This window comes from Nerophis lumbriciformis, linkage group LG28, assembly GCF_033978685.3.
Source record: "Nerophis lumbriciformis linkage group LG28, RoL_Nlum_v2.1, whole genome shotgun sequence".
NCBI lineage: Eukaryota > Metazoa > Chordata > Actinopteri > Syngnathiformes > Syngnathidae > Nerophis > Nerophis lumbriciformis.
The window spans coordinates 7,273,951-7,399,650 of NC_084575.2; the positions used below are offsets into that span (position 1 = coordinate 7,273,951).

General features: G+C 40.6%; 4 protein-coding genes, 14 non-coding genes and 2 pseudogenes across 18 annotated transcripts; 8 read left to right on the top strand and 12 right to left on the bottom strand.

Moving 5' to 3' along the window:
* Positions 1 to 7,316: 7,316 nt before the first annotated feature.
* On the bottom strand, positions 7,317 to 19,835 carry LOC133570503 (uncharacterized). The gene is made up of 3 exons (XM_072916572.1): positions 19,814 to 19,835; positions 18,384 to 18,608; positions 7,317 to 8,854 (listed from the first exon to the last, which is right to left on the bottom strand). Exons 1-3 carry the CDS (start codon positions 19,833 to 19,835, stop codon positions 7,704 to 7,706), a joined length of 1,398 nt encoding a protein of 465 aa, XP_072772673.1. The 3' UTR covers positions 7,317 to 7,703.
* A 7,735-nt stretch (positions 19,836 to 27,570) lies between these two features.
* Positions 27,571 to 27,679, top strand: LOC133571258 (5S ribosomal RNA; annotated as a pseudogene).
* Positions 27,680 to 31,488: 3,809 nt separating this feature from the next.
* LOC133571143 (5S ribosomal RNA) lies at positions 31,489 to 31,607 on the bottom strand. Its single transcript, XR_009810301.1, has one exon. It is a non-coding gene; the product is annotated as a 5S ribosomal RNA (ribosomal RNA).
* Positions 31,608 to 33,076: 1,469 nt separating this feature from the next.
* Positions 33,077 to 33,195, top strand: LOC133571144 (5S ribosomal RNA). The gene has a single exon (XR_009810302.1). It is a non-coding gene; the product is annotated as a 5S ribosomal RNA (ribosomal RNA).
* A 6,490-nt stretch (positions 33,196 to 39,685) lies between these two features.
* On the top strand, positions 39,686 to 51,763 carry LOC140680187 (uncharacterized). Its single transcript, XM_072916573.1, has 4 exons — positions 39,686 to 39,704; positions 42,983 to 43,243; positions 51,332 to 51,707; positions 51,739 to 51,763. The coding sequence occupies exons 1-4, from the start codon at positions 39,686 to 39,688 to the stop codon at positions 51,761 to 51,763; spliced, it is 681 nt and encodes a 226-aa protein (XP_072772674.1).
* A 26-nt stretch (positions 51,764 to 51,789) lies between these two features.
* On the top strand, positions 51,790 to 54,085 carry LOC133570549 (uncharacterized). Its single transcript, XM_061923233.2, has one exon. The coding sequence runs from the start codon at positions 51,832 to 51,834 to the stop codon at positions 53,656 to 53,658; it is 1,827 nt and encodes a 608-aa protein (XP_061779217.2). The 5' UTR covers positions 51,790 to 51,831; the 3' UTR covers positions 53,659 to 54,085.
* A 5,211-nt stretch (positions 54,086 to 59,296) lies between these two features.
* On the top strand, positions 59,297 to 59,369 carry trnav-cac (transfer RNA valine (anticodon CAC)). Its single transcript has one exon. It is a non-coding gene; the product is annotated as a tRNA-Val (tRNA).
* A 1,429-nt stretch (positions 59,370 to 60,798) lies between these two features.
* Positions 60,799 to 60,869, bottom strand: trnag-gcc (transfer RNA glycine (anticodon GCC)). The gene has a single exon. It is a non-coding gene; the product is annotated as a tRNA-Gly (tRNA).
* A 3,373-nt stretch (positions 60,870 to 64,242) lies between these two features.
* trnan-guu (transfer RNA asparagine (anticodon GUU)) lies at positions 64,243 to 64,316 on the bottom strand. Its single transcript has one exon. It is a non-coding gene; the product is annotated as a tRNA-Asn (tRNA).
* A 534-nt stretch (positions 64,317 to 64,850) lies between these two features.
* On the top strand, positions 64,851 to 64,923 carry trnav-cac (transfer RNA valine (anticodon CAC)). The gene has a single exon. It is a non-coding gene; the product is annotated as a tRNA-Val (tRNA).
* Positions 64,924 to 66,515: 1,592 nt separating this feature from the next.
* trnav-cac (transfer RNA valine (anticodon CAC)) lies at positions 66,516 to 66,588 on the top strand. The gene has a single exon. It is a non-coding gene; the product is annotated as a tRNA-Val (tRNA).
* A 4,329-nt stretch (positions 66,589 to 70,917) lies between these two features.
* Positions 70,918 to 70,988, bottom strand: trnag-gcc (transfer RNA glycine (anticodon GCC)). The gene has a single exon. It is a non-coding gene; the product is annotated as a tRNA-Gly (tRNA).
* Positions 70,989 to 73,702: 2,714 nt separating this feature from the next.
* trnav-cac (transfer RNA valine (anticodon CAC)) lies at positions 73,703 to 73,775 on the bottom strand. The gene has a single exon. It is a non-coding gene; the product is annotated as a tRNA-Val (tRNA).
* Positions 73,776 to 76,861: 3,086 nt separating this feature from the next.
* trnap-agg (transfer RNA proline (anticodon AGG)) lies at positions 76,862 to 76,933 on the bottom strand. Its single transcript has one exon. It is a non-coding gene; the product is annotated as a tRNA-Pro (tRNA).
* A 2,392-nt stretch (positions 76,934 to 79,325) lies between these two features.
* Positions 79,326 to 79,399, bottom strand: trnap-ugg (transfer RNA proline (anticodon UGG)). The gene has a single exon. It is a non-coding gene; the product is annotated as a tRNA-Pro (tRNA).
* A 270-nt stretch (positions 79,400 to 79,669) lies between these two features.
* On the bottom strand, positions 79,670 to 79,741 carry trnap-ugg (transfer RNA proline (anticodon UGG)). The gene has a single exon. It is a non-coding gene; the product is annotated as a tRNA-Pro (tRNA).
* Positions 79,742 to 80,358: 617 nt separating this feature from the next.
* On the bottom strand, positions 80,359 to 80,430 carry trnap-agg (transfer RNA proline (anticodon AGG)). The gene has a single exon. It is a non-coding gene; the product is annotated as a tRNA-Pro (tRNA).
* A 2,444-nt stretch (positions 80,431 to 82,874) lies between these two features.
* On the bottom strand, positions 82,875 to 106,495 carry LOC133570508 (uncharacterized). The gene is made up of 4 exons (XM_072916574.1): positions 106,441 to 106,495; positions 94,379 to 94,603; positions 84,773 to 85,323; positions 82,875 to 84,592 (listed from the first exon to the last, which is right to left on the bottom strand). Exons 1-4 carry the CDS (start codon positions 106,493 to 106,495, stop codon positions 83,333 to 83,335), a joined length of 2,091 nt encoding a protein of 696 aa, XP_072772675.1. The 3' UTR covers positions 82,875 to 83,332.
* On the bottom strand, positions 104,397 to 104,515 carry LOC133571145 (5S ribosomal RNA). The gene has a single exon (XR_009810303.1). It is a non-coding gene; the product is annotated as a 5S ribosomal RNA (ribosomal RNA).
* LOC133571241 (5S ribosomal RNA) lies at positions 105,988 to 106,096 on the top strand (annotated as a pseudogene).
* Positions 106,496 to 125,700: the final 19,205 nt, after the last annotated feature.

The window sequence follows — 125,700 nt, forward strand, 5'->3', positions numbered from 1 at the left end:
TCCTAGAAGTTGACTTTAGCGGCAGGAAGGATCAATTCTTCACCAATAGTGAATGGCTTTTTAGCCTTAGCAATATGATTAGCCACTAAGTACGATGCTCTCAGTGATTCTCATTGACTGATGTGGTCATTTCTTCTCTTTTTCATCTTCATCTTTTTTCTTTCAAAATACTTGTCTTTTAATCCAGGGTGCTCGGTCTCTAAGTGGCCAAGCAGTTTTGAAGGCTTCATGGCCTCATTAGAGAGCTGCTGGCCACATATTATGCAGAGTGCGGGGGAATCACCTGTTGCCATAAATCCATATTCCAAGTAGGACTTCTGCTATTGTCTGTTAAAAGCTTTCTTTTGTTGGAAGTCGTAGGCTGTTCTTCTCTCTCTTCCCAAAGCCTTTTCCCCTTCACAAAGAAACTTTCCAAATGTCTGTTTTTTTGCTAATTTTCCTAGCAGGGTTACATTTTGCCGCTCAAGTGACCAATATATAACCCAGAGAATCCGGTCATTTTTCAAAATAAAATACTAAAAAAAAAATCGTTCAGGCTCAGATAATAAATAAAACGGAAATAACTAATTATTTCTTGTGCGGCCCGGTACCAATCAATCCACAGACCGGTAGCGGGCCGCGGCCCGGTGGTTGGGGACCACTGGTCTACAGTACAGGCCAAAAGTTTGGACACAGCGTCTCCTGACTATTTACATTGTAGATTGTCACATCAACACTATGAATGAACACATGTGGAGTTATGTACTTGACAAAAAAATAACTGAAAACATGTTTTATATTCTAGTTTCTTCAAAATAGCCACCATTTGCTCTGCTTACTGTTTTGCACACTCCTGGCATTCTCTCCATGAGCTAACTCCTTCAAGACTGTTGGAAAACCATTTCAGGTGACTACCTCTTGAAGCTCATGGAGAGAATGCCAAGAGTGTGCAAAGCATTAATCAGAGCAAGGGTGGCTATTTTGAAGAAACTACAATATAAAACATGTCTTCAGTTTTTTCACTTTTTTTTGTGTTCATTCATAGTTTTGATGACAATCTACAATGCAAATAGTCATGAATGAGAAGGTGTGTCCAAATGTACTGATATGTCACACACTTGTATTGGAACTCCGAGCAAAGTACAAAGGTAGAGATGTCCAATAATAATAATAATAATAATACCTGAGATTTATATAGCGCTTTTCTAAGTACTGTTGCGTTTGGACCAGTTGTTCCTCCCAGGGAATTCAAGTCACAAGTCGCTCCCAAGCTCTTTACGACACTTAAAGCTGAGTAGAAAAACCACCAGAGACAGAATAGGTATTTTGTAATATATTTGCAAAGCTTTGTAAATACATTGAGACCAGTCCAGCATAGAACATTCAATCGCGCCGCCAAGATGGTCTGCCCCCCTCCCATGAAAAACCCTCTCCCCTATCAAGTCTCTCTCCCTCCCACCCTCGCAGTCATGTCCCTCCAGCCAAAACACATGCCCATTGCCCTCCGCACCTGGACATAAGGCTAGATAAGAGAAAGGAGTATCTCTCTTTCTTACATTCCTCACTCAAGGTTTAGCACACAGTATTTGCAGACAACCAAAAGACCACAATTGGAAGAAAAACACTAGCTGTTTTGTAATATGATTATGAAATCAAAAGAAGTAACACTTAAAAACGGATATATGTAAATATCTGCCTCCGACATTACCCAAAGTCGCTTTACATGTAGAACCCATCATTTATTCACACCTGGTGGTGGTAAGCTACTTTCATAGCCACAGCTGCCCTGGGGTAGACTGACGGAAGCATGGCTGCAATTTGCGCCAACGGCCCCTCTGACCACCACCTATCATTCATCATTCAATTCACCGGTGTGAGTGGCACCGGGGGCAAAGGGTGAAGTGCCCCGCCCAAGGACACAACGGCAGTGATTTTTGGATGGTAAAAGGCGGGGAGCGAACCTGCAACCCTCAGGTTTCTGGCACGGTTGCGCTACCCACTACGCCATGCCGATATTATCGGCCAATAAATGCTTTAAAATGTAATATTGGAAGTTATCAGTATCGCTTTTTTTATTATTGGTATCGTTTTTTTTGTTTTTTTAATTATTATTTGAAGTTTTTTATTTTTATTAAAGGGGTACATTATCACCAGACCTATGTAAGCGTCAATATATACCTTGATGTTGCAGAAAAAAGACCATATATTTTTTTAACCGATTTCCGAACTCTAAATGGGTGAATTTTGGCGAATTAAACGCCTTTCTAATATTCCCTCTCGGAGCAATGACGTCACAACGTGACGTCACATCGGGAAGCAATTCGCCATTTTCTCACTTTCGTCGGTGTGTTGTCGGAGGGTGTAACAACACGAATAGGGACGGATTCAAGTTGCACCAATGGCCCAAAGATGCGAAAGTGGCAAGAAACTGGACGAAATTTGTTCAAAATACGAGGCTGTGGGGAAAGCCGACGAAATGGTCAGTCGTTTGTTCCGCACACTTTACCGACGAAAGCTATGCTACGACAGAGATGGCAAGAATGTGTGGATATCCTGCGACACTCAAAGCAGATGCATTTCCAGCGATAAAGTCAAAGAAATCTGTCGCCAGACCCCCATTGAATCTGCCGGAGTGTGTGAGCAATTCAGGGACAAAAGACCTCGGTAGCACGGCAAGCAGTTTGTTCCCGCAGACGAGCGAGCTAAACCCCCTGGATGTCTTGGCTCACACCGTCCCTTATGCCACCGAAGATGATCAAGAGAAGAATATCGACCCTAGCTTCCCTGGCCTGCTGACATCAACTCCAAAACTGGACGGATCAGCTTTCAGGAAAAGAGAGCGGATGAGGGTATGTCTACAGAATATATTAATTGATGAAAACTTTAGTCATTACTCGCGGTTTTACGTAAATTATTATACATAAACTGTGTTTACCAATAATTTAGCTTAAAAGCATTTTTTTTTTCAATCATTCGAGTACATTCGGGTAGTCTTGTGTAATGCAGTATTTTGTGTCTATTTAGGTATGGTTAACTTGAGTGCGGCAGCACGTTGGCAGAGGGGTAAGTGCGTCTGCCTCACAATACGAAGGTGCTGAGTAGTCTGGGGTTCAATCCCAGGCTCGGGATCTTTCTGTGTGGAGTTTGCATGTTCTCCCCGTGACTGCGTGGGTTCCCTCCGGGTACTCCGGCTTCCTCCCACCTCCAAAGACATGCACCTGGGGATAGGCCCCTCCCACCTTCAAAGACATGCACCTGGGGATAGGTTGATTGGCAACACTAAATGGTCCCTAGTGTGTGAATGTGAATGTTGTCTGTATATCTGTGTTGGCCCTGCGATGAGGTGGCGACTTGTCCAGGGTGTACACCGCCTTCCGCCCGATTGTAGCTGAGATAGGCTCCAGCGCCCCCCACGACCCCGAAGGGCATAAGCGGTAGGAAATGGATGGATGGATAACCTGATTGCTGAAATCGTGGAAAAATATATGTTCTTAGCGCGCCTGAAATGGGCTGTCTGCACTCTCAAAGTGCATGTTGTTGCCAAATGTATTTCATATGCTGTAAACCTAGTTGATAGTTGTTAGTAATTATCTTATCAGACAGTGTTAAGCCGCTGAAATCCGAGTCTGAATCTGAGCTAATGTCGCTATAGCTTGCTGTTCTATCCGCCATGTTTGTTTGTGTTGGCATCACTATGTGACGTCACAGGAAAATGGACGGGTGTATATAACGATGGTTAAAATCAGGCACTTTGAAGCTTTTTTTAGGGATATTGCGTAATGGGTAAAATTTTGAAAAAAACTTCAAAAAATAAAATAAGCCACTGGGAACTGATTTTTAATGGTTTTAACCCTTCTGAAATTGTGATAATGTTCCCCTTTAACATGTTCTATCTACACTTCTGTTAAAATGTAATAATCACTTATTCTTCTCTTCTTTGATACTTTACATTAGTTTTGGATGATACCACCCATTTAGGTATGGATCCGATACCAAGTAATTACAGGATCATACATTGGTCATATTCAAAGTCCTCATGTGTCCAGGGACATATTTCCTCAGTTATTAAACTGTGGAAGTCACTTCCTAGCGGTTCCGCTGATCACAGACGTCACAGGAGACCTGCAGCGTCCAGAGTTGAACAAAGTTTTAATATGCATCAACAACTTTTTAAATTTATAAATGGTTGATTTATATAGGCTAGTAAGGTAAAGTTTTGTACCTGACAAGTTACCAACTATCCCACACCTGGGACACATCCAGACATCCAGACAACAGGGGGCGGCCCGCCCTACCCCCGACGCACACCAGGGGACACCACTTCAGGTGGGATGGAACAATACATATAACACGTCACGCTAACATCACGTGACACCTCTGATGAAGGCTGCAGAAGCAAGATAGCCCAAACTTCTCAGGTACAAAACTTTACCTTACTTGCCTATATAAATCTACCATTTATAAATACCAGTGGCATGCGGTGAGGTTGATGGCTGGTGAGGCACTGACTTCATCACAGTCAGATTTACAAACATATGAACCCTAAAGAGTATCTTATTCACCATTTGATTGGCAGCAGTTAACGGGTTATGTTTAAAAGCTCATACCAGCATTCTTCCCTGCTTGGCACTCAGCATCAAGGGTTGGAATTGGGGGTTAAGTCACCAAAAAATATTCCCGGGCGTGGCGCCGCTGCTGCCCACTGCTCCCCTCACCTCCTAGGAGGTGATCAAGGGGATGGGTCAAATTCATTACACCTAGTGTGTGTGTGACAATCATTGCTACTTTAACTTAACTTTAACTTTACACAAACAAACTGTAGCACACAAAAAAGCACATTTAATTAAAAAAACATTATTATGGTCTTACCTTTACTTATAAATGAAGTCCATGCGCCGCTGTTGCGCCGGATAATGCACCCCCTGACGGGAGTGTTATATCAACTAAAGCCCTCACTTAAACTTTCCACGTGCAAGATTGAATCTATTTAAAAAAGTGTAACCGAGGGTTTATAAATGTCGCCTATACTGTATGAAACTACAAAATAACAAACACGGATGCTCCAGTTTACACGAGGACCACTTTAATTACCTTCTTTCAAAAACCTCCGCTCCACTCCGTGTCATCACTTCCGCTCTTAGCGCCTTCAAAATAAGAGCTCAAGGCATATACTGCATAACAGCGTATAACAGGAAAATCACAAAGAGGAAAGCCCATAAAAATAGGTTACAAAAGTTATTTAATAAGAAGCCAAAAAGTGCAAAAACAAAAATGTTCGTGTTGGAGGAGTTGTGAATGAACGAAATAAGAAATCCGTGCTGCAGTCTGCAGGTGTACCTAATGTTGTGTCCCTGCAGTCGTTCACGGCTCCTCCAACACGAACATTATTGTTTTTGCACTTTTTGGCTTCTTATTAAATAACTTTTTTAAATAGATTCAATCTTGCACGTGGAAAGTTTAAGTGTGGGCTTTAGTTGATACAACACTCCCGTCAGGGGGTGCATTCTACGGCATCCAGCACAAGGAGGCGGGATTACTGCGAGCCTCAGCCAGTGCGTCTCGGTATGATGACGTTTGCGCGTGACGTCACGGGTTGAAGCAGACATTTTGGATTAGCACGGTGGCCAGTTTAAGTCGTCTGTTTTCACCACATAATTCCACAGTATTCTGGACATCTGTGTTGGTGAATCTTTTGAAATTTGTTTAATGAACAATGGAGACAGCAAAGAAGAAAGCTGTAGGTGGGATCGTGTATTAGCGGCGGCTGCAGCAACACAACCAGGAGGACTTTGAGTTGGATAGCAGACGCGCTACCATGAGTACAGCTTTGGCTTCCAAACATTTGATCACTTGCCCGTACGTGCGTGCCGCTATGTGCTTGTCACGTACGTAACTTTGGGGAAATATATGTTTCTTGCCGACTCTGATGGCGGCCGGGGTGTCGTCGAAAGCTACAACGCCGTCCGCCGCCGCGCCGCTGTCCTCACCTGTCTGGGTTGACTTCCTCCGTCTCCGGGCCGCCGACCGCATCGATGATCGGGTGAAGTCCTTCGTCGCGCCGTCGATCGCTGGAACGCAGGTGAGCACGGGTGTTGATGAGCAGATGAGAGCTGGCGTAGGTGGAGAGCTAATGTTTTTAGCATAGCTCTGTCGAGGTCCCGTAGCTAAGTTAGCTTCAATGGCGTCGTTGGCAACAGCATTGCTAGGCTTCGCCAGGCTGGACAGCATTAACCGTGTGGTTACAGGTCCAGAGTTTGGTAGTATTGTTGATCTTCTGTCTATCCTTTCAGTCAGGGGCTTATTTCTTCTGTTTCTATCCGCATTTAAGCACGATGCTATCACGTTAGCTCCGTAGCTAAAGTGCTTCACCGATGTATTGTCGTGGAGATAAAAGTCACTGTGAATGTCCATTTCGTGTTCTCGACTCTCATTTTCAAGAGGATATAGTATCCGAGGTGGTTTAAAATACAAATCCACAATAGAAAAAGGAGAAAGTGTGGAATCCAATGAGCCCTTGTACCTAAGTTACGGTCAGAGCGAAAAAAGATGCGTCCTGCACTGCACTCTAATACTTCACTCTCACTTTCCTCATCCAAGAATCTTTCATCCTGGCTCAAATTAATGGGGTAATCGTCGCTTTCTCAGTCCAAATTGCTCTCGCTGCTGGTGTAAACAATGTGCAGATGTGAGGAGACTTTCAACCTGTGACGTCACGCAACTTCCGGCACAGGCAAGGCTTTTTTTATCAGCAACCAAAAGTTGCGAACTTTATCGTCGATGTTCTCTACTAAATCCTTTCAGCAAAAATATGGCAATATCGCGAAATGATCAAGTATGACACATAGAATGGATCTGCTATCCCCGTTTAAATAAGAAAATTTCATTTCAGTAGGCCTTTAAGTGTTTTTAAATCCCTGCGGCTTCCATGACTGTTACACACTTGTGTCTACTGGCCTGATACTTATACCTGAACATCTTATCACACACAGTGCAACTAAACGATTTCTCTCCAGTGTGTGTTCTCATGTGTGTGGTCATGTTTTGCTTTCTGGAGAAACTCTTCTTACAAACGGAGCAAGTAAAAGGTTTCTCACCTGTGTGTGTTATCATGTGTAATATAATTTCCTTCTTCGTGTTAAATCTTTAAGCACGACCTGAGTGTCAGGTTCAAACACTGATGACACCTATTAATCAGACAAGAAGCAAGGAATTATGCATAGACAGAGTTCAATTTAGCTCATGAGGAGAACACATGGAGCTGCACATGTAGTCACAGTCTCGCCCTACGCTCTAAGGTTCAGCTCCCGCGTCCCTCTATTTATTCAAGAGTTCCACAGTCAACATCACTGAGGCCGCCTCTAAAAGGAGTGGTCACATATATTATGCAAAGCAGGTCCAGGACGCACAATACGTGACAGAATGTGGTGGGGGCCTTGTGATTTCGCCTTGTCTCCGCTTCGTCTGCGTGTTGTCATCTTATCTTCATTGAGGTCCTTAAAGTCTCTGCTTCGTCTGCGTGCTGTCGTCTTATCTTCGTTGAGGTCCTTGAAGTCCTTGGCTGTTAGCGGGCTAAAACAAAGAAAACATCTGGGGCTGAGGCCACCCCTCAGACAAGAAGTTTTTGTCCTTGCACAAAATAGAAAAGTCTAACTTGAGCACAATAACTAATAACTAAAGCGACAAACTTTAAGCATACTAAAGTTAGTGTGTTAATATATACATAATTATTCTAACACTGAGCAAGCAAAAGGTTTCTCTCCAGTGTGTGTTCTCATGTGTAATACAATTTTCTTCTTAGTGTTGAATCTTTTAGCACAAGCTGAGCAAGCAAAAGGTTTCTCTCCAGTGTGTGTTCTCATGTGTATGGTCATGTGTTCCTTTCTGGAGAAACTCTTCTTACAAACAGAGCAAGTAAAGGGTTTCTCACCTGTGTGTGTTCTCATGTGTAATATCATGTAATTCTTAGTGTTGAATCTTTTAGCACAAGCTGAGCAAGAAAAAGGTTTCTCTCCTGTGTGTGTTCTCATGTGTCTGGTCATGTGTTGCTTTCTAGAGAAATTATTCTTACAAACAGAGCAAGTAAAAGGTTTCTCACCTGTGTGTGTTCTCATGTGTGTGGTCATGTGTTGCTTTCTAGAGAAACTCTTCTTACAAACAGAGCAAGTAAAAGGTTTCTCACCTGTGTGTGTTCTCATGTGTAATATCATGTCATTCTTAGTGTTGAATCTTTTAGCACAAGCTGAGCAAGCAAAAGGTTTCTTTCCAGTGTGTGTTCTCATGTGTGTGGTCATGTTTTCCTTGCTGGAGAAACTCTTCTTACAAACAGAGCAACTAAAATGTTTCTCTCCAGTGTGTGTTCTCATGTGTGTGGTCATGTTTTGCTTTGTGGAGAAACTCTTCTTACAAACAGAGCAAGTAAAAGGTTTCTCTCTAGTATGTATTCTCATGTGTCTTGTAAAATCAGTCTTCCATCTAAATAATTTCCCACAATCAGAGCAGTCAAAGTGTTTGTTGTTAGTGTGATGTCTCGTATCACCTTTAGAGTCATTTTTACTCTCCAAAGGTTTTTGGATGTGGTCACTGTGATCAGAAGAGTGTGACATCATGTGGTCCATGTCTGACAGTGGAGCAAAGATGCTGTCTGGTTCTGACTTGATATCTTCACAATGCTCTCCATCAGCTTCTGTGATGTGTTGACTTACAAGCTCTGCCCCTCTGTTCTCCTCACTTTGACTGTGATGAAGCTGTAAGGACTGAGCTTCATCTTCATCATGAAGCTGCTCCTCTTTAATGTGGGAGGGGGCCTGTAGCTCCTTCTGTCCCACACTGGTGTGCCACTCCTCTTCATGACTCCCCGCTGACACCCGCTGGACGTCTGCAGAACAAATGAGGTGTTACTGTATTGAAGTTTGCAGTATTCAAACTATTGACATGTGAGCTAGGCCAAATAGACAGTGATGGGCAAGCTACCTGGACAATGTAGTAAGCTAAGCTACAAGTTACTCTCAATTAAATGGAGCTAAGCTATCCTCAGAGAATTGTAGCACGCTACACTACAAGCTACACTGCAAAAGTAGCTTGCCACATCAAAGCTACATTTAACAGCATTTATATATATATATATATATATATATATATATATATTGGCCCACATGCATAATATCGATGTTTATGTTGTCCATGGAAAGAAGTTAGTAAGAAGCAAAAGAAAAACAACCAACCATGGATGACAAAAGGACTGAAAAATGCTTGTCACAAAAAAAAGACATTATATGGAATATTAATAACACAGACATCTATAGAGGCAGAAAATAAGTATAAGAAATATAAAAACAAGCTAATTGGTATACTAGGAACATGTAAGAAGGAATACTACAGACAATTATTAAAGAAGAACAGAAACAACATGAGAGCAACATGGGGCATCCTAAATAGCATCATTAAAAATGCTGCTAAGAAAGATTACCCCCAGTACTTTCTACATGGAAATACAAAAAATGACAATATGAACCAAATAGTTGAACGTTTTAATGATTACTTTGTTAATATCGTAAAAAATGTGGAACAAAGATTTCCAAATGCAGATGATGGATCAGTTGAGGACCTGAGTGAGCTCATAGACAGAAATCCCAATTCCATGTTTCTTAAGAACGTGACAAAAGAAGAAATAATCAAAATTGTAAAACATTGTAAATCCAAGACCTCAACCGACTGTCATGGAATAGATATGGTAACCATAAAAAAGGTTATAGAAGACATTTCAGAACCTCTGACATATATCAGCAACGTATCATTTCTAACCGGCAAATTCCCTGACAAAATGAAAACAGCAAAAGTCGTACCAATTTCTAAGAATAGAGACATACACCAGTTTACTAACTACACACCAGTTTCATTACTTCCACCATTCTCCAAAATCATGGAAAAACTATTCAATAGCTGATTAGATTTATTTAGTACAGTATTGCATTTCATTTTTATGCCGATGATTGCCAGATTTATTTTCCCATGGCACAAAATAACACGGTTCAACGTCTTATTGACTGCCTGCACGACATCAAAGTCTGGCTTTCAGCTAACTTCCTGAGCCTAAATGAAGATAAAACAGAAGTTATGTTGTTCGGTCCAAGTCGCTCTCCCTCCCCCAACGTTGACCTCGGCACTCTGACCCCGTATCTCAGCGACTCTGTCACAAACCTGGGGGTAAAGTTTGACTCAGATTTTAAATTCGAAAAACAAATCAGCAGCGTCGTTCAAAAAAGCTTTTATCAATTACGCCAAATAGCGAAAGTGAAACCGCTTCTATCAAGACATGATCTTGAGAAATTAATCCACGCTTTTATCTCGACTCGTCTTGATTATTGTAATGCCCTGTATGTTGGCATTAGCCAGGCCTCCCTCGCCCGCCTGCAGCTCGTGCAGAACTCTGCTGCTCGTCTGCTAACACAGACCCGCAGACGTGAGCACATCACCCCTATTTTAGCGTCCCTTCACTGGCTCCCTGTGCGTTACCGAATACATTTTAAACTCCTTTTATTTGTTTTTAAATGTTTAAACAACCTCGCGCCAACCTATCTCTCCGACCTCCTTCAGCCTTACTGCCCCACCCGATCCTTAAGATCAGCCGATCAGCTGCTGTTGACGGTCCCTGACACAAGGCTGAAGCTTAGAGGTGACAGAGCTTTCGCCGTTGCTGCTCCCAAGCTCTGGAACGACCTACCCCTGAGTGTTAGACAAGCCTCCTCTCTTCCTGTTTTTAAATCTCTCTTAAAAACATACTTTTATTCCATGGCTTTTAACACTGAGTGATATCCATCCTGCAATGGCGCCCCATAATACACCTGCTGTGAACCTGTTTTTATGTTTTTATTAATTCTATTTTAATTATTTATTTTTTATCGTGTTCTGTTTGTGTTGTGTTGTGTTTGCTCGGTACTCGTTTTATCTTTTAACCTGCTCATTGTACAGCACTTTGGCTACCCCTGTGGTAAATTTTAAATGTGCTCTATAAATAAAGTTGATTTGATTTGATCAACAAAAGTGGGACGCTGGTGGAGAACCAATATGGACTCCCAGCAAATATCTCAACATCTGGTCAACATATGTAATAACAAGTGTATGTAAGATATTGAAATGAATCAAAACAATGTATATATATATATATATATATATATATATATATATATATATATATATATATATATATATATATAGAGAGAGAGAGAGAGAGAGAGAGAGAGAGAGAGAGAGAGAGAGAGAGAGAGAGAGATCGTAATAACTTGAATTAAATAATGAAGATTGAAAACCAATTACAAAACACTAAATCCAAAACAAATTTACAAAAAGCTTACCTTTTTTATATTTGCATAGTATGTAGATATTATTAATGTTGTAAATATAAATCTTTATATATTTAAAAATGCTGATCCTTTTTCAGAGGTTGTCAAGAAGGTCACACATACAATAATGTGTGTGTGTGTGTGTGTGTGTGTGTGTGTGTGTGTGTTCTTGAGACATGAAGAAGGAAAAGTATCTTCCATATGAGGAGGTGTGAACAAGTGATGACATAAATCATGGTCCCAATAACATTGCATCTAATACTAGAGTCTGTGAACATTGCTCCAAAGTCAAGATTTGTTGTTGATTTAATGTGCATACAAAAGTGAACATTGACAGGTGCAAAGGCAGCAATATATGATAAAACAAGACGGCAGCTAAAGAAGGACTTCTCTATTCATCCCCAAAAAACCTGCCAGGTGAGCAGCTGATTTGACCACTTCTGGTGCTGACGTAAGACAACCTGCGTCCCATATGTTTATTTGAATGAAATAAGTTTATTTCCATCATATAATCAACCATCAACCATTCTGTGTGACCAGTTTAACAGTACAGATGATACATATTTAACAATCATACACATTTACACACAAAAAGAAAAGAAAAAGAATGACGGAAAAAGGAATAGGCTGAAGCCAAAGCTTATATTTGGGGGGATTACCCCCAATACTTCTTAGACGGAAACACAAATAATGACAACATGAAGGAAGTAGTTGAAAGCTTCAATAATTACTTTGTAAAATTGGAAGAAAGGATTCCAGACCCAGTTTCAATTGAGGACTATAATGAAACCATAGAGCCAAATCCCAACTCCATGTTCCTCAGTAATGTGACACAGGAGGAAATAGTTATAATCCTGTAATCTAAGACTTCAACTGATTGTAATGGAATTGATATGGAAACCATAAAAAAGGTTCTAGAAGAGATCTCAGGACCATTCATGTATATTAGTAACCTATCATTTCAAATACCCAAACTAAATGAAAATAGCTAAAGTTGCACCAATTTATAAGACTGGAGACAAACACCAATTTACAAATTATAGACCTGTTTCTTTACTTCCACAGTTTTCTAAAATCATTGAAAAAGTGTCCAATAACAGATTAGAGAGTTTCACAAACAAACATAGAATACTAGAAGAGAACCAATATGGATACACAGCTAATATTTCAACTTTGATGGCTTTAATTGAAATGACAGAAGAAATGAGCAATGCAATAGATAGTAAAAAAATGTGCAGCAGCAGTGTTGTTGGATCTAACTAAAGCATTTGACACAAATAATCACAATATTTTCATCAAAAAACTACAACGATATGGCATCAGAGGGTTGGTCTTAAAGAGGAACATTATCACCAGACCTATGTGAGCGTCAATATATACCTTGATGTTGCAGAAAAAAGACCATATTTTTTTTTGACCGATTTCCGAACTCTAAATGGGTGAATTTTGGCGAATTAAACGCCATTCTATTATTCGCTCTCGGAGCGATGACGTCACAACGTGACGTCACATCGGGAAGCAATCCGCCATTTTCTCAAACACCGAGTCAAATCAGCTCTAATATTTTCCGTTTTTTCGACTGTTTTCCGTACCTTGGAGACATCATGCCTCGTCGGTGTGTTGTCGGAGGGTGTAACAACACCAACAGGGACGGATTCAAGTTGCACCAGTGGCCCAAAGATGCCAAAGTGGCAAGAAATTGGATGTTTGTTCCGCACACTTTACCGACGAAAGCTATGCTACGACAGAGATGGCAAGAATGTGTGGATATCCTGCGACACTCAAAGCAGATGCATTTCCAACCATAAAGTCAAAGAAATCTGCCGCCAGACCCCCATTGAATCTGCCGGAGTGTGTGAGCAATTCAGGGACAAAGGACCTCGGTAGCACGGCAAGCAATGGCGGCAGTTTGTTCCCGCAGACGAGCGAGCTAAACCCCCTGGATGTCTTGGCTCACACCATCTCTTATGCCACCGAAGATGATCAAGAGAAGAATATCGACCCTAGCTTCCCTGGCCTGCTGACATCAACTCTAAAACTGGACAGAGGGTATGTCTACAGAATATATTAATTGATGAAAATTGGGCTGTCTGCACTCTCAAAGTGCATGTTGTTGCCAAATGTATTTCATATGCTGTAAACCTAGTTCATAGTTGTTAGTTTCCTTTAATGCCAAACAAACACATACCAATCGTTGGTTAGAAGGCGATCGCCGAATTTGTCCTCGCTTTCTCCCGTGTCGCTGGCTGTCGTGTCGTTTTCGTCGGTTTCGCTTGCATACGGTTCAAACCGATTTGGCTCAATAGCTTCAGTTTCTTCTTCAATTTCGTTTTCGCTACCTGCCTCCACACTACAACCATCCGTTTCAATACATGCGTAATCTGTTGAATCGCTTAAGCTGCTGAAATCAGAGTCTGAATCCGAGCTAATGTCGCTATAGCTTGCTGTTCTTTCCGCCATGTTTGTTTGTGTTGGCTTCACTATGTGACGTCACAGGAAAATGGACGGGTGTATATAACGATGGTTAAAATCAGGCACTTTGAAGGTTTTTTAGGGATATTGCGTGATGGGTAAAATTTTGAAAAAAAACTTCGAAAATTCAAAAAAGCCACTGGGAACTGATTTTTAAATCAAATCAAATCAAATCAACTTTATTTATAAAGCACATTTAAAATTTACCACAGGGGTAGCCAAAGTGCTGTACAATGAGCAGGTTAAAAGATAAAACGAGTACCGAGCAAACACAACACAACACAAACAGAACACGATAAAAAATAAATAATTAAAATAGAATTAATAAAAACATAAAAACATAAAAACAGGATCACAGCAGGTGTATTATGGGGCGCCATTGCAGGATGGATATCACTCAGTGTTAAAAGCCATGGAATAAAAGTATGTTTTTAAGAGAGATTTAAAAACAGGAAGAGAGGAGGCTTGTCTAACACTCAGGGGTAGGTCGTTCCAGAGCTTGAGAGCATATGGTTTAATGGTTTCAACCCTTCTGAAATTGTGATAATGTTCCCCTTTAAACTGGATAAGAAGTTATATAACCAACAGGAAACAATACGTGAAGCTAGGCCAACACACTTCTACAACACTAAATATATCCTGTGGTGTACCTCAGAAATCAATACTAGGACCTTAATTATTCAATCTCTATATAGATGACATTTGTAAAGTTACAAAAGATTTAAAGTTGGTATTATTTGCAGATGATATAACAGTGTTTTGTTCAGGAGAGAACACACAGAAGATAATACAAATAATAACAGAAGAAATGAACACATTAAAAAGATGCTTTGACAATCTTTGAATCTCAATAAAAGTAAAATAATGCTAATTGGTAACAGTAGAAGAGAAAGTCAAACACAAATAGACGGAATAGAAATTGAAAGAGTACCGTATTTTTCGGACTATAAGTCGTATTTTTTTTCATAGTTTGGCCGAGGGTGCGACTTATACTCAGGAGCGACTTATGTGTGAAATTATTAACACATTACCGTAAAATATCAAATAATATTATTTAGCTCATTCACATAAGAGACTAGACGTATAAGATTTCATGGGATTTAGCGATTAGGAGTGACAGATTGTTTGGTAAACGTATAGCATGTTCTATATGTTATAGTTTTTTGAATGACTCTTACCATAATATGTTACGTTAACATACCAGTTGGTTATTTATGCCTCATATAACGTACACTTATTCAGCCTGTTGTTCACTATTCTTTATTTATTTTAAATTGCCTTTCAAATGTCTATTCTTGGTGTTGGCTTTTATCAAATACATTTCCCCCAAAAATGCGACTTATACTCCAGTGCGACTTATATATGTTTTTTTCCTTCTTTATTATGCATTTTCGGCCAGTGCGACTTATACTCCCGAGCGACGTATACTCCAAAAAATACGGTAAATGAAACCAAATGTCTAGGTATAATAATTGATGATAAATTGAACTGGAAATCTCATGTAAAAAATATACAACATAAAGTAGCAAGAAACACGTCAATAATGAATACAGCAAGACATGTTGTAGACCAAAAATGACTTCATATTCTCTACTGCTCACTAGTGTTACATATCCGACTTATTGTGTAGAAATATGGGAAATAACTACAAAAGTACACTTCATTCATTAACTGTGTTACAAAAAAGATCAGTTATAATAATACATCATGTTGGATATAGACAACATACAAACACTTTATTTATTGAATCACAAATACTGAAATTCCACCACATAGTGAATTTGCAAACAGCTAAAATGATACACAAAGCAAACTATAACCTGCTAGCCAAGAATGTACAACAATTCTCAACAAAAGAGGAGAAATATAATCTCAGAGAAAAATGTAATTTAAAACATTTGTATGCACGTACAACACTTAAGACCTTCAGTATATCAGTATGTGGAATTAAATGATGGAATGGATGAAGCAAAGCAATCAAACAATGTACTAATATGATCCACTTCAAGAAACTCTTCACACTTAAAGTGTTTACAAAGTACAAAGAAGAAGATAAACATTCTCAATTTATTTCATCCATCATTCATTTTCTACATCATCTTACTCATCTCACCATATGAAATATAACTTACTTCACTCATTATTATGCATCTATTTTTATTGTGATTACTTATGGAGTATATTGTGAATACATTGAGAACAGGAAGTGAACAAAAGTTTTAGCAAGTGTTATGTAAAAGAAAAGTGGTAGGATTAAATAAGCTCTGCTTCTTCCTACTCCTTTTCCAACATGTTGAAAAGACAAACTGGAAATTGTGATGTATCATGTTGTATACATGCATGTGTGATGTATCATGTTGTATGCATGCATGTGTGATGTATCATGTTGTATGCATGCATGTGTGATGTATCATGTTGTATGCATGCATGTGTGATGTATCATGTTGTATGCATGCATGTGTGATGTATCATGTTGTATGCATGCATGTGTGATGTATCATGTTGTATGCATGCATGTGTGATGTATCATGTTGTATGCATGCATGTGTGATGCATCATGTTGTATGCATGCATGTGTGATGTATCATGTTGTATGCTTGCATGTGTGACGTATCATGTTGTATGCATGCATGTGTGACGTATCATATTGTATGCATGCATGTGTGATGTATCATATTGTATGCATGCATGTGTGATGTATCATGTTGTATGCATGCATGTGTGATGTATCATGTTGTATGCATGCATGTGTGATGTATCATGTTGTATGCATGCATGTGTGACGTATCATATTGTATGCATGCATGTGTGATGTATCATATTGTATGCATGCATGTGTGATGTATCATGTTGTATGCATGCATGTGTGATGTATCATGTTGTATGCATGCATGTGTGATGTATCATGTTGTATGCATGCATGTGTGATGTATCATGTGTTGTATGCATACATGTGTGATGTATCATGTTGTATGCATGCATGTGTGATGTATCATGTTGTATGCATGCATGTGTGATGTATCATGTTGTATGCTTGCATGTTCCAAATAAACTCAACTCAACTAACACTTGGTGGACATTCAAGCCACAAAATGCAAATGGAGTATTGTTGGTGTATTTTGGATGGTTATAGAGGACCTCCCATTGGCTCCATTGCAAGTGGACTTTTATTTACATTTATGAGTTAGAATTAGGGCTGGGTAATATATGGAATATACTGGATATATCGTGGGTTTGTCTCTGTGCGATATAGAAAAAGACTATATGGTGATATTGGAGTATACGTTCTCACACAGTTGCTTTTAGCTGCAGGCATTACACTACAGGCTCTTCTCACTCTTTCTTGTCTCTCCTTCTCACAGAGACATAAAACAAGCGCACCTTCTTACATACGTCACATACTGTCACGTGTGCAACGTCATACGCTCTCACGGAGCAGACAGGTAGCGGCATGGTAACGTTAGCTGTGGTGCTAGTGGTAATACGAGAGAAAGAAGGTGCCGATCTGGTAACGAAGGAATAATTCATTCCCAAGACAAACAGCAGGGGGCCCATCGTCTGGCGGTGGTTTGGCTTCAAGCTGGTAGATAGTGAACAAGTATGCGGCAAAAGCGTTGCTACAAAAAGTAGCAGCACTGCTAATGTAGCATCATTTGAAATGTCACCCGCTAGAGAATGAAGAGTGCTTGAAACTCTGCATGTCAACATCTCCGTTCAGTGCCACACCCACAAAATGCCCAAGCAACCATTTCCACATCAACACCGTATGAAACAAATAGTCAACAGCAGAAGGACATAACGTCTGCAGGAACCTACCACATAGTGAAGGACATACACTATTTGATTTCCTATTATGCAGCTCTTTTTTTTTAATTTGACACTTATTGAATTATCTTGACATCATGCACAAAAGTGTACTTTATTTGTTTTAAACCATTGTAGTGGCATTCTGTACAGAAAGTGTACTTTAATTTAGTGTTGTTTTGATATGTCATCTTAGTGACATCATGCACAAAAGTGCACTAATAGCTTGTTTTAATGTCTGACAATCTTGCACTTTCTGTTTTGAAATGACATGAATGTTTGTACCACTGCTTAATAACTGTTTAATAAATACACTTTTGCTAAATTGACTTAGTTGTGGTTCCCTCTCTGCATGAAAGTTTAAAAGTAGCATATATTAATGCAGTATGAAGAAGAATGTTTTAAAGTAGACACATAGAATCATCATACTGCTGTGATTATATGCATCAAGTGTTCATTCAAGGCTAAGGAAAAATGTACACATATATATGGTGTATCGTGACATGGACTAAAAATAGAGATTTTAATAAAAGGCCATATCGCCCAGCCCTACTTAGAATGCGATTTTTTTTTAATATATATCCACCATCATGTCTTTTATAAAGATTGTGAACAATAGAAAAATTCCCAAAAAGTGCAGTTCCCCTCTAAATTCCAATGATTAGATTTAAGACTTGAAGTGTATGAGCATGAAGTGATGAAGCCTACTTGGATGAGTCTTCTAAGACAAAGTGAACAGTCCAGTTGTGATGGATTGAATGCCCTGAGAATAAAATGATATGTGCTTACTTGGACTGTGATGAAGCTGTGAGGACTCAGGTGCTTTGTCTTCATGCTCTTCAGTCTTCACAGAGACAACAGTCAGTGGAAACTTGCTGACATCATCCTCCTCCTGCCCTACAACACACTCTCCCCCCTCTTCCTCTTTCATGTGTGGATCCTCCTCTTCCTCTTTAATGTGGGTGGGCTGTGGATCATCCTCTTCCTCTTTAATGTGAAGGGGCTGTTGAACGTCTGTTGGGTAAATAAGTAAATAAGATAAAGAGAGAATATAAATAGTTTTGGACTGACACTGTTAACACAATGACATTATTTGTGTTCTTTTGTGTGTTGTGTTAAATGAGTGTAACAAAACAACCAATACAAACACGGAAATACTTCCTTTTGTCCCAGCTACTAAAATTCATTCAAAAGTGAGTACAAAAACAGACTTGGAAATTTGATGAGGAGCAAGTTTTTTTTTATAAGTACAAGGCAGCATTGATTGAGGCATTCTTAACTTTACACTCACTGATACAAAGTGTGTAAATATTGTATTCTGTATACGGTCTATGACACCTAAACTTTATCTCTAAACTTAACCACAATTTGTGGTGTAGAACGACATCTGGAACTCAAGATAGTTCCACATGTCTGGGAACGCCACCGACGGATAATCCTTGATATTACTCAACAAATATTTAGGGATCTATTCCGTTTCATAATTAGATTTTTTTCTCGTATCTGCTTTTTGCAGGAAGATCTCGGCCAGGGGTGTTTAAACTAATTTTAGATGGGGGGCCACGTGGAGGAAGATCTACTCCAGGTTGGCCGGACTGGTAAAATCACGGCAAGATAACGTAAAAAATAAAAGACAATTGCAGATTGTTTTCTTTGTTTAAAAATAGAACAAACACATTCTGAAAATGTACAAATCATGTTGTTGTTTTTTTTACATACAATAGTATTCTATCTTTAGTTGTCCTTTTTTAAACTTTCAGAATCAATTATGTGATAATGTTCATCAGTCAACTCATTGGTGTTCATTTTCAGTCAATCAAGATAAATAAATAATATCAAAATCAAACTACAGGATGTTATTGATGTAGTTTGCTCATTTTCCCCGACTGGTGCGCTAAAATCATGTGTTTTAGTTGTGTTTTACATATGTAGCATCATCTACAAAGATACAAAGAATTGCTATTGCTACATCTAGAGGACACATTTAGAACAGCAGTTTCTTTCATTCAAAAATTTCGACTCATTTTTGTACTTAGCCAACTCATCCCGTCTCATTCACTCATTTACACACTAATGGCGGGATCTGCCATGCAAGGCGCTTACCACGACCCATCAGGAGCAAGGGTGAAGTGTCCTGCTCAAGGACACAACAGACGTGACTAGGTTGGTAGAAGGTGGGGATTGAACCAGGAACCCTCAGGCATGGCCACTCTACTAACCGCGCCACGAGCCTTCCACCATCGACCAGCCTCCTAGCCTTCCACCATCGACCTGCCTGCTAGCCTTCCACATCAACCTGCCTACCAGCCTTCCACCATCGACCTGCCTGCTAGCCTTCCACCATCGGCCTGCCTGCTAGCCTTCCACATCAACCTGCCTACCAGCCTTCCACCATAGACCTGCCTACCAGCCTTCCACCATCGACCTGCCTACTAGCCTTCCATCGACCTGCTGTTTGCCTCCAGCCATTGGCTTTGTCTACGGGCTTCCACCCGTCGGCCTTGGTTGCTAGTCTTTAGCCCTGTCTGCTAACATCTTCAAAAGTGGTAAAACGTGTGGAACTTCTCCTCTCCCTATGTCACATATTATTACATTGTGTTTTATACTTTTGTGTGGTTTTACTGGTGTCCCAAATGGGTCTGGTCACCCCCACTCACGAGCTATGCTACTTCAAGATGCACAATTTGACATATTTGATAATTTGACAATTCATCATAGTGGCAGCTACAAAATAACCTCGGCCTGATCTCAGTTGAAGATTTCTGTGACTTTGGACAAAACCAAATGGCTGCATACTATGAGAGAGTCCATTCATTCTTATTGTTTCCTTGTTTTGAGAGATCACGTCAACATTACTGCATCTTCCCCTATTGTGAGCACTTACTTTCACAGATTAAAGACCGACTCAAAAGATGGTAACTTTAAGCGCAAATGTTTAGTTATAGTATTGTTATTGCTCTCAGGAAATGTTGAGACTAATCCAGGCCCTGATACACCTACACAATGTTTTACACCTGCGGATTTTAAAACTAGATCTGGTCTTGGGATTATTCATATCAATGTTCGGAGTTTACTCCCTAAACTGGATATGATAAAGATCTGGATTAACTCAACAAATGCTGATATTGTAGTCTTATCTGAAACTTGGCTTAAACAATCTGTGCTTGATAAAGATATTTACATTCATGGCTATAATGTCTATCGTACTGACCGACAAAGAAAAGGTGGTGGAGTGGCCATATATATTAAGCAGAGGTTTGATGTTAAATTAGTGCTCTCTGAATCAGTAAGTAAAGAACTTGAACTGTTAGCACTTGAAATTGGATTAGCTAGAAATCACCACATTATGGTATTGGGGTGTTATAGGCCTCCATCTGCCCCTAGTAATAACCTATCTACTCTTGTGAAGCTTCTGTCTCAACTGAAATACAAGGAAATAGTGATTTGAACTTGGACTGGCTCACATCTGTGTCGGACTCTTTGAAAGCACAGTGTGAATCTCTAAATTTAACACAATTAATTAACTCAGCTACAAGACTTAATCCTAAATGCCCTCAAAAAGATACACTCATTGACTTAATTCTAACAAATATGCCCTTCAAATGTGTTGCATTTGGTGTTTTCCCTAATGATGTGAGTGATCATTGTGTGATTGCAGTAGTGCGAGACACAAGGATTCCTAAAAGCAAGCCTCGTCTTCTTGAAAAACACAATATGAAATTATTTGAGACGCAAGCTTTTTTACATGACTTGTATCTTTTTAATTGGGATAGAATTGCTCTTTTTGATAATGTTGAACTGGCTTGGAAATATTTACACGAAAACTTCTTGAGTATAGTGAACAAACATGCCCCTTTTAGAAAATGTAGGGTTAAAGGACGTGACAATCAGTGGTTTACCTCGGACCTGTCAGATGTATTGCATGAGCGTAATGCTGCTTGGGCCAGGGCACGCAAGTCAGGGTTAGAAGCAGATTGGTTGAATTTTAGACAATTAAGAAATCAATTTACCTCTCTCCTTCGGAAAGTCAAATCAGAATTTTATTTCTCCACAACAACTGAAAACCTCAAACACCCAAAGAAGTTTTGGAAAATCATCAAATCTTTGTCCGCCTGCTGTAATTCAGTCAATCTCCCACCTAGTATACTTGTTGATGGTGTCAGAGTAAGTGACAGAAGAGAAATGGGTAGTCATTATAATAATCATTTTATTTCCTCTGGTTTTCTCTATAATTCTGACAACTTTACTGAAGTTCCGCTAACTCCGGAAAGAACCGTTGAAAATACCCAGGTTTTTAACTTTACGCCCTTTACCACAACAGAGGTCGTGAGGGCTCGAAAACAACTTAAACCTAGAAAGCCAGCTGGCTCAGATAAGTTGGAGCCGCTCTTCCTAAAGTTGGCAGCTGAAATTATAGCTGGACCACTGACTCACATTTTTAACCTTACTCTAATTTCAAATGAAATCCCCTTGGATTGGAAATCTGCCCTTGTAATCCCCCTATTAAAAGGAGGTGACCCGAGTAATCTAAATAATTACAGACCGATCTCTAAACTCTCTGTTCTGGCAAAAGTGCTTGAATCCCTTATCAGTGAACAGATACAATACTTTTTGGACACCAACTTTATTCTGTCACCATTTCAGTCATGTTTTGGCAGAAACCACAGTACTGTTACTGCTGCTATGAAGTTTATAATGATGTAACTGAAGCTCTTGACAAGAAGCAGTGCTGTCTGTTCCTCTTCATTGACTTTTCAAAGGCATTTGATACTGTTGATCATGTCATTTTAATCAAACGTCTTTCAGCTATTGGTTTTTCTCAGCAAGCAGTTGGATGGTTTGCAAATGACCTCACAAGTAGACCTCAGGCTGTTCAGATAGAGGGTTCCTTCTCTGACGTACTGCAAGTGGAAAAGGGTGTCCCTCAAGGTTCTGTGTTGGGCCCATTATTAATTAATAAATAATTATCTTGGACAGAATATTCCAAACTCAACTTTCCATTCCTACGCTGATGATACTGTCATATACTGCACAGCACCCACTCCTGCTGAGGCCTTTAAATATCTACAACATGCATTTGACAGAGTACAAGAACAACTTTGCTATCTTCAACTGCTTTTAAATGCAGAGAAAACAAAGTGTATGTTCTTTACCACATCAAAAACTGTAAGATCAGCACTGTGTGAGAACATTTGAACAAGAAATGGGCAACAAAATTGTGTTAGTATCTGCTTTAAAATATTTAGGATTTTTAATTGATGACCACTTGAGTTTTAAGGAACACATTCAGTATGTTGTAAAAAAAAAACTGAAACTTTTACTGGGATTTTATTATAGAAACAAGTCCTGCTTTTCTTTTACTGTGAAACAGAAATTGGTGGAAACAACCTTTTTACCTGTTATTGACTATGGAGATGTGTTGTACATGAATGCTACTGCTGGTTGTCTCCACAAGCTGGATAGTGTGTACCACGGGGCACTGAGATTCATCACCAACCTACTCGCCATTGTGTGTTATACTCAATGGTTAACTTACTCACCATTGTGTGTTATACTCAATGGTTAACTTACTCACCATTGTGTGTTATACTCAATGGTTAACTTACTCACCATTGTGTGTTATACTCAATGGTTAACTGGACATCTTTATGTGCTCGACACCTCAATCATTGGTACGTGTTCATCTACAAAACCATTCTGGGTATCACCCCATCTTATCTGTCTTGTATTTTAACAAAGAAACAAGGAAGTCACAATCTTCTTTCAATGAATGTTCTGCAATTTGTCGTCCCCAAAGTAAGAACTGAACTGGGCAAGAAAGCATTTAGGTTTTCAGCAGCGAAGGCTTGGAATAACCTACAATCCAATATTCAACTTCAAACCCTTGTTACATTGAATGAGTTTAAAGCTTCTGTGAAAGGATTGCAGTCTACCTTGTCTGTATGCACATGTGTTATGTCAGCAAGTTTTAATGTTGTACATTTGATGTTTTATGTGTTGTTTACTGTTTTTAATGTAACCTTGCTGCTGCCCTCTTGGCCAGGTCTCCCTTGGAAAATAAATATTTGATCTCAATGTGATTTTACCTGGTTAAATAAAGAAAGAAAAACAAAACAAAAAAACAGCTGTTTATTTGAAGTCTTAAAGAAGTCAACTATGTGAGCAGTGCAAGGTGAAATGCAGTTATTTCATCTTCTTGTCAATAACACACACATCAATCTTTTGCATGTTGTTGCTTCCTTATTTGTCATTATTCAAAGCTGATTTTAATGTGTAGCAGCGGCAGCTGAACTCAATGTGACAACGTGTCATAGTTACGTCAGGCAGCTGGAATTAAAAATACCAATAGTTGCATCATTAGTCCAGAATCTTCACGGTCCTCATGGACGACATAATTAGGAACCAGTACTAAAAAAAATGGTACTTGGTATACATCCCTAATCTTCACCACTAAACCTTTGAAATATGCTGACATATGTGCTGCTAAAGGTAAATAAACAGTAGTCATATTGAATGTTTGCCTTCATTTGACCACGTGAGGTAAGGAGGACGGCCTCTAGGTCACATGGTTACACCCCAGAAATTACACTGTTGATGATTGATGAGCATTCATTTTTAAATGGTGGTGTTAAAAAGCAAGTATATCTCCATCTTTAGTCATAAATGTGGCCCCCGGATGAACATGTGTCACAAACATTGTATTAGATGATATGTGGATGTTGTGCTTACTTGGACTGTGATGAAGCTGTGAGGACTCAGGTGCTTTGTCTTCATGCTCTTCAGTCTTCACAGAGACAACAGTCAGTGGAAACTTGCTGACATCATCCTCCTCCTGCCCTACAACACACTCTCCCTCCTCTTCCTCTTTAAAATAGGGGGGCTGTGGATCCTCCTCGCCCCCTTTAAAATGTGAGCGCTGTGAATCCTCTAAAATGAAACTGTCCCCCTGCAGATGAGGGAGACATTCTTCTTGGTGTTCAATCAGCTGATGGATGTCTACAGGACACAAACAAAACACATTTTAACTCCTACATGCTAAATATTAAATTGTACAAGAAATATAGGGCTGTGGCTATTGAAAACGTTATTAATCAAGTGTTCTACTGGAAATGTTTTCGATTAATCGAGTAACTGGATAAAACATAGTGTTGCTTGGTTAAAGACAAATTTAAGCGACTTTAAGACAATTCACTTAATAATGAACAGCCAATTGGTTTGAGATGGTATGAGATCAAGATGTCATCTTTAGATCAGGCTTTGTTTTTTCCACAATCACTGCCACATTAAAAAGTTAAAGTACCAATGATTGTCACACACACACTAGGTGTGGCCAGATTGTTCTCTGCATTTGACCCATTAACCTTGATCACCCCCTGGGAGGTGAGGAGAGCAGTGAGCAGCAGCGGTGCAATAACTTTTATGGTGATTTAACTTCCACTTCCAACCCTTGATGCTGAGTGCCAAGCAGGGAGGTAATGGGTCCCATTTTTATAGTCTTTGGTATGACTCAGTCGGGGTTTGAACTCACAACCTAGTAGTCAGCATGCACACTAAATCAAGTCGGTCGATGTAGTAGGTGTTGTAGTAGGTCAGGGGTCGGACACCCGCGGCTCCAAAGCCGCATGCGGCTCTTTGATCACTCTGATGCGGCTCAGCTGCATACTTGCTGACCCTCCCGATTTTTCCGGGAGACTTCCGGATTTCAGTGCCTCTCCCGGAGCAAACATTCCCTGATTTTCACCCGGACAAAAACATTGAGGGCGTGCCGTGATGGCACTGCCTTTAGCGTCCTCTACAACCTGTCGTCGCGTCCGCTTTTTCACCATACTATCTGCGTGCCGGCCCAGTCACATGTTGTATGCGACCTCTGCTTACACACGTAAGTGACTGCAAAGCATACTTGGTCAACAGCCATACAGGTCACACTGAGGGTGGCCGTATAAAACAACTTTAACACTGTTACTTATATGCGCCACACTGTGAACCCACACCAAACAAGAATGACAAACACATTTCGGGAGAACATCCGCACTGTAACACAACATAAACACAACAGAACAAATACCCAGAATCCTATGCAGCCCTAACTCTTCCGGGCTACATTGTACACCCCCGCTACCACCAAACCCCACCCACCTCAACCGACACACGTATTGTATTTGTTCTGTTGTGTTTATGTTGTGTTACAATGCGGATGTTCTCCCGAAATGTGTTTGTCATTCTTGTTTGGTGTGGGTTCACAGTGTGGCGCATATTTGTAACAGTGTTAAAGTTGTTTATATAGCCACCCTCAGTGTGAACTGTATGGTTGTTGACCAAGTATGCATTGCAGTCACTCATGTGTGTCTGCAGAGGCCGCATACAACATGTAACTGGGCTGTCACGCTGCATGTACAAATGGTTGTAGAGGGCGCTAAAGGCAGTGCCATCACGGCACGCCCTTATTACTGTTGTTAGGGTGAAAATCAGCAGACATTCGTGAGAATAGTTACCCTGGAATTCGGGAGTCTCCCGGAAAAATCGGGAGGGTTGGCAAGTGTGATGCTGTCAAGCAGCATTCATATAAAATTCGCGGGCCGCACTAACATTACATTTTCATAGTAAGGTACGGGCCGCGTGTCTGAGACCCCTGGTTTATACATAGCACAAAGCAAAAAAAAACTTTGTATGCAGTGTTATTTCATTTTAAATTTCAAAAGAGTTTTGTGGCTCCCATTGTTTTCTTTAATTTGTGAAACGGGTCAAAATGGCTCTTTGAGTGGTAAAGGTTGCCGACCCCTGTAGTAGGTTAATGGCTGCACCAATATGAAGGAAATAACAGGTCAGTATAGCTTTTACACACATAAATAACTTGTCAAACCTGCCAGCTAGCAGGCTAGGTTTACAGCGTCAGTTACCATGGTAACTGACTCTGACTTTGTCTTACCTTTCTTATTTATATACTCAGGAGTTTGCACTTAACCTGCTCTCTGGAATATTCCCCCGGTGACTGTGTGAGTTTTGTGTAAACATGTTGATACACTTTGTTACAAACTGAGAGGAACATCAACCTCTCATAAATATTGTGTGTCTGAACATCCTCACATGACAATTCATCTTCCTATAGACAATCTATTGAAGAAAAGTGTTCATAATAAATATAAAGTTAGTAAAGATGTGAGAGTAAGAAGTAAACAAACCTGTTGTGTGTAACACAACTTGATGTTTTTCATGTTGTCGCTCCTTCTCCTCTTTTGTTGGACAAAGTTCCTCCTCGTACTCTGCTATGGTTCTTTCGCACATTTTCACACAATCACAACACTTTACACTCACACTTGATCTCTGCTTAGCGATGTGTTTTCATCTCTCTTTGTTAGCAGCTAACAAGCTAAGCTAACTAGCAAGCTAAGCTAGCTCGAGAAGTGCGCTCAGACTAATATAACCGGATGCAAACAGTTATTAACGATGTTACTCTATTTAATAGAGTGTAATAAAGGACATATATGTGTACATGGACGCACAGATTAAGAACACTGAACTGTGACGACTGCAATAACGTCTTCACCGTCAGACGCCATCTTGCTTTATCCTCGCCCTCTTTGCTTCGCGCGCAGTCTTGTCAGATCTCGCGAGAGAAACAAGTAACCAGCTCTTTTCCAGATCTCGCGAGAGAAACAAGTAACCACCTCTCCCCCCCCACCCCCGGTACAACTATTTCAACATTCCGAAAATAAAAATAAACTTTTACATTTTCAAAACAAAGACATACACCTTATTTTGGTAAATAAACAGTAGCTTATATGACCCCTTTAAATCATAAGTTGCCTGATCAGAGCGAGACGAGTCGTGGCTCCTCAGCTTCATGCAGGACGGAGTGGTAGGAGGCGTGGGCGTCTGGGCGAGGTAAGGGACAAGCAGTAGAACATGGATGGATGGATGTCTCTCAGCCCGTCTGTAATAGTTATATTTAAAAAGGTTAATCTTACTTCGTCTTTCGCCTTGCGGCCATACTACCCTGAACACGTCCGATCTCGGAAGCTAAGCAGGGTCGGGCCTGGTTAGTACTTGGATGGGAGACCGCCTGGGAATACCAGGTGCTGTAAGCTTTTACACTCACGCCAGAGGGCGCTGTTTCTCACTTCTTGCAAAAAATAAATTGTTTTTATTTCACTTTCAGTTCAATTTACCCTAACATGTCTAATATTTATCCATCTTTGGGCTGTTTTTGCCATCTTACCCGGCTACAAAAACACATGTCATATTATAAATTGACCAGTCACGGACTTTTGAGCGCTGATAGTCCGTCAATATGTTCAACACCGGGGTGATATGAACCAATCAGCGTGCCTTATTCCAACATCTCCAACTTTCTAAGCCAATCAGATCCGCCTCTGTCCAACTTTCTTCAACACATTTAATATTTGGCCAATGACAGAACGGCTGCTTTACTTCCGGCCTCATTAGCATATTTCAACATTTAACCAATCACGGATGATGATGACATTCCGCTACCTCCCAAGAAAGGAACTTCTTTTCAAAACATTTTATACTTTTTTAACACTAGAACGTACAAACAATATTTAATTTTCTGCAGCTGATAAGAAGAGGGGAGAGTATTATTCACCTGTTCACGTTTAGTAAGGTGAAGATACACAACTACAAGAAGTGAATGCAGTAACAGTTTGGCCCTACAGACGTTCTAGCAATATAACAATATAACAATGTATCATAATTAATACACAATATGAGAATGTGTGCTGTATAAATGAATGAATTAATTACTTAATTTAATTAGAACACAACAGGAGCAAAATCATGACAGTAAATATGCAGGGATTACCTAAACTGATGTGTTGTGTTATTTTATTAATATGAAAATGTTGTTGTTGATTGTTTTATTTCATTTATAATTAATTGAACACAACATTAAACCGAGTACAAGACCAAATGTGCCAGATTTTGCTAATGTATTGTGTTGATTAACAATAGGAAATATATGACAATGATTTACTCGTCAATTACTTTATTTTATTTATAAAAGTTTAGACCCAAAATTAAAAGGCATACAAGAGCCCATGTATTTAAAAAGTATTAGTTTGCATTTCTCTTGAAAGACTTGGATGAATAAAGGCAGACACAACGTCTTCAAATCATGTCAGACTCGAGGTGGACAGCTGTTGGCCTGAAACAGTTTGTCAGCACTGGGACCTGAAAAATACTCCTGACCTAAAAATACTCATACATAAAAACAAAAACAAAAAGAGCAAACAGGTGAAAGTAACGAGAAAAAGTTGCAATGTTGACTCTTATTATACAAAGTGTTTTTTTTCCTTTAAAGCTGTCATTGCTCAAAAAATAATAATGAATAAAAATAATGTTGTAATGAATTATTGACCTATTGAAGGCTCCTATTACTGCACATTAAAAATTCCACTTTTAATATTTGTCGGGGGAAATATTACATATTTGGTGTGTTTGCATATAAAAGGCAACATTTTCTTTGACAAAAATAGCATAAAATATAAAAAATATTAACGTATAATTGACGGATAGATCTAAAGTTGATATCAAAGTTTATAGGTTTAAAGTTAAAAAAATAAAAATAGCGTATGATGTTGTGGGAGAACACCTTGCAGCCCTAACTCGGGGCGGGGCGGGGTTTGGTGGTAGCGGGCGTGTATATTGTAGCCCGGAAGTGTTAGGGCTGCATGGGATTCTGGGTATTTGTTCTGTTGTGTTTATGTTGTGTTACGGTGCGGATGTTCTCCCGAAATGTGTTTGTCATTCTTGTTTGGTGTGGGTTCACAGTGTGGCGCATATTTGTAACAGTGTTAAACTTGTTTATACGGCCACCCTCAGTGTGACCTGTATGGCTATTGATCAAGCATGTCTTGTAGTCACTTACGTGTGTCTACAGAAGCCAAATACAACATGTGACTGGGCTGGCACGCTGTTTGTACAGGCTGTAGAGGACGCTAAAGGCAGTGTCGTCACGGCACGCCCTTAATATTGTTGTCTGGGTGAAAAACGGCAGAAATTCGGGAGAATGGTTGCCCCTGGAGATTTCCGGTAGGGGCACTGAAATTCGGGAGTCTCCCGGAAAAATCAGGAGGGTTTACAAGCATGACGCTTTCAAGCGCCATTCATATAAAACTTGCGGGCCGTACTAACAATACATTTTCATATTAAGGTGCGGGCTGCAAAATACGTCGCGCAGGTCGCAATTGCCCCGCGGGCCGCGTGTTTGAGACCCCCGCCCTTCTGTGTGAATATACGTGTGGATGTTGTCTATCTGTGTTGGCCCTGTGAAGAGATGGCGACTTGTCCAGGGTGTACCCCGCCTTCCGCCCGAATGCAGCCACCAAACCCCGCCCCGCCCCGAGTTAGGGCTGCAAGGTGTTCTCCCACAACATCATACGCTATTTTTATTTTTTTAACTTTAAACCAATAAACTTCGATATCAACTTCAGATATATCCGTCAATTTTACGTTAATATATTTTATATTTTATGCTATTTTTGTCAAAGAAAATGTTGCCTTTTATATGCAAACACACAAAATATGTAATATTTCCCCCAACAAATATTTCAAAGTAGAATTTTTAATGTGCAGTAATTGGAGCCTTCAATAGGTCAATAATTCATTACAACATTATTTTGATTCATTATTATTTTTTGAGCAATGACAGCTTTAAAGGAAAAAAAAACACCTTGTATTATAAGAGTCAATTCATTGCAACTTTTTCGCGTTACTTTCACCTGTTTGCTCTTTTTTGTTTTGTTTTTATGTATGAGTATTTTAAGTCAGGAGTATTTTTCAGGTCCCAGTGCTGACAAACTGTTTCATGCCAACAGTCCACCTCGAGTCTGACATGATTTGAAGACGTTGTGTCTGCCTTTATTCATCCAAGTCCTTCAAGAGAAATGCAAACTAATACTTTTTAAATACATGGGCTCTTGTATGCCTTTTAATTTTGGGTCTTAACTTTTATAAATAAAATAAAGTAATTGACGAGTAAATCATTGTCATATATTTCCTATTGTTAATCAACACAATACATTAGCAAAATCTGGCACATTTGGTCTTGTACTCGGTTTAATGTTGTGTTCAATTAATTATAAATGAAATAAAACAACAACACTTTCATATTACTAAATTAACACAACACATCAGTTTAAGTAATCCCTGCATATGTACTGTCATTATTTTGCTCGTGTTGTGTTATAATTAAATTAAGTAATTAATTCATTCATTTATACAGCAAACATTCTCTTATTGTGTATTAATTATGATACATTGTTATATTGTTATATTGCTAGAACGTCTGTAGGGCCAAACTGTTACTGCATTCACTTCTTGTAGTTGTGTATCTTCACCTTACTAAACGTGAACAGGTGAATAATACTCTCCCCTCTTCTTATCAGCTGCAGAAAATTAAATATTGTTTTTACGTTGAAGTGTCAAAAAAGTATAAAATGTTGTTTTGAAAAGAAGTTCCTTTCTTGGGAGGTAGCGGAATGTCGTCATCATCCGTGATTGGTTAAATGTTGAAATATGCTAATGAGGCCGGAAGTAAAGCAGCCGTTCTGTCATTGGCCAAATATTAAATGTGTTGAAGAAAGTTGGACAGAGGCGGATCTGATTGGCTTAGAAAGTTGGAGATGTTGGAATAAGGCACGCTGATTGGTTCATATCACCCCGGTGTTGAACATATTGACGGACTATCAGCGCTCAAAAGTCCGTGACTGGTCAATTTATAATATGACATGTGTTTTTGTAGCCGGGTAAGATGGCAAAAACAGCCCAAAGATGGATAAATATTAGACATGTTAGGGTAAATTGAACTGAAAGTGAAATAAAAACAATTTATTTTTTGCAAGAAGTGAGAAACAGCGCCCTCTGGCGTGAGTGTAAAAGCTTACAGCACCTGGTATTCCCAGGCGGTCTCCCATCCAAGTACTAACCAGGCCCGACCCTGCTTAGCTTCCGAGATCGGACGAGATCGGGCGTGTTCAGGGTAGTATGGCCGTAAGCCGAAAGAAGAGGTAAAACCAACCTTTTTAAATGGAACTCTTACAGACGGGATGGGAGACAATTGTTATTTATCTAAGAGCCTGTCGCGCATGCGTACACTAATGTGCTTTTTCTGTCTGTATGATTGTCTTCCTTTGCTACGGCGGTCAAGTTGCTTTCACGGTGGATATTTGCCTCCGGAGCTCCAGCAGAAGCTCCCCCTCACTGTGCCCACACTGCTCTCTCATGCTGCGGGGAGATTGCAGGAGAGGTGCCGCTCTCAACACTACTTTATGCTTAGGGACCGTCAATAAATTACTATTGTCTTCGAAGATGTATATCTGCTACATCAAAACACTGATTCATCTAAAAGGAGGTCAAATAAATAGTCCTACATTTTTAATATCGTTCCTGATTTTATAATTTAAATATTTTTTTAATGTAAACAATATTTATTTGTTTTAAAAGTCTCCATGTCATCATGCAACTTAGTAACCCAATTCCACTTTATATTAGTCCTTTTATTTTAAAATAGGATCAAAAATATTTTGATATTAAAAACAAATGTTTATTTTCAATAGATTCCTGGTCATATGACCTAAAATCCCAAATTCATTTTAAATATTAGAAGTGATTTTTCTAATGTGTTTCACACCTTTTTGTTTTAAATTGTAAGTTTAATATGATTTTATATAAATTTGTAATATTGAAAACCATGGTTTCATTTTTAGCTCCCGCAACAACTACGACTATCCAACATAAAACCAACTTGACTCTCATTTGGAGCTAATACAAATGTTGATAATTATCTGTATAAGATATATCATGCACATGATTTTTACTAAAAAACGTATTATTTTTTGTTTTTAAATAAAACCCTATTTTAAAATAAAAGGGTGTGCGTTACACTAAAAGGTTAGCATGACTAATAAGTGGAATTAGGTTACCAAGTTGTATGACATTGAGACTATTGGGAAAATATCCTTATTTTTTTATATTAAACATGGATATAATTTTAAAATTATGAAATAATGGGCATGCACAATAAGGAGGTATGACTAATTATTTACATTCTTTTAGATGAGTCAGTGTTTTGATGTAGCAGATATACATTTTTCAAGGCAATGTTGATTTATTGACGGTCCCTACGCATAAAGCAGTGTTGAGAGCTGTGATCCAGCACCCCCCGCCACCCCAAAAGAGACAAGCGGTAGAAAATGGATGGAGAGCTGCACCTCACACAGCCACAAAAAGCACATTAGTGTACGCATGCGCGCCAGGCTCTAAGATAAATAATAATTGTCTTTCACCCCCTGTGATGAGGTGGCGACTTGTCCAGGGTGTACTCCGCCTTCTGCCCGAATGCAGCTGAGATAGGCTCCAGCACCCCCCGCGACCCCAAAAAGGACAAGCGGTAGAAAATGGATGGATGGATGTCTTCCATCCCGTAAGAGTTCCATTTAAAAAGGTTGTTTTTACCTCGTCTTTCGGCTTACGGCCATACTACCCTGAACACGCCCGATCTCGTCCGATCTCGGAAGCTAAGCAGGGTCGGGCCTGGTTAGTACTTGGATGGGAGACCGCCTGGGAATACCAGGTGCTGTAAGCTTTTACACTCACGCCAGAGGGCGCTACAAAGTGCTGAGACTACAGCTGTTGTGATTCATGTATTGCTTTAATTGCAACTATTCCAAAATAAGGGAATATATTCGGTTATTATAATACAATTCCACTTAATATTTACAACTACAGTTGAAGGTACAAACCTTTACAACAGGATTTAAAACACAAATACCAACTAGAGCAATATTTAGATTGATTTAAAAATAAAGGTGTGGTCTTTTGCAGTCAGTCAACCTCGCCCACGCCTCCTACCACTCCGTCCTGCATGAAGCTGAGGAGCCACGACTCGTCTCGCTCTGATCAGCCAACTTATCATTTAAAGGGGTCATATAAGCTACTGTTTATTTACCAAAATAAGTTGTATGTCTTTGTTTTTGAAAATGCAAAAGTTTATTTTTATTTTCACCGGAGGTGGGGGGGAAGAGCTGGTTACTTGTTTCTCTCGCGAGATCTGACAAAACTGCGCACGAACCAAACAAGGCGAGGATAAAGCAAGATGGCGTCTGACGGTGAAGACGTTATTGCAGTCGTCACAGTTCAGTGTTCTTAATCTGTGCGTCCATGTACACATATATGTCCTTTATTACACTCTATTAAATAGAGTCATAATAACTGTTTGTATATTAGTCTGAGCGCACTTTGATGCTTCTCCAGCTAGCTTAGCTTGCTAGTTAGCTTAGCTTGTTAGCTGCTAACAAAGAGAGATGAAAACACATCGCTAAGCAGAGATCAAGTGTGAATGTAAAGTGTTGTGATTGTGTGAAAATGTGCGAAAGAACCATAGCAGAGTACGAGGAGGAACTTTGTCCAACAAGAGAGGAGAAGGAGCGACAACATGAAAAACATCAAGTTGTGTTACACACAACAGGTTTGTTTACTTCTTACTCTCACATCTTTACTAACTTTATATTTATTATTAACACTTTTCTTCAATAGATTGTCTATAGGAAGATGAATTGTCATGTGAGGATGATGCACTGATTGTTTTATGTTGTTCATAAAAACGAGACAGTTTCAGACACACAATATTTATGAGAGGTTGATGTTCCTCTCAGTTTGTAACAAAGTGTATCAACATGTTTACACAAAACTCACACAGTCACCGGGGGAATATTCCAGAGAGCAGGTTAAGTGCAAACTCCTGAGTATGTAAAGCTCCAGAGTTTGACCTCCAAAAATAAGAGAGGTAAGACAAAGTCAGAGTCAGTTACCATGGTAACTGACGCTGTAAACCTAGCCTGCTAGCTGGCAGGTTTGACAAGTTATTTATGTGTGTAAAAGCTATACTGACCTGTTATTTCCTTCATATTGGTGCAGCCATTAACCTACTACAACACCTGCTACATCCACCTACTCAGTGGCCTAGTGGTTAGAGTGTCCGTCCTGAGATGGGTAGGTTGTGAGTTCAAACCCCGACTGAGTCATACCAAAGACTATAAAAATGGCACTCAGCATCAAGGGTTGAAATTGGGGGTTAAATCACCATAAAAATGATTCCCGGGCGCGGCCACCGCTGCTGCTCACTGCTCCACTCACCTTCCAGGGGGTGATCAAGGGTGATGGGTCAAATGCAGAGAACAATCTGGCCACACCTAGTGTGTGTGTGACAATCATTGGTACTTTAACTTTTTAATGTGGCAGTGATTGTGGAAAAAACAAAGCCTGATCTAAAGATGACATCTTGATCTCATACCATCTCAAACCAATTGGCCGTTCATTATTAAGTGAAATGTCTTAAAGTCGCTTAAATTTGTCTTTAACCAAGCAACACTATTTTATCCAGTTACTCGATTAATCGAAAACATTTCCAGTAGAACACTTGATTAATAACATTTTCAATAGCCACAGCCCTATATTTCATGTACAATTTAATATTTAGCATGTAGGAGTTAAAATGTGTTTTGTTTGTGTCCTGTAGACATCCATCAGCTGATTGGACACCAAGAAGAATGTCTCCCTCATCTGCAGGGGGACAGTTTCACTTTGGAGGATCCACAGCCCTCACACATGAAAGAGGAAGAGGAGGGAGAGTGTCCTGTAGGGCAGGAGGAGGATGATGTCAGCAAGTTTCCACTGACTGTTGTCTCTGTGAAGACTGAAGAGCATGAAGACAAAGCACCTGAGTCCTCACAGCTTCATCACAGTCCAAGTAAGCACAACATCCACATATCATCTAATACAATGTTTGTGACACATGTTCATCCGGGGGCCACATTTAAAGTTAAAGTTAAAAGTTAAAGTACCAATGATTGTCACACACACACACTAGGTGTGGCGAAATTATTCTCTGCATTTGACCCATCACCCTTGATCACCCCCTGGGAGCAGTGGGCAGCAGCGGTGGCTGCGCCCGGGAATCATTTTGGTGATTTAACCCCCAATTCCAACCCTTGATGCTGAGTGCCAAGCAGGGAGGTAATGGGTCCCATTTTTATAGTCTTTGGTATGACTCGGCCGGGATTTGAACTCCCAACCTACCGATCTCAGGACGGACACTCTAACCACTAGGCCACTGAGTAGGTAGTATTTATGACTAAAGATGGAGATATACTTGCTTTTTAACACCACCATTTAATAATGAATGCTCATCAATCATCAACAGTGTAATTGCTGGGGTGTAACCATGTGACCTAGAGGCCGTCCTCCTTACCTCACGTGGTCAAATGAAGGCAAACATTCAATATGGCTACTGTTTATTTACCTTTAGCAGCACATATGTCAGCATATTTCAAAGGTTTAGTGGTGAAGATTAGGGATGTATACCAAGTACCATTTTTTTTAGTACTGGTTCCTAATTATGTCGTCCATGAGGACCGTGAAGATTCTGGACTAATGACACAACTATTTGTATTTTTAATTCCAGCTGACTGACGTATCTATTACACGTTGTCACATTGAGTTCAGCTGCCGCTGCTACACATTAACATCAGCTTTGAATAATGACAAATAAGGAAGCAACAACACGCAAAAGTTTGATGTGTGTGTGTTATTGACAAGAAGATGACATAACTGCATTTCACCTTGCACTGCACACATAGTTGACTTCTTTAAGACTTCAAATAAACAGCTGTTTTTTTCTTCTTTTTTCTTTCTTTATTTAATCAGGTAAAAATCCCATTGAGATCAAAGATCTCTTTTCCAAGGGAAACCTGGCCAAGAGGGCAGCAGCAAGGTTACATTAAAAACAGTAAACAACACATAAAACATAAAATGTACAACATTAAAACTTGCTGACATAACACATGTGCATACAGACAAGGTAGACTGCAATCCTTTCACAGAAGCTTTAAACTCATGTCATGTAACAAGGGTTTGAAGTTGAATATTGGATTGTAGGTTATTCCAAGCCTTCGCTGCTGAAAACCTAAATGCTTTCTTGCCCAGTTCAGTTCTTACTTTGGGGACGACAAATTGCAGAACATTCATTGAACGCAGATTGTGACTTCCTTGTTTCTTTGTTAAAAGACATGCCAGATAAGATGGGGTGATACCCAGAATGGTTTTGTAGATGAACACATACCAATGATTGAGGCGTCACGCACATAAAGATGTCCAGTTAACCATTGAGTATAACACACAATGGTGAGTAAGTTAACCATTGAGTACAACACACAATGGTGAGTAAGTTAACCATTGAGTATAACACACAATGGTGAGTAAGTTGGTGATGAATCTCAGTGCCCCGTGGTACACACTATCCAGCTTGTGGAGACAACCAGCAGTAGCATTCATGTACAACACATCTCCATAGTCAATAACAGGTAAAAAGGTTGTTTCCACCAATTTCTGTTTCACAATAAAAGAAAAGCAAGACTTGTTTCTATAATAAAATCCCAGTAAAAGTTTCAGTTTTTTTTTACAACACACTGAATGTGTTCCTTAAAACTCAAGTGGTCATTAATTAAAAATCCTAAATATTTAAAATCAGATACTAACACAATTTTGTAGCCCATTTCTTGTTCAAATGTTCTCACACAGTGCTGATCTTACAGTTTTTGATGTGGTAAAGAACATACACTTTGTTTTCTCTGCATTTAAAAGCAGTTGAAGATAGCAAAGTTGTTCTTGTACTCTGTCAAATGCTTGTTGTAGATATTTAAAGGCCTCAGCAGGAGTGGGTGCTGTGCAGTATATGACAGTATCATCAGCGTAGGAATGGAAAGTTGAGTTCGGAATATTCCGTCCAAGATTATTAATTATTAATTAATAATGGGCCCAACACAGAACCTTGAGGGACACCCTTTTTCACTTGCAGTACGTCCGAGAAGGAACCCTCTATCTGAACAGCCTGAGTTCTGCTTGTGAGGTCATTTGCAAACCATCCAACTGCTTGCTGGGAAAAACCAATAGCTGAAAGACGTTTGATTAAAATGACATGATCAACAGTATCAAATGCCTTTGAAAAGTCAATGAAGAGGGACAGACAGCACTGCTTCTTGTCAAGAGCTTCAGTTACATCATTTATAAACTTCATAGCAGCAGTAACAGTACTGTGATTTCTGCCAAAACCTGACTGAAATGGTGACAGAATAAAGTTGGTGTCCAAAAACTATTTTATCTGTTCACTGATAAGGGATTCAAGCACTTTTGCCAGAACAGAGAGTTTAGAGATCGGTCTGTAATTATTTAGATTACTAGGGTCACCTCCTTTTAATTGGAGGATTACAAGGACAGATTTCCAATCCAAGGGGATTTCATTTGAAATTAGAGTAAGGTTAAAAATGTGAGTCAGTGGTCCAGCTATAATTTCAGCTGCCAACTTTAGGAAGAGCGGCTCCAACTTATCTGAGCCAGCTGGTTTTCTAGGTTTAAGTTGTTTTAGAGCACTCATTACCTCTGTTGTGGTAAAAGGCGTAAAGTTAAAAACTTGGGTATTTTCAACGGTTCTTTTTGTTAGCGGAACTTCAGTAAAGTTGTCAGAATTATAGAGAAAACCAGAGGAAATAAAATGATTATTATAATGACTACCCATTTCTCTTCTGTCACTTACTCTGACACCATCAACAAGTATACTAGGTGGGAGATTGACTGAATTACAGCAGGCGGACAAAGATTTGATGATTTTCCAAAACTTCTTTTGGTGTTTGAGGTTTTCAGTTGTTGTGGAGAAATAAAATTCTGATTTGACTTTCCGAAGGAGAGAGGTAAATTGATTTTTTAATTGTCTAAAATTCAACCAATCTGCTTCCAACCCTGACTTGCGTACCCTGGCCCAAGCAGCATTACGCTCATGCAATACATCTGACAGGTCCGATGTAAACCACTGATTGTCACGTCCTTTAACCCTACATTTTAAAAGGGGCATGTTTGTTCACTATACTCAAACAGTTTTTGTGAAAATATTTCCAAGCCAGTTCAACATTATCAAAAAGAGCAATTCTATCCCAATTAAAAAGATGCAAGTCATGTAAAAAAGCTTGCGTCTCAAATAATTTCATATTATGTTTTTCAAGAAGACGAGGCTTGCTTTTAGGAATCCTTGTGTCTCGCACTACTGCAATCACACAATGATCACTCACATCATTAGGGAAAACACCAGATACAACACATTTAAAGGGCATATTTGTTAGAATTAAGTCAATGAGTGTAGCTTTTTGAGGGCATTTAGGATTAGGTCTTGTAGCTGAGTTAATTAATTGTGTTAAATTTAGAGATTCACACTGTGCTTTCAAAGAGTCAGACACAAATGTGAGCCAGTCCCAGTTCAAATCACTATTTAATTGTATTTCAGTTGAGACAGAAGCTTCACAAGAGTAGATAGGGAATTACTAGGGCAGGGGTCGGCAACTTTTACCACTCAAAGAGCCATTTTGACCAGTTTCACAAATTAAAGAAGATAATGGGAGCCACAAAACTCTGTTGAAATTTAAAATGAAATAACACTACATACAACGTTTTTTTTTTTTGCTTTGTGCTATGTATAAACCAGGGGTCTCAGACACGCGGCCCGCACCTTAATATGAAAATTGAATGTTACTGCGGCCCGAGAGTTTTATATGAATGGCGCTTGACAGCGTCATACTTGCCAACCCTCCCGATTTTTCCGGGAGACTACGAATAATTTCAGGGCAACTATTCTCTCGAGCGTGCCGTGATGACACGGCATTTAACGCCCTCTACAACCTGTACAAACAGAGTGCCGGCCCAGCCACAGGATGTATGAGGCTTCTGCTAACTCACACAAATGACAGCAATGCATACTTGGTTAACAGCCACACAGGTCACACTGACGGCGGCCGTGTAAAACAACTTTAACACTCTTACTAATAATGCGCCACACTGTGAACCCACACCAAACAAGAATGACAAACACATTTCGGGAGAACATCCGCACCTTAACACAACATAAACACAACAGAACAAATACCCAGAATCCTTTGCAGCCCTAACTCTTCCGGGCTACATTATACACCCCCCCCCCCCCTACCACCAAACCCCGCCCACCTCAACCGACGCACGGAGGGGTTTGGGGGGTGATGGTTGGGGGAGAGCAAGGTTGGGGTGGGCGGGGTTTGGTGGTAGCGGGGGTGTATAATGTAGCCCGGAAGAGTTAGGGCTGCATGGGATTCTGGGTATTTGTTCTGTTGTGTTTATGTTGTGTTAAGGTGCGGATGTTCTCCCGAAATGTGTTTGCCATTCTTGTTTGGTTTTGGTTCACAGTGTGGCGCATATTAGTAAGAGTGTTAAAGTTGTTTTATACGGCCACCGTCAGTGTAACCTGTGTGGCTGTTGACCAAGTATGACTTGCTGTCACTTATGTAAGCAAGCAGTAGTTGAATACAACATGTGGCTTGGCTGGCACACTGTAAGTACAGGTTGTAGAGGGCGTTAAATGCTGTACCATCACGGCAAGCCCTTATTATAATTGTTAGGGTGAAAATCTGAAAATATTTGTCCCGGGAGATTTCTGGGAGAGGCACTGAAATCCGGAAGTCTCCCAGGAAAATCAGGAGCTGAGCCGCATCAGAGTGATCAAAGAGCCGCATGCGGCTCCGGATCCGCGGGTTGCCGACCCCTGTACTAGGGGCAGATGGAGGCCTATAACACCCCACTACCATAATGTGGTGATTTCTAGCTAATTCAATTTCAAGTGCTAACAGTTCAAGTTCTTTACTTACTGATTCAGAGAGCACTAATTTAACATCAAACCTCTGCTTAATATATATGGCCACTCCACCACCTTTTCTTTGTCGGTCAGTACGATAGACATTATAGCCATGAATGTAAATATCTTTATTAAGCACAGATTGTTTAAGCCAAGTTTCAGATAAGACTACAATATCAGCATTTGTTGAGTTTATCCAGATCTTTATCATATCCAGCTTAGGGAGTAAACTCCGAACATTGATATGAATAATCCCAAGACTAGTTTTAAAATCTGTAGGTGGAAAACCTTGTGTAGGTGTATCAGGGCCTGGATTAGTCTCAACATTTCCCGAGAGCAATAACAATAATATAACTAAACATTTGCGCTTAAAGTTACCATCTTTTGAGTCAGTCTTTAATCTGTGAAAGTAAGTTCTCACAATAGGGGAGGATGCAGTAATGTTGACGTGATCTCTCAAAACAAGGAAACAATAAGAATGAATGGACTCTACCATAGTATGCAGCCATTTGGTTTTGTCCAAAGTCACAGAAATCTTCAACTGAGATAAGGCCGAGGTTATTTTGTAGCTGTCACGATGATGAAATGTCAAATTATCAAATATGTCAAACTGTGCATCTTGAAGTAGCATAGCTCGTGGGTGGGGGTGACCAGACCCATTTGGGACACCAGTAAAACCACACGAAAGTATAAAACACAATATAATAATTTGTGACATAGTGAGAGGAGAAGTTCCACTTGTTTTACCACTTTTGAAGATGTTAGCAGACAGGGCTAAAGACTAGCAACCAAGGCCGACGGGTGGAAGCCCGTAGACAAAGCCAATGGCTGGAGGCAAACAGCAGGTCGATGGAAGGCTAGTAGGCAGGTCGATGGTGGAAGGCTAGCAGGCAGGTCAATGGTGAAAGGCTGGTAGGCAGGTCGACGGTGGAAGGCTAGCAGGCAGGTCGATGGTGGAAGGCTAGAAGGCAGGTCGATGGTGGAAGGCTGGTAGGCAGGTCAACGGTGGAAGGCTAGCAGGCAGGTCGATGGTGGAAGGCTAGCAGGCAGGTCGATGGTGGAAAGCTAGCAGGCAGGTCGACGGTGGAAGGCTAGCAGGCAGGTCGATGGTGGAAGGCTAGCAGGCAGGTCGATGGTGGAAGGCTAGCAGGCAGGTCGATGGTGGAAGGCTAGCAGGCAGGTCGACGGTGGAAGGCTAGCAGGCAGGTCGATGGTGGAAGGCTATCAGGCTGGCCGATGGTGGAAGGCTAGCAGGCAGGCCGATGGTGGAAGGCTGGCAGGCAGGTCGATGGTGGAAGGCTGGCAGGCAGGTTGATTGTGGAAGGCTAGCAGGCAGGTCGATGGTGGAAGGCTAGGAGGCAGGTCGATGGTGGAAGGCTGGTAGGCAGGTTGATGGTGGAAGGCTAGCAGGCAGGTCGATGGTGGAAGGCTAGGAGGCAGGTCGATGGTGGAAGGCTAGTGGCGCGGTTGGTAGAGTGGCCGTGCCTGAGGGTTCCTGGTTCAATCCCCACCTTCTACCAACCTAGTCACGTCTGTTGTGTCCTTGAGCAGGACACTTCACCCTTGCTCCTGATGGGTCGTGGTAAGCGCCTTGCATGGCAGATCTCGCCATTAGTGTGTGAATGAGTGAATGAGACGGGATGAGTTTGCTAAGTACAAAAATGAGTCGAAATTTTTGAATGAAAGAAACTTCTGTTCTAAATGTGTCCTCTAGATGTCGCAATAGCAATTCTTTGTATCTTTGTATATGATGCTACATATCTAAAACACAACTAAAACACATGATGTTAGCGCACCAGTCGGGGAAAATGAGCAAACTACATCAATAACATCCTGTAATTTGATTTTGATATTATTTATTTATCTTGATGGATTGAAAATGAACACCAATGAGTTGACTGATGAACATTATCACATAATTGATTCTGAAAGTGTAAAAAAGGACAACTAAAGATAGAATACTATTGTATGTAAAAAAAAAAAAAACATGATTTGTACATTTTCAGAATGTGTTTGTTCTATTTGTAAACAAAGAAAACAATCTGCAATTTTCTTTATTTTTACGTTATCTTGCCGTGATTTTAACAGTCCGGCCAACTTGGAGTAGATCTTTCTCCATGTGGCCCCCCATCTAAAATTAGTTTAAACACCCCTGGCCGAGATCTTCCTACGAAAAGCAGATACGAGAAAAAAATCTAATTATGAAACGGAATAGATCCCTAAAGATTTGTTGAGTAATATCAAGGATTATCCGTCGGTGGCGTTCCCAGACATGTGGAACTATCTTGAGTTCCAGACGTCATTCTACACCACAAATTGTGGTTAAGTTTAGAGATAAAGTTTAGGTGTCATAGACCGTATACAGAATACAATATTTACACACTTTATATCAGTGAGTGTAAAGTTAAGAATGCCTCAATCAATGCTGCCTTGTACTTATAATAAAACTTGCTCCTCATCAAATTTCCAAGTCTGTTTTTGTACTCACTTTTGAATACATTTTAGTGGCTGGGACAAAAGGAAGTATATCCCGTGTTTTTATTGGTTGTATTTTTACACTCTTTTAACACAACACACGAAAGAACACAAATAATGTCATTGTGTTAACAGTGTCAGTCCAAAACTATTTCTATTCTCTCTTTATCTTATTGACTTATTTACCCAACAGACGTTCAACAGCCCCTTCACATTAAAGAGGAAGAGGATGATCCACAGCCCACCTACATTAAAGAGGAAGAGGAGGATCCACAGCACACCCACATGAAAGAGGAAGAGGAAGATCCACACATGAAAGAGGAAGAGGAGGGAGAGTGTGTTGTAGGGCAGGAGGAGGATGATGTCAGCAAGTTTCCACTGACTGTTGTCTCTGTGAAGACTGAAGAGCATGAAGGCAAAGCACCTGAGTCCTCACAGCTTCATCACAGTCCAAGTAAGCACATATCATTTTATTCTCAGGGCATTCAATCCATCACAACTGGACTGTTCACTTTGTCTTAGAAGACTCATCCAAGTAGGCTTCATCACTTCATGCTTATACACTTCAAGTCTTAAATCTAATCATTGGAATTTAGAGGGGAACTGCACTTTTTGGGGGAATTTTTCTATCGTTCACAATCATTATAAAAGACATGATGGTGGATCTATATATATATAAAAAAAAATCACATTCTAATTAGGACTGGGCGATATGGCCTTTTATTAATATGTGGATATGTTTAGTCCATGTCACGATACACCATATATATGTGGATATGTTTAGGCCATGTCACGAATTTAGAGGGGAACTGCACTTTTTGGGAATTTTTCTATTGTTCACAATCTTTTTAAAAGACATGATGGTGGATATATATATATATAAACAAAAATACATTCTAAGTAGGGCTGGGAGATATGGCCTTTTATTAAAATCTCTATTTTTAGTCCATGTCACGATACACCATATATATGTGGATATGTTTAGGCCATGTCACGATACACCATATATATGTGGATATGTTTAGTCCATGTCACGATACACCATATATATGTGGATATTTTGCCTTAGCCTTGAATGAACACTTGATGCATATAATCACAGCAGTATGATGATTATATGTGTCTACATTAAAACATTCTTCTTCATACTGCATTAATATATGCTACTTTTAAACTTTCATGCAGAGAGGGAAACCACAACTAAGTCAATTTAGCAAAAGTGTATTTATTAAACAGTTATTAAGCAGTGGTACAAACATTCATGTCATTTCAAAACAGAAAGTGCAAGATTGTCAGACATTTTAAAACAAGCTATTAGTTCACTTCTGTGCATGATGTCACTAAGATGACATATCAAAACAACACTAAATTAAAGTGCACTTTCTGTACAGAACGCCACTACAATAGTTTAAAACAAATGAAGTGCACTTTTGTGCATGATGTCACACAATATATTTCAATAAGTGTCATATAATAATGAGCTGCATAATAGGAAATCAAATAGTGTATGTCCTTCACTATGTGGTAGGTTCCTGCGGACGATATCTCCTTCTGATGTGGAAATGGTTGCTTGGGCATTTTGTTGGTGTGGCACAGAACGGAGATGTTGACATGCAGAGTTTCAAGCACTCTTCATTCTCTAGCGGGTGACTTTTCAAATGATGCTACATTAGCAGTGCTGCTACTTTTTGTAGCAACGCTTTTGCCGCATACTTGTTCACCATCTACCCGCTTGAAGCCAAACCACCGCCAGACGATGGACCCCCTGCTGTTTGTTTTGGGAACTATTTCTTCCTTCATTTGTTACCAGATTGGCACCTTCTTTCTCTCGTATTACCACTAGCACCACAGCTAACGTTACCATGCCGCTACCTGTTTGCTCCGTGAGAGCGTATGACGTTGCACACGTGACAGTATGTGACGTATGTAAGAAGGTGCGCTTGTTTTATGTCTCTGTGAGAAGGAGACACAAGAAAGAGTGAGAAGAGCCTGTAGTGTAATGCCTGCAGCTAAAAGCAACTGTGTGAGAACGTATACTCCAATATCACCATATAGTCATTTTTATACCGCACGGAGACAAACCCACGATATATCCAGTATATTACATACATCACCCAGCCCTAATTCTAACTCATAAATGTAAATAAAAGTCCACTTGCAATGGAGCCAATGGGAGGTCCTCTATAACCATCCAAAATACACCAACAATACTCCATTTGCATTTTGTGGCTTGAATGTCCACCAAGTGTTAGTTGAGTTGAGTTTATTTGGAACATGCAAGCATACAACATGATACATCACACATGCATGCATACAACATGATACATCACACATGCATGAATACAACATGATACATCACACATGCATGCATACAACATGATACATCACACATGCATGCATACAACATGATACATCACACATGCATGCATACAAACATGATACATCACACATGCATGCATACAAACATGATACATCACACATGCATGCATACAACATGATACATCACACATGCATGCATTCATACAATATGATACATCACACATGCATGCATACAACATGATGCATCACACATGCATGCATACAACATGATACATCACACATGCATGCATGCATACAATATGATACATCACACATTCATGCATACAACATGATACATCACACATGCATGCATACAACTTGATACATTACACATGCATGCATACAACATGATACATCACACATGCATGCAATATGATACATCACACATGCATGCATACAACATGATACATCACACATGCATGCTTACAACATGATACATCACACATGCATGTATACAACATGATACATCACAATTTCCAGTTTGTCTTTTCAACATGTTGGAAAAGGAGTAGGAAGACTTACTTACTTACTTACTTAGTCCTCTTGCACTTCAGGGCGCGTAGAGCCGACCATAGCAACCAGGTCTCTCCATCTGGGTCTGTTGTGGGCAAGGTGTTGAGCTTGTGCCATAGTCACATTGCAGGCCTTAAGGTCCTGGGCTAATACATCCAGCCAGCGAGTCCTGGGGGCGCCTCTAGGGCGTCTCCAGCCAGCTCGCTGCGGGTTGAAGTCCAGGATTTTGCGCGTGGGGTGTTCCCCCGGCAGGCAGATGACATGGCCATACCAGCGCACTCGCCGCATTGCCGCGAGGCGAGAGGCTGGGAGCTGTTGGGTTAGCTCTCTTAGGGTCTTGTTGGTGACATGCTGGCTCCACGTGATGCCTTCTATCCTCCTGAGGGCTCTGGAATCAAAGCCATCTAGCCTGGCCGCCAGGATGTTATTCAGCGGCCATGTTTCCGAACCGTACAGAAGGACAGAGATGACAGAGGAATTGTAGACCCTCAACTTGGTGTCCCGAGATATGTGCCGGTGTCGCCACAACGGTCTCCACAGGGACTGCATGACGGAGGCTGCAAGGGTGCGACGGCGGTCCACCTCTCCTTTGAGGTCGCCGGTGTTGGTGACTGTCGAGCCGAGGTATCTGAAGGTAGGGACAAAGTGGACAGGGGTATTCTCAAATAAGAAGGGTGGTGGGTCTGGTCCATCGCCGATATGCATGAGTTCGGTTTTGGACCAGCTGATTTTCAGGCTGAGCTGTTTGGTCTCCTCATCAAACACACCAAGGGCCTCCCTGAGCTGGTCAGCGGTCTCACTGAACAGGGTGGTGTCATCGGCGTATTCGAGGTCCTTTAGGGTGTAGTTTCCAAGTGACACCCCGGGGACTCGCACACAGACTCTGGACATCAGGTGGTCGATGACACAGTTAAATAGTTCTGGTGCGGCAACACAGCCTTGCCTGACCCACTCAGAGTCTTTACAGCTCACACACACACAGCTTTCTGCACCCTGATACAACTGCTGAAAGAGTGTGGTGATTTTAGTTGGGACTCCGAGGGACTTCAGGATGTTCCAGAGGGACCCGTGGTCCACAGTGTCGAAGGCAGCCTTAAGGTCAATGAAGGCAATGTAGAGGTGCCGGTCCTTTCTGAGCTCCCGGGCCTTTTCTATTAAGAGCCGGATGGCAGAGATGTGATCCATGGTGGAACGATTGAGCATGAAGCCGGCCTGTTCTTGGCGGCGTCTGCTTCTGGTTGCAGGTAGAGCTCGGGTGAGTAATATGCGGGTAAAGAGTTTACCGGGGATGGAGAGGAGTGTGATCCCTCTATGGTTGCTGCAGGTCAGCTGGTCTCCCTTATGCTTCCAAAATGGTAGTATAATGCCCCGCCTCCAGTCATCAGGCAGCGACTCAGAGACCCACACATGGTTGATGATCTGTGTGAGCCAGAGGATGATGTTGTCTCCTCTGGCCTTCAGCATCTCTGCTGTGATGGTACATAAGCCAGGGGCTTTTCCATTCTTGAGTTTCGTTAGGGCTGCTCTGACTTCAGCTGGAGAGACAGGGGCGGTGGAGCTTCCGGGATTGTGGTGGTGTGGGTGGTAGGGGTGGGGTCTTCTGGGGCAGGGGGATGGTTGAGGAGCTCGCTGAAATGCTCCTTCCAGCGGCTGATGCAATCCGCTTCAGTGGAGAGGATGTTGCCAGCCTGATCCTTGACTAGGAAGCAGCGCTGGCGGGGGCCCGCTTTCCCTTTGCGGAGCAGGTTGAAAAGCTGCCGCAGGTTGTTGTTTTGGGAAGCCGTCTCCATGGCTGTCGCCTGGTTGCTCCAGAAGTTCGCCCTGTCGCGTCGAATAGGCAGATTGCGTTGGCTGTTAAGGCGTCGATACAGGTCCAGGTCTCCCCGCAGACGGGCTGCTCGTCTGTTATTCACGATATCTAGTGTGTCTTGTGATATCCAGGGCTTCTTGGTGGCAGGTCTCGTCCGCCCGATTGATTCTTTGGAAGCCTCAATGACCTTGTTTTTAAAGTGAGGCCATTCTTTATCAATCCCACTGGAGAGGGCATTGAATCGGTTTGCGATGGAACATCTGTACGTCTCCATGATGGTCGGGTCTTGCAGTCGTGAGGAGTCTAGCCTGGGGGAGGCATTAGTTAATGCCCCTGCCTTGAACTTCAGCCGCATGTCGGCTATCAGCAGGCGGTGGTCGGTGTTACCAAGCTGTGCACCTCTGAAGACACGGCAGTTGGTGATGGATGTTTTCCAGCGGCGGGATATGAGGATGTGGTCGATGGCTTTCTTTGTTTTTCCATCTGGGCTGTACCAGGTCCAATGATGGATCCGCTTCCGGGGAAACCAAGTGTCGGCGATGCAGAGGTTGGTGGCTCTGCACAGATTAAGCAATCGTTGGCCGTTATCATTGGTGGTGCTGTTGATAAAGACGGGACCTGTTACTGCCGGGAGGGTGAGGTCCTGGGTGGAGATTGTAGCATTGGCATCTGTGAGGACGATGACAATGTCATGAGGGGGGGCTGCCAGGATGGCGTCATGTAGCCGGTCGTGGAAGGTGTCCTTTGCCTGGTCTGGGGTGACATCAGTTGGGCTATAGGCGACAATAACTGTCATCTTCCCATGTTGGTGTAATAGACGGACAGAGAGCAGTCTATCACTGACTGGTTTCCAGCTGATGATTGACTTCCTCCGGTATAGCGGGATGGCTAGGGCTACGCCGTAGAGGCCTCTACCATCATTTGGGCCACTCCAGAGAAAAAGGTGGTCGCCGGCGGTGGTCTCTCCAGTACCGCGCCAGCGTGACTCGCAAAGGCCAGCGAGGGTAATGTTGTAGTTGGAGAGTTCATGGGAGAGAAGTGTTGCATAGCCGGGGCGTAGGAGTGTTTGGACATTCCAGCAGGCAATGCGGGTTTTGTAACGGAGATCCAAATGTCGTAGTTCGAGGGCATGCAGGGGTCTGTTGCCAGGGTAGTCCGTCCGGTTAAATCTAGTTGCTCTGGTTGGATTCGTAACTGTTTAGTTTTCAACATGCTGGGTAGTTGGCCCTGCGATGGCTAGTCAGCTGGTGGGGCTGCCACCTTACAGCATGCTGACAGGCTGTGAACCCCTTACGTATGGCAGGGGGTTCGGCGGAAGCTGCTCATTAGTGCCATCCTGGTGCCGTGAGCCCCCCGAAGGTTACAGGTTCACCATGCACTGAGCCCAGGCAGGCACCAGGTAGGTTTAAGCTGTCGCACCTCGTCAAGGTTACACAGTTCCTTGTCCTGGTGGGGTGAGGCCCCCAGAACAGCGACAGCGGCCCCCAGGACAGCGACAGAACAAGTAGGAAGAAGCAGAGCTTATTTAATTCTACCCCTTTTCTTTTACATAACAGTTGCGAACACTTTTGTTCACTTCCTGTTCTCAATGTGTTCACAATATACTCCATAAGTAATCACAATAAAAATAAATAAATAATAATGAGTGAAGTAAGTTATATTTCATATGGTGAGATGAGTAAGATGATGTAGAAAATGAATAATGGATGAAATAAATTGAGAATGTTTATCTTCTTCTTTGTACTTTGTAAACACTTTAAGTGTGAAGAGTTTCTTGAAGTGGATCATATTAGTACATTGTTTGATTGCTTTGCTTCATCCATTCCATCATTTAATTCCACATACTGATATACTGAAGGTCTTAAGTGTTGTACGTGCATAAACATGTTTTAAATTACATTTTTCTCTAAGATGATATTTCTCATCTTTATTTGAGAATTGTTGTACATTCTTGGCTAGCAGGTTATAGTTTGCTTTGTGTATCATTTTAGCTGTTTGCTAATTCACTATGTGGTGGAATTTCAGTATTTGTGATTCAATAAATAAAGTGTTTGTATGTTGTCTATATCCAACATGATGTATTATTATAACTGATCTTTTTTGTAACACAGTTAATGAATGAAGTGTACTTTTGTAGTTATTTCCCATATTTCTACACAATAAGTCAGATATGTAACACTAGTGAGCAGTAGAGAATATGAAGTCATTTTTGTCCCAGGACTTATTTTGCTTTATTCATTATTGCAATGTCTTTTGCCACCTTATGTGGTATATTTTTTACATGAGATTTCCAGTTCAATTTATCATCTGTTATTACACCCAAAAATCCGGTTTATTTTACCCATTCAATGTCTACTCTGTCCATTTGGACTTCTCCTGTAACCAAATAGCATTATTTTACTTTTACTGAGACTCAAAGATAGTCTGTTTTTGTCAAAGCATCTTTTTAATGTGTTCATTTCTTCTGTTATTATTTGTATTATTTTCTGTGTGTTCTCTCCTAAACAGAAAGCAGTTGTGTCGTCTGCAAATAAAACTAACTAAGTCCTTTGTAACTTTACAAATGTGGTTTATATAAAGATGAAACAATCTTGGTCCCAGTATTGATCCCTGGGGTACACCACAAGATATATCTAGCCGTGTTGACATATTTTCACCCATCTTCACATATTGCTTCCTGTTGGTTAAATAGCTTCTTACCCAGTTCAAGACCAACCCTCTGATGCCATATCCTTCTAGTTTTGTTATAAAAATATCATGATTAATTGTGTCAAATGCTTTAGTTTAGTCCATGAATACTGCGGCCGCACATTCTTTACCATCTATTGCATTGCTCATTTCTTTTGTTATTTGGATTAATGCTATCCATGTTGAGATATTTGCTGTGAATTCTGGTGTGTAGTTAGTAAACTGGTGTATGTCTCCATTCTTATAAATTGGTACGACTTTTGCAATTTTCATTTTGTCAGGGAATTTGCGGGTTAGAAATGATACGTTGCTGATATATGTCAGAGGTTCTGAAATGTCTTCTATAACCTTTTTTATGGTTACCATATCTATTCCATGACAGTCGGTTGAGGTCTTGGATTTACAATGTTTTACAATTTTGATTATTTCTTCTTTAGTCACGTTCTTAAGAAACATGGAATTGGGATTTCTGTCTATGAGCTCACTCAAGTCCTCAACTGATCCATCATCTGCATTTGGAAATCTTTGTTCCACATTTTTTCCAATATTAACAAAGTAATCATTAAAACGTTCAACTATTTGGTTCATATTGTCATTTTTTGTATTTCCATGTAGAAAGTACTGGGGGTAATCTTTCTTAGCAGCATTTTTAATGATGCTTTTTAGGATGCCCCATGTTGCTCTCATGTTGTTTCTGTTCTTCTTTAATAATTGTCTGTAGTATTCCTTCTTACATGTTCCTAGTATACCAATTAGCTTGTTTTTATATTTATTATACTTATTTTCTGCCTCTATAGATGTCTGTGTTATTAATATTCCATATAATGTCTTTTTTTTGTGACAAGCATTTTTCAGTCCTTTTGTCATCCATGGTTGGTTGTTTTTCTTTTGCTTCTTACTAACTTCTTTCCATGGACAACATAAACATTGATATTATACATGTGGGCCAATATATATATATATATTTGATGTGGCAAGCTACTTTTGCAGTGTATAGCTTAGCTACATTTAATTGAGAGTATAGCTTAGCTCCATTTAATTGAGAGTAACTTGTAGCTTAGCTTACTACATTGTCCAGGTAGTTTGCCCATCACTGTCTATTTGGCCTAGCTCACATGTCAATAGTTTGAATACTGCAAACTTCAAAAGAGTAACACCTCATTTGTTCTGCAGACGTCCAGCGGGTGTCAGCGGGGAGTCATGAAGAGGAGTGGCACACCAGTGTGGGACAGAAGGAGCTACAGGCCCCCTCCCACATTAAAGAGGAGCAGCTTCATGATGAAGATGAAGCTCAGTCCTTACAGCTTCATCACAGTCAAAGTGAGGAGAACAGAGGGGCGGAGCTTGTAAGTCAACACATCACAGAAGCTGATGGAGAGCATTGTGAAGATATCAAGTCAGAACCAGACAGCATCTTTGCTCCACTGTCAGACATGGACCACATGATGTCACACTCTTCTGATCACAGTGACCACATCCAAAAACCTTTGGAGAGTAAAAATGACTCTAAAGGTGATACGAGACATCACACTAACAACAAACACTTTGAGTGCTCTGAATGTGGGAAATCATTTAGAAAGAAGAGTCATTTTACAGAACACATGAGAACACACACTGGAGAGAAACCTTATGCTTGCTCAGCTTGTGCTAAAAGATTCAACACTAAGAAAGTCATGATCACACACATGAGAACACACACAGGTGAGAAACCTTTTACTTGCTCTGTTTGTAAGAAGAGTTTCTCCAGAAAGGGTGACATGACCACACACATGAGAACACACACTGGAGAGAAACCTTTTGCTTGCTCAGCTTGTGCTGAAAGTTTCAACACTAAGAAGGAACTTATATTACATGTGAGAACACACACAGGTGGTAAACCTTTTACTTGCGCCGTTTGTAAGAAGAGTTTCTCCAGAAAGGAACACATGACCAGACACATGAGAACACACACTGGAGAGAGACCTTTTGTTTGCTCAGCTTGTGCTAAAAGATTCAACACTAAGAAGGAAATGATATTACACATGAGAACACACACAGGTGAGCAATCTTTTGCTTGCTCTGTTTGTAAGAAGAGTTTCTCCAGAAAGGAACACATGACCACACACATGAGAACACACACTGGAGAGAAACCTTTTACTTGCTCTGTTTGTAAGAAGAGTTTCTCCAGAAAGGGTGACATGACCACACACATGAGAACACACACTGGAGAGAAACCTTATGCTTGCTCAGCTTGTGCTAAAAGATTCAACACTAAGAAAGTCATGATCACACACATGAGAACACACACAGGTGAGAAACCTTTTACTTGCTCTGTTTGTAAGAAGAGTTTCTCCAGAAAGGGTGACATGACCACACACATGAGAACACACACTGGAGAGAAACCTTTTGCTTGCTCAGCTTGTGCTGAAAGTTTCAACACTAAGAAGGAACTTATATTACATGTGAGAACACACACAGGTGGTAAACCTTTTACTTGCGCCGTTTGTAAGAAGAGTTTCTCCAGAAAGGAACACATGACCAGACACATGAGAACACACACTGGAGAGAGACCTTTTGTTTGCTCAGCTTGTGCTAAAAGATTCAACACTAAGAAGGAAATGATATTACACATGAGGACACACACAGGTGAGAAACCCTTTGCTTGCTCTGTTTGTAAGAAGATTTTCTCCAGAAAGGAACACATGACCACACACATGAGAACACACACTGGAGAGAAACCTTTTACTTGCTCTGTTTGTAAGAAGAGTTTCTCCAGAAAGGGTGACATGACCATACACATGGGAACACACACTGGAGAGAAACCTTTTGCTTGCTCAGCTTGTGCTAAAAGATTCAACACTAAAAAGAAAAGTATATTACACATGAGAACACACACTGGAGAGAAACCTTTTGCTTGCTCAGCTTGCGCTAAAAGATTCAACACTAAGATTGAAATTATGTTACACATGAGAACACACACAGGTGAGAAACCTTTTTCTTGCTCTGTTTGTAAGAAGAGTTTCTCCAGAAAAGAACACATGACCACACACATGAGAACACACACTGGAGAGAAACCTTATACTTGCTCTGTTTGTAAGAAGAGTTTCTCCAGAAAGGGTGACATGACCATACACATGAGAACACACACTGGAGAGAAACCTTTTGCTTGCTCAGCTTGTGCTAAAAGATTCAACACTAAGAAGAAAATTATATTACACATGAGAACACACTCAGGTGAGAAACCTTTTACTTGCTCTGTTTGTAAGAAGAGTTTCTCCAGAAAGGAACACATGACTACACACATGAGAACACACACTGGAGAGAAACCTTTTACTTGCTCTGTTTGTAAGAAGAGTTTCTCCAGAAAGGGTGACATGACCATACACATGAGAACACACACTGGAGAGAAACCTTTTGCTTGCTCAGCTTGTGCTAAAAGATTCAACACTAAGAAGAAAATTATATTACACATGAGAACACACACTGAAAAGAAACCTTTTGCTTGCTCAGTGTTAGAATAATTATGTATATATTATCACACTAACTTTAGTATCCTTAAAGTCTGTTGCTTTAGTTATTAGTTATTGTGCTCAAGTTAGACTTTTCTATTTGTGCAAGGACAAAAACTTCTTGTCTGAGGGGTGGCCTCAGCCACAGATGTTATCTTTGTTTTAGCCCGCTAACAGCCAAGGACTTCAAGGACCTCAACGAAGATAAGACGACAACACGCAGACGAAGCAGAGACTTTAAGGACCTCAATGAAGATAAGATGACAACATGCAGACAAAGCGGAGACAAGGCGAAATCACAAGGCCCCCACCACATTCTGTCACGTATTGTGCGTCCTGGACCTGCTTTGCATAAAATATGTGACCACTCTTTTTAGAGGCGGCCTCAGTGATGTTGACTGTGGAACTCTTGAATAAATAGAGGGACGCGGGAGCTGAACCTTAGAGCGTAGGGCAAGACTGTGACTAAGTGTGCAGCTCCATGTGTTCTCCTCATGAGCTAAATTGAACTCTGTCTCTGCATGATTCCTTGCTTCTTGTCTGATGAATATATGTCATAAGTGTTTGAACCTGACACTCAGCTTGTGCTAAAAGATTCAACACTAAAAAGGAACTTTTATTACACATGAGAACACACATTGGGGAGAAACCTTTTACTTGCTATGTTTGTAAGAAGAGTTTCTCCAGAAAGCAAATCATGACCAGACACATGAGAACACACACTGGAGAGAAACCTTTTGCTTGCTCTGTTTGTAAGATGAGTTTCTCCAGAAAGCAAATCATGACCACACACATGAGAACACACACTGGAGAGAAACCGTTTAGTTGCACTGTGTGTGATAAGATGTTCAGGTTTAAGTATCAGGCCAGTAGACACAAGTGTGTAACAGTCATGGAAGCTGCAGGGATTTAAAAACACTTAAAGGGGAACATTATCACAATTTCAGAAGGGTTAAAACCATTAAAAATCAGTTCCCAGTGGCTAATTTTATTTTTCGAAGTTTTTTTCAAAATTCTACCCAGCACGCAATATCCCTAAAAAAGCTTCAATGTGCCTGATTTTAACCATCGTTATATACACCCGTCCATTTTCCTGTGACGTCACATAGTGATGCCAATACAAACAAACATGGCGGATAGAACAGCAAGCCATAGCGACATTAGCTCGGATTCAGACTCGGATTTCAGCGGCTTAAGCGATTCAACAGATTACGCATGTATTGAAACGGATGGTTGTAGTGTGGAGGCAGGTAGCGAAAACCAAATTGAAGAAGAAACTGAAGCTATTGAGCCATATCGGTTTGAACCGTATGCAAGCGAAACCGACGAAAACGACACGACAGCCAGCGACACGGGAGAAAGCGAGGACGAATTCGGCGATCGCCTTCTAACCAACGATTGGTATGTGTTTGTTTGGCATTAAAGGAAACTAACAACTATGAACTAGGTTTACAGCATATGAAATACATTTGGCAACAACATGCACTTTGAGAGTGCAGACAGCCCATTTCAGGCGCGCTAAGAACATATATTTTTCCACGATTTCAGCACTCAGGTTAACCATACCTAAATAGACACAAAATACTGCATTACACAAGACTACCCAAATGTACTCGAATGATTGAAAAAAATAAATATTGTTAAGCTAAATTATTGGCAAACACAGTTTATGTATAATAATTTACGTAAAACCGCGAGTAATGAATAAAGTTTTCATCAATTAATATATTCTGTAGACATACCCTCATCCGCTCTTTTTTCCTGAAAGCTGATCTGTCCAGTTTTGGAGTTGATGTCAGCAGGCCAGGGAAGCTAGGGTCGATATTCTTCTCTTGATCATCTTCGGTGGCATAAGGGACGGTGTGAGCCAAGACATCCAGGGGGTTTAGCTCGCTCGTCTGCGGGAACAAACTGCCGCCATTGCTTGCCGTGCTACCGAGGGCCTTTGTCCCTGAATTGCTCACACACTCCGGCAGATTCAATGGGGGTCTGGCGGCAGATTTCTTTGACTTTATGGTTGGAAATGCATCTGCTTTGAGTGTCGCAGGATATCCACACATTCTTGCCATCTCTGTCGTAGCATAGCTTTCGTCGGTAAAGTGTGCGGAACAAACGACTGACCATTTCGTCGGCTTTCCCCACAGCCTCGTATTTTGAACAAATTTCGTCCAATTTCTTGCCCCTTTCACATCTTTGGGCCACTGGTGCAACTTGAATCCGTCCCTGTTCGTGTTGTTACACCCTCCGACAACACACCGACGAAAGTGAGAAAATGGCGGATTGCTTCCCGATGTGACGTCACGTTGTGACGTCATCGCTCCGAGAGCGAATATTAGAAAGGCGTTTAATTCGCCAAAATTCACCCATTTAGAGTTCGGAAATCGGTCAAAAAATTATATGGTCTTTTTTCTGCAACATCAAGGTATATATTGACGCTTACATAGGTCTGCTGATAATGTTCCCCTTTAAATTAGTGGTAAAAGTGCAATATAATAACACAATTTCAGAATGATTTCCTTGTTAAAATCTCACAATTCATGAGATTTTTATCTAAAATTATAATTTTCGGGGCTTGTTGGTCTAGTGGTATGATTCTTGCTTAGGGTGCGTAAGGTCCCAGGTTCAATTCCTGGACAAGCCCTTAACAGTGATTTAAAACTCTTAGCTTAATTTTCCAAACTGCACACAATGAAGGGATCAATGAAAATGTATAAAATCAAATACAGTGGTAGCTCAATTTACGAGCTCTAATTGTTTTAGGACAGAGCTTGTAACACTTGGTTCTTTTTTGCAGGAAAATAGCCATACCTTTAAATTAGTGGTAAACGTGCAATATACTAACCCAGTTTCAGAATGATTTCCCTGTTAAAATCTCACAATTTGTAAGACTTTTTGTTGAAACATGTTTTTGCGGTTTATGTTGGTCGAGTCGTATGATTCTCGCTTAGGGTGCAAAAGGTCCAGAGCTTGTAACCCTTAGTTCGTTTTTGCATGAAAATAGCCATACCTTTAAATTAGTGGTAAAAGTGCAATATACTAACCCAGTTTCAGAATGATGTCCCTGTTAAAATCTCGCAATTCATGAACATTTTTGATGAAACTTGATTTTTCAGGGCTTGTTGGTCTAGTCCAGGGGTAGGCAACCTTTACCACTCAAAGAGCCATTTTGACCAGTTTCACAAATTAAAGAAAACAATGGGAGCCACAAAAATCTTTTGAAATTTAGAATGAAATAACACTGCATTCAAAGTTTTTTTTTTTGCTTTGTGCTATGTATAAACCAAGGGTCTCAGACACGCAGCCATCACCTCAATATGAAATTTGAATGTTAGTGCGGCCCGCAAGTTTTATATGAATGGCGCTTGACAGCGTCATACTTGGCAGACTACAAATTTCAGGGCAACTGTTCTCTCGAACGTGCCGTGATGGTACAGCATTTTGTGCCCACTACAACCAGCGTGCCGGCCCAACCACACGTTGTACGGGGCTTTTACTTGCTCACGTAAGTGACAGCAAGGCATACTTGGTCAACAACTACACAGGTTACACTGACGGTGGAGGTATAAAAAACTTTAACACTCTTACAAATAATGCGCCACACTGTGAACCCACACCAAACAAGAATGACAAACACATTTCGGTAGAACATCTGCACCTTAACACAACATAAACACAACAGAACAAATACCCAGAATCCCATGCAGCCCTAACTCTTCCCGGCTACATTATACACCCCCGCTACTAAACCCCGCCCACCTCAACCGACGCACGGAGGGGGGGGGGGGGGGGTGGGGGGGGGGGGGGGGGTGTATAATGTAGCCCGGAAGAGTAAGGGCTGCATGGGATTCTGATTTCCCTGTTAAAATCTCACTATTCATGAGATTTTTATCTAAAATTATATTTTTTGGGGCTTGTTGGTCTAGTGGTTTGATTCTCGCTTAGGGTGCGAGAGGTCCCGGGTTCAATTCCTGGACAACCCCTTAACAGTGATTTAAAACTCTTAGCTCAATTTTCCAAACTGCACACACTCAAGGGATTGATTGATTGAGACTTTTATTAGTAGGTTGCACAGTGAAGTACATATTCCGTATAATTGACCACTAAATGGTAACACCCCAATAAGTTTTTCAACTTGTTTAAGTCGGGGTTCATATATATACTAACGTCATAATACAGTCATCACACAAGAGAATCACATTGAATTATTTACATTATTTACAATCTGGGGTCTGGAGGGGGATTTGGCTTGCATTCATTTTGTGTTTTGAAAACAAACTGAGAAAGTGTTACAGAAAAAACTTCAAGACACTGACGGGATTTGAGCCCAACATCTCCTATGTAACAAACAGGCACCTTGACTGACAGCTACAGCGCCTTGAACAGCATGGGATTTCAACAAGATGTCTATAACCCTACACTGAATTAATGATAGCCAATTTGAGGCGATAGCATTGATTATCAGTAATTTACATTAGTTTAAACAAGCATGGCTTGAAAGTTATGTTGCAAACGTTTTAAATAGAAACTTTTTTGCAAATTTAGAGAAGGACATGGGCTGTACAAGAAAACCCTCAAACCCTCGTGCTCGCGTCAAGATTTCGTCCCTGGGTGGGCTTGAACCACTATCCTCTCAGTTAACAGCTGAACGCGCTGACCGATTGTCATTGTCTTTGGATGGGCGTAACTAGAAGTATACTGATTCAGCCTTCGGTGAGTCCAATATGCCCTTTGGGTGGAATGCCTGCGTTTTGCGGTTGTCACAAACATTGCTTTTGTCCCTTATGAATATTAGTTAAAATGTAATAAAAGCAACAGAATGCATTGGCAGGGAATCGGACTGGGTCTCCCGCGTGGCAGGCGAAAATTCTACCACTGAACCACCAATGCCTGTGGAGTAAAAGAGATTTATCAACTCGGTTAAGAGGAAGAACGTTTGAAATGCGGGCTGCGACGGACCAAACATGCTACACTGAATTAATGATAGCCAATATGAGGCGATAGCATTGATTATCAATAATTTACATTAGTTTAAACAAGAATGGCTGAAAGTTATGTTGCAAACGTGGCACACGTTTTAACTAGCCAAACGCGCTGACCGATTGCGCCACAGAGACTTACTGGTTTACATGATTCATTACTCCCCAAAAAATTATAAAATCTCATGTTACGATGTCCTGATGTCATTGTCTTTGGATTAGCGTAACGAGAAGTACACTGCTTCAGTCTTCGGTGAGTGCAATATATCCCTTTTGGGTGGAATGCCTGCGTCTTGCGGTTGTCACAAACATTGCTTTTGTCCCTAATGAATATTAGTTAAAATGTAATAAAAGCAACAGAATGCATTGGCCTGGAATCGGACCCGGGTCTCCCGCGTGGCAGGCGAGAATTCTACCACTGAACCACCAATGCCTGTGCTGTAAAAGAGTTTTCTAAACTCGGTTAAGAGGAAGAACGTTTGAAATGCGGGCTGCGACAGACAAAACATGCTACAAAGTAGAACACATTCTACATGCACAAGGGATTTAACAACATCCACAAAAGGTAAGAAATGCAATGCAGCTAATAACAGCAATAAGACTAGCTAGCACCATGTTTTCCATTGGCCGAAAATCAACTTGTAAGTCTTGATAAAGGTCTGCAACCTGCAGCAGTTTCCATGGTGTAGTGGTTATCACATTCGCCTCACACGCGAAAGGTCCCCTGTTCGAAACAGGGTGGAAACAAAGTCTTTTTACTTTCCTTCTTACCTCTATAAATAAGCAAGGAAATAAATGATAGCAAGGTCCTGTGTTTCATCATAAAGTAGTTTGCAACATAGCTGACCACCTCATGTACAGCCGAGCACACACAACACCAAATTTAGAGGGTTCTCATATAGGCAGACCTCAGGCTTCAACATCATGAATGCTGGGTTCCATGAAAATGTCACGCACAAACCTGTGAAATTTTTCATTCATTCAAGTCACTGTATTCTCAGGGCTTTCAATGGATTGCAACTGTACTGTTTAGATTGACTTATAAGATGTTTAACCTCTCTTTTAGCAGGAATCATAGGTGTAATTCCCAAAGAGTTAGAGAAGACAGCTGCAGTCTGAATGAGTGTTGGCCTTGCTTTCAAATTAAGAACCAGTCAAATAGTCACCTGAAACCTAAATCATAGCAGAGGATGGTTTCGATTCATCGACCTCTGGGTTATGGGCCCAGCACGCTTCCGCTGGGCCACTCTGCTGTCTTAAACTACTAAATGCTTACTCTGGTGAATATCCAGACAAACTACTTGTAACAAAGTGATTTGGAACCCATCTGAAGTAGTGTTTCTTTCTGAGTCCTGGTTCAATCCACATTTAAAATGGCATTTTTTTGAAGAAAACATTGCAGTAAGTTGAAAGTTATGTTGCAAACGTGGCACACGTTTTAACTAGAAACTTTTTGGCAAATTTAGAGAAGGACATGGGCTCAAAAATGAGGCGATAGGCAACTCAATCCAAATTTAAAATGGCATTTTTTTGAAGAAAACATTGCAGTAAACATCAAACTCTGTGGATCCATTGGGATTTTATTCAAAACGAATAGAATTTGGCTTGCATTCATGTGGTCTGAAAACAAACTGAGAAAGTGTTACAAGAAAAAAAAAGTCAAGACACTGATGGAATTTGAGCCCAACATCTACTATTTAACAAACAGGCACCTTGACTGACAGCTACAGCGCCTGGAACAGCATGGGATTTCAACACAATGTCTATAACCCTACACTGAATTGATGATAGCCAATTTGAGGCGATAGTATTGATTATCAGTAATTTACATTAGTTTAAACAAGCATGGCTTGAAAGTTATGTTGCAAACGTTTTAACTAGAAACTTTTTTGTAAATTTAGAGAAGGACATGGACTGTACAAGAAAACCCTCAAACCCTCGTGCTCGCGTCAAGATTTTGTCCCTGGGTGGGCTTGAACCACCATCCTCTCAGTTAACAGCCGAACGTGCTGACCGATTGTCATTGTCTTTGGATGGGCGTAACTAGAAGTATACTGATTCAGCCTTCGGTGAGTCCAATATGTCCTTTGGATGGAAAGCCTGCGTTTTGCGGTTGTCACAAACATTGCTTTTGTCCCTTATGAATATTAGTTAAAATGTAATAAAAGCAAAAGAATGCATTGGCCGGGAATCGGACCCGGGTCTCCCGCGTGGCAGGCGAGAATTCTACCACTGAACCACCAATGCCTGTGGAGTAAAAGAGATTAATGAACTCGGTTAAGAGGAAGAACGTTTGAAATGCGGGCTGCGACGGACCAAACATGCTACACTGATTTAATGATAGCCAATATGAGGCGATAGCATTGATTATCAGTATTTTACATTAATTTAAACAAGAATGACTTGAAAGTTATGTTGCAAACGTGGCACACGTTTTAACTAGAAACTTTTTTGCAAATTTAGAGAATGACATGGACTGTACAAGAAAACCCTCAAACACCTGTCGTCGAGTCAAGATTTCGTCCCTGGGTGGTCTTGAACCGCCATCTTCTCAGTTAACAGCCGAACGCGCTGACCGATTGTCATTGTGATTGGATGGGCGTAACTAGAAGTATACTGATTCAGCCTTCGGTGAGTCCAATATGCCTTTTGGGTGGAATGCCTGCGTCTTGCGGTTGTCACAAACATTGTTTTTGTCCCTTATGAATATTAGTTAAAATGTAATAAAAGCAACAGAATGCATTGGCCGGGAATCTGACCCGGGTCTCCCGCGTGGCAGGCGAGAATTCTACCACTGTACCACCAATGCCTGTGGAGTAAAAGAGATTTATGAACTCAGTTAAGAGGAAGAACGTTTGAAATGCGGGCTGCGACGGACCAAACATGCTACACTGAATTAATGATAGCCAATATGAGGCGATAGCATTGATTATCAGTAATTTACATTAGTTTAAACAAGAATGGCTTGAAAGTTATGTTGCAAACGTGGCACACGTTTTAACTAGAAACTTTTTTGCAAATTTAGAGAAGGACATGGGCTGTACAGGGCGTAACTAGAAGTATACTGATTCAGCCTTCGGTGAGTCCAATATGCCCTTTGGGTGGAATGCCTGCGTCTTGCGGTTTTCACAAACATTGCTTTTGTCCCTTATGAATATTAGTTAAAATGTAATAAAAGCAACAGAATTTATTTGCCGGGAATCAGCTTGAAAGTTATGTTGCAAACGTGGCACACGTTTTAACTAGAAACTTTTTTGCAAATTTAGAGAAGGACATGGGCTGTACAAGGAAACCCTCAAAAACCTGTGCTCGAGTCAAGATTTCGTCCCTGGGTGGGCTTGAACCACCATACTCTCAGTTAACAACCGAACGCGCTGACCGATTACGCCACAGAGACTTACTGGTTTACATGATTAATTACTGCACAAAAAAATTATACAATCTCATGCTACGATGTCCCGATGTCATTGTCTTTGGATTAGCGTAACGAGAAGTACACTGCTTCAGACTTCAGGGAGTCCAATATGCCTTTTGGGTGGAATGCCTGCGTCTTGCGGTTGTCACAAACATTGCTTTTGTCCCTTATGAATATTAGTTAACATGTAATAAAAGCAACAGATTGCATTGGCCGGGAATCGGACCCGGGTCTCCCGCGTGGCAGGCGAGAATTCTACCACTGAACCACCAATGGCTGTGGAGAAAATAGGTTTATGAACTCGGTTAAGAGGAAGAACGTTTGAAATGCGGGCTGCGACAGACAAAACATGCTACAAAGTAGAACACATTCTACGTGCACAAGGGATTTAACAACATCCACAAAAGGCAAGAAATGCAATGCAGCTAAAAAAAAAGCAATAAGACTAGCGAGCACCATGTTTTCCATTGGCCCAAAATCAACTTGTAAGTTTTGATAAAGGTCTGCAACTTGCGGCAGTTTCCAAGGTGTAGTGGTTATCACATTCGCCTCACACGCAATAGGTCCCCTATTCGAAACAGGGTGGAAACAAGGTATTTTTACTTTCCTTCTTACCTCTATAAATAAGCAAGGAAATAAATGATAGCAAGGTCCTGTGTTTCATCATAAAGTAGTTTGCAACATAGCTGACCACCTCATGTACAGCCGAGCACACACGACACCAAATTTAGAGGGTTCTCATATAGGCAGACCTCAGGCTTCAACATCATGAATGCTGGGTTCCATGAAAATGTCACGCACAAACCTGTGAAATTTCTCATTCATTCAAGTCACTGTATTCTCAGGGCTTTGAATGGATTGCAACTGTACTGTTTAGATTGACTGATAAGATGTTTAACCTCTCTTTTAGCAGGAATCATAGGTGTAATTCCCAAAGAGTTAGAGAAGACAGCTGCAGTCTGAATGAGTGTTGGCCTTGCTTTCAAATTAAGAACCAGTCAAATAGACAACTGAAACCTAAATCATAGCAGAGGATGGTTTCGATCCATCGACCTCTGGGTTATGGGCCCAGCACGCTTCCGCTGCGCCACTCTGCTGTCTTAATCTCCAGGATGCTGACTCTGGTGAATATCCAGACAAACTACTTGTAACAAAGTGATTTGGAACCCATCTGAAGTAGTGTTTCTTTCTGAGTCCTGGTTCAATCCACATTTAAAATGGCATTTTTTTGAAGAAAACATTGCAGTAAACATCAAACTCTGTGGATCCATTGGGATTTTATTCAAAATGAATAGAATTTGGCTTGCATTCATGTGGTTTGAAAACAAACTGAGAAAGTGTTACAGAAAAAACTTCAAGACACTGAAGGGATTTGAGCCCAACATCTCCTATTTAACAAACAGGCGCCTTGACTGACAGCTACAGCGCCTGGAACAGCATGGGATTTCAACACGATGTCTAAAACCCTACACTGAATTAATGATAGCCAATTTGAGGCGATAGCATTGATTATCAGTAATTTACATTAGTTTAAACAAGCATGGCTTGAAAGTTATGTTGCAAACGTTTTAACTAGAAACTTTTTTGCAAATGTAGAGAAGGACATGGGCTGTACAAGAAAACCCTCAAACCCTCGTGCTCGCGTCAAGATTTCGTCCCTGGGTGGGCTTGAACCACCATCCTCTCAGTTAACAGCCGAACGCGCTGACCGATTGTCATTGTCTTTGGATGGGCGTAACTAGAAGTATACTGATTCAGCCTTCGGTGAGTCCAATATGCCCTTTGGGTGGAATGCCTGCGTCTTGCGGTTGTCACAAACATTGCTTTTGTCCCTTATGAATATTAATTAAAATGTAATAAAAGCAACAGAATGCATTGGCCGGGAATCGGACCCGGGTCTCCCGCCTGAATTCTACCATTGAACCACCAATGCCTGTGGAGTAAAAGAGATTTATGAACTCGGTTAAGAGGAAGAATGTTTGAAATGCGGGCTGCGACGGACCAAACATGCTACACTGAATTAATGATAGCCAATATGAGGCGATAGCATTGATTATCAATAATTTACATTAGTTTAAACAAGAATGGCTGAAAGTTATGTTGCAAACGTGGTGCACGTTTTAACTAGAAACTTTTTTGAAAATTTAGAGAAGGACGTGGGCTCTACAAGAAAACCCTCAAACCTCCGTGCTCGAGTCAAGATTTCGTCCCTGGGTGGGCTTGAACCACCATCCTCTCAGTTAACAGCCGAACGCGCTGACCGATTGCGCCACAGAGACTTACTGGTTTACATCATTAATTACTCCCCCAAAATTTATGAAATCTCATGTTACAATGTCCCGATGTCATTGTCTTTGGATGGGCGTAACTAGAAGTACACTGCTTCAGGCTTCGGCGAGTCCAATATGCCTTTTGGGTGGAATGCCTGCGTCTTGCGGTTGTCACAAACATTGCTTTTGTCCCTTATGAATATTAGTTAAAATGTAATAAAAGCAACAGATTGCATTGGCTAGGAATCGGACCCGGGTCTCCCGCGTGGCAGGCGAGATTTCTACCACTGAATCACCAACGCCTGTGGAGTAAAAGAGGTTTCCGAACTCGGTTAAGAGGAAGAACGTTTGAAATGCGGGCTGCGACAGAAAAAACATGCTACAAAGTAGAACACATTCTACGTGCACAAGGGATTTAACAACATCCACAAAAGGCAAGAAATGCAATGCAGCTAATAACAGCAATAAGACTAGCGAGCACCATGTTTTCCATTGGCCGAAAATCAACTTGTAAGTCTTGATAAAGGTCTGCAACTTGCAGCAGTTTCCATGGTGTAGTGGTTATCACATTCGCCTCACATGCGAACGGTCCCCTGTTTGAAACAGGGTGGAAACAAGGTCTTTTTACTTTCCTTCTTACCTCTATAAATAAGCAAGGAAATAAATGATAGCAAGGTCCTGTGTTTCATCATAAAGTAGTTTGCAACATAGCTGACCACCTCATGTACAGCCGAGCACACACGACACCAAATTTAGAGGGTTCTCATATAGGCAGACCTCAGGCTTCAACATCATGAATGCTGGGTTCCATGGAAATGTCACGCACAAACCTGTGAAATTTCTCATTCATTCAAGTCACTGTATTCTCAGGGCTTTCAATGGATTGCAACTGTACTGTTTAGATTGACTGATAAGATGTTTAACCTCTCTTTTAGCAGGAATCATAGGTGTAATTCCCAAAGAGTTAGAGAAGACAGCTGCAGTCTGAATGAGTGTTGGCCTTGCTTTCAAATTAAGAACCAGTCAAATAGACAACTGAAACCTAAATCATAGCAGAGGATGGTTTCGATTCATCGACCTCTGGGTTATGGGCCCAGCACGCTGCCGCTGCGCCACTCTGCTGTCTTAAACTACAAGATGCTTACTCTGGTGAATATCCTGACAAACTACTTGTAACAAAGTGATTTGGAACCCATCTGAAGTAGTGTTTCTTTCTGAGTCCTGGTTCAATCCACATTTAAAATGGCATTTTTTTGAAGAAAACATTGCAATAAATATCAAACTCTGTGGATCCATTGGGATTTTATTCAAAACGAATAGAATTTGGCTTGCATTCATGTGCTTTGAAAACAAACTGAGAAAGTGTTACAGAAAAAACATCAAGACACTGACGGGATTTGAGCCCAACATCTCCTTTGTAACAAACAGGCACCTTGACTGACAGCTACAGCGCCTGGAACAGCATGGGATTTCAACACAATGTCTATAACCCTACACTGAATTGATGATAGCCAATTTGAGGCGATAGCATTAATTATCAGTAATTTGCATTAGTTTAAACAAGCATGGCTTGAAAGTTATGTTGCAAACGTTTTATATAGACACTTTTTTGCAAATTTAAAGAAGGACATGGGCTGTACAAGAAAACCCTCAAATCCTCGTGCTCGCGTCAAGATTTCGTCCCTGGGTGGGCTTGAACCACCATCCTCTCAGTTAACAGCCGAACGCGCTGACCGATTGTCATTGTCTTTGGATGGGCGTAACTAGAAGTATACTGATTCAGGCTTTGGTGAGTCCAATATGCCTTTTGGGTGGAATGCCTGCGTCGTGCGGTTGTCACAAACATTGCTTTTGTCCCTAATGAATATTAGTTAAAATGTAATAAAAGGAACAGAATGCATTGGCAGGGAATCGGACCCGGGGCTCCCGCGTGGCAGGCGGAAATTCTACCACTGAACCACCAATGACTGTGGAGTAAAAGAGATTCATGAAATCGGTTAAGAGGAAGAACGTTTGAAATGGGGGCTGCGACAGACAAAACATGCTACAAAGTAGAACACATTCTACGTGCACAAGGGATTTAACAACATCCACAAAAGGTAAGAAATGCAATGCAGCTAATAACAGCAATAAGACTAGCGAGCACCATGTTTTCCATTGGCCGAAAATCAACTTGTAAGTCTTGATAAAGGTCTGCAACCCGCAGCAGTTTCCATGGTGTAGTGGTTATCACATTCGCCTCACACGCGAAAGGTCCCCTGTTCGAAACAGGGTGGAAACAAAGTCTTTTTACTTTCCTTCTTACCTCTATAAATGAGCAAGGAAATAAATGATAGCAAGGTCCTGTGTTTCATCATAAAGTAGTTTGCAACATAGCTGACCACCTCATGTACAGCCGAGCACACACGACACCACATTTAGAGGGTTCTCATATAGGCAGACCTCAGGCTTCAACATCATGAATGCTGGGTTCCATGAAAATGTCACGCACAAACCTGTGAAATTTCTCATTCATTCAAGTCACTGTATTCTCAGGGCTTTCAATGGATTGCAACTGTACTGTTTAGATTGACTTATAAGATGTTTAACCTCTCTTTTAGCAGGAATCATAGGTGTAATTCCCAAAGAGTTAGAGAAGACATCTGCAGTCTGAATGAGTGTTGGCCTTGCTTTCAAATTAAGCACCAGTCAAATAGTCACCTGAAACCTAAATCATAGCAGAGGATGGTTTCGATTCATCGACCTCTGGGTTATGGGCCCAGCACGCTTCCGCTGCGCCACTCTGCTGTCTTAAATTACAAAGTGATTTGGAACCCATCTGAAGTAGTGTTTCTTTCTGAGTCCTGGTTCAATCCACATTTAAAATGGCATTTTTTTGAAGAAAACATTGCAGTAAGTTGAAAGTTATGTTGCAAACGTGGCACACGTTTTAACTAGAATTTTTTTGCAAATTTAGAGAAGGACATGGGCTCAAAAATGAGGCGATAGGCAACTCAATCCACATTTAAAATGGCATTTTTTTGAAGAAAACATTGCAGTAAACATCAAACTCTGTGGATCCATTGGGATTTTATTCAAAATGAATAGTATTTGGCTTGCATTCATGTGGTCTGAAAACAAACTGAGAAAGTGTTACAGAAAAAACATCAAGACACTGACGGGATTTGAGCCCAACATCTCCTATTTAACAAACAGGCACCTTGACTGACAGCTACAGCGCCTGGAACAGCATGGGATTTCAACACGATGTCTATAACCCTACACTGAATTAATGATAGCCAATTTGAGGCGATAGCATTGATTATCAGTAATTTACATTAGTTTAAACAAGCATGGCTTGAAAGTTATGTTGCAAACGTTTTAACTAGAAACTTTTTTGCAAATTTAGAGAAGGACATGGACTGTACAAGAAAACCCTCAAACCCTCGTGCTCGCGTCAAGATTTCGTCCCTGGGTGGGCTTGAACCACCATCCTCTCAGTTAACAGCCGAACGTGCTGACCGATTGTCATTGTCTTTGGATGGACGTAACTAGAAGTATACTGATTCAGCCTTTGGTGAGTCCAATATGTCCTTTGGGTGGAATGCCTGCGTTTTGCGGTTGTCACAAACATTGCTTTTGTCCCTTATGAATATTAGTTAAAATGTAATAAAAGCAACAGAATGCATTGGCCGGAAATCGGACCCGGGTATCCCGCATGGCAGGCGAAAATTCTACCACTGAACCACCAATGCCTGTGGAGTAAAAGAGATTTATGAACTCGGTTAAGAGGAAGAACGTTTGAAATGCGGGCTGCGACGGACCAAACATGCTACACTGATTTAATGATAGCCAATATGAGGCAATAGCATTTATTATCAGTATTTTACATTAATTTAAACAAGAATGGCTTGAAAGTTATGTTGCAAACGTGGCACACGTTTTAACTAGAAACTTTTTTGCAAATTTAGAGAAGGACATGGGCTGTACAAGAAAACCCTCAAACCCCTGTGCTCGAGTCAAGATTTCGTCCCTGGGTGGGCTTGAACCACCATCCTCTCAGTTAACAGCCGAACGCGCTGACCCATTGCGCCACAGAGACTTACTGGTTTACATGATTACTTACTCCCCAAAAAATTATAAAATCTCATGTTACGATGTCCCGATGTCATTGTCTTTGGATTAGCGTAAGTAGAAGTACACTGCTTCAGACTTCAGGGAATCTAATATGCCTTTTGGGTGGAATGCCTGCGTCTTGCGGTTGTCACAAACATTGCTTTTGTCCCTTATGAATATTAGTTCAAATGTAATAAAAGCAACAGAATGCATTGGCCGGGAATCGGACCCGGGTCTCCCGCGTGGCAGGCAAGAATTCTACCACTGAACCACCAATGCCTGTGGAGTAAAAGAGATTTATGAACTCGGTTAAGAGGAAGAACGTTTGAAATGCGGGCTGCGACGAACCAAACATGCTACACCGAATTAATGATAGCCAATATGAGGCGATAGCATTGATTATCAGTACTTTACATTAGTTTAAACAAGAATGGCTTGAAAGTTATATTGCAATTGTGGCACACGTTTTAACTAGAAACTTTTTTGCAAATTTAGAGAAGGACATGGGCTGTACAAGAAAACCCTCAAACCCCTGTGCTCGAGTCAAGATTTTGTCCCTGGGTGGGCTTGAACCACCATCCTCTCAGTTAACAGCCGAACGCGCTGACCCATTGCGCCACAGAGACTTACTGGTTTACATGATTAATTACTCCCAAAAAAATTATAAAATCTTATGTTACGATGTCCCGATGTCGTTGTCTTTGGATTAGCGTAACTGGAAGTACACTGCTTCAGCCTTCGGCGAGTCCAATATGCCTTTTGGGTGGAATGCCTGCGTCTTGCGGTTGTCACAAACATTGCTTTTGTCCCTTATGAATATTAGTTAAAATGTAATAAAAGCAACAGAATGCATTGGCCGGGAATCGGACCGAGGTCTCCCGCGTGGCAGGCAAGAAATCTACCACTGAACCACCAATGCTTGTGGAGTAAAAAAAAGTTTTCTAATCTCGGTTAAGAGGAAGAACGTTTGAAATGCGGGCTGCGACAGACAAAACATGCTACAAAGTAGAACACATTCTACGTGCACAAGGGATTTAACAACATCCACAAAAGGCAAGAAATGCAATGCAGCTAATAACAGCAATAAGACTAGCGAGCACCATGTTTTCCATTGGCCGAAAATCAACTTGTAAGTCTTGATAAAGGTCTGCTACTTGCAGCAGTTTCCATGGTGTAGTGGTTATCACATTCGCCTCACACACGATAGGTCCCCTGTTCGAAACAGGGTGGAAACAAGGTCTTTTTACTTTCCTTCTTACCTCTATAAATAAGCAAGGAAATAAATGATAGCAAGGTCCTGTGTTTCATCATAAAGTAGTTTGCAACATAGCTGACTACCTCATGTACAGCCGAGCACACACGACACCAAATTTAGAGGGTTCTCATATAGGCAGACCTCAGGCTTCAACATCATGAATGCTGGGTTCCATGGAAATGTCACGCACAAACCTGTGAAATTTCTCATTCATTCAAGTCACTGTATTCTCAGGGCTTTCAATGGATTGCAACTGTACTGTTTAGATTGACTGATAAGATGTTTAACCTCTCTTTTAGCAGGAATCATAGGTGTGATTCCCAAAGAGTTAGAGAAGACATCTGCAGTCTGAATGAGTGTTGGCCTTGCTTTCAAATTAAGAACCAGTCAAATAGACAACTGAATCCTAAATCATAGCAGAGGATGGTTTCGATCCATCAACCTCTGGGTTATGGGCCCAGCACGCTTCCGCTGCGCCACTCTGCTGTCTTAAACTCCAGGATGCTGACTCTGGTGAATATCCAGACAAACTACTTGTAACAAAGTGATTTGGAACCCATCTGAAGTAGTGTTTCTTTCTGAGTCCTGGTTCAATCCACATTTAAAATGGCATTTTTTTGAAGAAAACATTGCAGTAAACATCAAACTCTGTGGATCCATTGGGTTTTTATTCAAAATGAATAGAATTTGGCTTGCATTCATGTGGTTTGAAAACAAACTGAGAAAGTGTTACAGAAAAAACTTCAAGACACTGACGGGATTTGAGCCCAACATCTCCTATTTAACAAACAGGCACCTTGACTGACAGCTACAGCGCCTGGAACAGCATGGAATTTCAACACGATGTCTATAACCCTACACTGAATTAATGATAGCCAATGTGAGGCGATAGCATTGATTATCAGTAATTTACATTAGTTTAAACAAGCATGGCTTGAAAGTTATGTTGCAAACGTTTTAACTAGAAACTTTTTTGCAAATTTAGAGAAGGACATGGGCTGTACAAGAAAACCCTCAAACCCTCGTGCTCGCATCAAGATTTCGTCCCTGGGTGGGCTTGAACCACCATCCTCTCAGTTAACAGCCGAACGCGCTGACCGATTGTCATTGTCTTTGGATGGGCGTAACTAGAAGTACACTGATTCAGCCTTTGGTGAGTCCAATATGCCCTTTGGGTGGAATGCCTGCGTCTTGCGGTTGTCACAAACATTGCTTTTGTCCCTTATGAATATTAGTTAAAATGTAATAAAAGCAACAGAATGCATTGGCCGGGAATCGGACCCGGGTCTCCCGCGTGGCAGGCGAGAATTCTACCACTGAACCACCAATGCCTGTGAAGTAAAAGAGATTACCGTATTTTCCGCACCATAAGCCGCCCTGTGTTATAAGCCGCGCCTTCAATGAACGGCATATTTCAAAACTTTGTCCACCTATAAGCCACCCCGTGTTATAAGCCGCATCTAACTGCGCTAAAGGAATGTCAAAAAAACAGTCAGATAGGTCAGTCAAACTTTAATAATATATTAAAAACCAGCGTGATGTGGGCGCGCATGGAGTCGTATATCAACATGGACGGAGCTGCGTGAAAAAAGCCACCCGGCCTCTTCGCGTAAACTTACCTTAACCACTCGCTCATCTTTTCTTCATCCATCCATCCCTTCGAGTTAGCTTTTATGATGACGCCGGCTGGAAAGGTCTCTTTTGGCAAGGTCTTCCTTTTGAATATCACCATGGGTGGAAGTTTCTGGCCATTAGCATGGCAAGCTAGAACCACAGTGAAGGATGAATTCTCATTCCCTGTGGTGCGAATATTCACCGTACGTGCTCCCGTTGTATCCACAGTGCGGTTCACAGGAATATCAAAAGTCAGTGGAACCTCGTCCATGTTGATAATGTTCTCTGGCCGGATCTTTTTTTCAGCTATCTTGTTTTTACAATATGCACGGAAAGTAGCCAGCTTTTCTTGAAAGTCTTTAGGCAGTTGCTGTGAAATAGTAGTCCGTGTGCGGATGGAGAGATTGCGTCTTTTCATGAACCGGAAACCTGTCGCTTAGTAGGAGCCATTTTGTGGTCTTTACAGATGTAAACACACAAAGGAAATGAAACGTAATATCCGTGCGCTTCTTCTTCTTCTTCTACGCGGACGGGTGGTTGCTTACAGTAGAAGAAGAAGCGCTTCCTGTTCTATGGGGGCGGGTGCTTACCTTGGCGGTTACTTGCGTAGAAGAAGAAGCACTTCCTGTTCTACGGGGAAAAAAGATGGCGGCTGTTTACCGTAGTTGCGAGACCGAAACTTTATGAAAATGAATCTTAATATTAATCCATATATAAAGTGCACTGGGTTATAAGCCGCACTGTCAGCTTTTGAGTAAATTTGTGGTTTTTAGGTGCGGCTAATAGTGCGGAAAATACGGTAATGAACTCGGTTAAGAGGAAGAACGTTTGAAATGCGGGCTGCGACGGACCAAACATGCTACACTGAATTAATGGTAGCCAATATGAGGCGATAGCATTGATTATCAGTAATTTACATTAGTTACTCCACAGGCATTGGTGGTTCAGTGGTAGAATTTTCGCCTGCCACGCGGGATACCCGGGTCGGATTTCCGGCCAATGCATTTTTTTGCTTTTATTACATTTTAACTAATATTCATAAGGGACAAAAGCAATGTTTGTGACAACCGCAAAACGCAGGCATTCCACCCAAAGGGCATATTGGACTCACCGAAGGCTGAATCAGTATACTTCTAGTTACGCCCATCCAAAGACAATGACAATCGGTCAGCACGTTCGGCTGTTAACTGAGAGGATGGTGGTTCAAGCCCACCCAGGGACAAAATCTTGACGCGAGCACAAGGGTTTGAGGGTTTTCTTGTACAGTCCATGTCCTTCTCTAAATTTACAAAAAAGTTTCTAGTTAAAACGTTTGCAACATAACTTTCAAGCCATGCTTGTTTAAACTAATGTAAATTACTGATAATCAATACTATCGCCTCAAATTGGCTATCATCAATTCAGTGTAGGGTTATAGACATCGTGTTGAAATCCCATGCTGTTCCAGGCACTGTAGCTGTCAGTCAAGGTGCCTGTTTGTTAAATAGTAGATGTTGGGCTCAAATCCCGTCAGTGTCTTGACTTTTTTTCTTGTAACACTTTCTCAGTTTGTTTTCAGACCACATGAATGCACGCCAAATTCTATTCGTTTTGAATAAAATCCCAATGGATCCACAGAGTTTGATGTTTACTGCAATGTTTTCTTCAAAAAAATGCCATTTTAAATGTGGATTGAGTTGCCTATCGCCTCATTTTTGAGCCAATGTCCTTCTCTAAATTTGCCAAAAAGTTTCTAGTTAAAACGTGTGCCACGTTTGCAACATAACTTTCAACTTACTGCAATGTTTTCTTAAAAAAAATGCCATTTTAAATGTGGATTGAACCAGGACTCAGAAAGAAACCCTACTTTGGGTGGGTTCCAAATCACTTTGTTACAAGTAGTTTGTCTGGATATTCACCAGAGTAAGCATTTAGTAGTTTAAGACAGCAGAGTGGCCCAGCGGAAGCGTGCTGGGCCCATAACCCAGAGGTCGATGAATCGAAACCATCCTCTGCTATGATTTAGGTTTCAGGTGACTATTTGACTGGTTCTTAATTTGAAAGCAAGGCCAACACTCATTCAGACTGCAGCTGTCTTCTCTAACTCTTTGGGAATTACACCTATGATTCCTGCTAAAAGAGAGGTTAAACATCTTATAAGTCAATCTAAACAGTACAGTTGCAATCCATTGAAAGCCCTGAGAATACAGTGACTTGAATGAATGAGAAATTTCACAGGTTTGTGCGTGACATTTTCATGGAACCCAGCATTCATGATGTTGAAGCCTGAGGTCTGCCTATATGAGAACCCTCTAAATTTGGTGTTGTGTGTGCTCGGCTGTACATGAGGTGGTCAGCTATGTTGCAAACTACTTTATGATGAAACACAGGACCTTGCTATCATTTATTTCCTTGCTTATTTATAGAGGTAAGAAGGAAAGTAAAAAGACTTTGTTTCCACCCTGGTTCGAACAGGGGACCTTTCGCGTGTGAGGCGAATGTGATAACCACTACACCATGGAAACTGCTGCAGGTTGCAGACCTTTATCAAGACTTACAAGTTGATTTTCGGCCAATGGAAAACATGGTGCTAGCTAGTCTTATTGCTGTTATTAGCTGCATTGCATTTCTTACCTTTTGTGGATGTTGTTAAATCCCTTGTGCACGTAGAATGTGTTCTACTTTGTAGCATGTTTTGTCTGTCGCAGCCCGCATTTCAAACGTTCTTCCTCTTAACCGAGTTTAGAAAACTCTTTTACAGCACAGGCATTGGTGGTTCAGTGGTAGAATTCTCGCCTGCCACGCGGGAGACCCGGGTCCGATTCCAGGCCAATGCATTCTGTTGCTTTTATTACATTTTAACTAATATTCATTAGGGACAAAAGCAATGTTTGTGACAACCGCAAGACGCAGGCATTCCACCCAAAAGGCATATTGGACTCACCGAAGACTGAAGCAGTGTACTTCTCGTTACGCTAATCCAAAGACAATGACATCAGGACATCGTAACATGAGATTTTATAATTTTTTGGGGAGTAATGAATCATGTAAACCAGTAAGTCTCTGTGGCGCAATCGGTCAGCGCGTTCGGCTAGTTAAAACGTGTGCCACGTTTGCAACATAACTTTCAGCCATTCTTGTTTAAACTAATGTAAATTACTGATAATCAATGCTATCGCCTCATATTGGCTATCATTAATTCAGTGTAGCATGTTTGGTCCGTCGCAGCCCGCATTTCAAACGTTCTTCCTCTTAACCGAGTTCATAAATCTCTTTTACTCCACAGTCATTGGTGGTTCAGTGGTAGAATTTTCGCCTGCCACGCGGGAGACCCGGGTCCGATTCCCTGCCAATGCATTCTGTTGCTTTTATTACATTTTAACTAATATTCACAAGGGACAAAAGCAATGTTTGTGACAACCGCAAAACGCAGGCATTCCACCCAAAGGGCATATTGGACTCACCAAAGGCTGAATCAGTATACTTCTAGTTACGCCCATCCAAAGACAATGACAATCGGTCAGCGCGTTTGGCTGTTAACTGAGAGGATAGTGGTTCAAGCCCACCCAGAGACGAAATCTTGACGCGAGCACGAGGGTTTGAGGGTTTTCTTGTACAGCCCATGTCCTTCTCTAAATTTGCAAAAAAGTTTCTATTTAAAACGTTTGCAACATAACTTTCAAGCCATGCTTGTTTAAACTAATGTAAATTACTGATAATCAATGCTATCGCCTCAAATTGGCTATCATTAATTCAGTGTAGGGTTATAGACATCTTGTTGAAATTCCATGCTGTTCCAGGCACTGTAGCTGTCAGTCAAGGTGCCTGTTTGTTAAATAGGAGATGTTGGGCTCAAATCCCGTCAGTGTCTTGAAGTTTTTTCTGTAACACTTTCTCAGTTTGTTTTCAAACCACAAAATGAATGCAAGCCAAACCCCCCCCCCCCCCCCCCCCCTCCAGACCCCAGATTGTAAATAATGTAAATAATTCAATGTGATTCTCTTGTGTGATGACTGTATTATGACGTTAGTATATATATGAACCCCGACTTAAACAAGTTGAAAAACTTATTGGGGTGTTACCATTTAGTGGTCAATTATACGGAATATGTACTTCACTGTGCAACCTATTAATAAAAGTCTCAATCAATCAATCAATCCCTTGAGTGTGTGCAGTTTGGAGAATTGAGCTAAGAGTTTTAAATCACTGTTAAGGGGTTGTCCAGGAATTGAACCTGGGACCTCTCGCACCCTAAGCGAGAATCATACCACTAGACCAACAAGCCCCAAAAAATATAATTTTAGATAAAAATCTCATGAATAGTGAGATTTTAACAGGGAAATCAGAATCCCATGCAGCCCTTACTCTTCCGGGCTACATTATACACCCCTGCTACCACCAAACCCCGCCCCCACCCCAACCCTGCTCCCCCACACATCAACCCCCCCCCCACCCCCACCCCCCCACCCCCCCACCCCTCCGTGCGTCGGTTGAGGTGGGCGGGGTTTAGTAGCGGGGGTGTATAATGTAGCCGGGAAGAGTTAGGGCTGCATGGGATTCTGGGTATTTGTTCTGTTGTGTTTATGTTGTGTTAAGGTGCAGATGTTCTACCGAAATGTGTTTGTCATTCTTGTTTGGTGTGGGTTCACAGTGTGGCGCATTATTTGTAAGAGTGTTAAAGTTTTTTTATACCGCCACCGTCAGTGTAACCTGTGTAGTTGTTGACCAAGTATGCCTTGCTGTCACTTACGTGAGCAAGTAAAAGCCCCGTACAACGTGTGGTTGGGCCGGCATGCTGGTTGTAGTGGGCACTAAATGCTGTACCATCACGGCACGTTCGAGAGAACAGTTGCCCTGAAATTTGTAGTCTGCCAAGTATGACGCTGTCAAGCGCCATTCATATAAAACTTGCGGGCCGCACTAACATTCAAATTTCATATTGAGGTGATGGCTGCGTGTCTGAGACCCTTGGTTTATACATACCACAAAGCAAAAAAAAAAACTTTGAATGCAGTGTTATTTCATTCTAAATTTCAAAAGATTTTTGTGGCTCCCATTGTTTTCTTTAATTTGTGAAACTGGTCAAAATGGCTCTTTGAGTGATAAAGGTTGCCGACCCCTGGACTAGACCAACAAGCCCTGAAAAATCAAGTTTCATCAAAAATGTTCATGAATTGCGAGATTTTAACAGGGACATCATTCTGAAACTGGGTTGGTATATTGCACTTTTACCACTAATTTAAAGGTATGGCTATTTTCATGCAAAAAAGAACTAAAGGTTACAAGCTCTGGACCTTTTGCACCCTAAGCGAGAATCATACGACTCGACCAACATAAACCGCAAAAACATGTTTCAACAAAAAGTCTTACAAATTGTGAGATTTTAACAGGGAAATCATTCTGAAACTGTGTTAGTATATTGCACTTTTACCACTAATTTAAAGGTATGGCTATTTTCCTGCAAAAAAGAACTAAGGGTTACAAGCACTGTCCTAAAACAATTAAAGGTTGTAAATTGAGCTACCACTGTATTCGATTTTATACATTTTCATTGATCCCTTCATTGTGTGCAGTTTGGAAAATTGAGCTAAGACTTTTAAATCACTGTTAAGGGCTTGTCCAGGAATTGAACCCGGGACCTCTCGCACCCTAAGCGAGAATCATACCACTAGACCAACAAGCCCTACGGCAACAGTTACCAAATTCTCAAAAAAGTTTATATTTTATCTGGGGAAACAACCTGTAACTGCACTTTTATTAACACAAATTTTGATTCACTACAATTTTCATGCATAAATGAACAAGAGCTTTTTCAGTAATTGAACCCCAGACCTCAGGCGAGAATCAAACAACTAGACCAACAAGTTCTGACTTGTCATTTTGCAAGAATCTCAATAAATGTGACATGTTGATAGGGAACAATCTAAAACTAGGTTAGTATATTGCACTTTTACCACTAATTTAAAGGTATGGCTATTTTCCTGCAAAAAAGAACTAAGGGTTACAAGCTCTGTCCTAAAACAATTAGAGCTTGTAAATTGAGCTACCACTGTATTTGATTTTATACATTTTCGTTGATCCCTTGAGTGTGTGCAGTTTGGAAAATTAAGTTAAGAGTTTTAAATCTCTGTGAAGGGCTTGTCCAGGAATTATACACGGGACCTCTCGCACCCTAAGCGAGAATCATACCAATAGACCATCAAGCCCTATGGCAATTGTTACCAAATTCTCAAAAAAGTTTATATTTTATCTAGGGCGATAACCTGTAACTGCAATTTTATTAACAAAAATTTTGATTCACTACAATTTTCATGCATAAATGAACAAGAGCTTTTTCAGTAATTGAACCCCAGACATCAGGCGAGAATCATACGACTAGACCAACAAGCTCTGACTTGTGATTTTGCAAAAATCTCAATAAATGTGACATGTTGATAGGGAACACAATCTAAAGCTATAGGTTAGTATAATACACTTTTACCACTAATTTAAAGGTTTGGATATTTTCCTGCAAAAAAGAACTAAGGGTTACAAGCTCTGTCCTAAAACAATTAGAACTAGAAAATTGAGGTATCACTGCATTTTTTTGAATTATTTTCATTGATCCCTTGAGTGTTTGCAGTTTGGAAAATTGAGCTGAGGGTTCAAAAGCACCGTTAAGGGCTTGTCCGGGAATTGAACCAGGGACCTCTCGCACCCTAAGCGAGAATCATACGACTAGACCAGGGGTCGGCAACCCGCAACTCCGGAGCCGCATGCGGCTCTTTGATCAGTCTGATGCGGCTCAGCAGCTTACTTGCTGAACCCCCCGATTTTCCTGGGAGATTTCCGGATTTCGGTACCTCTCGCAGAAAACTCCCGGGATTTATATTCTCCAATTTTCACCCTAACAATAATAATAAGGGCGTGCCATGATGGTACAGCATTTAGCGCCCTCTACAATCTGTACAAACAGCGTGTGCCAGCCCAGCCCTTTGTTGTATGCATCTTCTACTTGCACACGCAAGTGACAGCAAGGCAAACTTAGTCAACAGCCACACAGGTTACACTGACGGTGGCGGTATAAAAAACTTTAACACTCTTACTAATAATGCGCCACACTGTGAACCCACACCAAACAAGAATGATAAACACATTTCGGGAGAACATCTTCACCGTAAAACAACATAAACACAACAGAACAAATACCCAGAATCCCATGCAGCCCTAACTCTTCCGGGCTACATTATACACCCCTGCTACCACCAAACCCCGCCCCCACCCCAACCCTGCTCCCCCACACATCAGTTGCCCTGAAATTCGTAGTCTGACGGAAAAATCGGGAGGGTTGAAAAGTATGACGCTGTCAAGCGCCATTCATATAAAACTGGCGGGCCGCGCTAACAAACATTCAATTTTCATATTAAGGTGATGGCTGCGTGTCTGAGACCCTTGGTTTATACATAGCACAAAGCAAAAAAAACCAACTTTGTATGCAGTGTTATTTCATTCTAAATTTCAAAAGGTTTTTGTGGCTCCCATTGTTTTCTTTAATTTGTGAAACTGGTCAAAATGGCTCTTTGAGTGGTAAAGGTTGCCGACCCCTGGACTAGACCAACAAGCCCCGAAAAAACAAGTTTCATCAAAAATGTTCATGAATTGTGAGATTTTAACAGGGAAATCCTTCTGAAACTGGGTTAGTATATTGCACTTTTACCACTAATTTAAAGGTATGGCTATTTCCATGCAAAAAAGAACTAAAGGTTACAAGCTCTGGACCTTTTGCACCCTAAGCGAGAATCATACGACTCGACCAACATAAACCGCAAAAACATGTTTCAACAAAAAGTCTTACAAATTGTGAGATTTTAACAGGGAAATCATTCTGAAACTGGGTTAGTATATTGCACGTTTACCACTAATTTAAAGGTATGGCTATTTTCCTGCAAAAATGAACTAAGTGTTACAAGCTCTGTCCTAAAACAATTAGAGCTCGTAAATTGAGCTACCACTGTATTTGATTTTATACATTTTCATTGATCCCTTCATTGTGTGCAGTTTGGAAAATTGAGCTAAGAGTTTTAAAACACTGTTAAGGGCTTGTCCAGGAATTGAACCCGGGACCTCTCGCACCCAAAGCGAGAATCATACCACTAGACCAACAAGCGCCGAAAAATATAATTTTAGATACAAATCTCATGAATTGTGAGATTTTAACAGGAAATCATTCTGAAACTGGGTTAGTATATTGCACTTATACCACTAATTTAAAGTTATGGCTATTTTCCTGCAAAAAAGAACTAAGGGTTACAAGCTCCGTCCTAAAAAAATTATAGCTTGTAAATTGAGCTACCATTGTATTTGATTTTATACATTTTCATTGATCCCTTCATTGTGTGCAGTTTGGAAAATTAAGCTAAGAGTTTTAAATCACTGCTAAGGGCTTGTCCAGGAATTGAACCCGGGACCTCTCGCACCCAAAGCGAGAATCATACCACTAGACCAACAAGCCCCGAAAAATATAATTTTAGATATAAATCTCATGAATTGTGAGATTTTAACAGGAAAATCATTCTGAAACTGGCTTAGTATATTGCACTTTTACCACTAATTTAAATGTATGGCAATTTTCCTGCAAAAAAGAACTAAGGGTTACAAGCTCTGTCCTAAAACAATTAGAGCTCGTAAATTGAGCTACCACTGTATTTGATTTTATAATTTTCATTGTTCCTTGAGTGTGTGCAGTTTGGAAAATTCAGCGAAGCGTTTTAAATCACTGTTTAGGGCTTCACCGTGAATTGAACCCGGGACCTCTCGCACCCTAAGCGAGAATCATACCACTAGACCAACAAGCCCCAAAAAAATTAACTTTCATCAAAAATGTTCATGAATTGTGAGATTTTAACAGGGAAATCATTCTGAAACTGGGTTAGTATATTGCACTTTTACCACTAATTTAAAGGTATGGCTATTTTCCTGCAAAAAAGAACTAAGGGTTACAAGCTCTGTCCTAAAACAATTAGAGCTTGTAAATTGAGCTACCACTGTATTTGATTTTATACATTTTCATTGATCCCTTCATTGTGTGCAGTTTGGAAAATTGAGCTAAGAGTTTTAAAACACTGTTAAGGGCTTGTCCAGGAATTGAACCCGGGACCTCTCGCACCCTAAGCGAGAATCATACCACTAGACCAACAAGCCCCGAAAAATCAACTTTCATCAAAAATGTTCATGAATTGTGAGATTTTAACAGGGAAATCATTCTGAAACTGGGTTAGTATATTGCACTTATACCACTAATTTAAAGGTATGGCTATTTTCCTGCAAAAAAGAACTAAGGGTTACAAGCTCTGTCCTAAAACAATTAGAGCTCGTAAATTGAGCTACCACTGTATTTGATTTTATACATTTTCATTGATCCCTTCATTGTGTGCAGTTTGGAAAATTAAGCTAAGAGTTTTAAATCACTGTTAAGGGCTTGTCCAGGAATTGAACCTGGGACCTTACGCACCCTAAACAAGAATCATACCACTAGACCAACAAGCCCCAAAAATTATCATTTTAGATAAAAATCTCATGAATTGTGAGATTTTAACAAGGAAATCATTCTGAAATGGTGTTATTATATTGCACTTTTACCACTAATTTAAAGGGGAACATTATCACCAGACCTATGTAAGCGTCAATATATACCTTGATGTTGCAGAAAAAAGACCATATATTTTTTTAACCGATTTCCGAACTCTAAATGGGTGAATTTTGGCGAATTAAACGCCTTTCTAATATTCGCTCTCGGAGCGATGACGTCACAACGTGACGTCACATCGGGAAGCAATCCGCCATTTTCTCACTTTCGTCGGTGTGTTGTCGGAGGGTGTAACAACACGAACAGGGACGGATTCAAGTTGCACCAGTGGCCCAAAGATGTGAAAGTGGCAAGAAATTGGACGAAATTTGTTCAAAATACGAGGCTGTGGGGAAAGCCGACGAAATGGTCAGTTGTTTGTTCCGCACACTTTACCGACGAAAGCTATGCTACGACAGAGATGGCAAGAATGTGTGGATATCCTGCGACACTCAAAGCAGATGCATTTCCAACCATAAAGTCAAAGAAATCTGCCGCCAGACCCCCATTGAATCTGCCGGAGTGTGTGAGCAATTCAGGGACAAAGGCCCTCGGTAGCACGGCAAGCAATGGCGGCAGTTTGTTCCCGCAGACGAGCGAGCTAAACCCCCTGGATGTCTTGGCTCACACCGTCCCTTATGCCACCGAAGATGATCAAGAGAAGAATATCGACCCTAGCTTCCCTGGCCTGCTGACATCAACTCCAAAACTGGACAGATCAGCTTTCAGGAAAAGAGAGTGGATGAGGGTATGTCTACAGAATATATTAATTGATGAAAACTTTATTCATTACTCACGGTTTTACGTAAATTATTATACATAAACTGTGTTTACCAATAATTTAGCTTAAAAACATTTATTTTTTTCAATCATTCGAGTACATTCGGGTAGTCTTGTGTAATGCAGTATTTTGTGTCTATTTAGGTATGGTTAACCTGAGTGCTGAAATCGTGGAAAAATATATGTTCTTAGCGCGCCTGAAATGGGCTGTCTGCACTCTCAAAGTGCATGTTGTTGCCAAATGTATTTCATATGCTGTAAACCTAGTTCATAGTTGTTAGTTTCCTTTAATGCCAAACAAACACATACCAATCGTTGGTTAGAAGGCGATCGCCGAATTCGTCCTCGCTTTCTCCCGTGTCGCTGGCTGTCGTGTCGTTTTCGTCGGTTTCGCTTGCATACGGTTCAAACCGATATGGCTCAATAGCTTCAGTTTCTTCTTCAATTTGGTTTTCGCTACCTGCCTCCACACTACAACCATCCGTTTCAATACATGCGTAATCTGTTGAATCGCTTAAGCCGCTGAAATCCGAGTCTGAATCCGAGCTAATGTCGCTATAGCTTGCTGTTCTATCCGCCATGTTTGTTTGTGTTGGCATCACTATGTGACGTCACAGGAAAATGGACGGGTGTATATAACGATGGTTAAAATCAGGCACATTGAAGCTTTTTTAGGGATATTGCGTGCTGGGTAGAATTTTGAAAAAAACTTCGAAAAATAAAATTAGCCACTGGGAACTGATTTTTAATGGTTTTAACCCTTCTGAAATTGTGATAATGTTCCCCTTTAAGTGTTTTTAAATCCCTGCAGCTTCCATGACTGTTACACACTTGTGTCTACTGGCCTGATACTTAAACCTGAACATCTTATCACACACAGTGCAACTAAACGGTTTCTCTCCAGTGTGTGTTCTCATGTGTGTGGTCATGTCACGCTTTCTGGAGAAACTCATCTTACAAACAGAGCAAGCAAAAGGTTTCTCTCCAGTGTGTGTTCTCATGTGTCTGGTCATGATTTGCTTTCTGGAGAAACTCTTCTTACAAACATAGCAAGTAAAAGGTTTCTCCCCAATGTGTGTTCTCATGTGTAATAAAAGTTCCTTTTTAGTGTTGAATCTTTTAGCACAAGCTGAGTGTCAGGTTCAAACACTTATGACATATATTCATCAGACAAGAAGCAAAGAATCATGCAGAGACAGAGTTCAATTTAGCTCATGAGGAGAACACATGGAGCTGCACACTTAGTCACAGTCTTGCCCTACGCTCTAAGGTTCAGCTCCCGCGTCCCTCTATTTATTCAAGAGTTCCACAGTCAACATCACTGAGGCCGCCTCTAAAAAGAGTGGTCACATATTTTATGCAAAGCAGGTCCAGGACGCACAATACGTGACAGAATGTGGTGGGGGCCTTGTGATTTCGCCTTGTCTCCGCTTTGTCTGCATGTTGTCATCTTATCTTCATTGAGGTCCTTAAAGTCTCTGCTTCGTCTGCGTGTTGTCGTCTTATCTTCGTTGAGGTCCTTGAAGTCCTTGGCTGTTAGCGGGCTAAAACAAAGATAACATCTGTGGCTGAGGCCACCCTTCAGACAAGAAGTTTTTGTCCTTGCACAAATAGAAAAGTCTAACTTGAGCACAATAACTAATAACTAAAGCAACAGACTTTAAGGATACTAAAGTTAGTGTGATAATATATACATAATTATTCTAACACTGAGCAAGCAAAAGGTTTCTTTTCAGTGTGTGTTCTCATGTGTAATATAATTTTCTTCTTAGTGTTGAATCTTTTAGCACAAGCTGAGCAAGCAAAAGGTTTCTCTCCAGTGTGTGTTCTCATGTGTATGGTCATGTCACCCTTTCTGGAGAAACTCTTCTTACAAACAGAGCAAGTATAAGGTTTCTCTCCAGTGTGTGTTCTCATGTGTGTGGTCATGTGTTCTTTTCTGGAGAAACTCTTCTTACAAACAGAGCAAGTAAAAGGTTTCTCACCTGTGTGTGTTCTCATGTGTAACATCATTTCAATATTAGTGTTGAATCTTTTAGCGCAAGCTGAGCAAGCAAAAGGTTTCTCTCCAGTGTGTGTTCTCATGTGTAATATACTTTTCTTTTTAGTGTTGAATCTTTTAGCACAAGCTGAGCAAGCAAAAGGTTTCTCTCCAGTGTGTGTTCTCATGTGTATGGTCATGTCACCCTTTCTGGAGAAACTCTTCTTACAAACAGAGCAAGTAAAAGGTTTCTCTCCAGTGTGTGTTCTCATGTGTGTGGTCATGTGTTCCTTTCTGGAGAAAATCTTCTTACAAACAGAGCAAGCAAAGGGTTTCTCACCTGTGTGTGTCCTCATGTGTAATATCATTTCCTTCTTAGTGTTGAATCTTTTAGCACAAGCTGAGCAAACAAAAGGTCTCTCTCCAGTGTGTGTTCTCATGTGTCTGGTCATGTGTTCCTTTCTGGAGAAACTCTTCTTACAAACGGCGCAAGTAAAAGGTTTACCACCTGTGTGTGTTCTCACATGTAATATAAGTTCCTTCTTAGTGTTGAAACTTTCAGCACAAGCTGAGCAAGCAAAAGGTTTCTCTCCAGTATGTATTCTCATGTGTGTGGTTATGTACTGTTTTGTGGAGAAACTCTTCTTACAAACGGAGCACATAAAAGGTTTCTCACCTGTGTGTGTTCTCACGTGTAATATAAGTTCCTTCTTAGTGTTGAATCTTTTAGCACAAGCTGAGCAAGCAAAAGGTTTCTCTCCAGTGTGTGTTCTCATGTGTGTGGTCATGTCACCCTTTCTGGAGAAACTCTTCTTACAAACAGAGCAAGTAAAAGGTTTCTCACCTGTGTGTGTTCTCATGTGTGTGATCATGACTTTCTTAGTGTTGAATCTTTTAGCACAAGCTGAGCAAGCATAAGGTTTCTCTCCAGTGTGTGTTCTCATGTGTGTGGTCATGTCACCCTTTCTGGAGAAACTCTTCTTACAAACAGAGCAAGTAAAAGGTTTCTCTCCAGTGTGTGTTCTCATGTGTGTGGTCATGTGTTCCTTTCTGGAGAAACTCTTCTTACAAACAGAGCAAGCAAAAGATTGCTCACCTGTGTGTGTTCTCATGTGTAATATCATTTCCTTCTTAGTGTTGAATCTTTTAGCACAAGCTGAGCAAGCAAAAGGTTTCTCTCCAGTGTGTGTTCTCATGTGTATGGTCATTTGTTCCTTTCTGGAGAAACTCTTCTTACAAACAGAGAAAGTAAAAGGTTTCTCTCCAGTATGTATTCTAATGTGTCTTGTAAAATCACTCTTCCATGTAAATGATTTCCCACATTCAGAGCAGTCAAAGTGTTTGTTGTTAGTGTGATGTCTCGTATCACCTTTAGAGTCATTTTTACTCTCCAAAGGTTTTTGGATGTGGTCACTGTGATCAGAAGAGTGTGACATCATGTGGTCCATGTCTGACAGTGGAGCAAAGATGCTGTCTGGTTCTGACTTGATATCTTCACAATGCTCTCCATCAGCTTCTGTGATGTGTTGACTTACAAGCTCCGCCCCTCTGTTCTCCTCACTTTGACTGTGATGAAGCTGTAAGGACTGAGCTTCATCTTCATCATGAAGCTGCTCCTCTTTAATGTGGGAGGGGGCCTGTAGCTCCTTCTGTCCCACACTGGTGTGCCACTCCTCTTCATGACTCCCCGCTGACACCCGCTGGACGTCTGCAGAACAAATGAGGTGTTACTGTATTGAAGTTTGCAGTATTCAAACTATTGACATGTGAGCTAGGCCAAATGGACAGTGATGGGCAAGCTACCTGGACAATGTAGTAAGCTAAGCTACAAGTTACTCTCAATTAAATGGAGCTAAGCTATCCTCAGAGAATTGTAGCACACTACACTACAAGCTACACTGCAAAAGTAGCTTGCCACATCAAATATATATATATATATATATATATATATATATATATATATATATATATATATATATATATATATATATATATATATTGTCGGAGGCAGATATTTACATATATCCGAATTTAAGTTGTACTTCTTCCATTTCTTTGTCATATTTGAAAACAGCTCGTCTTTTCCACTTCTTCTCTTGATGCTCTGTCAGCAAGCAAACTCTGTGTGTTAACCTTGAGTTCTTTGGAATGTATTATGGCTAGGGAGACGTTGTGCTTTTGTTATGGCTAGGGAGGTGGATGGGAAGAGAGGTTTTTGGCGTTGGGAAGAGAGACCATTTTGGGTGTGTGGGATAGAAGGTTCTAGGGATAGACTGGTCTCAATCTAAAATGTATATTGTCAAAGCTTTGAGAATATACAAGAAAATACCTATTCTGTCTCTGGTGGTTTTTCAACTCAGCTTTAAGTGTCGGAAAGAACTTGGGAGCGAATTGTGACTTGAATTCCCTGGGAGGAACAACTGGTCCAAAACACAACAATATATATATATATATATATATATATATATATATATATATATATATATATATATATATATATATATATATATATATATATTGGCCCACATGTATAATATCAATGTTTATGTTGTCCATGGAAAGAAGTTAGTAAGAAGCAAAAGAAAAACAACCAACCATGGATGACAAAAGGACTGAAAAATGCTTGTCACAAAAAAAAGACATTATATGGAATATTCAATCAATCAATCAATCAATGTTTATTTATATAGCCCTAAATCACAAGTGTCTCAAAGGGCTGCACAAGCCACAACGACATCCTCGGTACAAAGCCCACATAAGGGCAAGGAAAAACTCACCCCAGTGGGACGTCGATGTGAATGACTATGAGAAACCTTGGAGAGGACCGCATATGTGGGTAACCCCCCCCCCTCTAGGGGAGACCGAAAGCAATGGATGTCGAGTGGGTCTGACATAATATTGTGAGAGTCCAGTCCATAGTGGATCCAACATAATAGTAAGAGTCCAGTTCACAGTGGGGCCAGCAGGACACCATCCCGAGCGGAGACGGGTCAGCAGCGCAGAGATGTTCCCAGCCGATGCACAGGCGAGCGGTCCACCCCGGGTCCCGACTCTGGACAGCCAGCACTTCATCCATGGCCACCGGACCTGTGCCCCCCCCTCCACAAGGAATAGGGGAGCAGAGGAGAAAAGAAAAGAAACGGCAGATCAACTGGTCTAACAGGGGGGCTATTTAAAGGCTAGCGTATACAAATGAGTTTTAAGATGGGACTTAAATGCTTCTACTGAGGTAGCATCTCTAATTGTTACCGGGAGGGCATTCCATAGTACTGGAGCCCCAATAGAAAACGCTCTATAGCCCGCAGACTTTTTTTGGGCTCTGGGAATCACTAATAAGCCGGAGTTCTTTGAACGCAGATTTCTTGCCGGGACATATGGTACAATACAATCAACAAGATAGGACGAAGCTAGACCGTGTAGTATTTTATACGTAAGTAGTAAAACCTTAAAGTCACATCTTAAGTGCACAGGAAGCCAGTGCAGGTGAGCCAGTATAGGTATATATATATGTATATATGTATATAAAGGTATATACAGTATAGGCGTAATGTGACCAAACTTTCTTGTTCTTGTCAAAAGTCTAGCAGCCGCATTTTGTACCAACTGTAATCTTTTAATGCTAGACATAGGGAGACCCGAAAATAATACGTTACAGTAGTCGAGACGAGACGTAACGAACGCATGAATAATGATCTCAGCGTCGCTAGTGGATAAAATAGAACGAATTTTAGCGATATTACGGAGATGAAAGAAGGCCGTTTTAGTAACACTCTTAATGTGTGACTCAAAGGAGAGAGTTGGGTGGAAGATAATACCCAGATTCTTTACTGATTCGCCTTGTGTAATTGTTTGGTTGTCAAATGTTAAGGTGGTATTATTAAATAAATGTCGGTGTTTAGCAGGACCGATAATCAGCATTTCCGTTTTCTTGGCGTTGAGTTGCAAGAAGTTAGCGGACATCCATTGTTTAATTTCATTAAGACACGCCTCCAGCTGACTACAATCCGGCGTGTTGGTCAGCTTTAGGGGCATGTAGAGTTGGGTGTCATCAGCATAGCAATGAAAGCTAACACCGTATTTGCGTATGATGTCGCCTAGCGGCAGCATGTAAGTACTAAAGAGTGCAGGGCCAAGAACCGAACCCTGAGGAACTCCGCACGTTACCTTAACATAGTCCGAGGTCACATTATTATGGGAGACGCATTGCATCCTGTCAGTAAGATAAGAGTTAAACCACGACAAAGCTAAGTCTGACATACCAATACGTGTTTAATTATTAATAACACAGACATCTATAGAGGCATAAAATAAGTATAAGAAATATAAAAAGAAGCTAATTGGTATACTAGGAACATGTAAGAAGGAATACTACAGACAATTATTAAAGAAGAACAGAAACAACATGAGAGCAACATGGGGCATCCTAAATAGCATCATTAAAAATGCTGCTAAGAAAGATTACCCCCAGTACTTTCTACATGGAAATACAAAAAATGACAATATGAACCAAAATAGTTGAACGTTTTAATGATTACTTTGTTAATATCGGAAAACATGTGGAACAAAGATTTCCAAATGCAGATGATGGATCAGTTGAGGACTTGAGTGAGCTCATAGACAGAAATCCCAATTCCATGTTTCTTAAGAACATGACAAAAGAAATAATCAAAATTGTAAAACATTGTAAATCCAAGACCTCAACCGACTGTCATAGAATAGATATGGTAACCAAAAAAAAGGTTATAGTAGACATTTCAGAACCTCTGACATATATCAGCAACGTATCATTTCTAACCCGCAAATTCCCTGACAAAATGAAAATTGCGAAAGTCGTACCAATTTATAAGAATGGAGACATACACCAGTTTACTAACTACACACCAGAATTCACAGCTAATATGTCAACATGGATAGCATTAATCCAAATAACAGAGGAAATGAGCAATGCAATAGATGGTAAAGAATGTGCGGCCGCAGCATTCATGGACTTAACTACAGCATTTGACACAATTAATCATGATATTTTAAAAACAAAACTAGAACGATATGGCATCAGAGGTTTGGTCTTGAACTGGATAAGAAGCTATTTAACCAACAGGAAGCAATATGTGAAGTAGGGTGAAAATATGTCAACACAGCTAGATATATCTTGTGGTGTACCCCAGGGATCAATACTGGGACCAAGATTGTTTCATCTTTACATAAACCACATTTGTAGTTACAAAGTGTGACGTGATAGCGAGAGAAGAAGACGACAGGGAGACGATGACGTCGTTTAGCTGTCAGCGTGTTTTATTGACAGCTTGGTGTGTGAATGAGATGTGTAATTAAACCAAAGAGATGAAGTGTGACTAAATGTGGAACTTATCTGATTATGGTTGCCAGAGGGTGTTGAGAGTGCGTGTTGATCCAGGCGGAAGTCCAAATAAGGGCAAGGCAGGCTCGAGTGTTGGAGGACAGGCGGGTGGTCGAGGACAGGAGCGCGGCGTCGTAGTAAGTGGGCAGGCGTGAGGTCGAAATCCAGGAAGGCAAGGGGGAATCCACAGGGAGGTCCAATGTGACAAGACACACAGCTTGACGACGAGGAAGGATGACGGGGAGCTGGAGAACGACACAACACAAGAGACGATGAGAACGACGGGGAGGAAGCACAGGGAGAGAAAATGCACAAGTGGGTGAGCGAGATACGTGTGGGCTTACTGTACTGGGTACGAGAAGCTATGTTCTGGCGTCGGATCTCAGGTTGTGTTGGCTCTTGAAGGCAGATCGCTCATCACGGGCAGGTGTGTAGATTACAGATTGGCAGCAGGCGCGAGGAGGCGCGCCCGCAGCGGAGGGAATGCGTCTGTGGGCGTGGTCCGTGGTGCGCTTGTCAGGACGTACAGCAGGAAGAGAAACAGCAGTAGGTTGATCCATAACACAAAGGACTTAAAGTTAGTTTTATTTGCGGACGACAAGACTGCTTTCTGTTCAGGAGAGAACACACAGAAGATAATACAAATAAAAACAGAAGAAATGAACACATTAAAAAGATGCTTTGACAAAAACAGACTATCTTTGAATCTCAGTAAAAGTAAAATAATACTATTTGGTAACAGTAGAAGAGAAAGTCAAACACAAATAGACGGAATAGAAATTGAAAGAGTACCGTATTTTTTAGACTATAAGTCACAGTTTTTTTCATTGTTTGTCCGGGGGTGCGACTTATACTCAGGAGCGACTTATGTGTGAAATTATTAACACATTACCGTAAAATATCAAATAATATTATGTATCTCATTCACGTAAGAGACTAGACGTATAAGATTTCATGGAATTTAGCGATTAGGAGTGACAGATTGTTTGGTAAACGTATAGCATGTTCTATATGTTATAGTTATTTGAATAACTCTTACCATAATATGTTACGTTAACATACCAGTTGGTTATTTATGCCTCATATAACGTACACTTATTCAGCCTGTTGTTCACTATTCTTTATTTATTTTAAATTGCCTTTCAAATGTCTATTCTTGGCGTTGGCTTTTATCAAATACATTTCCCCAAAAAATAAGACTTATACTCCAGTGCGACTTATATATGTTTTTTTCCTTTTTTATTATGCATTTTCGGCCGGTGCGACTTATACTCCGGAGCGACTTATACTTCGAAAAATACGGTAAATGAAACCAAATGTCTAGGTATAATAATTGATGATAAATTGAACTGGAAATCTCATGTAAAAAATATACAACATAAAGTAGCAAGAAACACGTCAATAATGAATACAGCAAAACATGTTGTAGACCAAAAATGACTTCATATTCTCTACTGCTCACTAGTGTTACATATCTAACTTATTGTGTAGAAATATGGGAAATAACTACAAAAGTACACAGATCAGTTATAATAATACATCATGTTGGATATAGACAACATACAAACACTTTATTTATAGAATCAAAAATACTGAAATTCCACCACATAGTGAATTTGCAAAAAGATAAAATGATACACAAAGCAAACTATAACCTGCTAGCCAAGAATGTACAAAAATTCTCAACAAAAGAGGAGAAATATAATCTTAGAGAAAAATGTAATTTAAAACATTTGTATGCACGTACAACACTTAAGACCTTCAGTATATCAGTATGTGGAATTAAATGATGGAATGGATGAAGCAAAGCAATCAAACAATGTACTAATATGATCCACTTCAAGAAACTCTTCACACTTGAAGTGTTTACAAAGTACAAAAAAGAAGATAAACATTCTCAATTTATTTCATCCATCCTTACTCATCTCACCATATGAAATATAACTTACTTCACTCATTATTATTTATTTATTTTCATTGTGATTACTTATGGAGTATATTGTGAATACATTGAGAACAGGAAGTGAACAAAAGTTTTAGCAACTGTTATGTAAAAGAAAAGGGGTAGGATTAAATAAGCTCTGCTTCTTCCTACTCCTTTTCCAACATGTTGAAAAGACAAACTGGAAATAGTGATGCATCATGTTGTATGCATGCATGTGTGATGTATCATGTTGTATGCATGCATGTGTGATGTTTCATGTTGTATGCATGCATGTGTGATGCATCATGTTGTATGCATGCATGTGTGATGTATCATGTTCTATGCATGCATGCATGTGTGATGCATCATGTTGTATGCATGCATGCATGTGTGATGTATCATATTGTATGGATGCATGTGTAATGTATCATGTTGTATGCATGTATGTGTGATGTATCATGTTGTATGCATGCATGTGTGATGTATCATGTTGTATGTATGCATGTGTGATGCTTCATGTTGTATGCATGCATGTGTGATGTTTCATGTTGTATGCATGCATGTGTGATGTATCATGTTTGTATGCGTGCATGTGTGATGTATCATGTTGTATGCATGCATGCATGTGTGATGTATCATGTTGTATGCATGCATGTGTGATTTATCATGTTGTATGTATGCATGTGTGATGCATCATGTTGTATGCATGCATGTGTGATGTTTCATGTTGTATGCATGCATGTGTGATGTATCATGTTTGTATGCATGCATGTGTGATGTATCATGTTGTATGCATGCATGCATGTGTGATGTATCATGTTGTATGCATGCATGTGTGATGTATCATGTTGTATGTATGCATGTGTGATGCATCATGTTGTATGCATGCATGTGTGATGTTTCATGTTGTATGCATGCATGTGTGATGTATCATGTTGTATGCATGCATGTGTGATGTATCATGTTGTATGCATGCATGTGTGATGTATCATGTTGTATGCTTGCATGTTCCAGATAAACTCAAACTCAACTCAACTAACACTTGGTGGACATTCAAGCCACAAAATGCAAATGGAGTATTGTTGGTGTATTTTGGATGGTTATAGAGGACCTCCCATTGGCTCCATTGCAAGTGGACTTTTTTTACATTTATGAGTTAGAATTAGGGCAGGGTGATATATGGAATATACTGGATATATCGTGGGTTTGTGTCTGTGCGATATAGAAAATGACTACCGTATTTTCCGCACCATAAGGCGCCCTGGGTTAAAAGCCGCGCCTTCAATGAACGGCATATTTCAAAACTTTGTCCACCAATAAGCCGCCCCGTGTTGTAAGCCGCATCTAACTGCGCTAAAGGAATGTCAAAAAAACAGTCAGATAGGTCAGTCAAACTTTAATAATATATTAAAAACCAGCGTTCTAACAACTCTGTTCACTCCCAAAATGTACGCAAATGTGCAATCACAAACATACGTATATCAACATGGACAGAGCTGCGTGAAAAAAGCCACCCGGCCTCTTCGCGTAAACTTAAACTTACCTTAACCACTCGCTCATCTTTTCTTCATCCATCCCTTCGAGTTAGCTTTTATGATGACGCCGGCTGGAAAGGTCTCTTTTGGCAAGGTCTTCCTTTTGAATATCACCATGGGTGGAAGTTAGCATGGCAAGCTAGAACCACAGTGAAGGATGACTTCTCATTCCCTGTGGTGCGAATATTCACCGTACGTGCTCCCGTTCCACAGTGCGGTTCACAGGAATATCAGTTGCTGTGAAATACGGTAGTAATCCGTGTGCGGATGGAGAGATTGCGTCTTTTCATGAACCGGATCTTTGTCGCTTAGTAGGAGCCATTTTGTGGTCTTTACAGATGTAAACAGGAAATGAAATGTACGGTGATATCCGCGCGTTTTTTCTTCTTCTTCCGGGGGCAGGTGGTTGCTTACAGTAGAAGAAGAAGCGCTTCCTGTTCTATGGGGGCGGGTGCTTACCTTGGCGGTTGCTTGCGTAGAAGAAGAAGCGCTTCCTGTTCTACCGGGAAAAAAGATGGCGGCTGTTTACCTAAGTTGCGAGATCGAAACTTTATGAAAATGAATCTTAATATTTATCCATATATAAAGCGCACCGGGTTAAAAGCTGCACTGTCAGCTTTTGAGTAAATTTGTGGTTTCTAGGTGCGGCTAATGGTGCGGAAAATACGGTATGGTGATATTGGAGTATACGATCTCACACAGTTGCTTTTAGCTGCAGGCATTACACTACAGGCTCTTCTCACTCTTTCTTGTCTCTCTTCTTCTCACAAAGACAAAAAACAAGCGCACCTTCTTACATACGTCACATACTGTCACGTGTGCAACGTCATACGCTCTCACGGAGCAGACAGATAGCGGCATGGTAACGTTAGCTGTGGTGCTAGTGGCAATACGAGAGAAAGAAGGTGCCAATCTGGTAACAAATGAAGTAATAATTTATTCCCAAGACAAACAGCAGGGGGTCCATCGTCTGGCGGTGGTTTGGCTTCAAGCGGGTAGATGGTGAACAAGTATGCGGCAAAAGCGTTGCTACAAAAAGTAGCAGCACTGCTAATGTAGCATCATTTGAAAAGTCACCCGCTAGAGAATGAGGAGTGCATGAAACTCTGCATGTCAACATCTCCGTTCAGTGCCACACCCACAAAATGCCCAAGCAACCATTTCCAGATCAACACCGTATGAAACAAATAGTCAACAACAGAAGGAGATAACGTCCGCAGGAACCTACCACATAGTGAAGGACATACACTATTTGATTTCCTATTATGCAGCTCATTTTTATTTGACACTTATTGAAATATCTTGTGTGACATCATGCACAAAAGTGCACTTTATTTGTTTTAAACTATTGTAGTGGCATCCTGTACAGAAAGTGTACTTTCATTTAGTGTTGTTTTGATGTCATCTTAGTGACATCATGCACAAAAGTGCACTAATAGCTTGTTTTAAAATGTCTGACAATCTTGCACTTTCTTGCTAAATTGACTTAGTTGTGGTTCCCTCTCTGCATGAAAGTTTAAAAGTAGCATATATTAATGCAGTATGAAAAAGAATGTTTTAAAGTAGACACATAGAATCATCATACTGCTTTGATTATATGCATTAGTGTTCATTCAAGGCTAAGGCAAAATGTACACATATATATGGTGTATCGTGACATGGACTAAAAATAGAGATTTTAATAAAAGGCCATATCGCCCAGCCCTACTTAGAATGCTTTTTTTTTTATATATATATATATCCACCATCATGTCTTTTATAAAGATTGTGAACAATAGAAAAATTCCCAAAAAGTGCAGTTCCCCTCTAAATTCCAATGATTAGATTTAAGACTTGAAGTGTATGAGCATGAAGTGATGAAGCCTACTTGGATGAGTCTTCTAAGACAAAGTGAACAGTCCAGTTGTGATGGATTGAATGCCCTGAGAATAAAATTATATGTGCTTACTTGGACTGTGATGAAGCTGTGAGGACTCAGGTGCTTTGTCTTCATGCTCTTCAGTCTTCACAGAGGAGACAGTCAGTGGAAACTTGCTGACATCATCCTCCTCCTGCCCTACAACACACTCTCCCTCCTCTTCCTCTTTCATGTGTGGATCCTCCTCTTCCTCTTTAATGTGGGTGGGCTGTGGATCATCCTCTTCCTCTTTAATGTGAAGGGGCTGTTGAACGTCTGTTGGGTAAATAAGTCAATAAGATAAAGAGAGAATATAAATAGTTTTGGACTGACACTGTTAACACAATGACATTATTTGTGTTCTTTTGTGTGTTGTGTTAAAAGAGTGTAACAAAACAACCAACAAAAACACAGAAATACTTCCTTTTGTCCCAGCCACTAAAATTCATTCAAAAGTGAGTACAAAAACAGACTTGGAAATTTGATGAGGAGCAAGTTTTTTTTATAAGTACAAGGCAGCATTGATTGAGGCATTCTTAACTTTACACTCACTGATATAAAGTGTGTAAATATTTTATTCTGTATACGGTCTATGACACCTAAACTTTATCTCTAAACTTAACCACAATTTGTGGTGTAGAATGACGTCGGGAACTCCAGATAGTTCCACATGTCTGGGAACGCCACCGACGGATAATCCTTGATATTACTCAACAAATCTTTAGGGATCTATTCCGTTTCATAATTAGATTTTTTTCTCATATCTGCTTTTCGCAGGAAGATCTCGACCAGGGGTGTTTAAACTAGATAACGTAAAAATAGAGACAATTGCAGATTGTTTTCTTTGTTTAAAAATAGAACAAACACATTCTGAAAATGTACAAATCATGTTTTTTTTTTTTTTTACATACAATAGTATTCTATCTTTAGTTATCCTTTTTTACACTTTCAGAATCAATTATGTGATAATGTTCATCAGTCAACTCATTGGTGTTCATTTTCAATCTATCTGTTATGTTTACTGAGAGAGGTGACGGCTCAGACACCAGGGGGCAGTATATACAATAATTTATTATATATAATAAATATATATAATAATAAACAATACAGCTAAACTATAGAAATAGAGTGTGTGACTAAAATACAAGAGTGTGTGTGTTGTAAGACTATGTGTGTAGATATCTGAAGTGTGTTACCAAGTGTTGATGAGAAAAAGGGCAGACAAGTCCAAAGAGGGCAAGGCAAAAGGGGTCCAAGATCAGCGAGGGGTCCGTGGGGCAGAGAGAGACGTCAGAGTCCAGGGGCGAGTGAGGAGTCGGGAAACGAAGAATGCAGTCCAAAACACCGGGGAAACAACGGGAGATCTCGAGGAGGGAAGACTCGGGAAGGCACTGCGGAAAAGCAACAGACGTCAGAATCACGGAGGGAAAAACAACACAGTAAGAGCGCATAAGGCTTACGGTACACCATGAGAAAAACTAAGTTCCCGCCATGATCCTTGGGTCCACTGGTCCTTTATTGATCTCGCCCTGATCAGTCGCAGGTGTGCAGATTGCCAGCGAGTGATTGCAGCTGGTGGCTGCAGCAGGGCGGAGACGCGCGCGGCGCGTTCCTGGATGTGCGCACCCGTGGGCGTGTCCCGAGGTGCGCACAGATGGAGCCTCCAAGTGTTCCCGCAGAGGAGGGAGAATCAGACTGCGCGTGCGCCGTAACAGATACTAACACAATGTGTTGCCCATTTCTTGTTCAAATGTTCTCACACAGTGCTGATCTTGCAGTTTTTGATGTGGTAAAGAACATACACTTTGTTTTCTCTGCATTTAAAAGCAGTTGAAGATAGCAAAGTTGTTCTTGTACTCTGTCAAATGCACGTTGTAGATATTTAAAGGCCTCAGCAGGAATGGGTGCTGTGCAGTATATGACAGTATCATCAGCGTAGGAATGGAAAGTTGAGTTCGGAATATTCTGTCCAACATTATTAATTATTAATTAATAATGGGCCCAACACAGAACATTGAGGGACACTCTTTTTCACTTGCAGTACGTCCGAGAAGGAACCCTCTATCTGAACAGCCTGAGCTCTGCTTGTGAGGTCATTTGCAAACCATCCAACTGCTTGCTGAGAAAAACCAATAGCTGAAAGACATTTGATTAAAATGACATGATTAACAGTATCAAATGCCTTTGAAAAGTCAATAAAGAGGGACAGACAGCACTGCTTCTTGTCAAGAGCTTCAGTTACATCATTTATAAACTTCATAGCAGCAGTAACAGTACTGTTATTTCTGCCAAAACCTGACTGAAATGGTGACAGAATAACGTTGGTGTCCAAAAAGTCTTTTATCTGTTCACTGATAAGGGATTCAATCACTTTTGCCAGAACAGAGAGTTTAGAGATCGGTCTGTAATCATTTAGATTACTAGGGTCACCTCTTTTTAATAGGCGGATTACAAGGGCAGATTTCCAATCCAAGGGGATTTCATTTGAAATTCGAGTAAAGTTAAAAATGTGAGTCAGTGGTTCAGCTATGATTTCAGCTGCCAACTTTAAAAAGAACGGCTCCAACTTATCTGAGCCAGCTGGCTTTTTAGGTTTAAGTTGTTTTAGAGCCCTCATGACCTCTGTTGTGGTAAAGGGCGTAAAGTTAAAAACCTGGGTATTTTCAACGGTTCTTTCCGGAGTTAGCGGAACTTCAGTAAATTTGTCAGAATTATAGAGAAAACCAGAGTTAATAAAATGATTATTATAATGACTACCCATTTCTCTTCTGTCACTTACTCTGACACCATCAACAAGTATACTAGGTGGGAGATTGACTGAATTACAGCAGGCGGACAAACATTTGATGATTTTCCAAAACTTCTTTGGGTGTTTGATGTTTTCAGTTGTTGTGGAAAAATGCAATTCTAATTTTGACTTTCCGAAGGAGAGAGGTAAATTGTTTTCTTAATTGTTTAAAATTCAACCAATCTGCTTCTAACCCTGACTTGCGTGCCCTGGCCCAAGCAGCATTACGTTCATGCAATACATCTGACAGGTCCGATGTAAACCACTGATTGTCACGTCCTTTAACCCTACATTTTCTAAAAGGGGCATGTTTGTTCACTATACTCAAGAAGTTTTCGTGAAAATATTTCCAAGCCAGTTCAACATTATCAAAAAGAGCAATTCTATCCCAATTACAAAGATGCAAGTCATGTAAAAAAGCTTGCGTCTCAAATAATTTCATATAATGTTTTTCAAGAAGACGAGGCTTGCTTTTAGGAATCCTTGTGTCTCGCACTACTGCAATCACACAATGATCACTCACATCATTAGGGAAAACACCAGATGCAACACATTTAAAGGGCATATTTTGTCATGTCTGTGTAATCATGTTTTTGTTTTAAGTCATGTTTTTGTTTAGTTTCTGTCTTTTCACTCCCTTGTCTGGTCACCATAGCAACCATTAGTTTTCACCTGTCACGTCACGCACCTGTTTCACGTTTTGAGTCACGCACCTGCTTTCACTAATCATGTCCATAGTATTTAAGTTCAGTGTTTTTCAGTTTGTCTTTCTGACGACCTCACAACACATTTATGCTCTGTTCATGCCTGATACTTCTTTTCATGTCAATTCCTCAAGCCAAGTAAGTTTTTGTTCCATATTTATAGTCTTTTTGGTTTCATAGTTTGTTCTCCGCCATTGTGCGTGTTTTTTGTTTGTACTTTTTGCTATAGTCTTTTGGTTTTATAGTTTATTCTCCGCCACTGTGCGCACTTTCATTTATTCCTTTTTTTGATAAATATAAATAAATCATGTACCTCCATTCCCGTCTCGCCCGTGCCAACTTTCCGTTGCATCCCGGAAAAGCACACACCCAGGACCAAGTCTTGACATATTTGTTAGAATTAAGTCAATGAGTGTAGCTTTTTGAGGGCATTTAGGATTAGGTCTTGTAGTTGAGTTAATTAATTGTGTTAAATTTAGAGATTCATACTGTGCTTTCAAAGAGTCAGACACAGATGTGAGCCAGTCCCAGTTCAAATCACTATTTCATTGTATTTCAGTTGAGACAGAAGCTTCACAAGAGTAGATAGGGAATTAGTAGGGGCAGATGGAGGCCTATAACACCCCACTACCATAATGTGGTGATTTCTAGCTAATTCGATTTCAAGTGCTAACAGTTCAAGTTCTTTACTTACTGATTCAGAGAACACTAATTTAACATCAAACCTCTGCTTAATATATATGGCCACTCCACCACCTTTTCTTTGTCGGTCAGTACGATAGACATTATAGCCATGAATGTAAATATCTTTATCAAGCACAGATTGTTTAAGACAAGTTTCAGATAAGACTACAATATCAGCATTTGTTGAGTTTCTCCAGATCTTTATCATATCCAGTTTACGGAGTAAACTCCGAACATTGATATGAATAATCCCAAAACCAGATATAGTTTTAAAATCTGCAGGTGTAAAACATTGTGTAGGTGTATCAGGGCCTGGATTAGTCTCAACATTTCCTGAGAGCAATAACAATAATATAACTAAACATTTGCGCTTAAAGTTACCATCTTTTGAGTCGGTCTTTAATCTGTGAAAGTAAGTGCTCACAATAGGGGAGGATGCAGTAATGTTGACATGATCTCTCAAAACAAGGAAACAATAAGAATGAATGGACTCTACCATAGTATGCAGCCATTTTGTTTTGTCCAAAGTCACAGAAATCTTCAACTGAGATAAGGCCGAGGTTATTTTGTCGCTGCCACTATGATGAATTGTCAAATTATCAAATATGTCAAACTGTGCATCTTGAAGTATAATAGCTCGTGAGTGGGGGTGACCAGACCCATTTGGGACACCAGTAAAACCACACAAAAGTATAAAACACAATATAATAATATGTGACATAGTGAGAGGAGAAGTTCCACTCGTTTTACCACTTTTGAAGATGTTAGCAGACAGGGCTAAAGACTAGCAGCCAAGGCCGACGGGTGGAAGCCCGTAGACAAAGCCAATGGCTGGAGGCAAACAGCAGGTCGATGGAAGGCTAGTAGGCAGGTCGATGGTGGAAGGCTGGTAGGCAGGTTGATGGTGGAAGGCTGGTAGGCAGGTCGACGGTGGAAGGCTAGCAGGCAGGTCGATGGTAGAAGGCTAGCAGGCAGGCCGATGGTGGAAGGCTGGTAGGCAGGTTGATGGTGGAAGGTTAGCAGGCAGGTCGATGGTGGAAGGCTAGCAGGCAGGCCGATGGTGGAAGGCTGGTAGGCAGGTTGATGGTGGAAGGTTAGCAGGCAGGTCGATGGTGGAAGGCTCGAAGGCAGGTCGGTGGTGGAAGGCTAGTGGCGCGGTTGGTAGAGTGGCCGTGCATGAGGGTTCCTGGTTCAATCCCCACCTTCTACCAACCTAGTCACGTCTGTTGTGTCCTTGAGCAGGACACTTCACCCTTGCTCCTGATGGGTCGTGGTAAGCGCCTTGCATGGCAGATCCCGCCATTAGTGTGTGAATGAGTGAATGAGACGGGATGAGTTGGCTAAGTACAAAAATTAGTAAATATTTTTGAATGAAAGAAACTGCTGTTCTAAATGTGTCCTGTAGATGTCGCAATAGCAATTCTTTGTATCTTTGTAGATGATGCTACATATGTAAAACACAACTAAAACACATGATGTAAGCGCACCAGTCAGGGAAAATGAACAAACTACATCAATAACATCCTGTAATTTGATTTTGATATTATTTATTTATCTTGATAGTGTTACGGCGCACGCGCAGTCTGATTCTCCCTCCTCTGCGGGAACACTTGGAGGCTCCGTCTGTGCGCACCTCGGGACACGCCCACGGGTGCGCATCTCCGCCCTGCTGCAGCCACCAGCTGCAATCACTCGCTGGCAATCTGCACACCTGCGACTGATCAGGGCGAGATCAATAAAGGACCAGTGGACCCAAGGATCATGGCGGGAACTTATTTTTTCTCATGGTGTACCGTAAGCCTTATGCGCTCTTACTGTGTTGTTTTTCCCTCCGTGATTCTGACGTCTGTTGCTTTTCCGCAGTGCCTTCCCGAGTCTTCCCTCCTCGAGATCTCCCGTTGTTTCCCCGGTGTTTTGGACTGCCTTCTTCGTTTCCCGACTCCTCACTCGCCCCTGGACTCTGACGTCTCTCTCTGCCCCACGGACCCCTCGCTGAACTTGGACCCCTTTTGCCTTGCCCTCTTTGGACTTGTCTGCCTTTTCTCATCAACACTTGGTAACACACTTCAGATATCTACACACATAGTCTTACACTACACACACACTCTTGTATTTTAGTCACACACTCTATTTCTATAGTTTAGTTGTAAATGTTTATTATTATATATATTTATTATATATAATAAATTATTGTATATACTGCCCCCTGGTGTCTGAGCCGTCACCTCTCTCAGTAAACATAACAGTATCTGCTTTTAAATATTCAGGATTTTTAATTGATGACCACTTGAGTTTTAAGGAGCACATTAAGTATGTTGTAAAAAAAACTGAAACTTTTACTGGGATTTTATTATAGAAACAAGTCTTGCTTTTCTTTTACTGTGAAACAGAAATTGGTGTAAACAACCTTTTTACCTGTTATTGACTATGGAGATGTGTTGTACATGAATGCTACTGCTGGTTGTCTCCACAAGCTGGATAGTGTGTACCACGGGGCACTGAGATTCATCACCAACTTACTCACCATTGTGTGTTATACTCAATGGCTAACTTACTCAACATTGTGTTATACTCAATGGTTAACTTACTCACCATTGTGTGTTATACTCAATGGTTAACTGGACATCTTTATGTGCTCGACGCCTCAATCATTGGTACGTGTTCATCTACAAAATCATTCTGGGTATCACCCCATCTTATCTGTCTTGTCTTTTAACAAAGAAACAAGGAAGTCACAATCTTCTTTCAATTAATGTTCTGCAATTTGTCGTCCCCAAAGTAAGAACTGAACTGGGCAAGAAAGCATTTAGGTTTTCAGCAGTGAAGGCTTGGAATAACCTACAATCCAATATTCAACTTCAAACCCTTGTTACATTGAATGAGTTTAAAGCTTCTGTGAAAAGATTGCAGTCTACCTTGTCTGTATGCACATGTGTTATGTCAGCAAGTTTTAATGTTGTAAATGTCATGTTTTATGTGTTGTTTACTGTTTTTAATGTAACATTGCTGCTGCCCTCTTGGCCAGGTCTCCTTTGGAAAATAGATCTTTGATCTCAATGGGATTTTTACCAGGTTAAATAAAGAAAAAAAAACAAGAAGAAAATAAAAACAGCTGTTTATTTGAAGTCTTAAAGAAGTCAACTATGTGTGCAGTGCAAGGTGAAATGCAGTTATGTCATCTTCTTGTCAATAACACACACATCACACTTTTGCGTGTTGTTGCTTCCTTATTTGTCATTATTCAAAGCTGATTTTAATGTGTAGCAGCGGCAGCTGAACTCAATGTGACAACGTGTCATAGTTACGTCAGTCACCTGGAATTAAAAATACCAATAGTTGCGTCATTAGTCCAGAATCTTCACGGTCCTCATGGACGACATAATTAGGAACCAGTACTAAAAAAAATGGTACTTGGTATACATCTCTTATCTTCACCACTAAACCTTTGAAATATGCTGACATATGTGCTGCTAAAGGTAAATAAACAGTAGCCATATTGAATGTTTGCCTTCATTTGACCACGTGAGGTAAGGAGGACGGCCTCTAGGTCACATGGTTACACCCCAGCAATTACACTGTTGATGATTGATGGATTGATGAGCATTTATTTTTAAATGGACGTGTTAAAAAGCAAGTATATCTCCATCTTTAGTCATAAATGTGGCCCCCGGATGAACATGTGTCACAAACATTGTATTAGATGATATGTGGATGTTGTGCTTACTTGGACTGTGATGAAGCTGTGAGGACTCAGGTGCTTTGTCTTCATGCTCTTCAGTCTTCACAGAGACAACAGTCAGTGGAAACTTGCTGACATCATCCTCCTCCTGCCCTACAACACACTCTCCCTCCTCTTCCTCTTTCATGTGTGAGGGCTGTGGATCCTCTAAAGTGAAACTGTCCCCCTGCAGATGAGGGAGACATTCTTCTTGGTGTCCAATCAGCTGATGGATGTCTACAGGACACAAACAAAACACATTTGAACTCCTACATGCTAAATATTAAATCGTACATGAAATATAGGGCTGTGGCTATTGAACATTTTATTAATCAAGTGTTCTACTGGAAATGTTTTCGATTAATCGAGTAACTGGATAAAACTTAGTGTTGCTTGGTTAAAGACAAATTTAAGCGACTTTAAGACATTTCACTTAATAATGAACGGCCAATTGGCTTGAGATGGTATGATATCAAGATGTCATCTTTAGATCAGGCTTTGTTTTTTCCACAATCACTGCCATGTTAAAAAGTTAAAGTACCAATGATTGTCACACACACACTAGGTGTGGCCAGATTGTTCTCTGCATTTGACCCATTAACCTTGATCACCCCCTGGGAGGTGAGGGGAGCAGTGAGCAGCAGCGGTGGCCGCGCCCGGGAATCATTTTTATGGTGATTTAACCCCCAATTTCAACCCTTGATGCTGAGTGCCATTTTTATAGTCTTTGGTATGACTCAGTCGGGGTTTGAACTCACAACCTACCCATCTCAGGACGGACACTCTAACCACTAGGCCACTGAGTAGGTGGATGTAGCAGGTGTTGTAGTAGGTTAATGGCTGCACCAATATGAAGGAAATAACAGGTCAGTATAGCTTTTACACACATAAATAACTTGTCAAACCTGCCAGCTAGCAGGCTAGGTTTACAGCGTCAGTTACCATGGTAACTGACTCTGACTTTGTCTTACCTCTCTTATTTTTGGAGGTCAAACTCTGGAGCTTTACATACTCAGGAGTTTGCACTTAACCTGCTCTCTGGAATATTCCCCCGGTGACTGTGTGAGTTTTGTGTAAACATGTTGATACACTTTGTTACAAACTGAGAGGAACATCAACCTCTCATAAATATTGTGTGTCTGAACATCCTCACATGACACTGTCTCGTTTTTATGAACAACATAAAACAATCAGTGCATCATCCTCACATGACAATTCATCTTCCTATAGACAATCTATTGAAGAAAAGTGTTCATAATAAATATAAAGTTAGTAAAGATGTGAGAGTAAGAAGTAAACAAACCTGTTGTGTGTAACACAACTTGATGTTTTTCATGTTGTCGCTCCTTCTCCTCTTTTGTTGGACAAAGTTCCTCCTCGTACTCTGCTATGGTTCTTTCGCACATTTTCACACAATCACAACACTTTACACTCACACTTGATCTCTGCTTAGCGATGTGTTTTCATCTCTCTTTGTTAGCAGCTAACAAGCTAAGCTAACTAGCAAGCTAAGCTAGCTGGAGAAGTGCGCTCAGACTAATATACAAACAGTTATTATGACTCTATTGAAGAGTGTAATAAAGGACATATATGTGTACATGGACGCACAGATTAAGAACACTGAACTGTGACGACTGCAATAACGTCTTCACCGTCAGACGCCATCTTGCTTTATCCTCGCCTTGTTTGGTTCGCGCGCAGTCTTGTCAGATCTCGCGAGAGAAACAAGTAACCAGCTCTTCCCCCCCACCTCCGGTGAAAATAAAAATAAACTTTTGCATTTTCAAAAACAAAGACATACAACTTATTTTGGTAAATAAACAGTAGCTTATATGACCCCTTTAAATGATAAGTTGCCTGATCAGAGCGAGACGAGTCGTGGCTCCTCAGCTTCATGCAGGACGGAGTGGTAGGAGGCGTGGGCGAGGTTGACTGACTGCAAAAGACCACACCATTATTTTCAAATCAATCTAAATATTGCTCTAGTTGGTATTTGTGTTTTAAATCCTGTTGTAAAGGTTTGTACTTTCAACTGTAGTTGTAAATATTAAGTGGAATTGTATTATAATAACCGAATATATTCACTTATTTTGGAATAGTTGCAATTAAAGCAATACATGAATCACAACAGCTGTAGTCTCAGCACTTTGTAGCGCCCTCTGGCGTGAGTGTAAAAGCTTACAGCACCTGGTATTCCCAGGCGGTCTCCCATCCAAGTACTAACCAGGCCCGACCCTGCTTAGCTTCCGAGATCGGACGAGATCGGGCGTGTTCAGGGTAGTATGGCCGTAAGCCGAAAGACGAGGTAAAACCAACCTTTTTAAATGGAACTCTTACAGACGGGATGGGAGACAATTGTTATTTATCTTACAGCCTGACGCGCATGCGTAAACTAATGTGCTGTTTCTGTCTGTGTGATTGTCTTCCTTTGCTACGGCGGTCAAGTTGCTTTCACGGTGGATATTTGCCTCCGGAGCTCCAGCGGAAGCTCCCCCTCACTGTGCCCACACTGCTCTCTCATGCTGCGGGGAGATTGCAGGAGAGGTGCCGCTCTCAACACTACTTTATGCTTAGGGACCGTCAATAAATTACTATTGTCTTCGAAGATGTATATCTGCTACATCAAAACACTGATTCATCTAAAAGGAGGTCAAATAAATAGTCCTACATTTTTAATATCGTTCCTGATTTTATAATTTAAATATTTTTTTAATATAAACAATAATTATTTGTTTTAAAAGTCTCCATGTCATCATGCAACTTAGTAACCAAATTCCACTTTATATTAGTCATGCTAACCTTTTATTTTAAAATAGGGTCAAAAACATTTTGATATTAAAAATAAATGTTTCTTTTCAATAGATTCCTGGTCATATGACCTAAAATCCCAAATTCACTTGATATTTGAAGTGTTTTCTCTAATGTGTTTCACACCTTTTTGTTTTAAAATGTAAGTTTAATTGGATTTTATATAAATTTGTAATATTGAAAACCATGGTTTCATTTTTAGCTCCCGCAACAACTACGACTATCCAACATAAAACCAACTTTACTCTCATTTGAAGCTAATAAAAATGTTGATAATTATCTGTATAAGATATATCATCACGCACATGATTTTTATTTTAAAACTTTTTTTTAGTAAAAACCCTATTTTAAAATAAAAGGGTGTGCGTTACACTAAAAGGTTAGCATGACTATTTAGTGGAATTAGGTTACCAAGTTGTATGACATTGAGACTATTGGGAAAATACCCTTATTTTTTTATATCAAACATGGATATAATGTTAAAATTGTGAAATAATGGGTATGCACAATAAGGAGGTATGACTAATTATTTACTTTCTTTTAGATGAATCAGTGTTTTGATGTAGCAGATATACATTTTTCAAGGCAATGGTGATTTATTGACGGTCCCTACGCATAAAGCAGTGTTGAGAGCTGTGATTCAGCACCCCCCGCCACCCCAAAAGAGACAAGCGGTAGAAAATGGATGGAGAGCTGCACCTCACACAGCCACAAAAAGCACATTAGTGTATGCATGCGCGACAGGCTCTAAGATAAATAATAATTGTCTCTCACCCCCTGTGATGAGGTGGCGACTTGTCCAGGGTGTACCCCGCCTTCCGCCCGAATGCAGCTGAGATAGGCCCCAGCACTCCCCGCGACTCCAAAAGGGACAAGCGATAGACAATGGATGGATGGATGTCTCTCAGCCCGTCTGTAAGAGTTCCATTTAAAAAGATTGTTTTTACCTCGTCTCTCGGCTTACAGCCATACTACCCTGAACACGTCCGATCTCGGAAGCTAAGCAGGGTCGGGCCTGGTTAGTACTTGGATGGGAGACCGCCTGGGAATACCAGGTGCTGTAAGCTTTTACACTCACGCCAGAGGGCGCTGTTTCTACTTCTTGCAAAAGAAAACAATGGTTTTTATTTCACTTTCAGTTCAATTTACCCTAACCTGTCTAATATTTATCCATCTTTGAGCTGTTTTTGCCATCTTACCCGGCTACAAAAACACATGTCATATTATAAATTGACCAGTCACGGACTTTTGAGCGCTGATAGTCCGTCAATATGTTCAACACCGGGGTGATATGAACCAATCAGCGTGCCTTATTCCAACATCTCACACTTTCTAAGCCAATCAGATCCGCCTCTGTCCAACTTTCTTCAACACATTTAATATTTGGCCAATGACAGAACGGCTGGTTTACTTCCGGCCTCATTAGCATATTTCAACATGTAACCAATCACGGATGATGATGACATTCCGCTACCTCACAAGAAAGGAACTTCTTTTCAAAACAATTTATACTTTTTTAACACTAGAACGTACAAACAATATTTAATTTTCTGCAGCTGATAAGAAGAGGGGAGAGTATTATTCACCTGTTCACGTTTAGTAAGGTGAAGATACACAACTACAAGAAGTGAATGCAGTAACAGTTTGGCTGTGCAGACGTTCTAGCAATATAACAATATAACAATGTATCATAATTAATACACAATATGAGAATGTTTGCTGTATAAATGAATGAATTAATTACTTAATTTAATTAGAACACAACACGAGCAACATCATGACAGTAAATATGCAGGGATTGATTGATTGATTGATTGATTGATTGATTGATTGAAACTTTTACTAGTAGATTGCACAGTACAGTACATATTCTGTACAATTGACCACTAAATGGTAACACCCCAATAAGTTTTTCAACTTGTTTAAGTCGCGGTCCACTTAAATTGATTCATGATACAGATATATACTATCATCATAATATAGTCATCACACAAGATTAGGATTACCTAAACTGATGTGTTGTGTTAATTTAGTAATATTAAAGTGTAGTTGTTGTTGATTGTTTTATTTCATTTATAATTAATTGAACACAACATTAAACCGAGTACAAGACCAAATGTGCCAGATTTTGCTAATGTATTGTGTTGATTAACAATAGAAAATATATGACAATGATTTACTCGTCAATTACTTTATTTTATTTATAAAAGTTAAGACCCAAAATTAAAAGGCATACAAGACCCCATGTATTTAAAAAGTATTAGTTTGCATTTCTCTTGAAAGACTTGGATGAATAAAGGCAGACACAACGTCTTCAAATCATGTCAGACTCGAGGTGGACTGTTGGCCGGAAACAGTTTGTCAGCACTGGGACCTGAAAAATACTCCTGACTTAAAAATACTCATACATAAAAACAAAAAAAAAGAGCAAACAGGTGAAAGTAACGAGAAAAAGTTGCAATGTTGACTCTTGTAACACAAGGTGTTTTTTTTCCTTTAAAGCTGTCATTGCTCAAAAAATAATAATGAATCAAAATAATGTTGTAATGAATTATTGACCTATTGAAGGCTCCAATTACTGCACATTAAAAATTCCACTTTTAAATATTTGTCGGGGGAAATATTACATATTTGGTGTGTTTGCATATAAAAGGCAACATTTTCTTTGACAAAAATAGCATAAAATATAAAATTTATTAACGTATAATTGACGGATAGATCTAAAGTTGATATCAAAGTTTATAGGTTTAAAGTTAAAAAAATAAAAATAGCGTCTGATGTTGTGGGAGAACACCTTGCAGCCCTAACTCGGGGCGGGGCGGGGTTTGGTGGTAGCGGGCGTGTATATTGTAGCCCGGAAGAGTTAGGGCTGCATGGGATTCTGGGTATTTGTTCTGTTGTGTTTATGTTGTGTTACGGTGCGGATGTTCTCCCGAAATGTGTTTGTCATTCTTGTTTGGTGTGGGTTCACAGTGTGGCGCATATTTTTAACAGTGTTCAACTTGTTCATACGGCCACCCTCAGTGTGACCTGTATGGCTGTTGATCAAGCATGTCTTGTAGTCACCTACGTGTGTCTACAGAAGTCAAATACAACATGTGACTGGGCTGGCACGCTGTTTGTACAGGCTGTAGAGGACGCTAAAGGCAGTGCCATCACGGCACGCCCTTAGTATTATTGTCTGGGTGAAAATCGGCAGAAATTCGGGAGAATGGTTGCCCCTGGAGATTTCCGGGAGGGGCACTGAAATTCGGGAGACTCCCGGAAAAATCGGGAGGGTTTACAAGTATGACGCTGTCAAGGGCCATTCATATAAAACTTGCGGGCCGTACTAACATTACATTTTCATATTAAGGTGCGGGCCGCAAAATAACGTCTCGCAGGCCGCAATTGGCCCGCGGGCCGCGTGTTCGAGACCACTGCCCTAGTGTGTGAATATGAGTGTGAATGTTGTCTATCTGTGTTTCCCCTGTGAAGAGGTGGCGACTTGTCCAGGGTGTACCCCGCCTTCCGCCTGAATGCAGCTGAGATAGGCTACATCACCCCCCGCGACCCCGAAAGGGACAAGCGGTAGAAAATGGATGGATGTTTCTTTTCAAAATATTCCTGGTCATATGACCTAAAATCTCAAATTCACTTGATATTCGAAGTGTTTTTTTCTAATGTCATTCACACCTTTTTGTTTTAAAATGTAAGTTTAATTGGATTTTATATACATTTGTAATATTGAACATCTTGGTTTCTTTTCTAGCTCCTGCTACAACTACGAATATCCAACATGTAACCAAATTAACTCTCAATTAGAGCTAAAATAAAATATATATTTTTGATAATTACCTTTATAATATTTATCATGAACTATGACTCACAACTACGACTCTTACTGGCCTACTGCCTTCGGTAATGGCACCATTACCGATAGTTCGGAAATCGGCACAATCTTGTGGGTTTTTTTTAGCCAAGGAACAAAAAAGGATTGTCCCAATTCAGCTGGTATACATCCACTGTTGTAAATGATGTTGCACAACGTTAATAACTTGTTAATAATTTTGTAGTGTATTTTCCGTAACATAGGGCACACCAGATTATAAGGCGCACTGCCGATGAGCAGGTCTAGTCAGGTCTATTTTATACAAAAGGCGCACCGGATTGTAAGGCACATTAAAAGGGTCATATTATGATTTTTTTTTCTAAATTTAAAACCCTTCCTTGTGGTCTACATAACTTGTAATGGTGGTTTCATCCATCCATTTTTTACCGCTTGTTCCTTTCAGGGTCACGGGGGGTGCTGGAGCCTATCTCAGTTCTTTGGTGAAAATGTTTCATAAATTATGTTTTACAGATCATCTTCAAGCCGTCTTCTGACCGACGCTTCAGGATGTTCTGTGGGCGGTCTTATTTACGTGGCTTGGACAGCGTCTTCTCCCCGTCATCTTTGTTGTAGCTGTGTAGCGTGCAAGGACGGGAGTAGAAGAAGGGTCAAAAGATGGAGCTAACTGTTTTAATGACATTCAGACTTTACTTCAATCAATAACGGAGCAGCATCTCCTCATCCGTGGCTCACTAGTGCAACAACAACGCCGGAAATGTTTCCCGTGAAAAACCGTCCGACTCTCTAATAACTAAAGTCCGTGGGTGAATAATGTAAACTCACTACACCGGTAGTTTTTAGGGCTTCCATGGCGAGATATAAGTTAGAACTTTACACTACTTTATATTAGAAATGGCAACAGCAGAGGATGAATGTCCCATAACAAGAAGATAGAGAAAAAGAAGAAGTGTCACACCGCGGTGAGGGATGTCTTGTCTTGGTTTTTTCTGTCTTGTGATGTGCATGTTTTAGTTTGAAAAGTAACTCTCCTCTCGTTTCAGGTCACTTGCCCTTCCTTTTGTGTCATCAGTCTGACGTCATCCCGATTCCCTAATTGTTTCCACCTGTTCCCTATTACCCTCATGTGTCTTATAAGCCCACTCCTTCCTTTGTTCTGTGCCAGATTGTTTCGTTTGTTCGTACTCTCTAGCGTCCATGCTCATGTCCATGCCTTGTCTTGCCTTGCCTCGTCTTGTGCTTATGTTCTTTGATTCTGAATCCCTTCGTTGCTATTTTGAGTTTTCCTTTCTTCCTCCTCAGCAGAGTGATTTTTTGTTATTTAGTTTATTCAGCCGAAGTGGTAAGTTTCAGTTATTTTTCATTCTTTCCTCACATTTTTGAGTGACAATTTTTGTTAATACTTTATTAGATTAGATAGTATAGACTTTTTCATAGTTGTTGTTTCTTCCTCCTGTTGGAGCGTTTTTTTGTTTATACGTTTTATAGCATATATTAATTATAGTTCGTCTTTGCTTTTGTGTTTTCCTCCGTTCGGAGCGAATTTTGGTTGTTCCTATTTTTTGGAACCTTTTTTGACGGTTAGTTTTTTTTGGATAAATAGATATTGTAATCCTTGACTTTGGAGGTGAAAAGGAAGCTGTCAAAATAAAAGCCTGTCTAAGTTCCCTACTCTGCATCTGAGTCCTATCCTTTTACCAAGCCCTGACAAGAAGCTTATCGACTGCGGTGTCGATATGGTGCCGGACTACAATGGCGGAGGCGCGCAAATTGTCAGGACTTATGCAGATCCCAAATACACATCAGCAGGTACCAGAAGGTAAGAAAAGTTGATTTTGCATAATATTGTGTAACAAAACGCCATATAATGTCTCCTAATAGGTGCCATTTTGCGGTCCTTATACACACACCATAATAAAAGCTGTATGTTGAATCATAGCACCTCTGACTACGCTAGCCGTAATGCTCCGACAATCCATCAAGCGTTGCTGCTTCTTAGCTTACCAAAGTCGTACTAAAACATTGTGACAGATCTTTAAGCACCGTGTGTTATGTTCTATATTCTCATGCACCAAATAAAATAGCTTCAAAATCGGTAAGCACAACCAGAGTTATTCTGTCGATTTTTTAAAAAAATTATGAATTTTAACTGTGCTTTATAGTCCGGAAAATACGGTATCATGTTCATTTAGAGCTTTCAGTGATGATTCTGTTGGTATATCATCTGGACCGTTAGCTTTTCCTTTCTTTATTGTAAATATTGCAGTTATTACTTCCCCTGTTATAATATTATGTCCATCAGTTAACTCTATAAATTGCATTTCTGCTCAGTTTGTGTCATCATAAAGCTCAGTTACATATTCAACCCATCTGGTTGCTATCCGTTTTGGTCTTTGATAGCTGCCTTTTTCCTAGTTTTTCTATGTGATTTTCCACCCCGACACATCACTACCTTATCGTGATGAGATGGTTCGCGCGCCTCCATGACCTCAAGAGCTATGTCGGCTGGAGTCTAATACTCCTGGCAGGGTCTCCCATGCCGAACAGGTCGAAGGGTAGAGACCAGACCAAGAGTGATCCCACCAGTTCTCCAGGTTAGGGGTTGGATTTAGGGCCAATAACCTGCTCCCGTAAAAAAGAGTTTATTACAGAAACCCACAGCAGAGCAAATTCACTAGCGGGAAATGCTGTAGCCAGTCCTCGAAATGAGAGAGACACCATGACCCAAGGGCCGAAGCCAACAGAACCAACGGGACGCCCTAAGGCCGTAAAAGCTACTGCTGCACTCCAGAAAAACGATGAAGATTGGAAATTGGAATGTTCGAACACTTTACACAAGTGGCAATATAGCACTGGCAGCAAAATAACTAACCACCAAAGGAATCGACATCATAAGAATCTGCTAAACACACTGGACAGAACAAGGAAAAGTAGAATTGGCAGAAGGAGAAACAATCATTTACTCTGGAAGAGACGACGACAACCACAGGCAAGGCGTAGGCATACTAATGTCAAAAACTGCAGCAAGAGCCCTGATTGATTGGACACCTGTCAACGAAATAAATATTTAAGCCAGGTACCATTCCCAACACATCAAACTGACTTTCATACACACCTATGCCCCAACAGAATATGCAGAAGAACAAGCTAAAGACGATTTCTACAAGACAGGAGGAACAAACACGACATGTTGATTGTGACAGGGTTATGAGAGAGTCATGGGCAAACATGGGCTCGGAAGAAGGAACAACAATGGAGAACGACTCTGCGAAATGTGTGACATGAATGAGCTGGTCATAACTGGGACTCGGTTCCCACAAAAAGACATACTCAAGGCAACATGGGTACCTCCAGATGGGAAGACCAAGAATCAGATAGATCATACACTTGTCAATAAGCGTTTCAGGAATTCAGCAGATGATATACAAGAGCGGGCAGCACGGTAGAAGAGGGGTTAGTGCATGTGCCTCACAATACGAAGGTCCTGAGCAGTCCTAGGTTCAATCCCGGGTTTTAGGATCTTTCTGTGTGGAGTTTGCATGTTCTCCCTGTGACTGCGTGGGTTCTCTCTGGGTACTCCGGCTTCCTCCCACCTCCAAAGACATGCACCTGGGGATAGGTTGATTGGCAACACTAAATGGTCCCTAGTGTGTGAATGTGAGTGTGAATGTTGTCTGTCTATCTGTGTTGGCCCTGCGATGAGGTGGTGACTTGTCCAGGGTGTACCCCGCCTTCTGCCCCAATGCAGCTGAGATAGGCTCCAGCACCCCCCGCGACCCCAAAAAGAAAATAGATGGATATACAAGAGCATACAGGTCTGCAGACATCGGAAGGGACCACTATTTGGTTTGCACAACAATTAGGCTGAGGCTTAAGAGAAAACCTAATGAGAAGAAAAGCGCCAGAGTCAAGTATGACGCGGCAAAGCTGAGGAAGGAAAACATCTGGAAGACATTTCCCATCAGTCTAAGAAATAGGTACCAAGTCTTGGAGGAGGAGAAGCAGGGTGGAGTGGAAGATGAAGAGGTGGAACGCGACTTCAGAGTAATGGAGAAGGCTTACATGGAAGTAGCCGAGGCAGTCCTGGGCAGACCATCATCTTTTGCAGAGAGATCATTGTTTTCAAGCTTCATGTGGTAGCATCCTAATGTTAAGTGTTACCAAGCTCCTTGTGGCAGCCTCGTGATTGTAAGTAATAGGTTATGTTTTTTGTGATCTCTATCAATGTCATCCTTTTGATGTGATACATGCTAATTCTCTTTAGTCTCTATTTCAGGATTATGATTGTGGCAGTGTAAAGAATGCAGTTTGGAACTAGCAAGCAGGTATTTGTTGTTGCAGCATTTTAGGCAGACTCATGGGCATTTAAGGGGCAGTTATCGTTATCCATGTCCATATACACATTGCCCATGCAGTTTTAGTGAGCTACTAAATCATACACACAAAGTTCATGGTAAACAGCAAACTCCCACATGCAAAGACCTAACGACAAAAAGAGATTATTTTCAACACATAAATCGACATCTGAGGCGTAATGAAACGGTTCCATGTATATTTTTAGCTTGCTCATTTAAAACAAATGTATACAGTACATTTAACACACACAAAAACAGGAAACACAACCAACATTCATTGATAGATTTTAAAGCTAATGTCAGACAAATCTGAAGCTGGGCCAATAGAGTCTGTCGATACAGCAGAGGTGTGGACTCGAGTCACATGACTTGGACTCGAGTCAGACTCGAGTCATGAATTTGATGACTTTAGACTCGACTTGACAAAATGTAAAAAGACTTGCAACTCGACTTAGACTTTAACATCAATGACTTGTGACTTCACTTGGACTTGAGCCTTTTGAATTGACATGACTTGACATGACTTGCTACTTTCCCCAAAACCCAAAGATGAAAAAGTTATTCGGGAGCGCTCCGTAATTTTCATTGTGTACTTGTCTATCAGCGTTGCGTGTGTCAGCTGGTGTGCTCTCAGTACAACAGCCAATCAAATTAGATCTACTTTGTTTTCATCGCACAGCATTCATCCAATCAAATTGCAGGACAACCAACGAAGAAGACATGTCCAAACCACACGCCAGTGAACAAAAAATGATGCCTAAAATAATTTCGTTTGGGTATAAAAATTACGAGGTGGTCAACACAAAACGGTTTGCAGTATGCAACACATGCGGTTCCAAAATTACTGATGGAGAGGCAACATCTTCCAACTTCGTCCGGCATTTGAAGTTGCACAAAGAACGGTAAGTTTTGAATGTAAGATAACGTTTATTGGCTAAGTAACGTTACTTTTATTTGCTGTGTAGTTAAATCAGTGAGGCTGTAAACTCACTGCTAACGTTATAACGTTATTGCAAACACGGGAATCTGTTGCAGTTCACTACCTTATTCATACTTTTTGTTCAGTGATTTTTTTTAAGCAGGGTTACGTTAGTCAATATATCACACGTAACGTTAGACGGCGGTCAACAGCACCGCGTATTTTAGCCACCTAAAAAAAAGACAAAAATAGTAAAATAAAGGTCAGTTAAAATGTATACTATATTATGAATATGTGTACCGTTTTAGCTAGCTTTCTGACATACTGTTGGTTGTTTACCTCAGTGGTCCCCAACCACCGGGCCGCGGCCCGGTACTGGTCCGTGGATCGATTGGTATCGGGCCGCACAAGAATTTTTTTTTTTTTTTAATTAAATCAACATAAAAAACACAAGATACACTTACAAGTAGTGCACCAACCCAAAACAACTCTCTCCCCCCTTTTGTTCTGGGCATTGAACATGAAGACTCTTCCTTCACTGTTCCGAGTGGCCATGAGAGTCTTGGCAGTGCCTGCCTCCAGTGCTCCAGTGGAGCGAGTTTTCAGCCATGGTGGCATCATACTACGCCCCCATCGTGCACAAATGACTGACAGACTCTTGGCTAATTTGGTCTTTTGCAAATGCAATGCAGCATAGGGCCCTGTCATATAAAAAGTACAACTTTTTTGTTATGTTCACGTATAGGTCATGTTTTTTCAATGTTAACACTTTTGTACAAATAAGTACATTTGCACTTTATTTTTCAATGTGTTTGTTCTGTAAAGGAATGAGTTAATGTTTAAAATGACTGGTTAATAGTGCTATTATAAAGTGCAATGTCAGCACAATTTTCTTTCCTGCAATTTAAAATGCACTTGTTTTAATAAATAAATACAGCGTTTGAAAAGCATACACAATCTGTGTTAATATATTAGTCTGTGGTTAAAAGGACTTGAAAGGACTCGAAACTCAAAATGCAGGACTTAGGACTTGACTTGAGACTTTCCAGTCTTGACTTTGGACTTGACTCGGGGCTTGCCTGTCTTGACTCGGGACTTGACTCGGACTTGAGGGCAAAGACTTGAGACTTACTTGTGACTTGCAAAACAATGACTTGGTCCCACCTCTGCGATACAGATCATGAATTTGAAACACTTCGTTGTGATGATGCAACAATTGAACCTGCAAATATCTATTGAACAGGAAATTGCTTGTATTTTATTGAAGTTATAAAATATTGTTCATATTCTAAAGTCAGTTATTGATGAGGTCTTAAGTACAGCATCTTGGCCTGTCACAAAAGTTTTAGTTTGGGATGTATTTCAGCATCATAAACTACAAGTTCAAGAGTCACTAACTGATGAGCTGTCCACTGTCCTATGCCAATCTAATCAATTAGGGTTAGCTATCGCAAAGGACGGCCCCCTTGCTACTGCATATAAACGTAAACAGTACTATACATCTCACTTTTCTGTTTTAGAGCCAGTTGAGTACATACCAGATGCCCAGTGGAATAAGGCCAAGGCAAAGCTGCAGCCAACTTCAAGAAAGCGACAAAGGCTGAAGTTTACTACATACCACTGCACCCAAAAGGCCAAACCACAGAAAGCTTGGAAAGTGAGAGAATGGCTTTGTTGTCAGAAATAAAAAAGTGTGACAATGAAGTGGTGATAAAAGCAAAAATGGAAAAAAACCTTCTCCCACAGACGACGAGAGGTCGTTGAACAGAGGCCCGTGATAGAGGGATTCAAAAACCGGTGGCCTTCCCTGTTCCAGCAGAGTGAAGTAAGTTAACTTGTATTTTTATGTATTTAACTGTAAGAAAATGGCAAATTTTTCTAAATACATTTTATTGAATATTTTTCAGATTAATGAGGAGTTCTTGTGGATCACTACTGTCATGACTGTGTGATCATGTTTTGTTTTAGTCATGTTCGGTTTTGTTTTTGGACTTTTTGTGCACTTTTGTTTGTTTTGTCACCGTAGCAACCATTAGTTTTCACCTGTCACGTCACGCACCTGTTTCACGTTTTGAGTCACGCACCTGTTTTCACTAATCATGTCTGTAGTATTTAAGTTCATTGTTTTCAGTTTGTCTTTCTGGCGACATCCGGATTCATACCCGTGTCACACTCTTACCTCTGCGCACTTCATAGTCCATGCCAAGTAAGTTTTTTGTTTATTAATGCCACAGTTAGTGTTTTTGTTTAATTGTTCACAGTTTCTGCCTATGTGCAAGTTTTGTTTTCAATAGCATAGTTTTGTACCTTCCTTTTTGATATATAGTGTTAAAATAAATCATCTATTCACCTTCACGCCATGTCTGGTCCAAATCACTTGCACTTCGGGAGAACAAACCACGCCATAGTTCTAGTCGTGACAACTACAAAGCCACTGCAGTCAAAGTTTGTGTCACAACTGGACCACTTTTCACTCAAGCTGATGCACATCTTCAAAAGCAGAGGAGGAGTGAAGGGGCAACAAATCAAAGAAGTTCTGGCAAACATAGATTTGGTAAGTAGAAATGGTAGAACTGTTTTATTTAATTGATTTATTTATATATAATAAGTGGCCTAAGCTTTGTGCAAAATAGTTTAGTGTTTCCCTTTCATTCATCCACTTTTTTGGTGTGCAAAGCAACTACAAGCTGGTTTGTGGCCTTTATGGTTGTGTGCCCTGCTCAGAAATGTGTTACAGATGTTATACTCTAGTCTTCAGAAGCTGTGCTCGTTTATCTAGTTTTCTTTACACCCTCTAGTCAACTTGCCCCCCTCCCTGTGCCACTGTTGCACCAATATTTAGCTACATTCTGTTGAGATTTTCCACCCTGCTTTAGTGTGACGACATTGACATCAGGAGGGAGTGCATCCTGAGAAGCCTTGTTATCTACCTCAATGAAGATCCACACACTTTCTTCAAGGAATATCTGCTAAGTTAATAGTTTGTGTTACACAGTAGCATGAAATAGTCTTACCCATTCTTATTTACATATATTGTGGTCCTCGGAGCTCAACACACTACAACTTTTTGAATAAACAATGGGGATCTTTGAATTTTTATTTTTGTTTGCAATCACTGGTAAGTGCAAGAAAAGACAGAGTCAGAGTCTCCTAAGCTGGTAGTGGCAAACGGGCGGAGGCCCTGTGGAGTAAAACAGCTATTTCTGTGCCACAGGTCCATCTCTATAGAGATGTGGTTGCCTAAAGGATCATGCTGCAGCAATTGCATTATGTTCATGGCTGCTTGCTCAACTGATTTACTGGCCAATTTCAAATATTATATTAAATATATATATATATATATATATATATATATATATATATATATATATATATATATATATATATATATATATAAATAATGAACAGGCAAATTGGGAACAGGTGGGTGCCATGATTGGGTATAAAAGTAGATTCCATGAAATGCTCAGTCATTCACAAACAAGGATGGGGCGAGTGTCACCACTTTGTCAACAAATGCGTGAGCAAATTGTTGAACAGTTTAAGTAAAACCTTTCTCAACCAGCTATTGCAAGGAATTTAGGGATTTCACCATCTACGCTCCGTAATATCATCAAAAGGTTCAGATAATCTGGAGAAATCACTGCACGTAAGCAGCTAAGCCCGTGACCTTCCATCCCTAAGGCTGTACTGCATCAACAAGCGACATCAATGTGTAAAGGATATCACCACATGGGCTCAGGAACACTTCAGAAACCCACTGTCAGTAACTACAGTTGGTCGCTACATCTGTAAGTGCAAGTTAAAAATCTCCTATGCAAGGCGAAAACAGTTTATCAACAACACCCAGAAACGCCGTCGGCTTCGCTGGGCCTGAGCTCATCTAAGATGGACTGATACAAAGTGGAAAAGTGTTTTGTGGTCTGACGAGTCCACATTTCAAATTGTTTTTGGAAATTGTGGACGTTGTGTCCTCCGGACCAAAGAGGAAAAAAACCATCCGGATGTTATAGGCGCAAAGTTTAAAAGGCAGCATGTGTGATGGTATGGGGGTGTATTAGTGCCCAAGACATGGGTAACTTACACATCTGTGAAGGTGCCATTAATGCTGAAAGGTACATACAGGTTTTGGAGCAACATATGTTGCCATCCAAGCAACGTTACCATGGACGCCCCTGCTTATTTCAGCAAGACAATGCCAAGCCACGTGTTACATCAACGTGGCTTCATAGTAAAAGAGTGCGGGTACTAGACTGGCCTGCCTGTAGTCCAGACCTGTCTCCCATTGAAAATGTGAAGCCTAAAATAGCACACCGGAGACCCCCGGACTGTTGAACAACTTAAGCTGTACATCAAGCAAGAATGGGAAAGAATTCCACCTGAGAAGCTTCAAAAATGTGTCTCCTCAGTTCCCAAACCTTTACTGAGTGTTGTTAAAAGGAAAGGCCATGTAACACAGTGGTGAACATGCCCTTTCCCAACTACTTTGGCACGTGTTGCAGCCATGAAATTCTAAGTTAATTATTATTTGCAAAAAAAAAAAAAGTTTATGAGTTTGAACATCAAATATGTTGTCTTTGTAGTGCATTCAATGACATATTGTCATGATCTGTGGTTGGATCATGTTTTGTTTAGTTATGTTCTGTTAGTTTTGGACTCCTTTTAGTGCCTGTTTGTGCACCTTCTGAGTTTAGTCACCATGGTTACTTAAGATTTTCACCTGATGTTTGGGACACACCTGGGTCTAATCACGAGACTACTATTTTAAGCCTGCCTTTTCCGGTCACTGGTCGTGGCTTCATTGTTTGCTTCATGCAAGCTGTCAGCGTAAAGTTTTGTGCTTTCAAGTCCATGCTAAGTGTTAGCTTCTTTCTTCCCCAGCCTATGCTAAGTCTTAGCTTCCCGTCTTTTAGGCACGCTTGCCTTTTTCTTGTTTTGCCTGTGTTTTTGTAAGTTGGATGACTTATGTTCAATAAATCATTCCTACCTTCACGTCTTGGTCCGGAGCCGTCAGTTTTGCATCTTGGGAGAACAACCACGCAGCAAGCGTAAACCCACACCTGACAAATATGGCTTGAAAAGGATTTGCAAATCATTGTATTCCGTTTATATTTACATCTAACACCATTTCCCAACTCATATGGAAACGGGGTTTGTGTGTGTGTGTGTGTGTGTGTGTGTGTGTGTGTGTGTGTGTGTGTGTGTGTGTGTGTGTGTTTGTGTGTGTGTGCGTATCTTTAAATTCAACATGGATACAGGATTTGTCATCAGGAATATCTTTAAATTCCACATGGATACAGGATTTGTCATCAGGAATATCTTTCAATTCAACATGGATACAGGATTTGTCATCAGGAATATCTTTAAATTCCACATGGATACAGGATTTGTCATCAGGAATATCTTTCAATTCAACATGGATACAGGATTAGTCATCAGGAATATCTTTAAATTCCACATGGATACAGGATTAGTCATCAGGAATATCTTTAAATTCCACATGGATACAGGATGTGAATGTCTGGACTACTTGATGAGACTCTCCATCACAGCAAAGTCAGCGTTTCAAACAATTCCTGTAAGTATTCCACCTTGTGATAGTGACATCATTCACCTCTTCATTCCTAACAGACGTAACATGCATGTAGCATATTTTGTTCTTCTTTTTTAGAACTTTTATATTGTTTTAGAGTATTTTCCTCTTCATCGCTAGACGTTATTGACATGGCCATCTTGGATCTGTGCGGCTACCTGATTGGTGGAATGTGAAGCACGTGACAAAAAGGTCACCTCTTGAGACGAATATATTGTTACGCCAAGCAAGAAATAGTCCCCACTTTAAAGACTCATTTAAAAAATTGCCTGGATGTCCAGTGGATAACTTTTTTTTTCTCATTGAAAAGCAAAATATCTTTTTTAAGAAGCAACAATGATTTAGTGGCCAGACATGAGAACCACATGACACCAAACACGGCTTCACCTTACGGCCTATTATTACATATTTTGATTGATGTCAGCCATTGTGGTTTTCTTTATTTGATTGTATTTTTGACTTCCTCTTATAACACAGTATCTACTGAAATGTTGAATGTATAAAACATCATTGTTTAGCAAAATGTACCATGTGTATGTTCAATTGTACAGCTTGCTATTCACTTATTTGGAAGCCTTTTTTCATTTGTTTTTGTATGTTTCATGGTTTCAATTCAAATGAAAGTATACCAATGCTAAAATACTTGTCTCAAATGTTAGGTATATGTATTAATGTCCATTTGTGAGAGAGATTCTGTTTCCAGAATGAATGTAAATACATTTACAAGACAAAACAGCTGCATAAGATTTTCGTTTTTTGGTAATTCCTATTTTTATACATTTATGGCTCTAAAAAGAAAAAAACACCAGGATATTTTGTGGGGAACTTTTAACCTAATGTCCACAATGACATTGTCTATGCAAACATGCAAAAAAAGAGTCGTGCCCGACGTGGGAACCAAAATCACTTTCTAGCCACTTTTTCCTGGTTCACCTTTTGGCCTACTGGCGTTCATATCCAGTTAGGCAGGATGTCTTGTTGTTTTGTTTATTTCTTGTTTTATCCTTTTTTTTATTAATTTATTACATTTTAGTATTTTAGATGATATTTTCTGCAGTTCTTTTAAGGTATATTTTACTATTGTATTGTATTCATCCTTCTATGTTACCATGTTAAAGGCCTACTGAAAGCCACTACTAGCGACCACGCAGTCTGATAGTTTATATATCAATGATGAAATCTTAACATTGCAACACATGCCAATACGGCCGGGTTAACTTATAAAGTGCAATTTTAAATTTCCCGTGAAATATCCTGCTGAAAACGTCTCACTATGATGATGTTTGCGCGTGACGTCACGGATTGTAGAGGACATTTTGGGACAGCATGGTGGCCAGCTATTAAGTCGTCTGTTTTCATCGCAAAATTCCACAGTATTCTGGACATCTGTGTTGGTGAATCTTTTGCAATTTGTTCAATGAACAATGGAGACAGCAAAGAAGAAAGCTGTAGGTGGGAAGCGGTGTATTGCGGGCGGCTGCAGCAACACAAACACAGCCGGAGTTTCATTGTTTACATTCCCGGAAGATGACAGTCAAGCTTTACCATTGGCCTGTGGAGAACTGGGACAACAGAGACTCTCAACAGCAGGACTTTGAGTTGGATGCGCAGACACGGTACCGTGAGTACGCATGCAGTTGCGGCTTCCAAACATTTGATCGCTTGCTCGTACGTGCGTGCCGCTATGTGCATGTCACGTACGTAACTTTGGGGAAATATATGTGCTGTATGAACTTTGGGGAGGTGAACGGTACTTTGGGCTGTGGGATTGAGTGTGTTGTGCAGGTGTTTGAGTTATATTGGCGAATTATATGGACGGGAGGGGGGAGGTGTTTGTTATGCGGGATTAATTTGTGGCATATTAAATATAAGCCTGGTTGTGTTGTGGCTAATAGATTATATATATGTCTTGTGTTTATTTACTGTTTTAGTCATTCCCAGCTGAATATCAGGTCCCACCCGCCTCTCACAGCATCTTCCCTATCTGAATCGCTCCCACTGCCCTCTAGTCCTTCACTCTCACTTTCCTCATCCACAAATCTTTCATCCTCGCTCCAATTAATGGGGCAATCGTCGCTTTCTCGGTCCGAATCGCTCACGCTGCTGGTGGCCATGATTGTAAACAATGTGCGGATGTGAGGCGCTCCACAACCTGTGATGTCACGCTACTCGTCTGCTACTTCCGGTACAGGCAAGGCTTTTTTATCAGCGACCAAAAGTTGCGAACTTCATCGTCGATGTTCTCTACTAATTCCTTTCAGCAAAAATATGGCAATATCGCGAAATGATCAAGTATGACAAATAGAATGGACCTGCTATCCCCGTTTAAATAAGAACATTTCATTTCAGTAGGCCTTTAATGTGACACTATGTGCACCTTATGTCTTATGTCTGTACAGCACTTTGGCCAACTGAGCTTGTTTTAAATGTCACATATAAATAAATACACTCAACTCAACTCAACACATCATTGAGTGGCATTTAGTTTTTACACTGGGGGGGACCAGACAAGCATTTAGTTTTTACCCTGGGGGGGACCAGACAAGCATTTAGTTTTTACACTGGGGGGGGACCAGACAAGCATTTACTTTTTACACTGGGGGGGGGGGGGGCAGACAAGCATTTAGTTTTTACACTGGGGGGGACCAGACAAGCTCTGCTTCTTCCACTCATGTTGGACGCTTGATCACTTGAGCAAAAGTTGTGCTTGTAAAGTTTTGACATGTTGCAAATAAATACATTGAAAGTGAACATTAATAATAACATTTTAAAGTCATTTTTGGTTGTATGCCAACTTTGCGGAGCAGCTCTTCACAGCATCACCTCGCTAGTTAGCTTAACGTTAGCATCTTCCATGTTACATCATAACGATGTTGAATAAATGTGTTTGTGTGCCTTACAGACGGACTTGTTATTGGCTAACATATATACACATCATTTGTGCTACATGTTTTTACTTTATTAGTACATTAACCTCCAGTCTTCACACAGTGAGCGTAGAAATGAGTTTAACATTGGGGGGACATCAATTTATATCCCAAAATAATGTTAGGACAAATAAATGATTACACAGTATCAGTATCAGTCTATGTTAAGCATTTTATGTAGCATTCCCATTTTACACTTTTTAGTCAACTCTTGTGAAATATCCACTGTCATGTTACTCTTTATAGTTTATTAATTAGACAATTAATACAATATTTACTGAGTCCTGCTGCTGTTTTACTTTTTGTGGTGTCATTTTTCTAGCTGTTAAGAAAGGTATTTGATTAAATATATAAATAATCCTCCATATTGGCAGCCATAGTGATTCATTTATTCAGCAGAGCATTAAAACTTGGATCTCACAAAAAAGTAAACACAAATGCTGTCTTCTTCGCTGATAAAACATGATAGCGACATGCATCTGCTAGCTCATGATCGCCCCCACTTCTCAGTGTGGCGAGTTGGAGTACTACAAGAAGCACTCTAATACAGTGCTTAAATCCGTATTATTAGTCTTATTATCAAGGAATAATGAGGTCACACTTATATTAAAACATTAATGCTAAGGTTCCGTCCAGTAGTGGGCCGGTGATGATGATGATGATGATGAAGATGTATCTATGCAAGTGAACAATTGGATCCACAAGTGACAACAACCCTTTCCACAGACTACACACACACATCAGAAACATAAATGTTAGAAGCCTACAACAATATACCGTATTTTCCGCACTATAAGGCGCACCTAAAAACCACAAATTTTCTCAAAAGCTGACAGTGCGCCTTATAACCCGGTGCGCTTTATATATGGATAAATATTAAGATTCATTTTCATAAAGTTTAGGTCTCGCAACTACGGTAAACAGCCGCCATCTTTTTTCCCCGTAGAAGAAGCGCGCGGTGCATGCTGGGATATGTGACGTTTCATTTCCATTTGTGTGTTTATGTAAAGACCCCAAAATGGCTCCTATTAAGTGTGTTGTCTGTCTAATTATAAATAATGCAGACGAGGCGTGTTAACTGAGTTCTCAACGTTTGCTCATAACCACATTCTAACTGCCAGCATACAACGCTTCTCAGGGCTACCGCGCATGCTCGTAACTATCGTTGCATGCTGGGTAGTGTAGTTGTTATATTTGCTAGCTCATAACAGCACATTGAGAGACACGCTTACGCGCTTAATTCAATACTCGCCGTCATTCCGGGTGGATTGACAAAAGACCTCCAGCCGCTAGATATTGGTGTCAACAGGGCATTCGAAGCTAGACTGCTAACTGCGTGGGAACAATGGATGACGAAGAAGCGCGCGGTGCATGCTGGGATATGTGACGTTTCATTTCCATTTGTGTGTTTATGTAAAGACCCCAAAATGGCTCCTATTAAGTGTGTTGTCTGTCTAATTATAAATAATGCAGACGAGGCGTGTTAACTGAGTTCTCAACGTTTACTCACAGCGTGCTCATAACCTCATTCTAACTCCCAGCATACAACAACGCTTCTCAGGGCTACCGCGCATGCTCGTAACTATCGTTGCATGCTGGGTAGTGTAGTTGTTATATTTGATAGCTCATAACAGCACATTGAGAGACACGCTTACGCGTTTAATTCAATACTCGCCGTCATTCCGGGTGGATTGACAAAAGACCTCCAGCCGCTAGATATTGGTGTCAACAGGGCATTCGAAGCTAGACTGCTAACTGCGTGGGAACAATGGATGACAGAAGGCGAACACACCTTCACTAAGACGAGGAGGCAGCGCCTGACGACGCCAACATCCGCCAGTGGATCGTAAATTTGCCCAACTTTTCACTTCGGACACCGAAGACGAAGGATTTACGAATGAAGAATAACTTCAGAAAGTGAGCGCTATGTTTATTTTGTGTGTTGTGACATTAACGTTCGAGCAACATTATGTTGCTATTGCTCTGCACTATTTTGAATTTTACTATGTTTGTGATTGCACATTTGCGTACATTTTGGGAGTGAACAGAGTTGTTAGAACGCTGGTTTTTAATATATTATTAAAGTTTGACTGACCTATCTGACTGTTTTTTTGACATTCCCTTTAGCGCAGCGTAGGCGCGGCTTATAGTCCGGGGCGGCTTATTGGTGGACAAAGTTATGAAATATGCCATTCATTGAAGGTGCGGCTAATAATCCGGTGCGCCTTATAGTGCGGAAAATACGGTATGTGAAGAAGACTTTAGGATTAAAAGTGAAGATGTGAGGTGAAATAAGTACAAATGCAGCAATAAAAACAAGCAACTCCACTCACGATGGCTCTAAAGTTCAGTGATGTGTTGCTAACTTCAGCATTTTTCTTCTTTGTTGATGTTTTGCAGTAGTTAACATCCATCAAATCAAATCAAATCAACTTTATTTATAGAGCACATTTAAAATTTACCACAGGGGTAGCCAAAGTGCTGTACAATGAGCAGGTTAAAAGATAAAACGAGTACCGAGCAAACACAACACAACACAAACAGAACACGAAAAAAAATAAATAATTAAAATAGAATTAATAAAAACATAAAAACAGGATCACAGCAGGTGTATTATGGGGCGCCATTGCAGGATGGATATCACTCAGTGTTAAAAGCCATGGAATAAAAGTATGTTTTTAAGAGAGATTTAAAAACAGGAAGAGAGGAGGCTTGTCTAACACTCAGGGGTAGGTCGTTCCAGAGCTTGGGAGCAGCAACGGCGAAAGCTCTGTCACCTCTAAGCTTCAGCCTTGTGTCAGGGACCGTCAACAGCAGCTGATCGGCTGATCTTAAGGATCAGGTGGGGCAGTAAGGCTGAAGGAGGTCGGAGAGATAGGTTGGCGCGAGGTTGTTTAGACATTTAAAAACAAATAAAAGGAGTTTAAAATGTATTCGGTAACGCACAGGGAGCCAGTAAAGGGACGCTAAAATAGGGGTGATGTGCTCACGTCTGCGGGTCTGTGTTAGCAGACGAGCAGCAGAGTTCTGCACGAGCTGCAGGCGGGC

Excerpts from the sequence above, each read along its gene's own strand:
- LOC133570549 (XM_061923233.2), top strand. The coding sequence starts at position 51,832 with ATGATCACACACATGAGAACACACACAGGTGAGAAACCTTTTACTTGC.
- LOC133570503 (XM_072916572.1), bottom strand. The coding sequence starts at position 19,835 with ATGGTGGAAGGCTCGTGGCGCG. Across the intron at positions 18,609-19,813 it reads GGTGGAAGGCTCGTGGCGCG|ACGTTCAACAGCCCCTTCAC; the intron begins GTTAGTAGAGTG and ends TTTACCCAACAG. Across the intron at positions 8,855-18,383 it reads ACAGCTTCATCACAGTCCAA|ACGTCCAGCGGGTGTCAGCG; the intron begins GTAAGCACATAT and ends TTTGTTCTGCAG.
- LOC140680187 (XM_072916573.1), top strand. Across the intron at positions 43,244-51,331 it reads ACAGCTTCATCACAGTCCAA|ACGTCCAGCGGGTGTCAGCG; the intron begins GTAAGCACATAT and ends TTTGTTCTGCAG. Across the intron at positions 51,708-51,738 it reads ACTAACAACAAACACTTTGA|AAGAGTCATTTTACAGAACA; the intron begins GTGCTCTGAATG and ends TCATTTAGAAAG.
- LOC133570508 (XM_072916574.1), bottom strand. The coding sequence starts at position 106,495 with ATGTCATCATCATCCGTGATTGGTTACATGTTGAAATATGCTAATGAG. Across the intron at positions 94,604-106,440 it reads ATATGCTAATGAGGCCGGAA|ACGTTCAACAGCCCCTTCAC; the intron begins GTAAACCAGCCG and ends TTTACCCAACAG. Across the intron at positions 84,593-84,772 it reads AGAAACCTTTTGCTTGCTCA|AGTTTCTCCAGAAAGGGTGA; the intron begins GCTTGTGCTAAA and ends GTTTGTAAGAAG.